The 117,533-nt window shown below is 44.0% G+C and overlaps 3 protein-coding genes and 2 long non-coding RNA genes across 9 annotated transcripts; 2 read left to right on the top strand and 3 right to left on the bottom strand.

Annotated features, from left to right (window-relative positions):
* Window positions 1-11,019: 11,019 nt before the first annotated feature.
* nod2 (nucleotide-binding oligomerization domain containing 2) lies at window positions 11,020-15,480 on the top strand. Its single transcript, XM_084681918.1, has 10 exons — window positions 11,020-11,505; window positions 11,582-11,708; window positions 11,870-13,643; window positions 13,787-13,870; window positions 13,972-14,055; window positions 14,156-14,239; window positions 14,365-14,448; window positions 14,622-14,705; window positions 14,906-14,989; window positions 15,160-15,480. The coding sequence occupies exons 1-10, from the start codon at window positions 11,020-11,022 to the stop codon at window positions 15,230-15,232; spliced, it is 2,964 nt and encodes a 987-aa protein (XP_084538044.1). The 3' UTR covers window positions 15,233-15,480.
* A 321-nt stretch (window positions 15,481-15,801) lies between these two features.
* On the top strand, window positions 15,802-29,419 carry cyld (cylindromatosis (turban tumor syndrome)). Of its 5 annotated transcripts, XM_084682136.1 has the most exons (17): window positions 15,802-16,231; window positions 17,386-18,060; window positions 18,730-19,032; window positions 19,902-20,007; window positions 20,750-20,851; window positions 21,336-21,452; window positions 22,662-23,044; window positions 23,227-23,392; window positions 23,502-23,643; window positions 23,822-23,944; window positions 24,085-24,176; window positions 24,262-24,328; window positions 24,452-24,584; window positions 24,790-24,898; window positions 24,985-25,103; window positions 25,537-25,753; window positions 27,587-27,900. In XM_084682136.1, the coding sequence occupies exons 2-17, from the start codon at window positions 17,569-17,571 to the stop codon at window positions 27,769-27,771; spliced, it is 2,856 nt and encodes a 951-aa protein (XP_084538262.1). In that variant the 5' UTR covers window positions 15,802-16,231; window positions 17,386-17,568; the 3' UTR covers window positions 27,772-27,900. The 5 variants fall into 5 exon arrangements, with proteins under 5 accessions (XP_084538262.1, XP_084538263.1, XP_084538264.1 ...); XM_084682137.1 differs by lacking the exon at window positions 20,750-20,851 and having other exon boundaries at window positions 25,537-25,697; window positions 27,587-29,419; XM_084682138.1 differs by lacking the exon at window positions 21,336-21,452 and having other exon boundaries at window positions 25,537-25,697; window positions 27,587-29,419.
* Window positions 29,420-40,096: 10,677 nt separating this feature from the next.
* Window positions 40,097-88,969, bottom strand: LOC146246729 (uncharacterized). The gene is made up of 4 exons (XR_014732291.1): window positions 88,604-88,969; window positions 85,962-86,132; window positions 85,559-85,683; window positions 40,097-40,179 (listed from the first exon to the last, which is right to left on the bottom strand). It is a non-coding gene; the product is annotated as an uncharacterized LOC146246729 (long non-coding RNA).
* Window positions 88,970-89,137: 168 nt separating this feature from the next.
* sall1a (spalt-like transcription factor 1a) lies at window positions 89,138-102,093 on the bottom strand. Its single transcript, XM_084682795.1, has 3 exons — window positions 101,262-102,093; window positions 91,942-95,375; window positions 89,138-90,824 (listed from the first exon to the last, which is right to left on the bottom strand). Exons 1-3 carry the CDS (start codon window positions 101,332-101,334, stop codon window positions 90,384-90,386), a joined length of 3,948 nt encoding a protein of 1,315 aa, XP_084538921.1. The 5' UTR covers window positions 101,335-102,093; the 3' UTR covers window positions 89,138-90,383.
* A 4,195-nt stretch (window positions 102,094-106,288) lies between these two features.
* Window positions 106,289-108,049, bottom strand: LOC146246727 (uncharacterized). Its single transcript, XR_014732285.1, has 3 exons — window positions 107,961-108,049; window positions 107,237-107,299; window positions 106,289-106,367 (listed from the first exon to the last, which is right to left on the bottom strand). It is a non-coding gene; the product is annotated as an uncharacterized LOC146246727 (long non-coding RNA).
* Window positions 108,050-117,533: the final 9,484 nt, after the last annotated feature.

Raw genomic sequence — 117,533 nt, 5'->3', positions numbered from 1 at the left:
ACCCTGTCCCCACTGAAGACCACTTGAAGAGCACTTGTCGTGCGGTAGTATTTGAGACACTTTGGGCTGTCAGGAGACAGGCATTGGATAGGAAAACGAAGACCCTGACAAACATGCAATACAGGAGACGGCCGACAAAATGAAAAGGAAATGTCTAATTCAGAATAGAAGACGCTAAGCAGCTCCTACCTCTAGTATTATAACTGTCTGTATTATGATCATTGTTATTATTCAGATGCTATGTTAATTTACCTTTTTCAAAACATGCCACAATCTGCAGACATATAGTGCATTTATTACTTACATATTGTATGTACATGTTTAGCACTACAGGTATACTGTTTTTATCGTCATTATAAGCTTTATTGATAATGTGATATGTTTGTATCGGCAGTTGGAAAAATCTGTCATTTTTCACTTTGAACCCGATCAGTTTGGTTTTGGCCACCACTTTGTCTTGATGTTCTCTGGAGCTTCACCTCTGTGACACTCATGGAGCCCCGGGCTGTCCTTGGCACATTCACACACACATGCTATGACCTCCATAGGACCTGAACCCAAAACCTCAACGTGTCAAAAGCATGAGGTAGAAACCGCCCCTTGCTCTTACGAAGAATCACACAGTCCCGAAAGTAGATTTGGAGTAGATTTGGAGTAGTCTGTTGCCGTCTCCTGGTCCTTGGGGTCCAGCTGGAGGCACATGGCCGGCCCCTCAGTCCTAGTGACATCCCCAGTCTCATTGTCCCCTCACTCCCCCCAGTGTCCCCAGCTGTCAGCAGCTCCTTCAGCGGGGGTCCATGTGTCCCCAGCGCTCAGCCAACAAGGCTCTGTTTATGAGGCGCAGCGGTCGAAGGCTCTCAGCTGTCTCATTCCTCTGGTGCTACATGACACAGGGCCCGGCCCGCAGGCTCCACTCCACCCATAGCTCACCCGCTCAGACCTGCTGTCACGGACAGCCACCTCCCACCCTGTAGTCGGGCTGCTCTCTCACCCCCAGGCTCCATGCCTCGATTGGGGGGGGGGGGGGTCTGGAGGAGCAGTGTCCTCATCTGGTGGAGGTTATGTTAGCCAGTCGGGGTTGAGGACACTTAAAGCTCCTGAGTGTGTTTTATGAGCAGGTGTGAAGGGTGTAAAACCCAGATGTATAGCAACTCTCCGGAGGCGTGTTAAACTTTACACCAGGTATGCAAACAAACATCCAATGTCTTCGGATTGGCTTTGGATGCATTTGTTCGTGTGTGTGTGCTTTGAGGAAAATAGGAATCCTGTGCATTCCTGGCCTGCCCCCAGGCCAGCAGTGCTGTCCATTAGCACAGGCACCATAGAGATGGCCCTCCCATGGGACCCTCCTCCCACACACACACACACACACACACACACACACACACACACACGCTCTCAAGGGAGATCACAGCTGCACCCCCACACCCCATCAGGACGTTTTTGCTGGCGTCCCATGGACCCGCGCATACACATAGCCCATTGTCAACATTTTCACCCTCCCCCACAACCCTTGAGAGAGTGATGATGCCACCACCTGCCCCCCGCCCATAGTCTTCCAGAACGCGAAAATCAACGCTTGTTGAGGCCCAGACAGCGTCCGCGTCTTCCTGGGTGGTCTCATTAGGCATGGTGTGTGTGTGTTCTGCCCTGTGTATCATTCAGATGGGGGCGCTGGGCCGGGGGTGCGGCGGCGCGGCCTCCGGCAGTGACGTGTGGACAGCTGAGTGATCCACGGCTCCTTTCAGACACCATGGCTAACTCGGTATCTGCCAGGGCGCTCATCCTTCCTAATGCCCCTCTGTCTTCCCCATCCACACCTTCAGATGAATGGGGCCATGTGCCTCCATGGGAACATTAGTGGCTCTTCTCATAAGACGCTTTAAAATGACTCGCCAAACAAATCTTTCTCAGATTTACAACCGTAGAGTTCCCAGCCAGAACACCATTCCCTCATGTAGCCCACCACTAAGTTATATTTTGTAAGAATCATTTATCTTTGTTTTTAACTAATGTAAATAGGATGCAGACTGCAGAAAGGTTATACCAGTATTGTGTAGAAGAAAAATAAGCTTATTTATAATATTTGAACGATTGAGCGAATAAACGTCTGCCAAGTTGTCTTACTTGCCTACTCTGTCACTTCTCTGCAGTATCCGCTGTGCCAATCAGAGCTAGCAGGGAAGGGTAGTACTTTTGGACGTAAGTTGATAAAAAAATTCTAGCACTCGCTGTTTCTCAATAGCAGATTCACTTCTGCGTTCCTCCCACCTGTTTTTCATGACTTTGTTTAGTTTCTATAGATGGTTTTGATTAATTGCTTTATTTATTTGAAAGCAGGACTGTGCCAAGGGAAATATGCCCTTTCATTAAAGTATGAAACTGTTCCCTATGAGTTGTCTACTGGTGTCAGTTCCTCTGAATGGGCTGTGTGTGTGAGTGTGAAGGGGTGTGTATGTCTGTGCGATGGATGTAAACTGGATGCCTGAGTGTGGACCATCAGGAGGGAACACTGTTTGGATGTGTTTGTATTTCTCTAACTGGAATGGCTTCATATGCATACATTACCTCATTTTGGTGATGGCTTAGTTGCTTTTATGTTTGTCAGCTTTATCTGTGTGTGTGTGTGTGTGTGTAAAGGAGAAAGTGTTTGATGTGCCTGTGTGTTTTTGTTTGATGTGGGTATACGTAGGATCATGTGGGTTTTGGGGGGAGAAAGATCCCTTCCACCCTGCCCCATGGTGCTTCAGAGGGCTCCCAAATCTGGCGGTCCACAGCTGCCCGGCACGCCACACTCCCTACATGCACACGCTTTGATATGCAGCTTAGGCGCTTATCTCTGGTTCGGGACGACCGCAGAGTGTTCGCCTCTCAGGCAACATGACCTGCCTCTCCCAAATCGAGCTGTGTCTGTGGATACACAGGACTCAGACTGGTGATGAACTCAGCATACTGGTGAATCTCACAGTTTCCAGACTTTTCTTCATTTCAACTGTCACCACATCAGCCCCACGCCAGACTACTCTACTGCTAGAATCTTCATGTGTACTAACTAACAACAACTTATCTGGTAAGGAAAAGAAGAGACCACAGCAACAACGCCTCCATCCCCTTCACTGACACATCCACGGACCACTCTGTCACCAGCAAGTCTTTTTGAACATGCAGACATACACTTCACAGAAACGAAAACTTACACAGACAGAATCTTAGTGCTGGTTGATTCCGCCTCATATTCACTCCCAAGAATCAGAGCCTGTTTACTACCTGCTATTCCTATTTAAACCTGATGCTGAGTGTGTGTGTGCAGTCTGCGGTTTGTTGTGCTGGATGGGAGCGGGTGGGTGGGTTTGGATGATGAGCACCATGGAGACATAACCACAGGGATAATTAGGCTGACCCCAGATCAATATCTCCACTGTGCTGCATAGGTGCTTTGGTACTTTGTGTGTGTGTGTGTGTGTGTGTGTGTGTGTGTGTTTAGGCCTTTGTATGTGTGTGTGTATAAAAAAGAGAGCAAAGGCTGTGTGGAGGTCAAGAGGCTACCATGTGGAAGGCTTTTGAGTTAGCCAAAAAGGCATGATCATTTATGGATGAGCCCTAACCCACTGTAGTACAGCAATTACAGGCAGCAATTACTCTGTGACGGCCCCTGAGAGAGATGAGAGCACACTCATGGAGAGAGCTGCTCTCACATCACAGAGCGGGTATTAAACATCGCCCGCAAACATCAATCACTCTCTCACCCTGGTGGACTCTTGCACATATCGTACAGGAAATACGAAATGTATTTGATTCATTTGTGCAGTGATTCTTTCCTATTAGTGATTCATTCATGACTTTGTCTCCAGCCGGTGGTGCCTGAGAAGGAGGGGCGGGAGTGGGCGTGATGCAGCTCAATGGGTCAGGGGGCTAATTAGGATCAACCTGAGAATGGAACGGGGCATCTGCCATCTTCACTCAGTTTTCATGCTTGTGTAAGAATATTCTTTGGTTTTCTTGGGGATTGTTACACTGCCAGGTATGATTTTCATAAACAGTCCCTACTTGCTCCAGTGCCATGTTACATTTGTGTTGTTGAAGGATGGGGTTTTGGGGAGGGGGAGGGGGGGGGGGCTGATGTAGGAGAGTATGTAGGTTGAGCAACAGATGAACCCGATATTCTTGTTGTCAAAAGCAGAGAAGCAATTATATTGATTCAAATGTGGGAAAATGAGAGGCTGCCATATGTGTTATCTGTGCTTTGTCTCCAGTAGATAGGCAGAGAGCTTTGAAGTGCGGATTGGCACAGTAGGGTGCTAGCTTCTGTAGTGGCAAGATGCTAAACGCTAAGAACGAGAAGGACATGAGGTAGTCTATTACCAATACAGGAGCAAAGAGAAAAAAGGCAAATCCAATGATAATGTACATCTGTTCCAGAATATTTAAGTTTTTTTTTTCATGCAGGATAAGTGGGCCCTTCTTCTTACAGTATCTGAGAACTTCAAAGCAGATTTGCAGGATAATGCAAATGATTGGAATATGCCGGGTTCCGCAGACTCAACAGCATGAAAAGAAAAAGGGAAAAAAGAGAATTAAAGCTAATTGGTGTGGCAGCCTTTTATGTGTACAGAGAAGGGTAAAAATAAAGCACTTCAATAATTTTCAAGTTCATTGAATTAAGCAATGCGCTGACAAAGTGTTGAAATTCAACACGCCTACACCAGTAGTCACTGACAGTGAGTATCACTTCTCATTGTTGACACTTGTGCTGGGCTCCCGTGTTAAAAATGAGATTGACTGGATTAGAGAGCCATCCCCATAATCACTCTGTGGGCTTTTGGGGAGGGGCTTGTGGGGAGGGGCTTCATGGGGAGGGGCTTGTGGCTCGTCTCCTCTCTGATCCAGTGTCTGCTGATGATCATTGGTCATTGGTGTCACCCGTACTTCCACTGTGTCTCTGACTCCCCAGCCATCCACAGGCTCCTGCTTAGAATACCTGTCAATCCTTGAGACACCAACATAATGTCTTAAATATGTATGAGCCAAAGGTCTGTGTCCTAGACTCATCATTTTGTTAAATTTTCCATTGTGAACCGTTTCTTCAAAGCCAGGCCTGGTGTATTAGTGGATTAACAAATTGAAGAGTCAGCAGTTGTTGATTTTCACTGGGCCTGCCATGGAACTAAATGGCTCAGGTATTTTCCTGCTGGCCAAATCCTACCCAGGGATGTGAGCTTTCAACAGGTTTGTTTGCTGAGGGATTTGCTGAGGACATGAAGATGTTTGTAATGGGGGAAATCAGTTTGCTTAATTATTCAGTGTTTGGAAGAAGAAGACCAGTGCTGGAGGGTTTATGTCCAACAGACTATAATTGAGTCTTTTACACTGGAAATGACTTTTAGTTTGAAAAAAATATATTCAACAAGTCTCAGCACACACATCAAAGTGAAAAATGGATGTAGCTGCACTTATTGGGTGTTGAGGCTGAATTGGTTGGGTGGGTTTGTGGGAAGGAGGAGTGGGTGAGGGGTAGGGGGAGGTGAACAAGGTCCAGCGTGGTCCCTACCTGCCTCACCCATGTTTCCAGCCTACCTCCGTCATGTTCTCCATGAGGTACACCAGCACCAGCCTGTAAACAGACCCGTTTTGGCTGTCTTTAGATTAGGGACAGCAATAGCAACAAAGGACCATTCTCATCAACCAGAGACTATTTATTTACAGAATGCCTAGATCCTCCTTTTATATCTGTCTGATTTAAAGGTCCCTCTTAAAAGAAAAAGAGGAAAAGAAAAACATTTGTCGTCTGCACAATCTTAAGATGCTTTGAAAAAAAATCTGCAAATTACTGCAGCTTTGGATGAAAGGGAAAAACAACTGGTTTACATTGATCCCAGATGGATACATGCTGTGCGTGTGTGTGTGTGAGAGAGAGAGAGAGAGAGAGAGAGAGAGAGAGAGAGAGAGAGAGAGAGAGAGAGAGAGAGAGAGAGAGAGAGAGAGAGAGATCACACAATACAAAGTTTTGAATGTCATCAACTGTGGTACGAGTGAGGGCATGTCCAAAGTGAAAATGTAACCTGTCAACCCATTATGGTCTGGAAAGGATGAAGAGTTACAAAGACAAACAGACATGTGTCACCAGGGGTCCGGGTAAGTCAACTCAGCTGACACACAATGTTGCTACAACGCTGCCAATCATATCAGGAGTTAACTTACCCGGGTATGTCGCATAACCAGCTTTCTGGAATACCCCCCTGTTCTGAACTTTAACACTAACCCTAACACATGGCATGTAAGTTTGGCTCGCTTTGGGGATAAAAAAGAGGAACGTTTTCGTCATGGTCCCAATTAAAAGTCCGGACTTTCGGGGACAGAAGAACAGAGGTTCTTCAGAAGCAGGAGAAACCTTCTCAAAGAAAGTGGGCTTGAAGATGAATAAGAGGGAGCTCCAAAAAGTTGCATTGGTTTTAGTGGATCATTGGGCCTCTTTCTTTTTGCAACATCAAAGGCAGCCGTGCCGCTTTGATGTGGCAGCATGCTGTTTAAGGTACAGCATGAATGGAGAGATGTCAAGCTGCAAGGTGCCTCTGTAGTTTACGTTGAGTGCTGCGGAGTGCTGCAGATGAAAGGAGCAAACAGAGTTTGATAATGAATGTCCAACAAGTAGGACCCATCTCAGACAGCACGCGCCCAGCAGGGGCCCTGCGCTAACCTTGAGCGAGGCACCCCAAAACCCCAGGCAGGCGCTGGAGACTGGGCTTCTTCGACTTTGCTACCCCCCCCCCCTCCCCCCTCGGAAAAAAAGATGACTCTCAGATGTAAGCTTTAATCTTTCTGTCAATTAAATCCTGATTGACACACACACCCACGCACATGCACACTCCCACACACAGTTACCTTTGAAAGGGTTCTTTCCGGTTCCTCTTTTAAGTGCCTCATCCCCCGCTAGCCTCGGAAAGACCTCTCTAATTGGTCAATCTTATCAACATGTATCAATAAAAGACTGCAAACCACTTTACACATTTTTTTTGCATATCTTACATTACCAAGTTCTGATTCCAAGGATCTCCCCTCATTTTATACAGGGATGATACACCTGGTAGGTTTTAGACTACATTCTTGTGGATGACCTATGGGTGCGCTATTTGACCGAGACTAACATTACGATAAGGCATTATTTGGAAAAGCAGCAACTTTAGGCTGGTCCCTGGATTAGAAGTGTGTGGTCTGTAACTTTGTGACTGTAAGTGACTGCTTTGAAACAAGTAGAATGCACGGTAATGGACCAGACAGAGATAAATCAATGTTTTTATCTATCCTACTTTGTCTGGGTCAGTAATTCCCTTTCCTCATTTCAACAGCTGAATCTCTTCAAGTCAACTCAAGTCAAACATGAATGTGTGCATAGATAGGTTTGTTATTGTCCCAGCGTAATCTGGATGAGGTGTCTTGTCTGTGTTGAGCTCACCACACGTGAACACACAGAGCACTTGGCTCGTTGTTGAGCTCACCACATGTGGTTTTGATATCTTTGATAGTAAGAATTTGCGATGATGAAATGGCTGTGTTGAGCCAGGTTATTCATTGCTGTCAGCCAGGAGGACCTGTACTGATCAACGTTATTCATTCCCATCAGGTTGAGGTGGCTGCGTGGAGCAAATATATTTACTGCTCTCCAGCAGCTTTAGTACAGCGCAAGGGATCTGAATCGAGTCCATATGGAGTAAGACTTAAATGTTCAAGAAACCCCATGTTGATTAACATTTCCGCCATGTTGAGATTTGGCCCTGGGTATTGTGAAAAAATGAACATTATCTCTGTCTGACATCCTATCCTATATGGGTCTCCCTCCTATTTCTCAGGGTGATTTGAAGGACTGTAGTATCTTAGAGATCTTTTTCATTCCAGTTACAACATTGTGGACCAGATTCAATAATTTTTTATTGGAGTAGGATATATCCATTTAGCAGACACTCTTATCCAGAGAGCCAGAAGTACAGGGACATTCCCCCAGTGGCAAGTAGGGTGAAGTGCCTTGCCCAAGGACACAACGTCATTTTTGGCATGGCCAGGAATCAAACCGGCAACCTTCAGAGTAATAGCCTATTCCCTAACCGCTCAGCCATCTGACATCAGCGGTGGATAGATGCTCCATCACCTAGCTGGTGATGGAGGAGTCAGATTTACACTGTTCAAAAGGTGTATAATGAAACCCATGCCCCTGCAGTGTTCTCGTTGGTTAAAGAGAATATGTGACAAATATATGTGACACTGAATTAGTACTCCCTGTGGTAGGTCTGCCTGCATGGCAGATTTGGAAGTAAACCAAATTTAGAAAAGTTGTTCTCCAGTCCGCCTTTTATTAGGCTACTCCTTCCTTGAAGATTTCCTCCCACAGACTATAATAAAAAAAAAACACAATGTAGCAATCATGGCACACAGGAGGAAACGATAATGTAATAATAATAAAACAACAGACAGTCCAAAAATCTGTTTCTTATTTATTTATTAGTTATATTTTATTTGTCAGATCAAAGTTAGTATGAAGGGTGGATGAAAATCACAATACGCTGTATTTTCCAGTGTTTTTATGAGCTCCTTCAAGATTACATCAGAAACGCAGCATGGTGGCTACGCACTCTCAAGAGCTATAAACTATTATTTTGTCCTGTTTCTCACACCTCAGCCGCATACTGTTTGTAGAAATAAGATTTTCACCATGAACATCCTACACTGTTTATTTTGAGCAAATTAATTCAAACACATTAGCTACGAGACTGAACGGCTTGCATTGGAATCGTGTTCAGACATCAAAGACGTCCCAATTAGTCCACTGACAATTAACTGTCTAAATGTCTTGGAAAGTGATCACGGAGAACCCTGTGGAGATGATACCTGGAGGAATAAACATCATCCCCATAATTTCTGAAAGGATTGCTTTAGTGCTTGAGTTCTGTAAAACGTTTGAAGCGTATAGTTAATGGCAAGTGACTGATAAGGAAGATATTCTGTCAGGGGAATCTTCACGGAGTATTAGACAGGTCCATCGCTTATCACCAGTCAACTTGTTTTACACCATGGTTCCCTCAAGTGGCTGCATTATGCTACTGCAACCATACTAAACCATAGTAAGAACATGCATCCTCAAACAAAATATTTGATGTTACTTTACCAAGCAGTCTAATCTAATCTTCATATAACAAAATATGATTTAGGCTACATAAACTGACCTGTATAGGCTTGTTCTTGTCTGTTGGTTTCGTAAGTCTATGGATAACAATGTTCACTAACGGATGCTTTCACAGCAATGTAATTAAAGTGAAATATTAATCTACAGATTAATTAAACAGTAGCGATTTTACCATGCAATTATTGGGAAGGCAGTCGACTCACTGACTGATTTTTATTGTAAGATTCGCCATGGGTAGGCTAAATACGGAATGATATACAAATATATGAATATACGTGTAATATTCATCCCGCCCCATCATGTAATCGTCCAAGAAATGAAACCGTGTCATAATATAGGCCCCGAGGTGAAGTAAGTTTCATTTTCGACATTCTACATTCGTCTCACATTCGGAAGACGGTCCTTTGCAGCGTCGCGTTAGGGACCGGGAGAAAACGAATTGTACAATTTAGAAAATGCATGCGTTTCATAATATCTCTATGGATATAAAACCTCAAACTTTCACCAGCGTATTCCAACAATGTCTGGTCTACTTCCACACCCTTTACCTTTTCAATAACCTTTTTAACCAAATGCCAATACATGCTAATCTATGAAAATAGCATGAAATCCACGCAAATGTTAAAACCCTTTTCAGAATTGTGATTAAAATTTTTCAAATTGACACCAGATTATTCTAACAATGTCTGGACTACATCCACACCCTTTACTTTTTCAATCAAACTTTAATGAAAATACTAGAAAATCGCTCATCTTTCACAATAACATGAAATCCACGCTAATCTTAATTACCTTTTTCGAAATTGTGATAACAAATCTCAAATTAACACCAGATTATTCTAATAATGTCTGGTCTCGAAGATTTCATGATATTTTCAGAGATAAGCAATTTTCTAGCATTGTTATGAAAACATAATTGAACAAGTAAGGGGTGTGGAAGTAGACCAGACATTATTAGAATAATCTGGTGTCAATTTGAGATTTGTTATCAAAATTTTGAAAATCCCTGTTGTTTCAAACTATGTGGGCAAATATTAATTACAAATTTAAAAACATGAAGCTTGTTCTGTTATATCAGAGTTTAGGCCTATCATTCATGCATTACTTGAAAGGAGCACAAGGTATGAAAATCCAAACAGAAAGTCCTTTACAATTACTTGAATTCTTCAGGTAGAGAAGTAAACCCTATGACGTAAGACTTCACAAGAATGAGGAAGTCTACAACAAGTAAAACAGTGATGCTCACGCTGTGTACGTTTGACAACGTTTCTGTATGAAGTTATAAGGAAGAGTTCAAAAGAGCACCATTGGAGAAATCGACTCATGTAAGTAGTCTTATTCAAAGCCTCAGTATGATAATCAGTTAAATGTAGGGTCAATTTAAATTTGGCAGGATTTAAAGTGGCAGATTGCATGTGGACCCGATGGTCATATTGTATAGGTAAACAGTAGGCTATATAGACAGTGGCATTGCTATACCTTGATAAGTATTAGATAGCCTACACAGTCTGGACTTGGCAAGAGTGGTGTTTGTCAGTTTGGTGTTATCTTTTCTTATGTTATCTACGATCTGGTTAGGCTGGTTCATGTGGTCATGTTTCCTGTTACTTGTTTTCCGGTTCCTTTTTTTTGTATGTGTACAGTCACAGACAATTGATGATATGTATGAATAGATGATCTGTTTTATATTCACAAAATTTGAATAAATCAAGTTTCTTGACACGTTCTGACAGATGATGTAAGAATTAACTTTGTGACGGTGGCAGCTGTTACATGAAGCCTCGAGTTCAGAAATGAGACTATGCACATTGTGTAAAGCTTTGTCCTGATCAGGAACATGAGGAGATATGAGTGCCCAGCAGTTGGTGCTGAGACAGCGAGCAGAGCTGATACAGACCCTGTGCAGTAGTGGATCTTCTGAGAGCCTGGAGAGTGTGCTGGACCTGCTCTTGGCTACCGGTGTGCTGGTTTGGGAGGACTACCAGACTGTCCGGGTACCTTGCAGAACCCTGTGCTCCAACGTCAGAGAACTACTGGACCTGGTCTACACGAAAGGAGAGGAAGCTTGTGCTCTCCTGTTGGCTTCCATCAGACAGGTCCTTCCTGAGGTTCAGAGAGCTGGGTTGTGCTTTGGACACTGTGATTCGGATCTAGAACAGTCTAGGAAGAAACTTGACTCTGCAGCCCAGATCCTCCTGTCAGAGAGGCCGGGTCTTGTAAAGAGACTAAGGGACTGCATCGACGGAGCTCTCCGTATCCTGCTTGAAGTGGGAAGCTTTACGGTGTGTGATTGTGATGAAGTGCAGCTGCGTGTTCACACCCCATCTCAACAAGTAAGTAGACAGGATGGAGGTGGGGTAAGTCTTTGAAGCCACGCATTATTGGTTATAAATGTGTTTTATCTCTTAGGCAAGGCGGTTGCTTGACCTGGTCAGTTCAAAGGGGGAACCTGCAGCTCAGGTCCTCCTTCAATACATTCAAAGAGAAGAGAAGCCTCACTCACTAACTAACCAAGAGGAGTGGAAACCTCCCACAGGTAAATTACTGCACTCCCCTGAAACGTTCAGTATCAGTGTGTGTTGACCTGTGCTGGTCACAACCAATCTAAAATACACTACTGTATCCTAAAACGAATCCCAGTTTGTGGTATTGTGTGCATGCTTCCTTACAAACTCTCTGATTTCTTTGTTCTTGTAGTGTGCTTGCAGTACCAGAAAAAGCTACGTAGCTCTGTGTCAGCGCAGTCTCATATTCTCAGCACATATGATGGCACCTGTAGTCTATCCCTGGATGACATTTACACAGAAGGTGATGTGGAGCTGGCTCATGGATGCACTGAGGCCCAGAGGGTGTTGGGCCTCGAGGACATTGTCGGAATGGTGGGAACCTTGAACGAGCATGCAGATACAGTGATGGTGTCTGGGGAGGCAGGCAGTGGGAAGAGCACACTTCTTCAGAGAATCCATCTGCAGTGGGCAAAGGGAGTTGCTCTACAGGGCTTCCAACTGCTCTTTCCATTCAGCTGTCGCAGACTTAACTCTGAACAAAGGGAACTGTCACTGAAGGAGCTGCTCTTCCTGCACTGCTGCTGGCCTGACCAGGACCAGGATCTTCTCTTCCGGTTCATCCTGGACCACCCACACTTGATCCTTTTCACACTGGACGGCCTGGACGAACTCAAACAGAGCTTCTCAGACGAGAGGAGGCATTGCAGCCCAACCCAGTCTGCCCCTGTGCACACCCTTCTTTTCAACCTGCTCCAGGGCACCCTTATGAAGGGGGTACGTAAGGTGGTGACCAGTCGGCCAGAGGCTGTGAGCCCAGCTCTAAAGAGATATCTGAGCAAGGAGGTTCTTCTCAAGGGTTTCTCGCCAGATGGGATTGATGCCTTTGTGAGGAAGCACCATCAAGACCCCACAGTGGCCACCAGGGTCCTTCAGTCGCTAAAAAGCAACTCAACGCTATTGGGTCTCTGCCATAAACCTGTCTTCTGTTGGATTGTCTCCAAGTGCTATAAGGAACTGCTGGGCTGTGGAGGAGGTAGTCCTCAGACCATTACAGATGTTTACCTGATGGTCCTGCAGCACTTTTGCCAGCGCTACCAAACGCAGAACAGATCTTTAGGGGATGCTTGGCTACACAATCACCTGGAGACCATACACCATCTTGGACAGCTAGCCTTAGAGGGTATTGAGACCTCCTGTTATGTCTTCTCGGGAACAGAGCTGGAAAGAGGTGGGGTGACTGAGGAAGACATATCTATGGGCTTCCTAATCCACAGCAAGGACCTCTCCTCTATGAGTTGCAAACACTACGAGTTCATTCATGTCACCATGCAGTGTTTCTTTGCAGCAATCTACATTGTTGTCAACAATAATAATGCCTTTACCATCTCAAAGCTCTTTCAGCTCCAGGAAAGACAGCAGCCAGATCTTACTACGGCATGTCTGCGCCCCTGCTGGGCCTCCACAGGCCAACAAGAGGGAATTTCCGAGGCTACTGTCAAAGCAGACATACCCAACCTTCAGATAACCGCCACCTTCGTGTCAGGGCTTCTTTCTCAACGCCACAGTGGCCTCATGCTGCAATGCTGCCCGTCACCATCTTTGGACAGGAAGTATAAGCAGGTGTTCAAGTGCCTGTCCAGAAGCATGCACAAGCACTTCAAGTCTATCCCCCGTCCAGTGGATGGGGAAAAAAAGAGCATGCACGCCATGCCAAGCTTTGTCTGGCTCATCAAATGCATCTACGAGATGCAGGAAAGAAAGATTGCCAGAGAAACAATGGCGAAACTGGAGGTGGAGCATCTGAAGCTGACCTACTGTAACATTGGTCCTGTGGAGTGCACTGCCCTGGCCTATGTGCTCCAGAACCTGAAGAGCCCTGTGGGGCTTCAGTTGGACTATAACTCTGTGGGTGATGTCGGTGTGGAGCAGCTACTTCCTTGCCTGCATGTGTGTGGCTCTCTGTAGTAAGTGACTTACAAAGAAATAGGAAAGCTGTGGTGTGGTATTTCTACATATATTTTATGTAAATGTGTTAAATGGATCACCAAACAAAATCAAAAAACAAGAGTTGCCAACATGCTTCTTGTCTTTCATTTTACACCATTAGCCTCAGAAACAACAACATATCAGATGAAGGAATCAGAAAACTTATTGAGAAGGGTATTCAGTGTGAAAGCTTCCAAAAGATTGCGTAAGTAATCTAAATTATCAATATAATTTACAGATCTTTTATTTAAAATATCCAATTATCAATTGGTTCATAGTGGGATAACATCTTGCATCTCTCAAAAGCCTCTTCAACAACAAGCTTACAGACGCCTGCACAAAGCACTTTGCTCAACTCCTTAAGACCAAACAGAATTTCCTCTCCCTCAGGTCAGCACATTGTTTAACACACAGTTATATTGAAAATGGTGATTAAAACACATCAACCTCTTACTGTCGATCTGACTGTATCTCTGAATCCTTGTTAAAGACTGGGAAATAATAACATCACAGAAGAAGGGGCAAAGCAACTAGCCGAAGGACTGAAGTTCAATCGGTCACTGCAGTTTTTAGGGTAAGATTACTTTTGATCTTTCTCACCATTTAGAGAATAATTGAATAACGACTGATGATTTCAAAGACTGATTATGTTGTGCCGTTTACAATTGTTTCTCCATTCCATTATGTATATGTTCTCAGGCTTTGGGGGAATAAGATTGGGGATGTAGGAGCAGATGCCATTGCCAAAGCCCTAGAGAACAGCAAGACCCTGGTGTGGCTTAGGTAACAACACACTCATTGACACTCAAGTCATGTCCCAGAACTCTGTAAGGACAAGTTAATCAGGACCAGTGTATCGTGTGTCATTTTACATACACTGTAGTCCTCAAAGTACCTAAAAGTAGGCAGGTTAAGGTTGCAGTGATACATTCATAAACTGTTGTCCCCCCTGGCAGCTTGGTAGAGAATGGCATTGGTAGTGCAGGAGCTTGTGCTCTGGCCCAAGTCATAAAGAAAAGTAACACATTAAAGGAGATGTGGTGAGTATAGAAAAGAGATTCATATGTATTCAAAACATTGTTCAATTGATGGTGTAGATAGGCTCCCTACAATATCCTTGTCAGACTCTGTCTTGAGACACTAAAACAAGACGTTTGATTATTACATATCTTTGCATTTTGTTATTTTCCTCTCACTATGTCAAATCCATTCTCTGTCTTTACTCTTTTTTCCTCTGTAGGTTAACAAAGAACTGCATCACCAAAACAGGGATAGAATACCTGATTCAAGCTCTTAAAAGCAACAGTAGTGTGGAGGCAGTGTGGTATGTAAATAACAGTGATGATCAAATAATTAATATCTGTATATTTTTGAGTGAACAGATTATTATGGTTTTGTTAAATACATGTGTACATGTAATCCCTGTGAGAATAAGGCATCATTAAACCAGTGAGTAAACTGTGTGTGAATTCAACTGATTGTTTCCTCTGTCAGGTTGAAAGGTAACGAGCTGAGTCCAAAGGAGGTTGAGGAGCTGACTCTCAGAGAATCCCGACTAACGTTCTGAGTAGTTACATTAAATCCAGTATATTAAGTGGTCCGGAGAACAGTGTTTAAAACAATTATTGGTGCCTGCTATTTATTAAACTTTTTGTAACATAAGAATATTTCAAAAAGTTTATTGGCTTTTCAAAAATGTGTATGTGTTTTATGTGTGTAAAAAGTTACTCAGATTTAGTGTTTGGAAGTTGGCCTAAACTATATACAAAGTTTAGAGTAGCCTCCATCCTGTGTTGGTTTATTGTTACAATGAAGAATGCAAAAGTGTAATAAAATCTATAAATATGCTATTCTGCTCTACACCTGTGCCTAATGTATACTGCAACACCACACTAAACCTATAAAAGCTTTCATGATAGGTTTACCAAGGGGACATTTTATTAAAAAAAAATTGTAGGCCTACATAATTTGCAATTTGCATCATGCTTTTGCTCAAATGCCAAATCGCAGTTGCGGCTACGTCTCAATCTAACTCTTGGGAAAACCCCAGGGGGTGGGACTTACCCAGTGACAAGAGGCGTAACCTATTACCTCCCGAAATAACAATTATTGACCAATGAGTCACGATTGAGGAAACGTAAACGAACAGAGTAAAGTTTGGTTGGGCCAGTGGTCCTGTAAATAATTTCGGTTCCTTTTTATCTATATCATGGTTTGTATTTTTTTTTATATGTCACCTAAATTGGTTGATATATAAGTACGTATTGCTGTAATGTATTCACAGTTAGAACGGTTAAACTAGCTAGGTGGTTGGCTACATTTAATGCCGTAGAGCTTTCTAGTGCTGTCTTGCTAGCTAGCTAACGCGGCGTTAGCTTTTTTCGAGCTTGACAGTTCTGGCTTTGACAGCTAGCGAGCTAGCATCTTTCCTAGCTAACCTAGTTAAATATCGTTGTCCACGGCTAGCCACGCTAGCGAGCTTTCAGCACATTGGTTGATACTCAGTTGAAATGAACACGTGAAAATTATAAATCCTTGGACTGAAATAACAAATTATCGATATAAGGTAAGGAAATATAGCTTAACACTAAACATTTTCGATTGCGTGTTTTTCCTCCTGGTGGTAGTAAGACATGGTCTTAAGCATTGCTCCAAGCCTAAGTGATGCTATCGAGTAAGCAACTAGCTAATTTTTACTAAAAAGCTAATATTGGTCAATGGAAGGGCGTTACGGTTGCTAGCTAATATAGTCATACTGTTTATGATTATACACTCAGCATTTATATTTTCATAAATAATGTTATGTGCTAAGAAGTGACACATTCAACCTAAATTCCTAGAATCAAGAATCACTGCCAGCTGACTGCCTGGTTTGTGTAATGATGTCACTGATGGGTATTGCAACGTCTGCTGAACATAGCTAGGACATCCCTTGTCTTTCGTACAAAACCATAGCTGTCGTCATAGCTAGCTAAATCTTTACTCGTACACAGTGCTTTAAGATCTGAAGTGGATGTACAGTAGCTTGGGAAATGTATTTCAGCTGTCTACCTAGAAAACAGTTTCATTTTCAGTCTCACTGTTTTTCAGTGTTGTCTAATTATAGAATATGTCCTGTGTGTTCCTGTTGTAATACCACAGGCAGTGCTTAGGGCATGAATGAGTCTCTAGCTAGTATTAGCCTAGCCTACTGTTTACACAAAACGAACAATGTCAATCTTGTGGCTAGATGAGGAGTCGGAAATACGTAGCTCCTTCATATTTAGTTGACCCTGTTCCTGTCTAATACCAGGAAGGAATTGCGTATTTTGAATTCCCCACATAGCTCTCTTCTTCTTCAGACTATTTATCTATCCATCACCAATGTTTAAAATCAAATGTGAGTCATGTCTGTCCAGTGTGTTTGAATATTTGCTTGCTCTGAATATTCAGAGGATCATCTATTTGTCCTCAAATTGGTTTGCGATATTGGCGTGGCTCATTCTTGTATTTTAATGTTTCCCCCTGAGGTGGTGCATTGTGTGCAATATCTCAGTGTCATTTTCTCACCATACAAGGGCTACTTTCAAATCAGTGGAAGTCCGATCAGTGAATTTGATTACAATCTTGACTTGTGGTGTTTTGTCTCTAAATATTACATCAAACCACATTTTTTTGTCTTCTGAGGAAACAGCTTGGAGGTCTGTATTGAAAAATCTAATTGACTGAATTTTATTTCAGATACGCAGACACACAGGTACAGCTTGGGTTTATGTGGGAGTGGTGTGGAACATGCAAGCAGCCAGTTGAGAGATCATGAGGGAACTCCAGGCCAGGATCCCGTGAGCGTACCCCTCAACTTGCTCTGCGTGACCTGCCTTCCCCACTGGAGTTACTCAGCCTTGCTATGCCCCATCCCCAGCCATGAGCTCTGCCCTGTGGAGCCAGGAGAAACCCAGCGGGGGCTTCAGGGAGGACTGGCGCTTCTACATGGTAGTGAAGGAATGCACAGTGGAGAAACCGGCCCAGAAGACCCTGAGGATCCCCCGTGGCAGCCTGGGCCAGGCCTGCCAGGAGCGCAACAGCCTGGGCCGCACACTGCCCCCCAGCAAGGGCAAGAGGAGTCTGCGAATCCTGGACCAGACCAATGTGGTGCTGAGCCTAGACGAGAGGGACTTGCTGGAGCTGGATGAGAAACTAGCCGAGCTGCTATTCCCCATCACTAACTGTGAGGAGCGCTACGCTCTGCTCTGCAACAAGTCCCGCCTGGAGCGCGCCCGTGACATCGACTGTGGGTCCAAGGTGCGTGTGCAGCTCCGCTCGGGGGATGAGTCTCTGCCAGGGGTGGTCCGCTTCAAGGGCTCGCTCCTGCCCGACCGGGCGCTCTCTGGAATCTGGTTCGGCGTGGAACTGTTGGTGAGAACTCGCCAGTCATCTTTACTGCCGTAACTTTGTGTTTTGTTTTCCATTACCATGCCCATGTGTTGTGTTAACAGCGTCGGCTAGACAGTTCTTTGCGATGGTGTTTATCGTTGGAAAACTTGTGAATTTAGTATCTCTTGCAAGACATTGTGCAGTGAAGTAGAGAGCTACAAAGGGCTGTTGAGGAGAGCACAATGTTGTACTTATTCCTTGGAGTCCAGTTGTAGGCTGTAGGAGTGGGTGAAGGACAAGCAGCCTGACCCCTGTGCAGTGGAAAGTGTCTCGCGCATTCATGTGCTTCAGATCAACACCCCGATTAAACCAAATGCCTCTTATCAAATTCAGATTACTCAATACACCTTAATATCCTCTGGCTGTTCTCCATCTTATGTTTCTCTGTGTTCACATAGTTTGTCATATGCAAAGTGCCGGAGGTTTTGGCATGATTGCAATCGTTATTTAGAGTTACGTAGAAACACTCTGCCATGAAACATTTGGAGCAAGCTCTTTGTGCCCTCCGCAGTAATCGATCACCACCCCTCTCCCCCAGCTGCGTGATGTTGACTTCCCTCTCCTGTAGAGTGCTGAGCTGGCAGGTTGAGCTCAGCTGTAGCGTCCTCTCCCTCTGTTATGACAATCTACCTCTCCCTTCCCATCTGCTAGGAGGAGGGCCGGGGCCAGGGCTTCACAGAGGGCTCCTACCAGGGGCGGCAGCTGTTCCGCTGCGAGGACGAGTGTGGCGTGTTTGTGGCCCTGGACAAGCTGGAGCTGTGGGAGGACGAGGAGGAAGGCGAGCTGGAGGTGGACCACGTGACGTTAGTAGAAGAGGAGCAGGACTTCCCCCCTCTAGAGATTAACTCCAGGGTTCTGGTGCAGACCAGGGAGGGGCCCGAGAGGGGAACCATCATCTTCTGTGACCTGCTGCCTGGCAATGAGAGCCTGGGATACTACGTTGGAGTTGATATGGTAAGACAATGCCAACCCCCCCCCCCCCCCCCGTACACACACACACATTCTCTTCAGTCTGTTGCTTGAGCTAGTTGGAGTAAAAAATCTGTGATGACATGATACCTTAGTTACGATAATACATGTAATGTTTGCCATATGCAATGATAACGGAAAAGGAATGATAGAAGACATTAAATAAATTCTGCTATGCCTTTATTTTAAGTTAAATTATAGTTTAAACAGGGTTAGTAATAGTTTGTATAAGTAAGTGCATGTACAAGACAGCTGGGTTACGATGAATGATGTGTTTACTCAGTGTCAGGTGTTTATATCCTTGTTTACTGTTGCTATTGGAATCAGATGGCAGTTGGACAAAGATATTTAAACTTCGGAGCGAGGCATTTGACTAGCCAGCAGCCCACTTATTTAGTCCAGACCACTTGCACAAAGGCCAGTAGTCAGTCACGCGGAGGAGTGAGGTAGATACCCAGCCTTGCTGTATGACCAACAGCATGGCACGGGGCCAGCAGGCAGCTGAGGAGAGCCCACTGGTCAGATCACCTCCTCTCTACAACCAGCCAACCAGCCAGCCTTCCAGCCCCCACCCCCGAGCACAGAGCATCAACAACACTGTTCGTCCATCCTGCTGAGATTAGCCTGGTGTAGTGGGGACTTTGACCCGTGGGGAAATAAGCCACTTTGGAGTGTTTTCGAACTACGGTAGGGGAGGGGAGAGAGGGTGCTGCTGGGGAGTGCGAAGGCAGGCCCATCATCAGGGTGGAGATGAGCTGTGGTATAATAACTGTGCTGGGACCATAAGTACCAGTTTGGGGAGATGAGGAACGCCCGCGGGGGTAATAAGGTGCCGCTCTCTTCCGCTCTTCCAGGACAATCCTATCGGGGACTGGGATGGTGTTTTCGATGGGAAGCTCCTGTGTAATTTCGCTAGCTTGGAGCACACTCGCCTCGTACCCATCTGTGACGTAATGCCAGGTGAGTCCGGCCGTATTTCTGAACCGTTTACATTTTTTTAGGGGGGGAAATTCCTAGAATCAAATACTGATATGCGGTATTGAGTTGTTCTGTTTTTCGAGCCATATTCAGGGAGTCTAGCCGTATGAGCAGTGGGTGTTAGGCTGGGGCTCTCTGTGTGTCCTCTGTTTGTGGTCCACTGCTAGGACTCACAGAGGCTCTTTTGTGTAATGGCCTGCCTTGTGTTTGAAAGTCAAGTGAGATGCTCAGCCTCTTTGTTCTCGCCATTGGCTTATTGATTTGTTTATGTGTGCTGCCCGCTTGCTTGTCCTCCCCACCAACGTTTCTCTAGATGCTTCTGCTTGGATGCACTTAAAATGTATGGGGGGGTCGCTAATGCATTCTCTTCTTTCATAGCCTCTTTGGTCTTTCAAACCTGAGAACTTACGTTTATTCTGTGTTCTTTTAGTTACTGGTAAGGTATTGCGTCTGTTGACAGTTTACAGTGTATTGTGTGACCAGAGTGTTTTCACTTGGTTCCAACAGTAGCACATTTAGAAAGTTCTACAGTGCCTGCCCTCACACACGAGTAATTCATATTGATTCAATCCCCTCCGAAAAGTTTCCAGATTTAGCTTTCATTCCATACCCTGAATTGATACAGCAACGGCGTCTCTTAATGTGGATGCTAACAGTAGCTAACAATGTGTCCTGGTGGGGATTGTTATGCCTCTAATTGTGAGTGTATCTCTGGGCTGTGCAGAATACGCCATGCAGGACCAAAGGCTGCAAAAGCACAGTTTTGCCCCCAGAGGCAGCGGCAGTGACAAGTCTTCCTCTGGCCAAAGCAAACCAAAGAGCAAAGGTACTGCTGTGCTGCCTGCTGTCACCCAATCAGCCTAACCCTAACAGTGATAACTGCAGTTGATGTGAATTACTAGCCATAGCTGCTGCTGGACAAAAGATGGGACCAATACAGAGGGGTTGTCATGTTAACTGTGTATTGGAAATGCTAAAAAAAAAGATGGCGATAGAAACGACAGTGATTGGGGGAAAAAAGGTGACGGTGTTGTGTGGAGAGGCAAATATTGATTTGAGCTTCTTGCATGGTTCAGTAAGTGGGCCTCGTCCATTCTCTCTCTCATCTGCACTGCTTTGACAGAGGAAAACATCCACGCACACACAGAGCTCTCACTCTGTCCTCCCTCTCACACACAGAGAGCTGTGTCTGCTCTCTCTCTCTCTCTCTCTCTCTCTCTCTCCTCCCTCTCTCTCTCTCTCTCTCTCTCTCACACACACACACACCTGCTTATTTCCTTCTTTCTCCATCTGACTTGTGTTATTTACAGGCCTAGGTCATCAGTGTGGGAGTAGAAGCAAGTCTGAGTTTTATTATACTTTAAATGGCAGCTCTGTTGATCCCCCAGCGCAGTCCAAATCCAAAAGCACATGGTACATTGATGAAGGTAAAAGACAAACAGGAAGCAATCACCACAGTCTTACCAGCAAGGTCCTGTCTCTGTCCTGTTTCGCTGTTCTCCAGCCCTTGCTTCGGGAGACTTATGATGTTTGCAGTTTCTTGTTGAAGACTAGTACCAGCACTGATTCAACAATCAGTAATCAGAGCGCGTTCAGTTAAACAAGTGGGAGTCTACTATTAATAACTAAAGCCATGACAATCCTAGAGCTAGGTTTTAACTAAGTTTTAAAGGATGAAAAGTTAACTTTAATAATGAGCAGGACCTTGCTACCGAGACCCTCCATTCAGTCCTGTTTCATTCCCATTCAACGTGCAAGTCCTCCTGCATGGCATCATAGTGTTGTGATACGGTCTTCACAGAAACACTAAAGGCTTTTAATGATACTTTAAAACAAGTGTCCCATACCTCCCAGAATACATTTATTCGGGGTCAGAGAGGAAGCAATGCATTACAAGGTATAACTCGTATGCATATATACAGTCCTATGAGCTTATTAAAAGCCTTTAGCTCTGAGGTGTTAGGGAGGAGGTGTCTTCATTGTCCTGGGTGATATGTAGATGGGACAGGTATGTAGATGAGGGGTAGATTTTCGGTTCTCTCTATCTATGATCGTCATCACAACCACCAACATGAATCAGTCACATTGAATGTGGTCAATACCAAGGGTTTTATCATATCAATGTAGTTGAATCATCATATCATTAGAAATATTTATTAAAAAAATGTTCTCTTCTTTTTCATAGATTGAGCCTTATCTCGGGTTAGGTTTAGACTAGTTCTGGAGATGATCTTGGAAGGCGATCCTGTCAAGGTGTTGTCCTGGTGTTCACCACTCTTGTCTCAGAACTCCCCCCCCCATCCCCTTTCACTGTGCTCCACTTCCTGCCACCCTGCCTACCTTGTTCACGTACTGTTTCTTCTTCTATATTGGTGTCTGAACACCCCATCTTGGTTACAGCCTCCAACATGCCTGCACAGTATGTATGAATGTGGAGTTATGTTTTAGGCTATTTATTTTCCTCCAAAAAAACACCACAAAACCTAATGGTTTAAGGGGATATTCTCTTTTTGGGATGTACATTTCAATGCAAATATTAACAGGTTCTAAACATGTCATAGCTCCACATACATGCTCTCTGTGAGTATAACATCTGAGGAAGTGAGAGATGATTTTGGGTCTGTTTTCTCCTTCAGTCGGGGAGGACCCTGCCAAGTCTCTCACGGACACGCCCCCTGACTTTAACCAAGCCTCGCCCCCCCGGGCCCCGCCCTCCACCTCCTTGTCCAATGACAACAAGTTCCACTCACTGCCCTTCAGCCTGAGCCGCAAGACGGGGCCCAATGGTAGCATGAGTCACGGGCCGCTCTCCCTCTCCGTCCAATCGGTGATGGGAGAGCAGCCAGAGCCCTCTCCTCCTCCCCCTTCGTCCCCGCGGCCTCCCAGCCCCCCACGTGGGGTGCCAGGGCTGGAGGTGGGCTCCCTGGTGGAGGTGAAGGAGAACCCTCCCCTGTGTGGGGTCATCCGCTGGGTGGGCCTGCCCCCGGGTCTGCTGGAGCCTCTGGCTGGCCTGGAGCTGGTGAGTCTTCTCTGGAACTGATCTGGAGGGATCAACTCTGGTTCATCTGCCACCAGGCACACACTGTTTAATTGTTGCCTTGTCGGAAGCACAAACAGAATTGAGTTCCTGGTTTGTTGCACTGTTGGGGTAGCAGGTGACTACAGTGTTGATCACAACGGCCACAACTTGTGTTCTTCCAGGAGGAAGAGTGTGTAGGCTGTACGGATGGAACCTTCAAGGGAACACGCTACTTCAGCTGCCCTCCCAAGAAGGCCCTGTTTGTGAAGCTCAAGTGCTGCCGGCCCGACTCCCGCTTTCCCTCCCTGCCCCATTCCTCCAACCCCATAGAACGCTGCAACTCCATAGGTCAGTTCCTGGCGTCAGTAAGCTCAGTGATCAATAAGAGTTTTTGGGAGTATGAAATACTTCAGCGCTCAACTGGAATTGTGTGTATCTTTTGTTTGTGTGTGTGTAGCGTTTGGCGGCTACCTGAGTGAAGTGGTGCATGAGAACACGCCTCCGCGCACTGAGAATGATGGTCTGGACGTCATGGTGGGCAAGAAGAAAGGAATCCAAGGCCACTACAACTCCTGCTACCTGGACTCAACCCTCTTCTGGTGAGAACACGCCAGAGTACAGATCACTTATTTCGTTTTTTTAACAGTTCATGTTCTATCAGAATGTCTCAAGTAGTCCAGGTATGAAGCAATGAGAGTGACTTTGTTAGTTGTCATTGCTCGTTGGTGACTGCCTGTGTTTCTGTCTCCCTTCTCTGTCTCTCACCGCACCCTTCAGTCTGTTCTCCTTCAGCTCGGTCCTCGACACAGTCCTCCTGAGGCCCAAGTCCAAGACCGATGTGGAGTACTACAGAGAGACCCAGGAGCTACTACGCACAGAAATAGTCAACCCCCTTCGCATGTACGTGTGTGGAAATGTGAATGTGTGTGTGTGTGTGTGTGGGGGGGGGGGGGTGGTGTTGAGACGATACTCTACTGTAGCCACACCCATCCTTTTGCTCTGCATGAATAGCATTCTCTCTCCCCCCCCCTGCCTTTCAGACACGGGTATGTGTGTGCTACTAAAGTGATGAAACTGAGGCGGATCCTGGAGAAGGTGGAGGCTGCTTCAGGCTTCACCTCGGAGGAAAAAGGTACGTGGGCCTGCTTCTGACAGAGGGAGGACTTGATACATGCTGTAAATACCTCGCTGACTAACATACGGTGCTATGGTTGCAGACCCAGAGGAGTTTCTAAACATCCTTTTCCACCACATACTGAGGGTGGACCCCTTACTCAAGCTGAGGTCAGTCCCACACTCTCATCATCATCAGTCTGCTCTGCTGCTCTGCTGTCTGGGCTGTATTTGTGCTATCACACACGTCTCCACCAAGCCTGCCGTGACGAGTGCTGTCTCTGGTGTTGGCAGGTCGGCAGGGCAGAAGGTCCAAGACTGCTACTTCTACCAGATCTTCATGGATAAAAAGGACAAAGTGGGCGTTCCCACCAGCCAGCAGCTCATAGAGTGGTCTTTCATCAACAGTGACCTCAAGTTTGCTGAGGTAACCTGACCTGTCTGTCATATATACACATAGACACATACACATTTTTTGTTTACTGTTTCCACACAAAAACGACACACTCGTTGGACCGTGGTGTCTCAAGATAGTGCCTTTACATCTCTTTTGGTCATTAGTCTGCGAAATGATGTATGTACAAGTATATGAGAGCGTGTGTGCGCTTGTTCTGCCTGTGTGCGTCTCCCAGGCGCCCTCCTGCCTCATCATCCAGATGCCTCGCTTCGGCAAGGACTTCAAGATGTTCAACAAGATCTTCCCCTCTCTCGAGCTTGACATCACAGACCTGTTGGAAGACAGTGAGTAATATGAGACATGGTCATCCAGGTTCTGCCTCAGAGTACAGGGGGAGTCCCGGACCCTGAGCCCTGTGTGTTGTGTCCAGCTCCCAGGGAGTGTCGGATCTGCGGGGGCCTGGCGCTGTACGAGTGCAGGGAGTGCTACGAGGACGGAGACATCACGGCGGGGAAGATCAAACAGTTCTGTGAAAAGTGCAATACTCAAGTAAGATTGAAATGGAAACATTGTATTCAGGAGCGGCTTGCAATGTCGTAGTCCAAGCATAAACAAATGTGACAGACATTTCATCCAAACTGGCTTTGAATTCAACCATGGCTCGCAGTTTCAAAGCAGTACCAGTATGTACCGCTTGGTGGCGACAACTCCTAAGAAATAACACATTTTCTTCAAGTTTGTGGAAGTTTTGCTAAAGCACTTGGGGAAATGTGTATACATTTACAGCAGCGCTTGAGAGATATTTTCAATTTCATGTTTAAGTGATTGAAACATTTTGTTTGACTACCTGTCGTACACAACACATACATAACAGTTTAATTGAGCAATACAACAGAAGTCCAAAACAACCATCCTGCTTGTGCACACGCATGTGTACGTGGCTCTCACACCGTGTGTGTGTGTGTGTGTGTGTCGATCTCAGGTCCACCTCCACCCCAGAAGGAAGGCCCACCGGCACGGCAAGCTGTCCGTGCCCAAGGAGCTGCAGGAGTGCGTGTGGCGCCAGGGCAGCTTCCCCCGTCAGAGGATGGAGCTCTTCGCCGTGCTCTGCATCGAGACCAGCCATTACGTGGCCTTCGTCAAGTACGGCGCCTCCGACTCCTCCTGGCTCTTCTTTGACAGCATGGCCGACCGTGACGGTATGTCAACACACGCTCGTTTCTACAGGGCAATGGTTTTCCATTAAGGTTACATGAACTACCATGCAATGACACAGCAGTGGATATTAACATTGATCTTGTTTTGATGACACAACCTTCCGATGGCATTTGAAAACATCCACTCACATCCCTCCTCCATACTGTGCCTTCTTACAATTCTGTTATGCCTTCCACTAATAATTGCATAGCAAATCCTATCTACAGCGTTTGACTATAGGTATTGCTATGCAATCACAAGTTTATGTAACCTTAGCGCAAAGTTTTTGATTTGTTTGCTTTGTTAAAGGATTGGTTGTGTGTGTACAGGCAGACGTGCTCAAATGTGTTGGTACCCCTCAAAATAAAAAATGAAAATGTCCTCTGAAATAACTTACAACTGACTAAAGTAATTGGAATTCACCGTTGTTTATTCTTTATGTATTAGAAATCAGACTTTGATTTTGTTTTCCAACAAAATATTATAAATAATAAAACAAATGAAAATTACATGGACAGAAATGATGGGACCCTCAAACAAATATTTAGTTGCACAACCTTTAGAGGCAATCACTGCAATCAAATGTTTTGTGTAGCTCTCACTGAGACCTGTGCTCCAGCTGGCTCAGGCCTGCTGGGTGTCTTCTCCACACTGGGCAGTTTCACATCTGTCCACAGATGTTCAAAAGGATTCAGATCAGGATGCATACAAGGCCACTTCACATGTCCAATGTTTTGTTCTTATTCATTCTTGGGTACTTTTAGCTGGTGTGTTTTGGGTCATTATCCTGTTGGAGGACCTATGAACTGCAACTGAAACAGCTTTTTTGACACTGGGCAAATTCCAGTCAGTTTTTTTTATGAGTCATCCTGGGTCTTCTTCCATGAAGGCCACTTTCACTCAAAAAGCGACGGATGGTGCGATCAGAAACTGACATCTTCACCTTGGAGTTCAGCTTTTATCTCTTTGGCAATTATCCTACCTAACAAATGTATCCAGGCCATTGTAGAATATCTTTTAGTAGCATGAGCAATATTTCATCTCTTTTTCACAGCTTTTATGTATTCTATGACATACCAAAGGCATGCCAGTATACACAATGCAATCATTTTTTATGTCATCACTTTTCAGGAAGAATGAAACATTATTTCAATGAGCTATTTTATGAAACTATGTGAAGGTGAAGTCCCACATCTCACATGACCACAATGTAACTTTTAAGTTAAAATAAACAATTTAAAATGTGGATTTGAACCCAGGCTGTTGCGGTAATGCCCCAGCATGTCTGAAAGAGCACGCACACTAACCCAGTGAGCTAACAGGGGAGCCGTGCCTTCTTGTGGTTTTATGACACCCCAACCCAAACATGTGGGCTACTGTGTGAGGGGTCTTGTGTTCAAATATGTCTGTAGGATCTTCTTACAGCTCCGTTTTTGCTCTTGGACTTAATTCGAGTTTTCCCCCCTTCATTGGATAAAGTTTTTTTCAGAATTTCTTTGATTTTAATATTTTTTGGGTAATGCATCGAGTAGGTCTTAAATGTCAATGTTTATGGTCTTAAAATGTCTTACATTTGACTTACTGAAACCTGCAGGAACCCTGTGTAAGGGTACCAGCAAATTTGAGCATGTCTGTATGCAGTATTTCCTGACACTTCCTGACTTTCCTGACTGTCTTGAAATAAGACGTGTACTTGTTCTTCAGTCAGTCAGTCAAAGCAGTTATGGATGTTAAATGCAGATAGGGCCAGATTCTGCCTCCCATTTAAGTTTTGTCCCTTTCAGTGAAGCTCATGTTCTTGATGTGTGTGTGTGTGTGTGTGTGTGTTTGTCCAGGAGGGCAAAACGGCTTCAACATCCCCCAGGTGTCTCCGTGTCCCGAAGTGGGGGCCTACCTGAAGATGACTCCAGAGGAGCTCCACGCTCTCGACCCCAAGAGCATCCAGGGTCAGGCCAGACGCCTGCTGTGCGATGCCTACATGTGCATGTACCAGAGCCCCACCATGAGCTTGTACAAGTAGAGCTCTCCCACCTCCCCACCCTCGGCGTGCCTGGGGGCAGGACACAGACGCACACACAACACACTGGCTGGAGAGAAGAGTCCAGTTGCCCCCCCCCCCACCCCCTTTTCCCTCCCAGCCTCTCCTAATGTCTCAGTCTGCACAAAATGAAGAGACTGTGGATAAGACGAGAAGGAGAGAGAAAAAAAGAAGCCTATTTGCACTGTGCATTTGTTGAAGTGTTGTGTGTTTTTTTTTTTTTTCATATTTTCTTGCGTGGGGAACAATAAGACTAAACATTTCTCGCTGTCGTAGCCCTTCCGGTGCCTCATAGTTGAGTGGCGACCGTCGGCAGAGCAACGGAAGGCCTGATGAATATTTACTCCCCGTGGAGAGGGAAGGGGGGGGGGTTGTCTTGGCTGACCAAACATGTGCAGTGAAAACAAGACGTGCTAATAGGAGGACCGAGGCCACCTCGTTTACCTACCTGAGGGGGAGTACTGCTTTTCTTAATCAGTGTAAAAGATGGGAGCTCTCCATAGCCAAACTCAAGTGTGGAAACAGTACCGTGCTCCGAACCTCCACCAACTGTGTACCATTATCCAGGCTCAACTCGGACCTCTATGTACCACGCTCCACTGTATCAGCACCATTAGCAACAACAGTACAGTTAATCCACAGTAAAGTACTTTATGGTCAGTTCGAATACTTTGATCTGTGATCTGGGTTGGGTATGTATACCCTGTCCAGCCTCTTCGGTGTCTGTACAATGTATATTTTACATATGGATATAAAACAGTAGGTTGTTTCAGAGCACTGAATATCTTTGCAAGGATTGAGGGGAGGTACTGTTAAGGCCTGTTACTAAATTAACAGTGTGATGTGAACATTTCAATTGTAAAAGTCTTTGTGGGTAAAAATGAACTAAAACTAAATAATTTTGTACGTTAAACCCTGCCGTCTGCAACTTCCATGCTTTGCAGTTGACAAGAGCTATTGTGACTGCTGAGTGAAACAGTACACGCCCCATTGCCAGTTTCCAAAAACGTTAACTATTATCTCCAACCATGCATCAGCAAATTTCCGATTTGTGACCTGTACTATATTATTTATTATATATTATAATCCATATATTTACAAAATGGATTTACTAAATTATCCATATATTTACAAATATGTATTCCCCTTTCTAAAGAAAAAGAAGGAAAAAAAAAAGTATATATAAGCTTCTGGTACTCGTTATCCTCTCTCACCTTGTATGAGAAGTGAGTTCCTGTGGTACACACTGTCCTATTGATACTACTGAATGTTAATACCAGTGGCAAGCTGGGTGGTGTAGTTTAATCTAACGACATAGGAACAAGAAGGTACAATGCTGGTAACCAGAGGACTACAACCTTCAGCCCCGTCATGATTGTTTTCCCAGGGACCCTTAAAGGGGACATGACTGTGTGTGTGTGTGTGTGTGTGTGATTGTTTCTGCACTACTGCAGTTCAATGCTTTCGTCACTGAAAAGGACATATTCCACAAGGAGAGAACCTGCAAGTCTTTTGAAATGGAGATGGACATCTGAGCATCTGTACAGTTTGAACTATATAACAGATGGAATATTAATGTCAGTGCTGTTCCTGTAAATGTTAACTAAATTAAAACCCATTTTGAAAGGTACTGTATTGTGTGTGTGTGTGTGTGTAATAAGCGCTACACTTTGTATGTGTCACCACTGCAGGAGAGTGTGGTCACACCTGTCACAGAGGTGTGTGGCTCATTAGCATGGTGTGTCGTGGGGGCACGCTAGGTGGTGGTTGATCCGTCAGACACACACAGCAGATGGGACTCACTGTCTGTGTCTTCCCATGGGCAATGGCAGAGCCCTGACAGATGGACTCTGGTCATAGAGCTACAGGTCCAGCTTGGACAAACACGACACATCAGTAACACATACCTACAACTTTCATTTGTATTTATTCTGGGTTCTTCTAGTCTGTAAAACTCGATATCATAAATCTCAAATCAAAGGCTGATAAGTTATGGTAGTGAGAGGATTATCAGATTGTTATGATACCGTAAATTCTAATTGAGGCCTTTCAAATTAAATTTGTCATAACAAAGGGAAAAAAGATGACCAGGTCAAAAAGATCAAAGCTTGTGCCGGATACTCAGCGATTCTTAAGATCATAGTCTGGACCACTTGTGTCATTGTTATTCACCTCTGTGGCCTATTTGTTTTGATTAAGATCCATAGCCTGTGACCTAATTCCCAGAGGCACTCAGCAACAAAGATACCAGGAGAGATACCAGCTGATATTCTTCATTCATGTGCCCCGCAGCATGGTTGTTACACACCTTACCCCCCATTTAGTTTTCTAGTCAAACTTGCAACCAGCTTAGCAAGCTGACTTCAGAAGTGCCAAATAAGTATTTGTCAACACAACAGCTGGCGCACAATGCCCTCTTGTAGCTTTATGCCACAGCATATGCCAGCCGCTCGTAGTGCGCGATAATTTAGCCGGGACTGGTACTACAAGAGCAGATGGGCTAGAGTATTATTATTCTCACTCCAGCTCAGGGCCCCTGGGGGGAATCGCTAAATAAAATCAAAGCAGATGGACCTCTCTGGGCAGGACTGTGTTTATGATAAACAGCCAGTGTCCCTCCAACACCACTGGGGTACCCACACCCCCTCCAACTTCCCCCACCCACACCTCTCCAATGAGCAGAACCAGGAATTACACTATACCACATCCTGCTCAGGGAATACCACTCACCAACTGGCTGAACCAGGAATTACACAGCACCCTAACCTGCTATGGGAATATAATTTGACAATGGGAAAGACCAGAATTAATACAGTACCACATCCTGCTCAGGAAATACCATTTGCCATTACGTCTCCATTTAGAAAGTGAATTATCACACAAGAAGGATGGGACAGTGCAGCTTGCCTTGGATAAGACAGGGCGCTATTTGTAATTTATTGTAAACTACCTTACTTTAGGTACTGTAGAGATTCCACTGCTGGAATGCAGACACTCGGCTCTGAAGCCTGAAGCTGTTTTTCTTCCCATGGGAAAAGACAGCGGTAAAAAAAGAAAACCCATCAGAGAGAGAGAGTCAAGGTAAACGTTTAAGCTCATTCAGACAACAGGAAAACAGTGATTTCCGACACTAAAGATGAAAAGGAGCTGAGAGAGTACAATTTCAAGCCAATCAGTGCTAACCCAATATACCACTTAGGCTGGAGTTTTAACTCCATTGTGATAACGGGCTTTATTTAGTGTCTACAAAGGTCAGATTCTGATGAAGTCAAAGCAGTGCAATCAAACTAATGTTTATAGCTGGACATATTGCCTTTGCAGTTATTCAATCACTGAGCCATCTCCAAATCTAGGTTTGTAATGTGGTTTTCCTTCAGTGTTTTCTTTAATTCCTGGGTTGCTAACTGCTAAATGGAACTAAAGCCAGTCATTTTTACCCTGATTTGACCTGTTATTTGAGGTAAGACTGACAGTGGTCTACTCAATGTTTCCATTTCACAGCCTCATGTTCTCTGAACTAATCATTTAATTTAATAGTGGCGCCATTGTTGTCCATAATTGTATTAACAGCTGAAAGCATTGTTCAGTTGTTTTGAAGGTCAAGTAAAACACTTTCTTCCCCTCAAATGAACAGGTGCAGTCACTTATGTATACCCAGAGCCGTCTGCAATATCTCCTCGTCTGCTCTCACCTGTGTAACACACAACTCCCTTTCACAGATATTCAGTAGGAGGGTATTTGCTAGTCAGAAGGATGAAGAATGAATTATCTCTAAAGCAACTGCTACCAGATGTTGCTCCCACTAAGACCAGGTGTGGGCCAAATTGCATATGCAGAATGTGTGTAAAATATTTAAAGTCGTATCTTTCACTTAAGGTGTGAAGTGTTTTTATTGCCCATCACTACTCTGCAGTACAGCAGAAGGAAAGGCCGGCATGCCCCCTGGGCATCACACACTGAGCCTGGCACCTGTGGTAAGGGTGAGGGTGGGATGTAAGTTGGCACTGGTGTGTGTGTGTGTATGTGTGTGTGTGTGTGTGTGTGTGTGTATGTAAAGGCCTCATACACCTGTTCACTCCCTAATCCCCTCCTGGCTGCTGCCATATTTAACACTGCATTATTTACAGGTGCTTACTGGATGGAGACGCAAGCTGGTTTCTAGATCAAATATGAATGTGTATGTGTGTGTGTGTGTGTGTGGGGGGGGGTGTAAGTGTGTGTGTATGCTTCCTAGCAACCTTTGTCCACAAAAGCCCTCCGAACACAACCGTTACATGTTCCGTGAGGCCCTTGCACCAAAGACATCTGTCTGCTGTGTGGTCAAGATGAGAAAGAGTTAAGATCGCAAACATCTATGAACCAAATACATTGGACAGAGCTTCATGTTAAATTCACTTTCAATCCAAATCACAGTAATGTTGGTCGCAACCATGACTAATCAATGTACTGAAGTTCATGTGATGGTCAATCATTGAGCAGAAAACAATGTTTAAACTGTTTGGAATTCATTCAGAACATTTTTCAAATGTCCTTACAGCATAAATTCAGGCAAATAACATTAGAGCTATGAAACCCATGACTTGAAGTTTCAGAACATACGGCCATGCATCAAAAAGCAGTGCTATTGACAGTCAGACGATCCATGTGAATACCGCGTTCAGTCAAGACCCTGTCAAGACATAAGTAATTGACCTTTGGATCTTCAAAGACAAGATAAGTCCTGTTTGGGAAGTATGATGTCCCTTGAATCCACATGGCTTCTCATGAGGAAATTTGAGGTATATACAGTATGTGCGTGTGCTTTGCTTCTGTTAAGTTCTTATCTACTTTCCAACAAATCTACAGCCTGTATACATCTCAGCCAAGGCCAAGTGAAGGTTTACCAACAACACCCACCTGAAGAACAGGGAAAACTCTTACACAGAGAAGTGAAAGAGCTGTGTCTGTGTGTGTGTGTCACGACAGCCCTTTTCTCTAGGACTGGGACTGGAACGGACTAAGCACACCCACCAATGCACAGATAAACGCATAAACACTGCTTGTACCCAAACAATGGCATCAAGCAGCCATTTCATCAGGCCATTGTGGGATATGGCAGGCCGCTACTGTGAATGTATTTATTAGTTTGCGATACATCCCTTCCCCTCTTGTTCCTTGCCTAGTGGATAATGGCGGTTTTGTTCGTCGCCCAGTGTGTGCGGCGCTTCGTCTGCCAGCTGTCAGAGCTGATACCGTCTCATTTGGAGTCCCAGTCTGACTGCTGAATGGCTAATTAGATTTGCCATTTCCAATCCACTGATTGCTATACATAATAGGACAAAAGGGTCTGACAGCATGTAACATTCAACACTAACTGTAACAATTAATAACAACATTAATTAACATGCATGTTGGGCTCCATTGATTATGACATTACCTGCCTAACGGATGACCTGCCCATGCCATTTCATTAAGGAGCACAGCTATAGATTGTTATTAATAAACTGCTCTCGCCCTGGCTGAGGAGAGGTTATTAATTACACAAATTAGCGTCTGCAAGAGGTAATCAAGTTAAGGCTGTTTCCTTTGCAATAATTGATCTAATTTTTACTGACCAACCCTGGTGGGTCTTGTCTGATGCCCTGGCAGAAGAGAAATCACCTCATTAGCAGAAGTTTAATCCTAATCATAGTTCTGGAATCGCCCGGCTTTAAGGTCATATCTGAATGTCAGAACCGTTCGAAATTGATTGGTGTTAAATTGAATCAATGCCACGTTTAGGAAACACAATAACATCTAATGGATGAGGTGGAGCTGACCCAAAACAAACAGGTTTATTGGGAAGTGTGGGAGGGGATGAGGAGGAGAAGGTGTGTGTGTGGGGGGGGTGGGTGTCAGCTCAGGCACTTTCATAATTCATTATGTCTATAATATGAGAAATGTCAGGATCAGGGCAATTAGCAGTGGCAGAGACCTGTTGGTTCTCAGACCCAGGGGGAAAAGAGCCAGGCCAGGCAAAGCAGAGCAGGGAGGGGAAGCAGACAGGGCTCCAACAGAGCAAGCTTTACACAGGGACTAAACCTGTTGAAAGCCAAATGGTAATATTGAAAATGTTGTAAAAACTTGCAAAAAAAATGCAATTGATTAACTTTGCCACACAAGCCTCGGTCATGTGAAATCAATAGGGAAACTTTGCATTTTAGGTTGATTAATCTTTAAAAGGTAACCCATAAGGAGAGGAATTATTCAAAGAAAATACAACCCTCATATTTTATTTTTGCATTTAAAAAAATCCCCAATGCAAATATTGGATGTAATTGATGATATGACACACATTTACCTTTTTACATGTCACAGTGTGGGAGAAAGATTTACTTAAATTTTGTCAGTGTTGACACTTCAAAACAGGTAGTTGTAATGGCTACATTTGACTTAAGGTGCATGTTAGAGCCCATACTTCTTTACTGTAACTTTAGTGATAAAGTGTAGTCAGCACTTTTACCAGTGTTTTTCAACATGATTATCTTTCTTTTCTAACTTATCTAACTTCTTGTTGACTAAAGGAGGTGTGTACTTTTGCCATTTCTGGCTAGAGCAAAAGTGCTAAATGTGTTTCTGAACCTAAATGTCCCCTTCCCATCAGTTAGACTCTTTGTTTCAGGTGACTGGAAGGTTGCCAGAAGAACCAAATCCCCTTGATCCTTACAAAGCTGTGAAACATGGAGCGAGAGGCCAGTCACACTGGTTAAGATGGCCCACTGTGAGGCTTCCACAATGAGCTGGCATCTACAGACAGTCTTTTTCACTCAGTCTCTCTCTCTCTCTTTCATTCTGTTTACATCGCTCTCCTTCTCTCTTAGACCCAAACAACACCATGCCCTGCTTTTCTCTCTCTCCTACTCTGGGTGTACTTTCTTGCCCGCATCAGATTTCCAGCTCTCCTCCACCTGAAAAAACAGAAGTCATTTTCATCCGGAGCGTGTGAAATTTCACACTCGTTTTTCACAACACATCTTTTAATATGCACCGCACCATTTTTTCTTCTTCTTCCGCCATGTATGAAATCCTTTCATTCCTGGCTCCCAACCTCAAAACACGTTGCCAATCATCCCAAACAGCAGTTACAATTTTCCATGAACAATTTGCTCCCTTAAGAGGAAAATTGCTTTCGATATAGGCTCCCTCTGAAAGACAACAACAATAAAAAAGCTACAACTGTAATACCATTCCTTCAGTCAGCGAACTGCCAGGACGAGCTCAAGCTGGAATACATGGCTGGGGGAGATGGGTGTTCGCGCTTTAACCAAGTCGGCATGTAATATCACAACCTGTGTCAGACGGGCCCAGCAAATAAATCCCACTTTGAGCATAACAGGTTGGCATTGTGTGAAAATGACTGCCATGAGCAGTAGTTGTCAGATATGCTCTTGCCATTGTGATGGTGAATTGTCATTTATTATATGTTGTGCCTGCCTGGCGTCAGGAATTGTTGACTGTGCGTATTGATTTGCAAGAGCGGTGAGGGACAAAGGTCACTTTGATCAACACTCTGTGATGCGCGAGAATTGGGCAGAAGCTGACATTCCATTACCTGAGAAAAAAGAGCCTCAAAATAAAGAGGAATATGTTAAGGGAACAAGACTTCAATACGGCAATATGACTATAATTAACAAAATAAATGGCTGACTGATGTTGAAAGAAGTGGATGCTTTCTGCTCTGGGGGGCTATTGTTCACCGGTGGCAAGTGCCATGTCTTTCTGATATTACATGCTTGACCTCTTTGCTCTCTCCTCTCTCACCACTGCCTCGTCACATTTCCAGTCACTGCTTCAAATAAAACACTGTCTTTTTCTGTGCTTGAAAATCCCCACACACATCTCGACTGGGATTGGATGCGCTATAGGAGGGCAAGTGACACCGTTTTTATTTAGGTAAAAGGCATAGTTCTCTCTGGTGCACCTTGGTCTTAGAGATGCCTTTTAAAGTACATATCTGGGGAGAAGCAGAGCCAGATTTAGGATTGTTTACCAGGCAATAGCCCTGTCATCCTGGAGGAACAACAATGTCAGGAATGACAGTTAAGACAGTTCTTAAAGGTTTGACAATCTAGAGAGAACTTACTTTGCTAAACACTAAGACCCAGTTTCTCAGACATGGATTAAGCCTAGTCCTATACTAAAAACCTTCTTCAATCGAGATCTTCATTCAATTAGTCTCTTACTTTAAGACTAGGCTTAATCCATGTCAGGGAAACTGGCCCTTATATGTTTTATGCAATAGTGATATTTCACACTTCCATATGGTGTCTGAATGAATGTCCCCCATGTAAACACTGGTCTTCTTTAGGAGTATTGTATGTTCTTGTTCATCACATTCACAACAATGAGAGGTCGGTAATGTGACGTGTGATCTGCAGCGGCCTAGGTGTTTGCTGTGAGAGCTCTGTCTGGGGGAGCTGGGCGTCTCCGTCTCCTCTGCGGCCCATGCCGTCCAGAGGGATGTGTTTATTGCGTGGGCCATCCCGCGGCTGTCTGCTGCGCCTGTCAAAGTCATGAGGGGGATCACTTCATCATCGTTTGTCTGGAGGTCGGACACTCCACCGTGGGCGTGGGGGACCTTGGGGAAAATGTGGGCGGCTCTTGTATTTGCTGTGTAGCCCTTTTTATTTGTATTTTGTTGCATTATCAAGCTCCTGGTTCCACTCTGTCAATCGCTGCAAGGGGTGGAATTAGAGTTCTGTTACATGCCTGTCAAACCCCCCCTGCCAGGGCTGATGTGGTATGACAAGGTATGACAGCCTGCCATGTACCAAGGCCTCGCTGACTTGAGGCAGGCTCCGTGGAAACCGTGCCTGAGCGAGTGTGACATCCCAAGGGGACAGATACACACAGACGGACACACGTGGATATAATCCATCTCACTACTTCTAATATATCCTAATGAGCCCGAGGGCAGCCATGCTGATGAGTCATTCAACACGACTCTGTTAAAACTCTCAATACAAACTTGACACAGGATTTCAGCCCCTTGGTTTGCCAATATGATCCCATGTTTGGTGGTAAATTATAGTACGGATAGATTATACTTTAAGGACAGAGTCATATTACACATAGCAGAATCCCACTCAACCAACTTTATTGACTTGCTGAAACTGAACAGTCAAGATTCACTTCAGGGAATCACAGTTTAAGAGTTCTGACTCGGTATTAACAGACCAATGATTGTGTGCGCACACTCACGTTTGAAAACTCAATCAAATTGAAGCTGTCTCAAATGTTCTTACAGTACAAATGACCCAATTGGTGGATATGTAGTCCTATTACTACAAGTTAGGAGTAAGCCATTATCAGTAAGCTCACTGCACTGCCAGTAAACTATTACCCAGACAGCTGGCGTTGTGGATAATTTTTAAGTTAAAATATCTATTAAAGTTCGACAGACCATAAATGCTCTGGAGCATTTCCATTTCCCTTAAAAAGAAGGAGAGCCGTGTAAATTTCAATGTGCTCTCATAGATATCTGAATACACATAGCAGTAGGCTACGTCACATCGGACTTCGTTCAGGGCAGGGCAGGGCAGGGCAGGGCAGGCAAGCCTCACAGACTCTGATGCATGTTTAGGTCACTTTTTGAATTATCTTTCAGAGTTTGAGCAGAGAACTACGCAGACTCATCCCGACAGAGAAACAGTGCCATTATCGCACACTACGCAGAGCTTGAGGGGAAATCGCGACGGAAAATTGATTAATATTTGCTTTCAAAATGACACGGCATGATGCATGGATGCTCTTCAGATGCAAATGAACACTTTAAAAGAGATGAATAGCCTCAACTCAAGATTGTAAAGTTCAAGCAGGAGATTTGCATATTTATATTACAAGTTACTGATAATAAGTGCGGCAGGAATGAGTAAATGCAATCCGTTTGTCAATGTAAGCCTCCTACATTACAAAACTAGACCTTATTAACTCCTGCGAACTGATATGTTCAATTATTCGCACAATAGCAGCGTTGAAGACGTATTGTTGTGCATTTTGACTGTATAACACAATTAAGAAGGAGGCAGCGACATGGTTCAATTGATGATAGCCTATACCCACAATGAGACAGGATTGGTATTATGAGAGAAGATACCTCAGAACAATGTTCAATTATTTCTGCCTGAAGATATTATCATTATAAAACTTCCAAATTGAAAAATAATATAGGTAGGTAAAGAATACATAAAAGATTATCCCCAGACCATTATACTGCAGGCGTTAATCATAAATACTGTTCAATGCAATATATTATTGAATCTGGATGCAGTATATTATTAATCCTCTTGGTCAACCTTCAGGCAATGTTTGTTTCTACCATCAACTGGAAATTGGTGAACATGCCGCTTCACCAGGTCTACGTCAGTGTAGCGTAATGGTTCATTTCGAAAGAGTAAAAGGTTCCTCTCCGTCTTTCTGATTTGACTAGCTTTTTCTGACCACCTCCCCGCCAATCACAATGGACTTCCCGCTCCTGAAGAGAGCTACAAAGACTGTCCTCTGGTGAGAGGAAACCACAGACATGCTCAGAGAGAGGAGAGCCCGGCACAGGAAAGGGTCGAATAGCCTTCTCAGCAGACATGGCTGTACAGCTGTGGAGGACAGGTTGTTGTCACTTCCCTTCAGTTCAGCTGAACACTGAACCAGAGCCTTAGTGTATTCTTAGGCTCTGCAGCCATCTCTTTCACAGCCACACAATGCAGCACACAGCAGTGAAGGACAACATCTACAAAAGGTCGATTTTTGTTTTTTTTTCCTGGGCAAAGAAGTGTGACTGCTTTCTATCACACTGGCAGACAACTTTTCAGTTCATCCTGTGTCACAGACGTCAGACACTATCATGTCTGGTATCAATATGGGTTCATGTGAGTTCAATAGCATATGTCATATGAGGAATTGGATGGCATATGTTGTCGGTGCTATATGAGAAAGATGATACACACAAATACAATAGCCACAACATATGAGTAATCTGATATGCCATATGTGAAGCATACATATGAGAGATCCTCTCCTCATCGCTAAAGTAAAAAATGAAATCGGGTATCAAAACAAACAAACTGAAAGCCATTACATTAACATGATATAGGCCCGGCTTAACTGCACAGTAATCCTAGCAGGGCCTCATGTGAATGGAACATTTTTGTGTTTGCCCGACACTCAATATTTTGTGGTTTTTTTCTCTTCTCTTTTTTCATCAGGTGAATTAGCCCTATTGAGCCCCGTTTAACAAGCCATTATACTGCAGCGCCAAAGAGCAGCCAGCCAGGACTCCAGGTGTTAAATGCACTTGGCAGGAGGGGACAGAGGACGAGGACCAGGCCAGTACAACCTTCCTGCCCCCGCCCACCCCCCGGCCTCACCTCCTCCCAGCCCTTCCTGGACCGGTCTACGGCTGTAGGTCTGCCCCCCACCTTGAACACTGGCTGCCAGCTCACTCACACAAAGCAGCTTAAAACTTACATCTGCTCCACTGGGATAGTACCCTATGAGGGGGTTAACACAAACCATGTTTCAGAGGTGCTCCAGATTGAATGTGTTACTTTACTATAAACATACAGTATATTGGGACACATGTTGGTCTTATATAAGTGAGCAAACTGTAGCATCTGATAAGAAACTGTTGGACTTCATCTCAAACTGACACACTTTTGTTTCACTTCTTTATTTGCTCTGTAATTCAGTAGTATAAGTAGAAAAGCCGTGTGATTTAATTTGATGTAATTACTACGAATGATACTGAATGAAAAAAGTGTGTGTTTTTTTTGGAAGCTAAAGAAGTAAGGACAAGTGATGTCTGATGCTTTGTGCTCTGCCAGAGTCATAAATCTAGATCAGTTTAACAAGAAGAGACAGGAACCAATTTGTAGGATTTATGTTTTCCTCACTCAAATATGAATGAAGAACCGACATATCTGTGCAGCAGTGATGATAACGCTAAATCTAATCAGTAACTAGAAAATGGATTTTAAAAGGCTTGTCGTCACAATTTAAATCTTAGGGAGCTATTCCAACTGCCATGTTAATTCAATTCTCTATAGAGATGATCTTGGGAAAAGGCAGAAACTTCACTTTCGAAACATAAAGACAGCCTTTTAAGACTGGCCTGGCATTTTAACCTCCCATGTTTGACAAGGAGAGTTATGTGCAGCGAGAGTAATAAACAATGCCCAAATTGCATTATGGTTATCCAGAATAATTGAATTATAGGGGAGGGGGGGAGAACGCAAGCTACATAATAATAACACATAAAGAAATGGATTGAGAGGCGTATGTTGGTCATTGAGTGTGGACAGGAAAGGTCTGTTGAGGAGAGCTCTGGCTCTGAGGCTGTGCCACAGTGACTTCCTTCTTCACAATAGAGGTCTCATGCTAAAGAAAACACACATACACATATACACACACACACATCAGTTCACTTCAGTACATCAATTCAGTAAGTAACAGAAGCCAAGATGTACTCATAGTACTAGTTCTAAATGCAGTACACAAACTTAAGTTATCTTCATCATAAAACATATTAAAGTTTAGGCTTCAAAAATAATTCTTACAAGCATAATACAGTTTACTTCTCGGATATTCTTGTCCTTTGACAGAAAACATAGAACATTGTTTCACAGAGGTGAGCCTCAAAACTCTGTATGTTGTACTGAAGACCAAGAAAAAGGACAACAAAGAGCTCCAGAGAAATGCAAAACAGCCAGCATGAAAATCAATATGAAAGCATTGAGTTGGCACTAAATATGAATTGCTCAATCAAATCATTACACCCCATGACTTACACAAATGTCAGGGAAACAAATCAATGGGACGGAAAAGGGGATGGAGATTTCAACAGAACTTATTAGATTACTTAGCTGGATGTTAAGTCAAGGCAATGTCAGCTGCCAATACATTTTTACACCTCCTGAACAGCGGGTGATATAGATTGCTTCTGATAACTTGAATTTTCACCCACATTCAAGACACAGCAGCCCTTCCAAAGCCCTCTGTGAGCCCAGAAGGTGAAAACTCAGATGTGTGACGACACAGGGGGTGAGCTAATGAGGCGGTGGAGAAAATTTACTAGTTATCTACATGTTAGTTCTCTGGACGAGAGCTGTGGTTGGAGGTTCTTGGTCCTGTTAATTCAGAGGCCCAAAGCTAAAAAGATAGGTCGGTTGTGCCGTTGACACACAAACACACAGACACACATACACACACACTCACTCCTATATCTCTTCCCACTAGGGAAGAATAAGAAAAGGCCTCAGACAGCCAGGGTGAAAAGCTCTGCATAGCCAGCACAGGCTACCTTGTCGTGCATGGCGTAATCTGATAATATCAATCATAATTGTGTTAGATGTAATCCATCTGTCTTTCAGTGTTCTGGGGTCAGGGAAGGAAGCAAGGCCCCACTTGCCATCAATTATCAGACATAAGAGAGTGGTGGATGGAGCTCTGCCCCTCTATAAATAATACCGCCGAGGCCCCAGCTCAGGCGATCGATGCTGTACAGTTCCACTGTCATGGCTTTAATGGCAGCTGGCTTTCTTGGCGGGGCGGATCAATAGTGCGTCTCCTCAGGGCTCAGTCTGGCCCCCCGGTCGCACCCCGTGACGGGGGCGTAAATGACACCTCTGTTGTGATTGGGAAATCGCAGGCCTTCTGGGTTATTTACTCAGACTCCCACCCCTGGGCGCTGGCTGGGAAGCTCAGAGAGCTATGGGAATACCTGTTTGGTGTGTGTGTGTGTGTGTGAGGGGGGGGTGATATAAACTGCTCCTGTTTGGCAGGTTTACATACGCTTCTCCAAACCTCCTCTGGCATCTTTCCCCCCTCTACAACCACAACCCCCCCCCCCTCCCCTCCTCCCACCCCTCACACCAGGGAGGCAAAAAGTCAACTACACAGCACTGTATCAGCCAACTGGGTAAAACTGGAGGAGTGGCTAACAGACACTAGTGTCTGATGCAGTAGAATACATATACAGTACCACATATTTTGTACTAAATCATTTCAAGATACATTTTATCTTCACTCTTAGAATTTGTCTTGTGTGACACCACTTTCACATGAGAACAGAGGCTTTAGGTTTATACAAACATTGCAATCCTGCCCTTTCATTTTCAGACAGGCGCCGGCAAAGGGACGTCTAATTGAAAAACATGAGGAGCCACGGCGGGCCCCGTCAGAATGTCAATGCAGTCAGGTCTGACAGACAGCTCAGCAGGGGCCCCAGCCTCACACAGCCAGACAGACAGGCCGACACACACAGACACTGAGTACACATGTATACACAGAGAGACGGATCAACAGACAGGCAGGAAGGAAGATAAACTATCAGACCTAGACGAAACACGGGAAACATGTAGATCATAAGTAAAAACAGACATCGTTCCTTGTTTTGAAAAGTTACAAAAGAAATTAAAATGTGAGGAACTAAAACCATTTGGGGGGAAGAAATACTTGCAAGCAATGAAACCGAAAAAAATAACATTTAACAGGTCATTGCAGTTTGAGTTGTCACTGTGTTCAACTCAGGCCTGTGATCTAGTTTCCCTCTGAACATAATGCCCCCCACTCCTAGCAGGCAAGACCATACATCTGACATAAATCTCGACCCATTTGAAGAGTTTTTGCAGAGGAAGCAGACTTGCCGTAGGGATTGGGGGGGGCGTGCGAAAGATAAACCACGTATGTAATTAATAGAGATATGGGTCACTGAACAACAAAGGCCAAGTCTGAAAAGTGATTAGCTTTTGTTGTTCCTCCTCTTTTCTGTTATTCAAGAAGGACAGAAGCCCGGAAGAGAGGTACCCCCTTGACCAAATACGGAACAGACTGCTTTCTTATTTTGGCTGGCTGTTTAACTATAAAGCAATACCCTGTGTGAATTAATCAACCACTGGCGTAGCATTTAGGGAGGAGCATTGCTGAAGACGGCTTTGATGTGAGCATATGTTCTCCCCTTCTGGAACTTTCCACGGGACAATCAAAACACTAATGGCAAGTTATTTCAAATTAGACAGTTATGTTGCTACATCAAGTCCCTCTAAATTCCTTATTTTTTAGAGAATGTTTTGCTATTGTAGGTTTTGTAAAATTCGTCAGAAATGTCATTGTGAATTAACAACAAGACTGCGTGTTTAAATGTTACCATCAGAAGATTTGGCCAACCAGCATTTATACAGGTCTGTTCTTCTCTGACTGTATTTCACAGAGGAAAGTCATTGAATACAGCTGGATTGTTAAATGTCCTCATTCAGTTCTTTGTTTGGCTTGGATAAACATGGGACAAATGAGGAAACCTTGGGTAAAATAATTAATTGAAGATTATTTTTCAGGGCAATGCCCTCAGGTAATTGGCCACAATGTAAAGATCATAAAACAGAGCTGCAGACTTGTTATTCTCCTTTATGAGCTGAGTCAGGTAAGTCAGAGGGCTTTGTTCATTGTCCTGAGACCTCTGAGCTCTGAGGTTCTAACTGGAGTTGAATCTCACGGCTAGGGTGAGAGAGTGTGTGTGTGTTAAAGAGAGACAGAGAGGTACAGTGCGTCTAGGGTTTTTTCTACTGGGCTGAGGGCTATGGGCCACACAAGGCCTTCCCCTGGAACTAATGGAGCTTCCTCCGGCTCACTTTTCCCCTCACATGGGCACAGCTGGTGCAGATCCGCCACCCAGAGCTGTTGAGGTCCCACCTCCTCCTCTCTGGCTCCCAGTCCACCTCCACACCAGAGGGACCAAGCTATGGGCTGGGCTGGCTCAGCCGTGTCAACCCCCCACCCTCCGACCTCCCTCACCCACTCTTCTAACACCCCTGTCCAGGGGGAGAGGGCTGCCCCCAGCTTTCTACAGAAGAGAGCGGACCACCGCAGGGACTATGGTTGGTTTCGTATCTGTCCCTCTAAAGACTTGAGAGGGGCAGTGGGGGTGCATGGAGAGTGTGGGGGTGGGCTCCTTCTAGACTGTTTATGTAGAGCAGGTTCCCCATAGAGGCTGAGAGACAGGCAGGTCTACATAACTGGGCTGTCTAACGAGGGCCCATGAACCAGGGGCTGTGTTTGCTGGACCAGGGGGTGGTCGGCCCTTTGATATGTGGAACTGCAGCCCCTGTGGGCTCCAGCCAGCCGTCCACCGCCCTGACGTTTTACATGGCCTGGGAGACAGGGCAGGGGGGAGAGACCTGCGTTGTGTCATAAAAACACCATAAAGGTGCTGTTAAAAAGGCACACAGGAGTGTTTGAAGTTAGCTCCCCACATTCTTCCAACAACCGAAAGAAGATGTTCTCTCCAGCCAGTGCTGGACGATACTGTACTCTGGTGTGTTTACTTGAATGTCTGAATATCTCATTCCTCTTTACCAGACCACACTTAATCACTGCAGTCAAACACAGTGACCGGGGGAAATACAATACCGTGCCAAAATCATAAGGTCTTAGTCAAGATACCAATATTTTGTTTTTTATACAGTGAGTGCATTAAAACACTATACCCTGGAAACTTGTTTTACACAAGTCTCTTTTCTCTAGCACCAATATAGAATTTCCAGCGCTTGTGCATTCTCCGCATCAGAAGCACTTTCACTAACAATTCCGTGCGGCGTTGGGGTGGAGGGGGGGTCCCCTTCCCGCCTGGGCAAGTGTGTGTGACGGATGGTGCGTGTGTGTGAGCAGGATATAAAAAAGTGTACTTCCACACTGTGGAACTTGTAAAACATAGCGAGGGCTACACCCTCTGCAGCCACACAGCAGGTTCCAATTAGGACTCTTATCTACTAATTATGTTCCCTACACATCTGCATTCCAGAATAAAAAAAAATCGAGGCTGTCCTCTCCTCCTCCGTAACCAGCTCCTCGAATTAATGAGATTGCTCTGTAATTGAACCTCTTCATGGGTCCCTTGGCAGGGAAAATACGCTAAGCTAGATTTGTATTAACAGAGCATCAATCATAGCTGATCAAACGATAAACAGTGTCGGTGGCATCGGGGCCCAAGCGTTTGCACCTTTATGTAAATGAAATGTTCACCGTCGGGATCTCTGGGCAGGCAGGCGCGCAAGCGAAAGTGTAGTGCGGGGTGCTAAGGTGACAGAGTGGGGCTTCTGGTTCCATACATGACCACTGTGGGGCGCTGTGCTCCAGATCACAGCCTGAAACAGTATCCCTGTACTGTGCATGTGTCTACCGCCACACGTACAGGCTTAACCACTGGCCTGCGTGTGATATCACATATACTTACACAGGAACACGTATTCTCTTTCGCACAGACATTGATAAACATACATCTCAAGTATTACAGTCGCAAGTTGGCCTATTTGAGGGAGAAGAATAGGCGAACTGACCAAGCAGGGCTTTACAGTCTGACAAAGAGTAACGCAATTTCATTGAAAGCTGTACAGGTAGAACCTGATTTTGAATGTTCCTTAATCAAATATCCAGAGCAACAAAGTTTAACACTAACCCTCTAACCCTATCCGACTAAGACCACTAACCAAATAAAAAAAAATAATAATAAAAATAAACTTTAATAAATCACAATTATGAAATCATTTTACAAGATACAACTGTTGAAAAAAAAAAAATCTGAATTCTGAAATTACCTAATTAATTAGCCAAATTGTTAAAAATGATTTACATACATAGAAAATTTCTCTTTTGTATTTCAGCTCACATAAAATAGGAGCTGATGACGTTTTATTTTAACATGCCTTTTCCATCTCCTCAGTGACATGTAGGCTATTTCCTAAAAGTCATGCACTAGTTTTGTAGTTTACAGCAAAGGAGAACAGGGGGGTATTCCAGAAAGCAGGTTATGCAACATAACCGGTTAAGTTAACCCACCAGCTGATTCACAATGTTGCAGCAACCTACTGGTTGCTACAGTGCGGGGGCATCAGATGGGGAGTTAACTCACCTGGGTATGTCACATAACTTGCTTTCTGGAATACCTCTCAGGTGCTTGAGCTTCAAGAGAAGGGGACATGCATTAGCAGTAGGTTCAGTCAGGTATAAGGGCACTTTGTCTACACAATGACAAGGCAAAAGAAAAGCACACAATATACTATATGCTTCAGACTGCATTACCAAGCTCCACCTATTTTACAGGTAAATGCTGAATAACTGTTCCTCTGTATAACATATTTTCAAAAAAATCAGAATTTATAATTATATTAAGTTAAAACTTGATAGAATTAAAAGATACGATGAAGCTGTAGTTTTCATTAAGGGAATATTTTATATTTTCAGATTTGGTACTGTTGTCCATCAACGTACTTCAGAAGAACAAACTCAGACAACATTCATTAAAGCACAAATCCAGTCTCTACCCACATTAATGAGTAGTACTCTAAACATGTGGAACAAGTGAATTTACATCTAGAGTAACACCCTCTGAGTGTGTTAATTGCAGGTGTTTGCTGTGTTGAAAGGGCTTGGCAACAGTTAATAGGTATGATAATTGACCCGGGCCCAGCAGTAATGAGAGCTAGCCATGGCTTGCATTTGAGACAGTGGGCTACGGAGAAATCTAGAGGTGAATGCAAGGAGTAGAGGCATTCTTGTGAGTCTGATCTCACTTTATTAGCATTGATTCTCTTTTTATGTATTTTGTCACAGCTAAGCTAATGCTATCGATTTGAACTGCCGTATATCGTGGCCCCTTTAAAAGTTTAACGTATTATTTCTTGTTTTTTCAAGCACTCGTTTTAGTTTCAAAAGTGTTTGATGCCTTGGCTTTTAAAAGCATCACAAAGTCAAAGTCATTACACTGTTTTCAAATTCATTTTATAAACGTTTGTCTCAATCTGGTTTCTATGTTCTTTATGTGGAGTACAAGACATTGAGGTATGGTACAGTTAGGTGATTTATAACAAAAACTGTTTAAGTATCGCCATTCAAAGGCCTATTCAACATTAACAATGCCCTTGTGAGGTCAAACACAAAGCAGACAAAACACAATGTTCTTCTTTACAACAACTCCATTCCTATTCTATTCCATAGCCGATAGATAGGGTCTGGCCAGGGGTCTGCCCTTATCACCAGCCCGCTCAGAGGAGGCCGAACACGCAAGCCAACAAACGGAGCAGCAGAGATAATGAAGTGGGTCGGAGATGCAGGTTTAAGGATTCCCAGCAGACGTCGGCCCCCCGTGTCAGTCTCCCCCCACCCCACGAGTGGCCCCGCACTGTGACAGGCCGGCCAGGAACAGCGTGTCTGCTCTGATAGGGATCGAGCGGAGCCCGCGGGTCCCCCTCCATCTCAAACAGCCTCCCCACAGAGCTGGAGCATACCAATTAGCATGCTAAAGGTAGCGCTAATGCGAGACCATCTTTGAAGCCACCCCCCTCCTTACCCCTTAGAACCGATCTGGCCATTACCGAGCCTTGCCTTTTGGGAGGAGAAGCCATGGGGAGATTAGAGCCGGCATGTTTGCAGTGTCAACTGGGTTTGTAGGGTCAGTTAGAGAGAGAGAGAGGGAGAGAGACACAGACCGAGAGACTATTTCAGGGTCTGTTTTTTTTCGGTTATGTTGGGAAAAACACAATAAAAAAATCGCTGATGATTTAAGAAAGAAATGACGAGTAGTTGTACATGACAAGAAAAATGCCAACACATTTGTCAACACAAATCAGCGTGCCTGTAGCTGAGGGTACTATATTTTTTCTTCAACTTGCTGCACTATGAGCTCCTCACCCCGCTCAGCCTATCAGATCAGCTCAGCACGAGAGTACCGAGACGAGCCGTGATGTCCCTTATTCTCATATGGTAATGCTGTGAACAGTGTGTCTGCTGCCATACAGGGTGCAGCTGACAGTCTGTGACAAGGCCCGCCCGTCACCTGACACCTGCCAATAGCCGGAGGAGGGGAGGGGTGGAGGGACACACACACATATATATCTACGCACACAAACACACACACCTGATAATCATCGAATTATACACAGAGTGCCTCTTTCAGTAACCTCTCCTCATCTCCCGGGACCCAGCTGTTCATGAAACACCTCCCAGTAAGAAAGAGAGGGGGATGAAGGGATGGAGAGGACAGGAGGAGGGGTAGAGGAGGTGGAGAATTAGAGGGGGTGTGGGGTGTGGAGGGGGGGGGGGGGCAGAGAAGAAGAAATGTCACGCCTCACCGACTCCCAATACCACGCACATTTTTTAAAGAGCCAAAGTGAAAAGATACAATTTCACCCAATGAGGCTGGATGCACAGCCGGGGACAAAAGAGACAGCACGGTGCAATCTAGAGGTCAGTGACACTGTCTGTGCTTTAATTACTACACTTCCTATCATACTCCTCCAAGGGAGCTACATTCCCTCCCCCTTCTCTCAACTTACATCTATGTATTAGTAGGAACAAGTGCTCCTTGCCATGGCTGTATTGTAAGAGTCGGAGCCTGAGTCCAATCTGGGAGAGATCAGGGTTTTAATGTGGCTTTGCGGTGACTGGGTGACACTGGATAGATTGGTGACCTTCAGTCCTTTACCGAATCCTGTTGAGAACTTATTCCATCTGTGTCTCTTCCCACACCAGTGATTGTTGTTGAGTGAAGGTGGATGCAAGTCTCTCCACTGCACTGGTGGAACTTTAGGGCAGATGATGTGGAAGTTGCCTTGAGGTGTAGGCTGCAACACAGCTGACCGAGGCCATGGGGAGCGAACCGTGGGGTTGTCAGTGAAGATGACAATATATAAGAATTGTATCACATATGACATATAAGATGAATGTTTTCAGGAGCAAAAAGTGGAATAAGTGGAACAAGGTTAAGGTGCAATTTAAAAAGAGTGAAATGTTCCAAAGAGATCTTAAAAGTATGCCTCCCTCTTTGTACTTGGCCGTCTATATCACCATTTTTCAAATCAAAGCTCAGAGCTTCAGAGAGATGTGGAGGTCAGAAGCTCTCAGTATTCGTCTTGGGGGGAAAGTTTTGATGTGTTGTTTTGTGTTGTTTTAAAGGATTGCTCTTTGGGTACGAAAAAGGGCTGCAGTCGACAACAAAAAAAGGCATTATATATACTACACCCGGCCAACCACTTAAGATATCTTTGAAGATGAATCAATCACTATATTTTAGAGAGAGAAAGAGAGAGAGAGGAGGGGGGAGGGAGGGAGAGATAGAGAGAGAGATAGAGAGAAAGGGCCCACAAGGTGCCTGTCTCATGATCGAACACTGTGCCTGCACTTCATAGCGGTCTGCACGGCATTGATGCTCTGATTGATCGCTGAATGGAAGTGACTGGAAAGAAGAAAAGGATTACGCTTGTCAAACACAGTCAATAGAGTGGGCTGGTTGGTCAAATGTTTGCAGTAAATCTCGAATAATGTCTGCAAAGCTAAAAAGGCCACAAAAACCTCCAGTGTTTGGCAGCATAGAAGGCCCATCTTGTGGTATTTCCATGCCTAAACAGATCTCAAAATACTGTGGGCGACTTGCTATCTAAACAGATATAATAGCAGAAAAGATTACTATATTATGTCACATACAGTACATTTTCTCAGGAAATGTGCATAGTTCATTTGCACTATGTTCTCAAGCACAGTCTATGACCCTCAGTTCAGTGTAAGTCTCCTGATAGAGACAGTTTTAAAATCCGCTTAACAAGGACTAACAATAATCACAGAGTCAGGACTTCAGATCATGCCTGTAGCACTGTGCTGGTCCGGGACTATTGGAAAACAGGCAACAGTAGTATCATCAGATCATCCCTAGCTCAGCACAGACTTCGGCAGGGCTTTGTGCGTGCAGAGCAGCCAGCCAATATCCCAACGTTATTTACAGCAGGCTTTTCTTTTATGGAAAAATCAAGAGGTGATTGATTCAGGTTAATGTGACGGTGAGGTTCCACCAAGCTGCATTTGAGTGCTCAGGTTAACAGAAAACACTAACTTCCATAAAGCTGCTATGGAGATAAATCACTGTTATTCTGGCGGCTCTGACAGCGGTTTAAGCAGCAGCAATCATGGAAAGCACCCTGGGAGCCCCTACGCTGCGCTCTGCAAAATGTCAAGGGGGGGAGCTGGGGTGGGGAGGGGGTTGGGAGTGGGTGTTGCTGAGAGGGAGGGGTGGGGAGGGGGTTGGGAGTGGGTGTTGCTGAGAGGGAGGGGTGGGGAGAGACAGGGGGGTGTAGGGGGACACTGGAGGGAGATGGTCATATCAACGAGCCATCAGTGGGCAGGTGTTTTACATAAAGATCCCAGAGCAGTAAGCCAATTCTGTTGACGAAAAAACGCAATAAAACAAAAGAGAGAGCGTTGGAGGAGCGACTGGTCCCTGGTGCACCCCCCGTCCCCTCACCCCCCTCTCACACCACGAGCTCACTCACTCACTCCGGGACATTGGCGGCGTGAGATTATGGTGTTTGCTTTTATCTGTCTGGGATCAATATTTCAAACGTCCGATAAAAGAGGAAATTGAACTGGGAATAGACTGGAGTGCCGTAAAAAAGTACAAAGCACAATTATCAAAAAGCACTTAAAGAGCTTAATAGGATACACATATTAAAAATGCCCAAATGGAGGTCTTGGGCCTGTAATGAGAGCTGCTCCCTTCCTCGCCTAGACCCACGCCACTTTTACCTTTTGATCACAGCGACATACTCCTCCTGCTGGAGTGCATTCTGGGTAGTATATGAACCCCATGAGGCAGCACTCTGCATTTTAACACAACACCATTAGGTGTGATTGGGCACTTTCTGTGTTTATGGGAAATGCATTATTTGTGTAAACTTCGCGTCCAAACCTGAACCGAAGTCGGCGTGCAAGGACGTCCGAGCGGGACTGTGAAAATGGAGGGAGAAAGAGGAGAAGTCCATAACCTTATTTTGTTAGAGGAGCTTTAGCCAGTTTACTTCCTGTAATGGCCTCTCAAGAAGGCCTTTCTTTCAGCCAAGAAGTACACTTTGCCCAAGCTCTCTCCCTCCGCACAGCAAGAAGCAGGAAGGAATCCACTGGGAACCCTACTTGGATGACTGTCAAATCACAACTTTGTTACAACAACGTCAGTGGATCCTGGTATGTCCAGTGGGACTGTTGTCATCCAGAAGTTAGTCATGCTGTTAGTTAGTGAGAGCCCTCTGAACACACTGACACTATGTCCATCACTCTGTCTCACATGCACACACACAGACACTCGCTACTGTAATGCAGTAGAGCTGCCCATCCACTCTGGGTTCAGTCAGAGTGTTCAAACCACAATGGATCTTTTCACCTCCATCTCTCTCAATCCAATTTGTTCATACAAGTAAGATATTACCCACAACCTACTAATGTTGAATTAGTAAAGAAAAGTTTAAAAAGTAATTTTAAGAATAATGAGTTCCAACAAAGAAAGATTATCTATGCATTACTGGAATTACTACACCATCTTTATTAACCTTCTTTATATTTTGCAAGGTGAATGTAAACAGAACTGTGGCAGATGATAATGAAACTGAGAAGCTGCTCCTCGTTCTGAGGACAGAGCAGGCTACCTTTTACTGGTATCCAGGAATCAGCAGATAAAGACATCCTATTACTCAACATCATATGCTAGGCCTGTCCATTCTTCTCAGCCGTATCTAAATGATCCTTCATTACGAGGCTGATCAATACGCTTTCTTGATTAAGTGGGATGAGGGACACTCATTTCATTTTCAAGCATTTTTACAAATCGATGACAAGATTATCTTGCAAATGACAAGGATGCAAGCGAGGGTTTCTGAACTGGGGCCATCATCTCTTTTTTTTTGCCTATCTATTCCTGTCTCCTGCTGAAACACGCAAGCACAGACATCCACACACACAGCCCCACACACACACACATCCACACGCACATCCCCACACACACACACTGCAAAGTAAATCATGGAACTCCGTAATCACTGGCCCCAATATAATTGCAGACAGGGCTTTTAATCGGCAACGGTAAAACATTAACTAAATTAGTTTTTAAAGATTTAAGATGCTTAAAGATTTCATTTGCAGATACCTCTGATTCTGATGTGGTTGGGGAATCACAGCTGATTGAACCTGATGGATGTAACTGTGTAAATGCATCTTTAAAGCACTAAGTCCATTTCTACATTGCAAAATCAGGCTTTCTCATGGAAGAAAGCTGCTTGGATTTTCCACAGGCTAGCACGCCAGCAGGCTGATTGAGGCATGTGTCACACTTTTGTGTCATCCAAAACCTCCCCTCCAGAACATTTTCCGGAAGTTTCCTCTAACTCTAAAAACACAACCGAATGTCACTCAAGGACATGAGTCACACACACTTACTTTTTCATGTCACCGTTCAGAAATCCAACATTTATGGGTCACCCTGTTAAAGAGAGGCCGCTGAACACACTCGTGGGACTTCAATTAACCTTGGGGGCAGTTGGTCTGCCGTTTCTGGACTGTGGACACACTCTCTAAGGGGCCCTGCACCACTGTGCAGCAGGTCGAGAGTGAGCTAAAGAGACTTAATCGATGCCTGTAAAAGAAGCAAGCGGGAGGCGATGAGCCACACATCACTCCTCCTTGTAATGTCCTTCAGGGATAATTTTTAGAGAGATTCAAATCACATTTTTGATATTTGCTTTATATGATAGAAATTGGAAAGGCAGACCCCGGAGGGAAGCGTCCGGTGCTTGGCTCTCCCCTTGAGGGTGTTCTTCAGAAGTTCAGCCTCATTTGGAAAAACGGAAAGGTCTTGCTGTGTTACCGTAGTTTTGTGCTGGTGCATTTTACGCAGGCTGGCCTCGGAAGTTTGAGTGAAATGACGCCAGTGATGGGCAGGGGCCTCCTCTCTCAGTCAGGTCTAGGATTGTAGTGAAACCTTGGGTCCAAATGCAGCTACTGAGCCTGAAGCAACTCAAGTGCCACACCTGAATTGACCAAATGTATTGTTACCTATTTCTTGTAGTGTTAAGAGTCACATATTCTATATTTAATAGAAGAAAAAAAAAACTGATGATGGTCATAAATTGAAGGTTCAAACCAAGGGTGAGAAAACGCTCTCTCCAGTTCAATAAATTCACAGGGCCTCATGTTATGAGTCGTGGGATAGTGCTGCCTGCACACATTTAGGCCCCTGTGAAGATAATTCATTAACTTCTCTAATCCTCTCATGTTGAGCTGCTACGGAGAAAGATGAAAAGCACTCATTCTGAATATCAAAAACACCACTTCTGAGCTTATAGGTGTTGCCAAGCCAGGCTCTCTCTCAAAGTATCTCTGAAAAGGACATTGTATGTTCCAGGCGTGCCCATCTCCTGTTAATGAGCTCCAAAATACATTTTGAACGCAGCTTATGGCTGCCTCGCTCTGCAGTGGGATGAGAACAGCTCAATAAAATATACACAGGAGGTCGAAACAGGAGGGAAATAAAAAACCTTTTTGACAATGTTAAGCCTTGCAGCTGCTTTGAGGCAACTGAAGGGTTTTTATCAGCTCTTCAGATGTTGGATCACGGGGTGCAGAAAGCTTTCCAAGGGTAAGCAAAGTCAGAGAAGCCTGTACTGTACCAGTAACGCCTATTCCACCCACGTTATAATCAAACATGCTAGTAAGGCATCTTCTCAACAGACTACTGTTGTCTGGTAGTGGGCTGGACAGGAAAGTAAAATATATTCTGTCTGCCCTGTGGCTAACATCAAAGACTGATCACCTCAACGGTACAGAACAGCATGTGTGGCCTGGGTTGAGAAATTGTATCATACAGATTTTCTATCTAAGATGTGAACATTTTTGGGAATAACTCATCCGTCTCAAACTTTCAGACCATCTTCATATGAGGGACCAGCCACACGTCAAGAGTGATGGAACTCAAGAGAAGGGTTACAGTTGAAACTACATTCCTTGACCCATGCAGCAGGCGCCCAGGGCTGGAGGAAATGAGTTTATTGATGCGTGCCTGTGTCTGTGTAGATAGTATAATAAAGGAGAGGTCAAGTAACAAAAGCTGCTCTCACTCAATGTGGACGCTCCTGCACGCTGTAATGACCCTGCTCCCACACCCCGGCTGAGGTTAATGATTCTACACCTGGCCTCGGCTCCCACCAATGATTTTTCCAAGGAGGGCGTGTGATGTATGAAGCGGTGCTTGTTTTGGGGGGTGTATAAATTAAAAGAACGGCTTGCCACGACACCTCAGATGATGAAATAAGAGGCACTTTAGGTAATTCCTCCGATGGAGCAGGCCCGGCCCTACGACAGAGAGCGAATGATGGAATCAAAAGCACTTGTGCGGGTGGCTGTCAAGATCATCTGTCTAGCCAGTCCATTAGGAGGCAGAAGACCCCTCCTTAGACCCCATGCAGGAGAGACCCAGAGAGACCCAGAGAGACCCATAGAGAGAGAGAGAGAGAGAGAGACTGCAGCTCAGGTCTAGTTGGAAAAGTCTCCCTGATACCGGACTGGACCTGGAGGTATAGGATGGCAGAGGCATCCACTGGAGGAAGAGGCACAAGACAGGCCTCATCTCACCTGTGGAACTCACAAAAGCCCTGAGGCTGTCAAAGGATGCACAAAACAGAACGAGAAAAATCAAGTCAAGCGAATGACAGTGTCTTCACCGTTCTTTCTTTCCGCTTTGCAGCAAGATTACTTTTTCCGCCCATCACTAAGGTAGACTCATGACCTTATAGATATTCCAACGTTGTAGTTAGAAGAAGACCGGGGCTACTGCAGAGTCAAGGTCTGGCTACATCTCCACTTTCCTTCCTCCATGCCCCCTTGTTACCCAATAAGATTTACTCCCCATTTGGCAGCTATGTTTCATTTTTTTAACGCCCTAAGGCCCACTTCTTGTACTGCAGATGAGTAGCACGAGTCAATGTGTATATCCGGCGAGGTGGGGGGTATTTAACATTAAAATGATGATATTGCATTGGGGTGATAAATAAAGGAGTAAATATGTGTACGGAAACAGGATGACAAATGCAGGCACTTGGAGCCAGACCATTAGTTGTTGACAGCTTCTGCAAGGGAAGCATGGCCGGATTCTGGGGCCTGTAATTCTGTCTCATTACCGCACCAGTCCGCACTTCCTCCCCCGGCTCCTTAATTCATCTCTTATAGTTTGCCCTGTCGCCGGCCCTTGTTTTATTGCTAACGAACTTGCACGTTATGCTCTTGATTTATGGCGGGAATTGAGCACACTGCAAATCATGGAATATTTTCATTGATTACTACAAATTGTCTAATCTGCTGTATGTTCTTACGTCTTGATTGGGCAGTACTTACCGATTGCCTGGCCACCCCCCACCCCATGCCCCCACTCCTCCACTCTCCCCCTCCTCCATAACTTAAAAATCAATCTGGAGACACAGGCAGAGTGGGTGGATGAATCTGGTCCAAGACTTCCACTCAATCAAATTTGTGGCATATTTAAATCTCTGAGCCTTCAAATGAATGCTAATTTTTGACCCCAACTAAGCTACCCCCCATTATCACTGAGTACAGATTTACTGCTGGTGTATTATGTCTTCATTTTTAACTTAATTTGCACTGAGCGTAAATATCCTCATGGTCTAGGTTTTTTGAGCTGTGAATCGATTGTTTGCTTATTGCATGCCATTTTAACACACAACATAATAATCTACCCGTAGCTGTCCTGAATGTTTAGTGCTTTAGTGATTGCTGACTGTACATGTTTTCAGCTCAGAAAGCCAGAGATTTGCCTGTCATGCAAGGGCTACTGTAAATGTTCTGTCAAAAGTCTCACTTCACTTAGTAGTTGTCAAACCAGAGCTACCAGGACGTGAATCTCTACTACACCTCTATGAGTGCTTGGTTCTATTACATCTTCCATTCATTTTTCTGACAGTGACCCTGGTGTCACCTGCACTTTTGACACATCCTGACTCGGTGACACGAGGTGGCGGGGATAATTATAGCGCGTGTCTGTGATGCCAGAGGTGAGCTGTGGCTCAGGCTAAATGAAATGCAGTCACATCTGTTTAACCTCAGTAGACAGGGGAAAAGAGGAAAGGTCTACTGGGGACAAACAAACCGGACAGGGGGAGAGAGAGAGGAGAGAGGAACGGCGGAGGGCTGGACAGGTTCTGGAAGCATTCTGGCCTGTGGCATCTCAGATGGTACACAACAAACAAACAGAAAAACCTGGACGCCTGTTTGTTTGTGTGTGCGTGCGTAGTGGTGGGGGAGAAGGAGGAGGAGAGGGGTAAGTGTGTGTGTGATATGAGGCTATGATGACAAGTGCTGACTTTTATTAAGGTGGACATGGACACAAGGCACCCGAGGGCGAGCACACCTATTCACACATTATCATCACTGTCAGATGACGAGAGAGAGGAGAGGGATACGGGGATAGAGAAGGAGGAAGAGAGGGAAAAGGCCTAGAGAGAGAGAGAACAAGAGATGGATCTATCTTTTTTCAGATCCAGGTGTCAGACCTCGTCAGCACCTGGAGACTCGATTCGTTTTTTTTAAATGTAAGCAGGAAGTTTCTCAGGTTTTTTGGTTGAGAACATGTATTTTGTATTTTCCAAAGAATGAGGGAGAGAGAGATAAAGACAGAGAGGGAAATGGAAGGAGAGAGAGAAGGATAGAGAGAAAGAGACAAAGACAGACAGAAGGGAATGAAAGGTTGAATGGGTGAGCCTAATTACCATTCAGCAATTTCATCCGCTGACATACAGATTGTGGGATCATTTTAAACTGCAGGTCTGAGATGGAATTTTTTTTACTTCGCCATTAAAAAGTAAGAATTCGTATAACTTTCTCCATTGAGTTTTTTTTATAGATTCCACGTTACAAATGACCTTGAAAAGGGGGAAAACCTAGACAAAGAGCCTAATGAAAAAGTGCTTGACAGGGATATAGAATTACAGAGGAGGTTAAAATGGTTTAAAATGACTGATATGAAGAAGAAGTGGAGAGCTGGTCTCACTACATCAGCGGCTTCAATGGAGCCGCAATCTACAGTTTCTCTTGGACGCACAAATTGGAGGCGGTAAAAAAAAACTAAACAATTTAGAGAACCAACAAAGAAAGGATTTGAACACTGCAGATCTACTTGGTCGATTCTCTTTCACTCGTGCTCGGTATGTTAAAACTAGGATCTGAGGAATCTCAAATCTAGTTTAAATTTGTTCAACAGATAAACTGATAATGGTAGAGTCTTTGATGTACAATACACATGTTGTATGGAGCCGCCTTTGAGAATAACAGCTGGTGTAGTTTCCCACAAGCACAAAGATGTTATGAACAAAAACACCTCTGTTCCAATCAGTCCCTGACGAGCCCACCATCTTTCACTGATTAAAAACTACTGCAGCATATATTTATGATGGACTTCCTGTTTTGTCTGTCTCACATCCTTTCTCGGTTATACGGCCCTGCATACAGAGTGTTTTTGAGTTTGCTACGTTAAAGCATGCACAAATATTTACCAAGCTCCTTTAATAACTGCATTTCCGTCGCACAAGTTTTCTTGTTGTCTTTTTCTATTCATAACCAACTCTGCAAAAACAGCAGCTTGATTTTGTTAGATGACAGATTGTGCTGATTGGGATATGTAAACATCCGGCAGGTTCATCCTAAACCTACATATGAAATGTGTTTTGAATGTTTCACATTCTTTTTGATAATTAGGCCAGAGAAGTGGAGTCTCATGACTTGGGCCTGACCGTGCACACTGTGATGAGTCAAGGCAGAGAGCAGTGTCTGGAGTCACTGCACAAAGGCATCTCAAAGTGGTCGGATGGCACACAGCAGGGACACGAGAACACCAAACTACAGAGATAAGCACTCCTTTCCCAAGGAGTGCTGTGCTCCAGCAAGTGAAGTGAGGCGAGAACAGACTCATAGACCGCCACAGTCCTGGATGAGTGGGTCTTGTTCATCCCTCCCTCCCTCCCTCCCTCCCTCCCTCCCTCCCTCCCTCCCTCCCTCCCTCCCTCCCTCCCTCCCTCCCTCCCTCCCTCCCTCCCTCCCTCCCTCCCTCCCTCCCTCCCTCCCTCCCTCCCTCCCTCCCTCCCTCCCTCCCTCCCTCCCTCCCTCCCTCCCTCCCTCCCTCCCTCCCTCCCTCCCTCCCTCCCTCCCTCCACCCCATCCCTCTCTTCTCTTCTCCACCCTTGCTCTCCTACTGCGCCCCCCCTCCCCCCAAGCCTCAGCCGTCCAAACCGTCAATAAATCCATCCAGGGGGGATCGATGCCCCAGCGAATCACTAAATGTTATCAGCTGAAGCCCCTCTGCCGAATCTGCAAACACAATCACTATGTAAATCCATCTTCAGTTCTCCTACCACAAAGACAGCTTCTGCTGTAAGGGAGCAGAGAGGAGGAGTTAGCGGGGAGGGAGTAAGGAGCAGGCAGTGCTCTTTCTGCAGAAGGAGCCCTACACAGAAATGTACTATATTGTCAACCCAGGCTGGATCTTGGACCACAACATCAAAGTAAATGGAACAGAAGCTAGTTCTCCACTGCAGTGCTAATTTTATGGGCAAACATTTCTTCTCACATTATAAATATGCTGTCAGCAGAATGACAAACCTATTCCAACTCCAACACTACGAATAATTGTACCTGTCTATAAGTAGTGTGGGTATAGACCGCCTCTCCTATTAACAGCTTATTCACTGTTTATTATTGCCTGTCAACAGATTGCTTTGTTGTTGTTGTTATGTCTCAGTATTATTTTCTATTTACCCAGTAAATACCCAGTTGGCTGGTCATTTCTATGCCAAGATGGAGCTCTCACGGTGACATCTGTGCTTCTGTCACTCACAGTGTCTCTCCTGTCCCCCTGCCCCCTCCCTCCAGTTCGCCCTGGGCAACCCCCCCAAACCATTAGTCTCCAACAGTATCGTCATCAAGCCTGCATGGTCAATGAAAGCGAGAGAGAGAGAGAGACAGAGAGAAAGAAGGAAATAAAGGGACTGAGAGACAGACAGAAAGAGACAGACAGAGAAGGAGAGAGAGGGAGAGGAGACAGACAGAGAGGGAGGGAGAGAAAGAGAAAGAGAAAGAGAGAGAGATAGGGAGAGGGAGAGAGTGAGAGGGAGAGAGAGAGAGAGAGAGAGAGAGAGAGAGGGGGGGGGGGGGGGGCTTCAGTGTGATGAAATAGAGGCCGGCAGTTGTTCCTCCGGCCCCTGGCTCATTATTTAAAAAGTGACAGGGACTCCAGTGAGTGAACGTGAGAGAGGTGAAGAAGGAGAGAGAGGAGGATGTGGAGGAGGAGGGGGGCTGGATAGAGAGAGTAAGAGAGAGTGGAGGGGGCTCTTTTGCGCAGGTGCATTGTCCAGTGGAGGGAGAGGGTGCTGGGAGACAAATGAATCCAGCAGGCATTTGGTACACACCGGAGATTGCTTATCGATCCAGATTGCAGTATTCAGGCTGGCCCAGGAGAGGCCTGAGAATTTTCTGAGGGAGTTAATAACTTGGCAGCTCAGCTGTCTTGTCCAATTCACCAAAGGCAGAGGCCTAATCAGGACTGGATTCCTTTTTCCTGTCTGAGGAGGGGTCTCTCTCTCCTTCTCTCTTTTTCTTTCTCTTTCTCTTTCGCTCTCTCCCTCTCGCACTCTCTTACTCTCGCCCTCCTCCACCTCCCCTTTCAGTCTTTCTTCTCTGTCTCCATCTCTCTCTCTCCCTCTCGTCCCTTCATCCCTCCCCCGGCTGCCCCTCGCTTCCACTCCGTCAGAGCTCTGAGAGTGATTGAAATGACAGCCTATAGAAAGAGGCTAATCAAATTGTTTATTATCAGTCTCAATCAATATGTATGGATTGTTAAAACATCAAAGTCAGCCCCTGAAAAAAGTAATAGTTGGAGGCTTTCTGCAGCTGGTCTGCCCATCGCCCGGCCCCACCGAGCTTCTCTCCATTTAAAGTGACTTTCACTCTTACTTAAGTCCTGCTGACCCGTTAGGGTCATGCGGGCTGTAGCAGGGGAAGAAGGGGGGATGACTCGAGGGGGGACTGGACAAGACCCTCTAACTCCTAACTCCTGCCCTCCAGCCACTTGAACACAGACGCATGATAAACAACCTATCAAGTGAATACATGAGACACTATGGTATTGCCATAAAGCCTATCCCTCGCCCCACTGGGCTCTCAGCCATGCTGGTTAGAGGTACATTCTGAGTACATCATCACTTCTCGGCTCAAATTCAATGTTTTGCATGCATAAACTGAGTTCCCCAACCATTCTCCTGTTCAGGGATGAGGCCATGCTGAAAACGAGGTCAGCTCTGATGAATGAGACGACCGAGGGGGATCAAATTGCTTGGAGATGGACATTGTAGTTGGTCTTTCGGCTCTGAGACAAGCTGGCATGGAAGATTGATGGATGGCCATTGTCCATTCATTGGCGCAGCCAGTGTGACACCTGATGTAGGGTCCGGGGGAAAGTGCGTGTGGGACACCCCGTGAATACAGGCCCGGGGTGTCAGGGTCTGATAAAGCCATAGGACCCTAAAGGATATAATCTACTCTGACCCTCCATCTTGGCCAATTTTGTTGTCAGACAACACTGAGACACATCTCCCCCATCTCTTAAGCCATTGCATCAAACTGACCACACATTTGATTGGGTAATACTGCAAAAATAAAGGGTTTCAAATCCCCATCAGGATTTTCTGTCAATCATTTCAGTGGAGCTAGATTAGGAGTTGAAACCTGCTGGGTCTTCACTTCAAAACAGTCAGTAATCCATATCCTAATTGGAAGTCCACTCAACTCCTTATCATAAACCCAATACATAAGCAACATAAAAGCAACCATCATTCATCATCCTGCAAATTTGCTCTGTCATTTCTCTTTAGGAAGGAAGATAAAGGCCTGAGGTGCCGTATTGATTTTATAAAAAACACGAAGCTCAAACTCCAGAAGAGGAATGTTCGTCTGTTATCAATAATTGGTGTAATAACCATGACAAGAGGCGGGGATTTTTTTTTTCTTTACCTGAAATAATAGGCCCAGTGTCAAATGCATGTCACGTGCTGCTAAGGCTTGTACCGTCCCAGCCACTGATATACCACAGAAAAAATGGTCAGATGTCCAAGTAACTGAAGGGTCACAAACATGTCACTTTAACACAGGAAAAGTTCCAAGCGGTATATCGCTGTGACTTTGAATCCCTTCAAAAGCAATCGTAAACGTTACTAACATAAGACGAGCCTGTCTGTCCGTCTCTGAATCTCTCAAGAACAGACGATTGGACGTGGCTGCCAGGGCTTCAGTGGGGCTCTCGCCAGCAGTGGGCAGATCACTGAGCTCTGAACACCCTGGCTCCTCCTCTTGACATGCAAGGGGTCTCTAATTAAACGCTGCAATGAGACACCCCCGGCCACGGGCCTCCGTATCAGCCCTACACCCACAATTACGGGCTCGGAGGGAGCCAAGGCGCTGCATTATTGATGGAGCAGAACGCTTGATTAGAACTCTCTACACAGCTCCGGAACAGAACAGCCAGTCCATTGTCATTAAACACCACTTAAACCAAGTCAAAACATACCAGCTGGACACACTTCCTAAACATCCGGGTTATGACGAGAGAGAGGGGCGGGGGGGGGGGGGGGATTGAATTTTGATGCCGTGTGCAGAAGCTCCTGCTAACGTGTGCCGTTTGTGGGGCGGGATGCAGTGAACGGACCTGAAAAAAGGTAAGATAGGTAGAAGCTAGGACAGCAAGATGAAAAAATAGACTGAGTGAGAGAAGAAGAAAGCGAGACAGGAGGATGGACAGAGAGAAAGAGAACGAAAGAGACGGCCGGTGAGAAAAGGAAAAACTGAGATGGATTTTGATCTTCCAGCCACACATGGGAGAAATGCAAACAGCAGTGAACCACAGCTATGACAAAGCTCCATATGATAGGTTCATGAATGGTTGGAATTATATCAGCCCCTAACCAGGAAATATGTCCTTACATCAAAGCCAAACTTCCACTTGAGGGGCTAAAGTGTATTACCGGCCCCGAGTCAATCAACCGTCATCTCCGGTAGCAGATAATGCATTACTTCATATCACAGGCCCCTAATGGAAACAGGCTGACATGTGTAACACCCATGTTTATAGTATAAAGACCCATGCAAGCATTGAGTGGCAAATGTGTGTCTGTGTGCACATGTATCTGTCTTTGTGAGCGAATCTATTGGAGAATTCTTGCCTATGTCTGCATGTGTGCACCTGTGAGAGGGTGTTTACAATCAAGAAGAAGGAATACGCTCCAAATTACACCCACCGCCTGGGCAATAGCCTTAATTAATACATACTCAACGGTTAATAACATTGTGGCTGGGAGTGGATCTCCTTAAGAGATAGTTAATCCAGCTAAAGATCTCCTGGCGCTCCCTCTTCCCGGGCATCACAATCAAAGGTATTGGCCTGGTCTCTTGTGGACTCATTAGTGCGCTGAGGGTCTCTGTGCAGGCCGACCCCACCTCCTCTCATCGCCCTGTCCACCCCCTCACCGCAACGCACCCCTCCTCCCCTTCCCCCCAGATGACCTCGGTGGTCGAGGGAAGATCCTATTATTATGATGTTCATTAGGCTCCCTCTGATGGACACCTAGCTACCAGACTCTCATCTGCTGTGCGATAAATCACAGGCCAGTTATCAGACGCCTGCTAACCTCCCGCTATCTAGCGCTCAGTGTGAGTCTCAATGCCTGTGTGTGTGTGTGGAAGAGTGGTTGAGGTATCCTGTTTAGCCTCAAGGGTCATAAATGAGGTTGAGAGGTGGTACTCGCTCCTTATCTCAACGCCACTGTTGTGGTGATAGAACGTGTGCTTGTGTATGGTGCAGCGTTTTAAACCATTGAACGGACTCCTTCAGATAATTCAGAGAACTGTAAAATATTGCTGGCAATAGGTAATAAAAGTAAATTACACAAAGTTATGCCAAAACAATCTTTCTTATTTTGCTACACAGATAGCAACGTCCACTAAATAACTCCAACCAATTTAGAATGTGATTAGTTGATGAATACAGTTTTTATAAATTTCAGACTGTAAAACGAGGATCAACCTGGCACTTTAATAACAAAAGCTTAGAAGGCATCATATTGCAAAGTGGTCCGGCTAGCCCAACTGGGATGGGAGGTTCAGAGCGCTGAACCGTGTTCAAACCACAGAGGAAACCACATCATGTCTGTGCATTAATACAGGCCCGCCATGTTACCATTACGAGCACCTTCCGTGCCTGGTCTCGGTTTGGCGGGCCGCTCTAATGGCTAACTGGTCAAGGGTGATTTATCTGAACCCTGGCTTAGCGTTCTGCAGGCCCTGAGAGATGGTGTGGGTTTAGCCTGCTCTTCTGTAATGCACTTTATAAATACAAAAACAAATGGCTGCCTGGGGAGGGGAGAAGGAGGGAGGGTAGCGTGTTTATGTGTGTGTATGCGTCCATGAAGGGGGGAAGGGGGGGGGGGGGGGGGGCTTGTTTCCTTTTACGCCTGTGGGAAAGGGGGGGGGGGTGTTGGGGGGGGGCTGGGGCTTTAGTTATAACTCTTCCATCACCTGCCTCCCATGCATTACCGGGGATGTACAGCAAATTACACCCTGGCTCCATTAGTTCTTTTCAGGGTTAATATTGATGCAGATATCATTTCTATCCGCCGTGTCATTTATTTGAAATACTATGTGTGGGGAGTAGCTGCAGCAGTGAATCAAATCAATTGATAGAGCAGTTAGCCTCTCCGCCCGGGCCTGCCCAGAGAGCCGCTGAGCGAGCATGAAATATTATGGAGATTGTTCTTTAAAGTGATCTCTTTATCATCATTTGTCTGCGGCGCCGGCGATCCTATCCTGCCCGCTGCGTTCCTCTTGGGCACCAGCTGTCATAACTCAATCAGCCGGATAATACGGACGCGTGCTGCACTGCCACTGAGAACCCCCCCCCCCTACCCTGACACACACCCCCCCCCCTGTGCTTGCCGTCGCTGGCACCGCGTGTCAAGGAGCATCCGGAAAACAGCTCATCATAGGAGCTGAAGGCCCTTCCTCTCTGGGGCCTGCTTATGGGTGTCACTTCCTATGTGCTGGCCCCGCTAGTTCTTGTCATCCTCTACAGTAGGAGAGGGAAGGCTGGGGCGTGGATTCATGTACGGCTGCCAGTGAGGAGAGGAGAGGCGTGAAGAGGTAGGGAAGGAGAGAGAGAGAGAGAGAGAGAGAGAGAGAGAGAGAGAGAGAGGACTGAGCCCCCCACCCCAAGCTCCCTCCTCCATCCTTCAAGTGTATGACAGCTACTTTGCCCCGCTCAGCTGCGCTGCGCTGTGCCCGAACATGACGGGCCCTTTTTTTTTTACGGCGCTCTCCACAGTCTGTTACTGTGATGCTGGATGACTGTTTTTACTGCCCATAAATGGATCCGTGTGCATATTTTCTGTGTCATTAGGAAGATTGTTAGGAGACACACTCGGAGGGAGTCACGCACTACTTAGACTCAACCGCTGGCTGTCATAAAAAGGCCCCAGCCTCATTGTCTGGAGGTCTCAAAACAGGCCGTATAATATAGACAGTCACAGTGCTGTCTTAGTATATACAGTGCCGCCTCCAGTCTTGGTGGCCCTGTTACTCAACGAGTTGAGAGGGCATCTTCAGTGACAGGGCACGCAAAGTACAGACCTCTCAGCCAATCAGCTGCATTATTCAGAAGTAGGACACTAGAATCGGCCAATGCGGTACCATGCAGATGTGGCTCTCATACTTACTGGCATTACATCACTCAGTGTGTCTTGTGGAAACAATGGTAGAAAACATACTCTGATACTCTACACATTAGAAGTATTTCTTCCATATAGCAACAAAAATGTTTTATCTTTGACTGGTTCAGCGCAGGAGTGATATTATGGACAATGCCTATCATGACCAAACTACCAGCAAACACAAAACAACACGAAACACAGATATTACACAGAGCAAATTGAAGCACATTATACACGTATGCATATAATAAGTAATGACTCAACATTTGTAGTGTTTAAGGCAATGATATCACTTAGTAGCTCGACACATTTCAATTGATGAGCAATGGACTGTGAGCAGCTAGGCTAAGACAGTGACATCTACACGAGAGCCGGGAGAGAGAACAATGTGCTCTCTTACTGGGGAGATAATGGTCATCTGTCACTGTACGCTGATAATATTCATACAGGGCCATTGTATGCTTCTGAAAATGGCCATCCAACCCATTCATCAAAGACAGATGGGGGTGAGAGGGGGGGCCGGAGCTTGCTCCGGGAGACACTGGGGTTAGAAAGGCCAATGTTTGTGTATGTGTGTGTGGTCCTCTCCCAGGGAGTGGTGGTGACAACGACGACTCGCTTACCATAATCAGAGATCTGAAAAGCTGAAGTCTAACAGACGCGCCACATACACACACACACACACACACACAAATCTTTTTTTCGGAAAACTCTTTTTCAATACCTTACATTGGAACACTATCAGTTGGTGGTGGGTGAATTCAGTGAACCACTGAACTATACTTATTGAAAACTGTGCGAACAGAGTAGAGTTCATATCTTCACCTTGTGTGTGCGAGTGCGTGTCTGCTTGTTTGTTTTTGTGTGGACGCAGATGAGCAGATCCTCCAGTTGGTTGCAGCAGATTGCGCCGTGTGACTCATGTTCCCTCAGGACCAGCTGGTTACCATTCTCCACTCAGCCTCGTTGCTCTGATTGGGCAGGTAGACGCTAAGGCGTGTTGCTCCTCTCCGCAATTTTCCACAGATTCAGCAGAAAATGTTTTATGGTGCAATTTTTTTTGCCTCACCAATCCAAACAATGTACGTGGCTGCATGCACATGGCGCAGTTTGGCTCAGTGACACAGCTTCTCTCAGTCCCTCCGTGTCTCTGGAATTTAATCACACAGATATTGTTCTGGCTTAGAAAGGGAAAGAACTGCTAGATAGTTTGAGAGGGTTTACCTAAAGTCAAACTCTGAAGTTTCATTTTAGTGTTTAACTTTAATACTCCCCTTGCTTGGGCCAATTGGTGCTCTGTTTTCTGTCTACTATTCGTGAGAGTTGCTCTGCTTGGGCTCTGGTGGCAGGCACTGTGTGTGTGTGTGTGTGTGTGTGTGTGTGTGTGTGTGTGACAGCCACTCTGCTCCCTGCATGGGGGGATGATCTACACACGTTACAAATTACACAGTGGGTTACTGCACAGCGAAAAGCAATGTAAACAACATTGCTGTTTGCCCCTTTTCATTCTGAACCAAAGCAAACTAACATGACCCCCTGAATCAGATGTCCACACCCAAACCAAGCCTGCATCCCTCCTTTTTTCTCCTTCCCTCCTTTCCTCTACCCACACATGGTCCTGCCTCCAACTCCTCCTCCTTTGCCTTTACGCTCTCTCTCTCTCAGCTTTTTCATTCATGAAAACTCCTCCCAGCACAGCCCCCTTTCTCTCTCCCCCTTTTTATTGTTAGCTGTGTGTCACAGGGTGCAGCTGCTTTGTTTTAAGGGACAAGTAGGACTCCAGAGGTTGCTAGCTTGCAGCCGCTAGACTGCATGCAGAGCCAAGCAGAACCACAACCCATACTTGTCCAGAGTGCTCTCACAAAGTTAAACATAGAGCCACTTGGTTGTTGTAACAGATTTAATAAATTCCTCATCCAAAGTTTGCATAATGTTCTCCCGGTTTAAAAGACCAAAGTCCCTTGCCTGTTATTTCCCAGGCCTATTTGTTGATCCCTTGCTGCTGAAATATAAAATTTCAGTAATGGTCTACAGCATGCCAGCTCATGTGTGTAATAAACTTTACTGGCTTTCTGTACTGGGAACCACCTCCCACTTTGCCTTGGGACAGACAGGAATTCAGAGTAGCACAAGGACGATTGTCTAATATCACTGTCACAACATCATTCCAACTACTGAATCAACAGGTGACTCAATAGGAAAAACAGCTTGACTATTCCGTCATCTTCAGAGCACTGAAGAAATGTCCACTTAGGATATTACACAAAGTGGACTAAAATGTCTAGCTATAGTAGTCTGAGGTTTTTCCTCAAAGCTTACTCATACTTAAGAGAGGGGAAAACAGCATACTGGACACACTGAACAATCGTATCAGCATGTCCAGGAAGACTGGCAGAGCCCCGCGCCAATATGTGCCCCAGCTGTGGGCGCACATACACACAGCTTTGGGCAAACTTAAATAACCTCCATACACTCGCACACAGAGGTGCTCTGGATGCCTTCACACAGAGTGGGCTCTGTAGAGCAGCTTGTGTGTTAGGCCTTCAGAATGTGGGCCTGAAGGGAGGGGTTCCTGTGAGCAGACGCTCCAGCCCTGCACTATCGGCCCGGGACGATAGCAGCGTGGAAAAACTGAGGCCGACAGGAAGGACCTCTGTGAATCCAGCTCTGCCTCTGTTCTGTTCAGATGGGATCTGAGAGAGCTGCCATGGAAGAGCCGTGTGGGGGAAAACACCTCTATCTCACAGGATTCTGTTTGTGCCTAGTGTGTATGATGCCACTCCGTACAAACACACAAAGCTGCAAATGTTGTCCTTCCATGTGAGAGGAGTTCTGATTAATAACCCCCTCCCCTTTCCACAAATCATGAACACATTAACCTAGAGGATGAGAACAAAGAACATCCCTTCAACGCATGCACGGACGCGTGCACACACACACAGACACACCCACACCCTGGTGAGGAAGGGTGCAGATGTGAGGAGGGTCAAATAAATAGCCATGATTCAGCTGCAATCCCACTCTGACATCCACTTAGCCCCAGGTTTCTTCTGCCAACAGCCACCTGTTGCTCTTCTGTAACGCTGGCTGGCTGGTGGAGAGGAAGTCCTCTCATGTGGAACCGAGCACCCCTTCCCTCCTGCCTGCTCCATTCCCCTCCTCCGCCTCTCCTCCTCCATCCTCCCCCCTCCTCCACTGCTTTCTCTGTAGAACTGTAATCACCTAAATAAAAGCCCCTGCTCCTCTCCAGAATCGCGCAGGGAGAGAGACAGGGGAGGGGGGAAGGGAGGGAGAGAAAGGAGAGAAAAAGTGAGGAGGGGGAGAGAAAGAGACACGAGGACTAAAAGATGGAATTGGAGAGAGAATGATAGAAAGACAGAGCAATAGAGAGAGAGAGCAAGAGAGAGAGAGAGAGAGAGAGAGAGAGAGAGAAGGAAAGAGAGCGAGAGCACTCCATGTAAGTGTCCAGATGCTAAGGCCATCAGGTTTACAGCGAGTAGGGGGAGAGAGAGCAAGCAGTGACTCATAACACAGCTCGACCTTTCAGTTGCCGTGTGACAATCAATCTATTATTCACTCACTAGTGGAAATGTGGCTTCTGCAATTTATTTATATTAAAGAATCTGCACAAGTAAAAACCATTCTCATGACATGAAAACAATTTCACTATAATTAAGGTTTAACTTCTGACATTAGGCAATTCCAGCTCAAACCTTCCAATTACCTAAAATGCCTTTTTGATTAAATTTAATTAAAGGCCTAGCAATTACCAAGGTAAAATTAGCAGCATTTAAATGCATCCATTTACTTGATTAAAGTTACATGATGAGTGTGAGGTAAGCTAAGACCAATACTTGATGCAGATGAAAGCAATAGGTCCAGATATTGGGTGTCGGGTAAAGCACACACAGCATAGAAGGGCCATTACTAAAAGCCACAGGTAAATAAATGACGAGCGCAGGCCGTGTCACATCCTCCCGGTCGAGCTCGGCTGGTTATCGTGTAAGGCTCAGCGCTGCCCTCAGTGTCATAAGCTCCCTTGGCAAGGCCCGCATAGGCACAGATACGCCAGCTTCCAGTTACCACGCTGGAGAAATCCAGCCCGCTCAGACCCGGCTCCATTTCGGATGCTGGAACAAAGATTTAGGGGCGAATGCTGGCTGTAAATTTAGTCCCATCTAGATTTACGGAAATGCTAATTGTTCAAGCATAGCTGGCCTTAGTGTGTATGGTGAAGGGACCTACATCACACTTGAGACCCACATTAGCAGTGCTGGTGTTGTTTTATCTGCATGAACCTGTTGCACCTACAGGTGGAGGATTCTCTCTTTTGCCGTCTCCTCTCCTGACCCTCTCTTTCTCTGTCTCCTTTCTTTTCTTCTTTCCCTCTCTCTCCTTCTTTTCCTCTCTCGCTCTCTCCCTCTCTCCATGTCTGCATGGTAACCAGTAGTGAGACCACAGGCAGCCTGGTTTATACCCAGCCCTATGAGGAAGTGGGGAGCTTGGAGACAGGCCTATTGTGTTACCCTGCCTGGCTGGGATGGCTCTGCCTCTGGGTGTATGTGTGGGCTACCTCTGCTGCCTGCCTCTGCTACTGCTGGCTGCTGATCAGACATCTGCCAGCCCTCTCTGGCTCTGGATGAGGGGATAAAAAGCAGTCCCAAGCTGGCCAGATCCCTCACCGCCTTTTTCTCAGCAGATGTCATAAAATCCCGGGACACTCCACCAATCTGAAACATTAAGCAGAGCCACCCCTTCTAACAAATAATTAGCTCCAATTGACTTCCCTGCTTCCTTGCTCCCTCCATCTCCTTCTGTGCCTTTTCAGCCCATGATATGAATAATGAGGCAGGGGGGTTAACGGCAGGTCAGAGACAGCTCCCTATCTGGGCCCCTTATTTATTCAGTGGAATGAGAAATTGATCACATTATTGCGTTAAGAGGGGCCTGATTCGTTATAATCAGCCTGGTATTGGCAGCTCTGGCCCTCGGGCCTGGACATTGCATTACGTATGCTCAGGCAGCCATAGGTCAGCACCGCTCGGGCCATTTTACAACTTCACGTCACCTCCCTGACCTTTTGATGGCCACTTTACAAAATGGAGGAGTGGACATAGACAAAGGAAGAGCAATAAAGAATGCAATTCTAGTTGCATGGCGAAAACCAGGAGTCTTCTGGCTACTGATTGATGAATCATATCTATTAGCTTTGGTACATTTGATCTGCAAGACAGTGTTAAAAAATGCAAATGCAGCACAAACTAGTTAAGTCATGTGGGACATCTGTTGGCAGCTGGCATTGTCCAAAAGAAATTGTCATTAATTAACATTTATTGATAAGTGGATGATCAAATTATCTCTGACCTGAACTCTGTATTGATCATATGGAATTATATTTCAGTAAAGAATAAAACAAATACTATCCCAACTGTGCGCTCAAAGAAGCCATCTACAAATGCTAACAGTTTGTATATGTAATTATAGAATAACTCAAACAAAGCATGTTCTTGTGAACACAAACCTTTACCATTTCCCCCCAAAATGTCACAAATGGTTGAGAAAACTACTTCCACTATCCTCTCTCTTCCCCTGAGAGGGTGCGGCATCACAGCTCATTAGTCAAATGCAGTGTTTGCGCAGGGGCGACCAGGTATTTGTTTTTGCTTGTTGATCTAACCATAATGTCCGGACCCACAGAAAAGCCACATTTTAAATTCATATTGAATATAGGTAGTATTTTTTGGGTCAAATAATCAGTAGCCTTCTGCTACCATGGTAAGTGTCAACCTGCACCATGTGTTTGGTATGGCACCAAGCGGGGCTGAAAAACACCCCTCTTCCTGTCACCCTCTCTCTTCCCCAGATCCACCACGGCTGTTTACAGTGAAAAACATCTGCATTTCAATTATTCCACTTCCCGGGGCTTGAATAAAATCAGTCTACCCAGAACAACAACAGGAAGAGAGCCATTTTTTCAATAGCTGTACTTAAATATGTGCAAGAATTCAGTGACGCCTGTACACCAATAGACTGTGAACGTACTCCAGCATCGCTACAAAACAACACTCTATTTACACGTTTGAAGATGCCAGCCGAGAAATATTCAACTTTCAAGCATGTGTCAAAAACGTCAGTTCTTTCTTTGTATTAATTAATTCAATTTTACTGTTGGATAAACTACTGTAAACAAGCAGCTGCACACTTTCTCTGTTACAAATTTTAAACACAAACATCAATAAGAAATAAAAATAATCATAATGCAATCTCACAGTATATAGCACACAGTGGAACTACAAGGTTATGCCATAAAATGATCAAATAAATCATATCTTATACTTATTTGTTATACTTGAAAACTACTTAGAAAAGCGCTATACAAATCTAATGTAGTCTACATTAGGTTCTATTCTAAATTTATATAAATGAAATTATACATTATAAGGATAAGTAAGAAATATAATTATTACACTTATATGATACTATGTTAACCATAATAAATAATAATGATAGTCAACTTAAACATAAGTATTATGTTAGTAGTAACTATCATTTTTCTCAATGATAGACCCTCTCAGGCAGAGAGCCTATATCCCTGCAGGAAGACTGGAAGGGGAGCACTAACTGGTCAATCATTAGCCAATAGCTGCCACTGTCCAGACCTGGGATCTTAAACATACTTTTATTCACTAGGTCACTAAGATTTGCTTAATGTAATGCACCTGGGAAAAAACAAATACACAAAACACTTTGAATCCAATTTATTTTGGTCCAGTGATATTTTGGTGAAACTGAAAGTACTGAAGTGAGTATTTTACAGTATAGACTGAACTGAAAAACGACTCAAATAAACCTTGTAAAATGTTATCATGCTACATTACGTCAATTAACAGTACAGGAAATAATAAAAATAGTCCAACGTCAATTTCTATTGATTAAAATGTTGTGTGTAAAAAGTGTTTTCAATCTCCAGAATCTTGCCACTGTTGTTGCTACTGGAGTTCTCCATCTTAATATAACTCTATTTTGAACCCGATTCTATTCAGGTCTCTGGGCCTCCGATGTGGCGACGGAGCAGCTCCTGGTGTAAACAAGCCCACTCGGCTCTTCATACTGCTCCAAACTTGTTTAAAAATGTCTTGGCGTCACACTGAAACGTTTACACAGGCCAAACACACGCAGTATTAATCTTACGGGGCTTACAATTAAGACAATGAGGAATTTCCCCTCAACATGATGTGATGCAGCGACCTTGTGATCTGACTGACGGTAGCCTGGAGAGTGTGTGTGTATACAAACCTCCAGTGGTTACTCACATGCTGTAAACTGTATAACTAAAGCTTAGGCCTCATTCATAAGCTGTTTACCTTGTCAATAAATCATTGAGTCTCCACTGGGACAGTAGTGACAGGCAGCTAAAGGGTGGGATTGTCTGAGGCAGGAGCGAGACGAGAAAAATGAGTCCAATGCGCACATAACATAATTTTATGTCCAACAAAAATACAGAGCCATTGCTAAGGATGAGCTATTATAAACTTACAAACACTCATTTTGCTTATATACTGTGTATTTGGTGAAATAAACTACGTAAAAAATATAAACTATGCTACATTGTGTATATTTCTTCTCTACAATTTTGGTTCAGTCACTGAAATGTTCAGTCAGTGTCAAACAAGACCAAAGCGACAAAAAAAAAAGATGAAAAACATTTAATTTAGCGTAGTCCTCTATGAATCAATAAAGTACATTAAAACCAGTGCTTCCTTCCATTTTCCAAAAACAACTTTTCCAGTCTACCATGTCCTCAGCCTGTGAGGCTTCCCTTCCACTCTCCTTCACCCAGGCCCCAGCCCGTGTGTGCAGTGCCGTACCTGTCCATGGAGCACCAGGGCTGCCAGACAGACAGCCGTCTGCTTTTTACAGCCCCGTTAAAGGGTCGGGCTGAGACAGGGCTGCCTGCTGTGGACGGGGGAGAGAACATATGACTGTGGGACATTCCTCGAGACCCTGCCGTCTGCTGGACACCCTGGTGCCACATTCCCCAGAGTTACAAATGAGTGCTCCCAGACGCCCAACCCCTCAACGGAGCAGCATCATGGGCCTGTGGCACGCGTCACCCCTCCTGGATGATGGATGCATTTGGATGCCATGTACACGTGTAGGGATGAGCTACAGGCCTGCTATATGCGACAGAGCTGAATGGACCCCCGCGTCTTAATCTGCTTCATTTGTTGTGGTTGTTTAGGTTTCGTAAGCTTCTCTGATAGGCATGTAGGCTAAGTGTTTTGAGGAGTGTCATCCAGTGTTCCCCAAAAGTGTTAGAAACTAGGTATCTTAAATACGGGGAGAACAAATCTGATTTAGATTATTGCCACAAAACACAACAGTACCATGTCTCTCCCTGCATGTGTCCCTCATGGCACTCACACTCTGACACCGACTGAGACAGAAGCTAGTGAGGTCTAAGAGGGTCACGGCTCGGCATCTCTCTGCTCCGAGGGGTGCTGCGGGTCAATTTGTTTCTCTAAGGCTTCTCTACATCACCTTCCCCAACCCTCTCCGGATCAATTCTGTTTGACCCAAGTCCTGACCCACTCAGTCAAGTGTGCAGTATGGATAACACCCATTTTAGGAACTGAGAATGCAATACTCCGTACAACGTGGACTGGTGTACAGATTCAGACTCCAATCATGCCTTTTGTCTTTTATGTGTTTTACACGTTATTAAATGGGTTTTCACCTGGTAAGGTCACTCTTACAAACAGCAGCCCTAGGCTACAGCTTAGTAACAAGATACCCGTCCCCCTTTACGACTGGACAGCCCAGTAAAGCTGGAGTCAGTCTGCATGTGAACAGCGGAGGATAGGACTTCTCAGCTTTAGGAGTCCAGGCATTACAGACCTGAGGAACAGGGATGTCACTGTCGTAACCTCTAATCACCAAGCAACTAAAGCCTGCTTCATCTGTGGTGAACCTCACTCTTTCCTTTTAAGACAATAATAAAATGTTTCCACCGCTACAGAGCCGGGTGGAATGCAACAACAATATGAAAACTTGCTTTCCTCAGACAGGTACTGTATGTAATTCATGGCACTTGACCAAAGATTCCGGTTAAAAGAGATTAAAGGATCAAGATTCGCTGAATGGTGGTACCAAATATCTGTCTCTCAAAAGACAAAACATCTCTCACCTTTCATTTTAAGACTTACTTAACAAAATAGCTGTAGTGAATCATGTCCTCAAACATTAGAACACTTACTAAGTATGAAATGTGTGTACAACACATTGGTCACGCACTTCTATTGGCAGCACAAGGCCTTTTGTCAGCGTGGGATTATCATCTGCAAGCTCTCACAAAAGGGAATGCTGTGGCGCTACAGTAACAGCCAGCCATGTGGTGATTAGAGTGACACATTTGTTTGCATGAAATGAAAATAACCCATTGATGGCACTTTGAGCCATAGGCCTGCCCCCCCCCCCCCCACACACACACCCGCATCCTGTCTCTTTATCCTATATAGAAGTGTCAGACAGATAGCTCAGGGTGTATGACAGAGGGGAAACCATAGCTACAGAGCCAGGGGGTGAGACCGAGGGAGAGGGGCTGGGGGGGGGGAGTGCTATCTGTCACGTAGCATTCAATGCTTGAGTGTATGACAGTCTTGTCTCTCCTGGGCACTTACATACAGTACGGTGCATAATATTTGTGATGCATATATTTGTGTGCTGGTGTCTGTGTGTGTGATTCAGTAGATGTCCCTGACAGAGAAAATGATAGCATGAAGAGTTATGGTAATTAGACCTTTCTATGACGTTAGTTATAAATAAAATAATCTAATGAACATCAAGAACAAAGGTTTTCTTTAGCCCTTCTGTGGTCTCTGTCATTCATGGCATATCAATGTTGTCCTCTTAAGATAGGACAGAGGACCACACCACAGCCGAGCAGGGTTGATAAAGACCAGAGGCTCCCAGCCTTGTGGTGAACACATCCCAACTGAGGTTGTTTGATCCTGGGCTTGCAGCAGTGACTCACTCCCCTGCCCGGTCCGTGTGTTCGAACCACCGGGCACCGAGGAACCCACACACGCACACACATGCAATCTGTGAGAACTCAGTTACAGGAAACCTGGCTTTAATGTCCAAAGGGCAATCTGATGACTTCAGGCATGCTATATCCGTCCGAGACAGACATCTACACAGGAACAGACACACACACACACACACAAACACTCACACACCATCTTTCCCTAAAGCCCTGGGATCAACCCAGACAAACTCCTGGCACACACTGGATATGCGGCTGTGCTTAAGAGAGCTCACACTGCACCAGGCTTTTTTTGGCGGTTTGCACGCAGCTGTTCAGGCGGGCTCATCCAACGTCTCAGAGAACTTTACAGAAACTAAAGGGTCCCGCTCCTGGAGGTCCCACCTCTGATCTCCTGTACTCCTCATTGATATTTGGGTCGCAGAATTAAGTGTTGCGGGTCCGCCCTTTTCCACACGATTCTCTTTCTTGAACATGCCCCTGCGGCCCCCTGACTCTGGTGTGACAGTAATTTTACACAGCCGAGGCCCCTGGTCCCAGAGGTGGGCCATTAGGGTTCAGGTGAGGTTAATTACAGGGAATTGTTAAGCTTGCCGCTGTGTGGCTGGGCTGGCCGGGTGGGAGGGAGGGAGGGAAGGAGGGAAGGAGGGAGGGAAGGAGGGAGGGAATGAGGGATTTGATGCCTCCAGTGCTGATTTGTGTGTGACACGACTCCGTAGACTCGGCAGGTGTTCACAAGCAGATTTACACACAGCCCCTACAACCAACAATCACTCAGAGGATCAGGCTAGCATTAACCCCCCACCCCCCACCACCATCACAGGAAAATGCAGGGGACAACTCATTATCTCAAGCTTTAATATTTCAGTTTGTAACATGCATTTCTCAAAGTGTAAAACACTGACTGGATTTTTATTTTTAAATACATAAATTACGGGATATTTTTCAAAATCACTCAGGTACAATTTAGTAAATTCTAAAAAATTGACCAAAATGCAAAAGGACTGAAGTGACTGAAAGAGGCATAATGCTGTGTTTGGCTAAGGATGAGATTATATTGGATTAAGAGGACTTTTGCAATGCAAATGAATGCAGCAAAAATCAATAAACTCTGTTCAACTCAATATACAAACTAATTAAGAGGTAATACAATCAAACTAGAATAAAATAGATTGTGCAGCTTCCTCAGAAAGAAATCCAATCAAACCTTTTTATGTGAAAGATAAAATCTTAAGTGATCTTTCTTTGTATGCATAACGAACTAGGCTTTGTGTCCATTTAATAAAGAGAACTTGTCTTAAGAGGTTACATTCAATGTGCATATTCTAATCAATATGAATTACATAGGGTTTTATCTATGTTATCTGCACTCGACTGCTAAACTAATTAATGTTTTATTGAGTGTTTTAACTCAATTATTTTCCAAAGTCACAGAAAGGTACAATGCAATGTTCTATGAGTAGACTCAAGCAGGGGGCTAGTCTAAATACAATCCAAGGAGATTTTAGTTACTATACTTCTAAGCTTTTTGAAGGAACAAATAAGGCTTTGGACAATAGATATATAATAGAATTCCTACAAAATAAAATGTCTATTCATACTTTTTAATTAAATTAAATTACAAACATGACTAAGGTACCAAAAAAAACGAACACTTAAACTAGTAAATGGATTAAAATGTGTAAAAAAAACATGCACACACACACAAACACTGGGTGCGCATTGGTACATATACATGTATACAGCTTGTGTCTCATCTGGTATGATGTTTGTGTGTGTGTCTGTGTGTGTCTGTGTGTGTGTGTGTCAGTCCTGTATCATTGCTATCAAGTTGGAATGGCTTTCCCCCCCCTATTCTAGTTCAGTTCATTCCAGCTGATTGCTCATTTTCTAATGCTAATGGCTACGAGGCAGGGTTAGGGTTTCTCCCCTGTCAGCTGGCCACTGGTGCTGTGGGACGGACCTAATGGGCTCTGACAGGAGGGAACTGATCTCATTCAAAGGGGATTTGATATGTGGCATGAATGTGGTGGCCCTCAATAGACATATTAATGACCGTTATCATTCACAGACTTTCTGCCATTCATAAAGCCTATTCTGTTGGAGCACACTGGAGCTGCATAAAAGACATGACTTATGGATGAGCTGGCCATATATTGTTTTCACTGCCTTTTAGATAACGCGTCAAAGTGGCTTAGGCACTGTTGCTGTGACTGGGGGGTTGGTGGTGGTGGGGGGCGCTTGCTCTGTTGCTTTTGTGCACATAGTGCAGTAAATAATAATATGGTGGCTGTTGTTTACAGTTCAATTACAACCACACACTGGCAGAGCAAAAACCAACTGTCTGTCACCGGAAACCAATGGGGAGACGCACTGTCAATATTCGGTACCAAGTTGCTGCATTTTATGATCGAGGTACTTTTCCCCCTGCTCTTATCTCTCTTTGTGAAGAGGTTTGTTGGGGACATTTGTCAGATAAATTCATTTTTATTTCATATTAATTATTTCAAGAAATGTACCCATTTATGAGAAACAAACATACTCCAGAACATTATTCAAACTGTACATTTATCATTAACGCATATAAAAATTGTATATTCATATATTAGTGTCATACTATTGAATACCACATTTAAATAATTACAGTTTGAATAACTTGAGAGGAAAAAACAGAATTTTCTAGAATTTCCGATCAATAAAGAGTTGCAAGAACTAGATCCAACTACTGTAAAGGTACATTTTCTATCTAAATCATAATAAATTAAATACAAAAATTGGAAAAAGGGCTGTACAATTAAATATGTGGACGCCCTCCAGTAAACATGGTTTTAAAAAGAGAGCACAGTGTGCACAAAATGGAACAGCCACAATGAAAAGACTGGCCCAGGAAGTTCATCAGTGTGTGGTTTACGAAAAAATCCCAAACAAATCTAAACCGACTGCAAACGAGAGGAACACGCAGAGAGAGTTTCAGTCATATCTGGTCCTCAGTTGTTTCAGTACAGTGCAGAGACCAGACTGCAGTTCATAAAGTGTCTGTTACTAATACACATGGCTAGGTTCCTGCAACTTGAGCATGCCAGACAAGTACCTGGGTAAGATATCTGTCAAAAGGCCTACAATCTCCTTTAAAAGAAAAACACACACACAGTACCACCTTCAAACAAATCTTATTGGTGAATTAGTTTGCAAAAAGCTTTCCAAAACATTCTCAAATTGTTGTTTTTACATGAATTACCGTATTTTTCTTGGACGTCAATAAAATAAATATGAAATTACAATCTACTACTCTAGATACTGTATATCTCCATTCTTTACGACCAAGTAATTTTCCATTACTGCAACCTCATAGACAAAAAATTTATTACCAGCTACTATCAAGAAACTATCAAGCAGATTCCAATGCAGGAAAGCCACCTATATATTCAGGCAGCTTTATTAGCAGAGCACAGAGGTGCTGATGACGAGGGCATAGCAGCTAAGGCTTCTGGGGGGTGTTGTTTGGCAGCTGCACAGGAAGTGCATCTCTCCACACGTGGAGGTGTCAGCAATAGCACTTGTACATTTCCAATTTTGATGTCAGATTCCCTGCATGTGTCGATAATAAAAATTAGATCGGTTTCCAGCTGCCTGCCTTACTCCTCACTCTCATACCCAATCTGTTCAGTATCTGGGCTTCCTCATTAAAACCTGTACTTGTTTATGCCACCGAGGCCAGGAAAAGATTTCATGTAATTATTCATGCCAAGTGTCGCCTACTGACTATGAGGTGTTTTGGTAATAGTTTCAAACATTTAAATCAAGTTGTGCTTTGAAAAAAACAGTAAGGTTGAAAGACTTTTCACGATATTAGCAAACATTAGCTATAACTATGAAACTGAGTAAAAGTATAAAAAGGATAATTCACCCAACAACAATACTATAGTCCTACATAGTCTATGCTGATGGAATGTCAGAGGTGTATATCATTCTATTTTTTATTTATTTTTTAAACAATAACATACATTTTGGTTCATCCTTTGCAGGCGTGGCAGTTGGAAGTCCCCTCACAGCTTCCTCCAAAAGGCAGCGAGGCCTCAAAAAACCTCCCCACACAACTCTCGTTGGAAGCTTTCACAGTCCAGAGATCAAAAAAGTTGCCATGTTTCCAGGAGAACAAATGTCTTAGCAGCTGGGTTGGTGTGAACACAGACATAATGCTGACAGGAAGCCGAGCCAGTCAGTTCTAGGGCCAATTATGGCCAGAGCCACGGGGGCAGGTTTACAAACACCGCTTTTTTTGTGTTGCGCCAGTCTGGGATGTATGATTTGCTTCCATACCAGAGGTCCCCAAGCCGAAAGTCTTCCCTCTCTGTAGGTGGCAGTAAGGCTTAGGTGGTGGTGGTGAGAAGTGGTATTGCCCAAATACACAGGAAAAGTAGACACAACAAGAAGCAGACAGCCAGCCAAAAGACCTCATGTTGTTGTTCCCTGAACCAACCGTATTACTACATTCTTTGGCTTTTAACTGTCCTTCTTTTGGACATGTTTTCACATTCGGTTAAGTTTTACGGTGTTCGTATCACTGGGAGAATTCAGGTTATGGGTCTTTTAGCTGATGCCACGGAGGCAGGCCATTCACCAGTATAAGTTAGGAGGAATTCGAGTTGACCCATCCCCAAAAAAATACTTCAGCTTTCGGGGAACTAATTACAGGCCTTTCCCATCTGAATAGAGGTTGAAGGAGCAAGTTAATTAACCGGTCGAGGGAGGAAAAAACGCTTGCATCGTCTGCTGGATTTTCCACACAAAATCATTTTGGAGTAATGGATAACAAGACTTGTTCTGACCATTTATCTATGGGGGTAAAAAAAACTGTGGTGGCTTGAGAAAAGCAATTCCCTGGTGTTCAATCTTGTGCGGTATCAAAATAAGGAGTGTCCACATTGAGCGAGTACTCTTAGGGTGTATTGTCCCTGTGGTAGAGAGGGGTTAACAGAGAACAACAGTCCTTTAACTACCCCATGGCTACCAGCCCTCCTTCACTGCAGTATTTAAAAAGTTTCCTTTCACTACATCTGCCCTCTTTGTCCCGCCTTTTCTTCACCTGACTTGCTCAAGAGATTCGCTTTATCTTAAAGGTCATTTCATTCAACCGGGCACCAAACAGAAGTGAATATAACTGTCCCCATCGTTCCCTTGCAGAATTCATGCTTGAGTTCCCTCAAATAAAACCCTATACATGCCCAGCTAGCAGTAGAGAGGGAAAGTAGACCCAGGGCAGTTCTATAGAAAATCCCCCATGTATCATACAGTTCCACTTACAACTGAACATTTCCATTTAATGACACCAAACATATTAACCCTGGTCAGCACCCAATTACTCTGAATAAGTGAATTATCTGCTCCGGCATGCAATTTGAAAATGTTGTCATGCAACGCCAAGCGGAGGGAAGGGAGGTGGGGTGAGGGTGGGGGTGGCTAGAGCATTTTTCCTTAATCCAGCCCTCATTAAAGTCCCGGCCTGTGGGTTATTTCGAATCCATTAAGTCTGAATACAGGTGATTCCCGTTCACATTCACACAGGACCACCGAGATTCCCTGTCAGGAGCTGTTGTAAGGGTGTAGAATGACATGAACAAAACTGATTTGATGAGCTTTCCTCCCAGGCCGGCACTCAACCAAACAAACTGGCCGGGCAACCGACAGCGCTCCCATTCATATTTAATTACAGCCTTCCAACATCTCCCTCAGATAGCATTACATCTACTGGTTCAGTACGAGCCATGTCCCTATGAAATACACGGTGAAATGCTTTCCTAAGTCTAAACAGCTAAGAAAACAAAGTCATTACTCTTCATTAAGACACAAAGATGTCTTCCCATGGGATATTTCAATCCACCTGACACTAGAGTACTCACTAAGTTACTCGCAGAGAACGGTTTTCAGTTCATGCAGTCCATCTCACGTTTAATGGCATGTAAATAACACCAGGTGGTAAATATTAAGTATCTAACATCTGTGTCACATGACCCGCCTCTCTGCGGGTGTAAAGTCACCGCTGGCCTCCCAGGTGATGATAGGCAAGCGAACGGAGGTCTAAAAGGGGGGGGGGGGGGAGGACGTGAGGTGTGCCAGGCCATTTCAGGTAACTGAGCTCAACCTGCTCCTCCTGCTCTGAGTCATCTTAGAGATAATAGACTCTCATATCAGCTAGATGCTGTCGGACGACTAGAGTATCAGTAGGATGCGGAGAAGACACCCCATGCACTATTAATGAATGACTTAATATAGCTTACAGTACCATCATGGCCATGATTGCATACACCCCGCCCCTCACACACACACACACACACGCCGCCTCCTCCCCTCCCCCACACACACACACACTCTTACCCCACACGTTTCCCAGGCAACTGTTTTGCATATGCCATCCTCACCAAAACTAGCTATCCCATGACCAATGCGTCACTGAAGCACAAACACACACATTGTATTGGTGTCTGATGGCGCACAGACCCGGGCTGGCGCCTGTCACTCAGCAGGACCCAGGGAACATGCGCCGGGGCCATCGACGGGCGTCGGCATCGATGCCTGACAAACCTCACGGCACCCGGCTGTAATTGGAACGGCGGGCCTAATCCTCAGATCAAGACAGACTCATTGACAACCTAAGCGAGTGGCAGTCCCACCGGTGCCTTATTAGTAGAGGTAGTGCATCTCTGTGCAGTGCACGGTGATGTCATCACTCCAGGACAAACATCCACAGTCTCAAATAAGGCAGTCCACCTTTGCCACAGTAAAGATTTGCTATAGAGTACCTGTTTGACTAAAGCGTGGAATACAGTACAGTTGAGGGCACAGGAGCAGCGTCGGTGTGATTCTCACAAGTTGGTGATTCATTTCCTCTTTAGGTCATCTGTCTCACGTCTGATCTGAGTGGTGCCATGTCAGACCTCCTGCACTGGCAGAGAGAAGTGAAATATCAGCCACATGAACCGAACCTACCAGGGCAGGTGTACACTACACACAAACACACACACACACACACAGAGTTGACCATCTAAAGAATCAGTCAGGACTAACACACACAGGATCACTCTGTGAAGACAGCTAGAAGATAGCCTCTAAACCCTTCAGGTTCAATAGAAATAGCCACTGTGCTCTCTTGAAATTGCCCCATGTCCCTTCCCCTCTCCTCCCAGATGGGTAATCTGGTCTGTGGTGGACGAGAGCGTGTAGCTGAGGCCTATTCTGACACCTTCTTGGCAGACCCTCAGAGCTTGGCTCTGAATCCCATTTTAGTGAGCCAGAGCACCAAAAAAAACACACAGTGTGTTCATTTGTTGCCCCTTGGAGAGGCTGGGATCTACTGTCACCTAGCATATCTGCAGGCGCTACATGAAGTAAGAAACACACATTTACCTACACTCCAATAAATCTACGTTAGGCAATGTTATGGGCTGACACCTGTGGTAAAAAGTTTATTAAAAAAAAAGGAAAAGTTGCTATACGGGCACACAGTATTGAGACTTGAGAGAAATCTTCTTCCTGCAGTGCTTGCCTAAATGGGTCTAGATCCTGGGATATTGTAAAGCAGTAGGAAGCAGTCCTGTCCAGCAAGCCATGCCTGTGCAGTGTTACCAGACTGATTGGCTGACTTCAGGCTGTGTGGCCTCTTTACTGGAGGATGAAGGAGTTTTTTCATTTACAGAGAAACAGGAGGTATCGCCTTCCCCCTAGCAGCACGGTTCATTCAGCTCGACTCACAATGTGTTATTATTGGTTTTGAATTGAAATGTTAATTTTGGGAACTGGGCAACTGTGGCTCGAGAGTTCCACGCTCACTTCTCATTTTTCTGTGTGAGGAGAGAGTCTGGCTGTCTTGGATGGTAACAGTTAACCCTCAACAGTCCCAAAGAACTTCACCATTTGGACTTAGTTTAGGATTAATGTTCAACACTAAGGTACAAGGCAAGAGACAACTCTCTGAACCTGAGCTTAACACTCTGAAATCAAGTGCTGTCCTGTGTCTCTGTGTTTTTTTTTTTTTGAATGCATGGTGCCGTAACAAAACATTCTCAGTGGTAATTCTAAAAAATAAATGTCTTACTGACAACACGTTTTTTTCACATTTTCAACTTCTGTGTGTCTAAATCCCCCGGCTGGAAGGTTAATAACAGGCTCCTGGGTCCTGAGTAGTTCCGGTGGAGGTAGAGAATATTCCAGCCCTGCTTAATGTGCAGTCAGCAGGTCGGCCCTGTGCTGCAGAGAGCCTGGGCCAAACGGGAGCATCAGCAGACAAGAGGATGGTGGTGGTGGTGGTTGCGGGGGATCTATATGACGGGAATTAAACAGCATAATCAAATTGTTTGCACAACCATTTAGCATCTCATTCTCTTGGTTGCCCGGGGGCCAGACTGACCACTGGAGACAAGCTATCCGCAGTTGTAACAAAATACAGCAATAACTAACAGCGATTAAAGGAATATTGATGGCCTGTGACACACGGCATTCTGAAAAAATGCTATTTGGTCAAGTAGCTGCAATGATTAAGTATATGAGGTTCAGTCAATTTAATCTGCTGTTTTCATATGGATCGATTATTAAGTAAATAGGCCAGGGTCTCAAGGAGTGCTTCTACGGATTGTCTGATCATTCAGTACTGCATGTAGTTTAGTCACGTCATTGACTGTAGCATGACTGAACGTGAATACATTTAAACATGTATAAAAATCTCTCTTTGTAAGAAAGGAGGTATGTCATTTTAACACAAAACGATACTACAGTATAGGTCACATTCTCAAAGCAATTGGCTCATTAGCAGAGGGGAAAGTAATGAGTTTTAAGCCTGTTAAAATCCACTGCCTCTAATTTGACGCAGTGGTAAAATGAACTGGGTCATTTAGAAGCTTGTCTCTAGGTTGATTAATCAATCATTAACCTGCAGGATCTGGGATATTTCCCATTCATCACAGGTGTACCAAACTAACCACGGGGTAGGTGCTATGTGCACATCCCAACTGTAAAGCACAAGCACACGGGTATGCAGCTCCCCACACACACAGGGATTACTAAATCCCACCCGAAAAAAACAAGTGCCGTGTTCAGAAAGACTTGACATTATGTGTTATCATTTTCCGAGTGTTTTTTCATACAAATTTTCTAAAGGGAACTACACCATTTTACTCACTACTTAGCCAACAAGGAACCAAGCCCAGCCAGGACACCGACCACACAGCTACTGGTGTGCCAGAGATACTGGCATGGTTCCAGAATCCAACCCCAGGTCCACTAGATTCCCAGTGCATGAGACCAAAACCTAGAACACAGAAACCACTGTAGAAAAGATCAGGGCTTTTATCAAAACCCTAAACATTTTCCCACAATCAGTCTCCTAGGCAGAACAAGCCATTACACAGTCATAACATGGCAATGAATATTCATGATCCCGTTCATTAACTTCATCCTAAAGCTAAGGGTTGACTGAGCCTCTGTTCCTGTGAGTTAATACTAAAACTACTACTTCCCCTTTCCTCTGCTAGTCAAACTATGGTCTCAGAGGCCATTCAATCAGACGACCAGGGGAGGTCTTTATGACAGACACAGAGTAAATCTCCTTTCAGCTGTTCCCCCAATGCATTAAGTACATACAGGAGGAGGGCTAAAACAAGCAAGGTTTGTTTTCACCCAACTTTAACAGCTCCTGGGGCGGACAGGCGCATCAACTGTCACTGTGTGATGTGGCCAGTGGGGTGAGGGGGGGCTTCACCACAGCACAGGTGCCCTTTTCACTCCCAGGCCAAAAATGACAAATTCAATAAACTCAAAGCAAGCTGGAGCGCCTATGGAATCAAACACACCTGACAAAGAGGTCGGAGTCTTCTCAGACAGTCAGACTCCAAAGCCAAGTTGACATTCATTCACACTCCATGGAGGATCACATGCTGTCGATATATTTTATTGTAACGTTGATACTGCGCTGTACACATGTAGCATTAGGCCTATAGTTTCCCTGCTAGCCATGCTTCGACAGTGTGAGAAAGAAGAAATGTGTGTCAAGGGTTGTGAGGACTTAAGGTTAGATTGGGATGAGGAAATTGAACCTGGGAGATGACATTAACAGAGAGTGTCCTCGAGACTGTGTGTGTCTAAGCCCTCTAGCAGACAGTGCTGGCTTGGGTTACCAACCGTAATTCGGATGGTGAAAGGAACACAATCAGCTACTTAATCTCAAAGTTGGTCTCTTAAAAGAGAGAAAGATGATCCACCTCCATTGGACTGTATAAAACATAGGCAGTCAGTGCATGTGATTCATTTTAGAAATGAAACGCGCATCATCTAAACACACACACACACTAAAAACAACACCACAGGAACTGTTCAACAAAGATCACTTCTCCTCCACAATGACAAAATAGTAGGCAGTTTTCTTTTAAAAGACCAGTCTCATACCTGGTTTGAAAGAATACACCCCAGACACTAACTTTTAAATAATTTGCATCACAATGACAAGTAAATGTCCCACTTGCAATAAAGGCCCAGCCTAAACGGCCTCGCAATTTCAGCAGCGATGATAAACTGAGGAACACACAGACAGCAGAGGCACTGTGAGTAAGACAAGCCCTTACTGTACGTTCATTAGCATCCCTGAAGGATGGGGGGAACCAGAGCATTGTGGTGCTCCTGCAAGCATGAGTGCCTTATTAAAGAATAGCCAAAGTGCCCCCAGGCTGGCTGGTCGTCCCGGCGAAGCACACACATTAGGGCTCCCACCTGTTAGTCTGCGGAGTCCTTTGGCACAATGGGTCATGAAATGTAATACGGGACTTTGCCTCTCTTTCTCACCACACAAAAGGCAAGGAGCGGATGAACTGCAAGATAAACGACCTCCACTTTTGGATAGTCTCCAGATCACTGTGCCATAAAACAAACCATGCAAATACTATCTTGGAGCCTCCATAAGACCAAAGGGAAAAGTGAAATGGAGAACAGACATGAGGGGAGTAGAAAGTGCTAGGTTGGGTGGATGGATATTTCCTTGAAGGCTTTGATTGGTGTTCTTCGATAACTGTAAGAACGTGGAGGCAGAGAAACCCTGCTCAGTGTTTGTACTCACAATCTGGGCCGCTTGTCTCCCATCCAGCTGTGTACACGCTGTAGACTGTCTCTTCATTTTCCACAGGAAACCAAGCCATGAGAACCGCAGGAAGAGAAGGGTAGGGATGGCAGAAACTGTGTGTACTGGGGGGGGGGGGGGGGGGGGGGCGTAAGAGAGAGAGAGATTGAGTGAAAGAGAGAAGCTTAAACAAAGAAGCACTATATGTAGCTGACATGAAAAACATGAAACGGGCCGATATCACACCACGGTCAACGCCCCTGAGGTGACACCAGGCGACCCTTCAATGGCCCTTAGAATGGCCCTCCATACGGTAGCCCTGTTACCTGGGAGTGATTGACATGTGCTATGTTGTGGTGCAGGTGTTGCCATGTATGTCCCAGGACAGTGGAGCATGGCTCACCATTGTTCTCAGCAGGGCTTTGATCTCCCACCAGCAGGCCGGACTCTCAGTAGGGAGTCCAGGCCCCAGGCGAGGGTTTGTATCGACTCAGGAGAACTGACAGACCAGCAATGGACTCAGAAAGGGAGGTCTGTAGAGCCTCATCCAAACATCACTGGGAACCTAGAGACTCTACATAGAGAAGATAAAAATAAAAATTAAAAATTTAAAAAAAGGCCATGAAAGATTTTGATGCTTCAGATACCTGCAGTTTGTATATTGAGAAAAAATGATAAGGTACAATCAATGATGCACATGATATATAGGCATGTCTAACATTAAAGTCAAAATCCTTAGCTGAGAACTACCATCCTCACTACAGTGTCTTACACCATTAAACCATTTAGGCCCATCAAACATGAGCACTAAAACATTGTGGAAATGCAGTCAAACTGAAATCAATACTATGGTGGGACATGTAAATCTACATCTACATCACTCTCAGAATGAATAAGGACTAATAACAAAATAATCACAAGTAAACATGAATAAGTAATGGTTTGTATTTGTGTGTGTGAGTACATGCATGTGTGTGTAATAGAAAGAGAAAGAGGGGGGGGGGGGGTGTATTTATATTTGAACTGCAAGACAGGTAAAATTTAAAACAAAATATTTAGTTTTATCTGGTGAACTATTGTTTGAGAAAACAACCACAACGCTTACTCAACAGATGCACAAACAGTGCTTTGTGACGTATGATGTTTGAAGCACAGTAGATCAACTACAGCTACAGTGCTCTAAGATGTTATGCCAATGCACCTTGTTTGTGTGTTAGGATCGTCACAAACCATAGCTCACCCCATAAAACCATTTTTCTTTTAATTCAAAAATTGTCCTTGGTAGGTTTGTTCTGAATCTAGTATCCAGCATGTGATTGGTTGTGATACAGCATAAATGTTAGCAAAATACAATTTCATGGGATTTTGAATGGACATGCAGACCAAACAATAACTATAATAACCATAGTTATATAACCATGACGTGTCCATAATGGATGGATAAAATCACACTCTGAGACATGAAGCATGACAGCAAGCTGGGCAGATGGGGGCATCTCCTCTCAGAATGGAACGATTGTGTTTCACTCTTCTGTTCCTGTGGTGCACAGTGTTGGGGAGCCAAGCTACACTACTGGGAGGCACACTGGAAGAGATCAATTCTACACATTCCTGCCACCTGAGATTCAAGTGTTTCTGTGATACTGCACAGCTCAATCAATACCTAGCCAAAATGTGGGCTGCCCGGGGAGGTGGGGGAGACCCTTACACATCATTGGGATCACTCTTTGAGGGTTTGTTACACAACGAAAAGCATGTGTTCCTTAGTGATGTCTTATTGTACCGTCTCGCTCTCTCTCTCCCCCCTATGTTTTATTACATAAGAGGAGCTGCTCCACATCCTTGTCTTTTTATGGTTTTCCATATACTCCACCAGTCAGCAATGGAGTCCATGTTTGTTAAATGTATACCATTTTGTCATTTTTAACAATCAGAAGGTGCCAAGTATAAAAGAAAATATGTTTATATTGTATGGGTTTCTGCCATTGAATTTAGAGATTGCAGAAGTTTTTTCTACTTTTAGAACAGGTTTTAGAGGTAAACCAAAAAATTTAAAATTATAAATGTAATTGGTAATAGGCTATAGGCTAAAGTCTGGTGAGTGTTTCTTAAAATGAATTGACCAGTTGGCTTGGGCTATCGCCTATCGTCATACAAAAAATAACTGAGCGCGTTATGATTTTTCATTGCAGCTATTGACACTTGAATACTGTGACAAGATGTGCGTGCATGGAGTGGACAACCGCAATATTATTTAAAATGTCAAAATAAAACATACAAAGCACGACGAAGTAGACCTAAGACAAATTGATAATTAAATCACGTTGTTATAAGATCAGAGCATTTTTGTCTTTCTTTAAGTCAATAAACAGTGGATGGAGTCAGGTATTCAACTCTGTAATAAAAGAATCCGGAAGCTGATGCGCTGTGCAAACAAAGCTCGAGGGGCCAGATGTGACAGTCAAAGGAAAAACCGGCACTGGGCGGGGTTGTCTTCATGTTGGTCCCAAAGCCCTTTGCAAGGATCATTTAGTATCGAGATCTTGTAAATATTGTGGAATTTAGCCAGCTATAAAATACAAGGAGGAGGGGAAGAGAGCGAGCGTGGAAAAGGATGCGGGGCTCAAATGAACAGATCCTGTATTGCAGGATGTGCAATGGTGTGGTAAATTAAATGCAGCTGTTGAAATAAAAAGGGAAAATATAACTGAATTTAATGAAACAAAATTCCTCTAAATCGATCAACCATTTTTTCAGCTGTCTTCACACTGGTTGGTTGTCTCACAGTTTTTGCTATTGTTTTGTGTGGCAGTTAGAAAAGGCTGAGACCTATTTTGTATGATATTTTGTGTGATATTTTACCAAATTGATTTACTAAACATTAGTAGGCTATGCGTTTACGTGCATGAGTTCATAGGCTTAATTTTAAAATGTGTTTTCAATTAAATTAATAATATAGCCTACTAGCCTGGAACCACACTGCAAACCGTAGGCCTATGCTAGATTCATGTTGGCCAGCGTAAAAGAGAAGCCTAATTTTCTTACCATTCGTTTACTTGTAGTTTGGTGACACATGGATTAAAATTTACAATGAATGACAGGGTGAGTAACCCAGATTGACGAGTCTTCTAAATCCTTCCCATCAACCTCCCGGAAGACAGAGGACTTCTGGCCGGTCGATTGTTAATTAACGATTCAGAAGACTGACAACAGCAGGAATGATGAACTTAGAAAATGCGTATTCTGCTATGCTATTTTTCATGGACGATCAACACAAGTCAGAAGTTGTCAATTTACTTCCGGTTGATTCCGCTAAATAATTAGCCTACATAAAATATAGGCTAGTGTCAGTTGTGAGCTGTCAGGCTATTTAATATGGCCACAAGCCTTTCCTCAATCAGCAAACATAATTTTAACAAAACCATAGTTTAACCACTTTTCATGTTTAAAGCGACACATGAATAAAATAATAAAATAAGTCATTTGGGCTAATCCATCATTGAATTTGAAAATAAATTGCCTAGGCCTACACACAAATGAGAAAAAAGAGAGAATAAATACACAAAAACACACACAATGTTTCTTTTGGAAAACTGATGTATTTGATTATTAGAGTAAAGAATTACAGTATCTTAGTTGTTAGTAAGTATTAAAGTGTAGAGAAACTGGACCCATAAAGATCTTCCAACTTTCCAAGAAAGTGCATGTAACAGTCCGAAGGTTTGTCAAACCCATATATATATATTTATAAAAACACTATCCTTTGTCCCCTGGCCAAGATGGACTTTGTCTTGTGAGCTATATGTACATTTTTGTTGTGATGGAATTTGTAGTTCCCCATCTGACATTATTTACAGACGCTTCAACACATATTTGCACTTGATGTCAACGAGGATGCTAGAACATAGCAGCAATGTGGAAATCCAGCGGAGGAATTAGCCTACAGGAGAATCACACCCATTCGATTAGCTTTCTCAGTTCAAACCAGGATGTGGGCTTCTCAGAATGACGATCCTCCCCTAACAACTGTCTGTTGTAGACTTTATACCAAAAGAAAAAAAAGAAAAACGAAACGAGAAAGATGAAGGAAAAAGGAACTATGAAAGTCAAAGAAAAGTAAAAGGAAGCCTACACTACATTGAACAACAGAAACAAAACAGATTAACTCTTAGAAGTAACACTTGAAATGCAGCAGTTGTATGTTTTTTTTCCTTAAATAAAGTTAAATTGGGGTTGATAAAAGAGGGGCTTTTATATTTTCATATTGTAGTCCCTTGCCTGAAAATTCTTTTTTTCTTTTTTTTTTTTTCTCGGGGAACATTAATACACAGCTGTTAGACCATCTATTATAGATCAGTGTACACTATTTACAGCCATTCTGTTTTGTTTATTACAGATCTAATGCATCACATGAACATCAACAGTTTTGTTATACCTATACACAGAAAATAACTTAATGCCAAGGTAAAGTTATCTACCCAGATATGCTAAATTTAAAAGCACATTTTAAGCACTCATACATACTCATTCTGGCTGAAGAACAGAAAATGAAACTAACTGTTAATGCTTCCACTTGGTTCCGAGCAAGGTTATAATCACTAATAAATAAGCTCCTTAAAACTATAACAGGTTGTACATTGTACAAAAAAGCAAGTTGTCTTCACACTTGTGTCCGTAAAGTTTCAATGGCAAGCCAAAGCAGTACAGTCTTTGTCTTTGTCTTGTTCTCTTCCCTGTGTGTGTGTGTGTGTGTGTCTAAATATGTATGCATGTACAATATGTGTGTATGTGAGATGGTCTGTCTGTCTGATTAAGGAGAAACATTCTAGTTGGTAGCAATCTCTTTGTTGTCCTCCATAAAACGTGTGAATCGGAAGTGGGTCCCATTCTCTGTGTTGGCCATTTTCTCCAGGCCAGCCAGAGCGGCATTGGGTTCTGTACTGTGCATCCTGTCCAGGCTGCCTGTGAGGCCTCCCACAGGCGAGCTGCCGCCGTTCCCCAGACTGCCAGACAGGGAAGGGAGGCCTCCATTCTGTATGACAGAGATCTCATTGGTCTTCATTGCCAGGCCGTTGGAGAAGGCTGCTGCGTACTGGTTCCAGAAACTGGATGGGTCTCCGTTTCCTGCCCTCGACGCCATGTCCTTCTGGAAGATTTCAGGGAATTTGATGGGATTGGTGCCCAGGAAGGCCATGGGGCCGTCGACAGAGAGCCTGCGGCCACGTCTGGCAGGGGCGCTGTTCCACATGTGTGTGCCCATGTGAACCTGAACACAAACACAAGAGGAAGAAAAAGAGCCGAAAATTAGCAATGTTTACAAACTTGGCCTCAACGGCATCACATAAGAGATGATGCAATGGAAAAAAGGAAAATAATAAAATAGTTTTGCACCCTGGGAGTTGTAGTAAAGGTGCTTGTGTTGTGAGAGCTAAAGGCATGGTGCAAGCATCTAATTTTGGCAGGAATGATATATACATGTCACCAGAGAACCCCTGTGCCTTGGCTCAAATTGCTCTGTCCACTTTCATTTACCTGGCCTGTATTACACCTGACATTCACCTCTGCTTTGCCCTTTGCTAGAATGTTAGTTTTCCACAATAGCCTGTAAAAGATCTTCACAATTTTATCGAATTATTTAAACCAATGGAAGGATATAGAAATAGTCTGAGCTACATTTGAAGTAAACTAATTCAGGCTAGAGAAATAGGAATGTATTTTCTGCATTATGGTAAGTTTTGTTAGTAGAAAGACAACACATTATATACATATTGCATATTTGTATGTGGACAATAAAATACTGTAAAACCAGCTTATTCCCACAAACCAAAATAAATTGTACAGATCACACTATAAAGTACACTTTTAACTAAAAGTGCTGATTTGTTATACTATTGTTAAATATTTGGTTCACAGGCCTTCCGAAATATAACATGTTGTATTTGCATCTCAGACAAGTGGTGTGATTCCATTTGTCCACATAAAGCCCTCCAGTTCCTGTTTATCTCTGAGCAGGGCCTTTTTCCTAATGATCAAAGGCAACAGTACGTTTTTCACAGGATAACGTCTGGAAAACTACAGACTCTGCTGCAGCTGAGGATGGTTGCCTCTGGTAACTGTAGTTAATGCTGTTAACTGAACCATTCCCAGCTGTGCTCTGCTGATCACATTCTCAGGTTTCTACCCAATAATCATATTAATGGGGTGATTCAACCTTTCCGCCAAGGTACCCTTTTCTCAGTAAACTGTTTCTTTCATCAAAATTACCAACTCTTAGTGTCACTGACACAAATTTGCAGCTCAAAATTGAAGACTAACTTTACAATGGTTTTGAGGCTTTCTCTTTGTTCACACGCATACACGCAGTGCAAACAATTTATAAGTACCTTGAGATTTCCTTTGGTGGTGAAAGCTCGGCCACAGATGGTACAAGCAAAAGGCTTCTCTCCAGTGTGGGTCCTCTCATGGATCTGCAATGCACTGGAGGAGGAGAACGTCTTCCCACAGGTGTTGCAGTAGTGCTGCTTGGGTGTCCTACGAGGTGGGGCAGCTGAGAGCACAGGAGATGTAGAGGCCGAAGATGTGACCAAGCCAGGAGGCATGCTGTCCTTGCAATCTTGGTGGAGGCCATGGAGAAAGCCGTTGACCTCTGACTTTATCATGGAGGATAAGGAGCCCATGGAGAGCAGGGAGGGGGTGGGGCTGGAGGACAGGCTGGTGTTTGAAGGCTCAAAGAGCTGGGAGGGTAGGTCTCTCATCTGGTGGGTGAGCATGTGTTGCTTGAGGTTTCCCTTGGTGGAGAAGCCCCGGTTACAGGCTGTGCAAATGAACGGTCTCTCTTTGGTATGGCTTCTGTAGTGAATGTCCAAGGCACTCTGACAAGCAAACGTCTTCCCACAGATGTCACAGGCTGTGTTCTTGAAGGTGCTGCGCTCACGGAAGGGGAACAGCATGCCCAGGGGATCCTTAGAAGGGTTGACCGATGTAAGATCCAACGCTCCGATGCTGGAGGGGTGCGAGTGCATGAGGTTCGCACTGATCTGCTCCAGGGACATGGCCCTATGGTTTCTCTCATCTAAGCTGGGGGATTTTCGTTGATGTGGCTGCCCGCTGGTGGGAGATGGTGCCTGCATGGAAGAGGTAGATTCAGAAACAGCTGGACTTCCAACACTTTGGCTCTCGTTGTCCCCCCCCATGGAAGAGTCATCGTTGGTGAAGCAATCCCCTTCCATCAAGCCATTCCCCATGGCCTTCATTCTACTGGCATGGAGCTCCTCCATCAGCCGTTGATGGGCATTCATTTGGGAGTTTTGTTGGGTGTTGTTCTCCTGTCCATCCTGGCCATATGTGTCATGTGGTGTGGGAGAGTTACCGAGACTGTCCTGATGGGCGTCAGCCGATCTGGGGGTGTCTGGAACGCTGCTATCTGGGCCGTCCTCCAACCCCTCCATCCCTTCCATGTCGTCGTCATCAGAAAAATTGTCCAGGTCATCAAAGTTTCTCTCATCGAATGACCCTGTGTCAGAGCCCATGGACTCAGGGTAGCTGTCCGGCAGTGGGGTGTTGGGGATCTGTCCACCCATGTGCATTCGGATGTGTTGCTGAAGAACCACCGCATTGGTGAACTTTTTCTGGCAGATGGGACAAGAGTGCTGGACCCTTAGTGGCGGCATGGCCCGGTGGACGCTGTAGTGAGTCTTGAGGTTTCCCTTCGTGGTGAAAGCTCGACCACACACTTTGCATTTGAAAGGCCTCTCTCCAGTGTGAGTGCGGTAATGCATTTTCAGAGCGCTCTGGCAGCTGAGTATTCGGTGACAGATGACACATTCGTTAGGGTCTGTCACTTTCCTGTCAATGTTTTCCACGAGCTGCTGCAGCTTGGAGGTCTCTGAGCCCTGGAGGGGATCTAGGAGGCCCCCAAAGGGGAACTTAGCCCTAAACTGCTCGGACATGAGGGGCATGAGAGGGTTGGTCATCATGGGAGGGCTGTTAGATGTTGTATACTCAGCATTGCTGTCAGAGGCAGAGCTCACATGTTTCAAAAAGCTCGAGGAGAGGCTGCCCTCTTCAGTTTTCCCGTTTGAGGTAGGCAGGGTTGCTCCTTCACCTTCTTCAGACACGCCATCGTTGATTTTCATTGACAGCTCGGCGGTACCTGAGTCACTCTTAGCTGAGCTTGGGGGGCTGGTTACAGCTACAGAATGATCCTCTTTTTTGATGAAAGACGGCAGGTTGGGCATGGTGGGTGGGAGGAGCATGCCTACTGACGACGGCAGAGTGGACAGTACCGGTTTGCTGTCTAGCCAGCTGGTAACAGGTTTCTCAGGTGGCATTGACATGCCATATGGAATGCCAGTGCTGGTCGGAATATTATCTAAATGCTCTGGAACAGGGTATGGGTTCATTTGAATGTGTGGATACTTCTCTTTATGACGTTGGAAATGGACCTTTAGGTTGCCACGGGTGGAGAAGCGGTTCCCACAGATGTTACACTTATACGGCCTCTCACCAGTGTGAGAACGCAGGTGGATCTGCAAGGCACTGTCACTCCCAAACACCTTGGCACAAAACCTGCACTTATGCTTGAAGAAAGCCTCCTCTGAGTTGCTCTTGGTTTCAAATGAAGTGACATTTGGGGGCTTGCCTTTCCTCTGGGCGAGGGCAGCTAGAGAGTTAAGGTCCTCCACTGTGGTACCAACACTGGGCAGAGAGTTGGAGAATGGTGGGTTGCCAGTTGGGGGCTGAGGTAGAAGTGGATTTGTTGCAGAGTTCAACAGGCTACCTATCCCAAAGGCTGGTGTGGATGACTTAGCTAGTGAAGAGTTGGTGAATTGAGAGTGGAGGCTGCCCGTGTGGCCTGGCCTCTTGTCAGATGACTGGGCATTGACTGCTGACGGTCCCAGTGTGCTAATGCTATGAGATGATTCACTGCTGCTGGGGTTGGGCTGAGGTAGCTGCGCCGCTGCAGCCAGCTGCTTCAGGCTGCTGATGCTGGCTGACTGACTAGCAAGGCTCTGTGCTAGGCCTGCGGCTGCAGCCAGCTGCTGGGAGAGATGGGAGCTTAGTGTGGTCAGTGGACTGGCAGAGGGTCCCAACTTGCCTGGAGTAGAGCTGGGGGGCACCTGCATTTCTGGGGACTGAGAAGCCAGGAGCAATATCTGGTGGCGGATCTGTTCAATGAGCTGCAGTTGGTGGATCTGTTGTTGTTGGAGGGCCAGTAGCTGCTCCATCAGGGCTGGCACAGCCACCCTCGGTCCTGCTGGTCCAGATGGGCGCGTCTCCTGGGAAAACTGAGCCACAGCCACTTTGGTGCTCTGCAAGTTTTCAATGATGACGTTGCTGTTGATCATGGAGAAGTTTCCCAGTTCAGTTAGGTTTCCAAGCTGAGGTAGAGGGGCAGAGATGGCAGAAGTGCCCATTGTGGGTCCAGAGCTTCCACTGCCTGTGTTTATAGGACTGCCACCCTCCACATGACTGTTTCCATCTTCTTGACCATTGGTGATCCCAGATACGTCCACGTCCATAGATTCTTCTTTGTCGAGAGTGTTTTGCTCCAAAAGGTCGCTGCACTCAGCTTGATCAGTGTTATTAATCGTATCATTCATCTGCTCATCAGGATTATTGGGAGGGGAGCCAGGCGAGAAGGTTCCGGAGGGAGAGGCGGGATTTTCATTCACTATCAGAACTAATTGATTCTTAGTGCAATTCTTCTGGTGTTGTTCAAGATCTGATAGTTCAAAGAACTCAGCGCAACATCTGCTACAGACGTGGGCATCTGACTCCTTACAGGGGGGGTCTTCTGAGCACGGCTCTGTGTCCCCTGAAAAACAAGGTGGGGGAGGAGGGGGGGAGTGACAGAGGATTAGTGATTAGAAATGTTTTGCAGCCGAAGAAGCAGCTTTATCTATTCAAATGCCTTTGTTGTTAATCTCAAATTAATCAGTTTTACACTTATCCCCTTGATGTGTTCACAAATACAACCATCAGAAAGTAACAATAAACCTACAAAACGAGAAAAAGACCCCTTTAGAGTGGCAGCATTAGAGACAGGATGAGGCAAGAAACTAAATCAATAGTACTGCTCAAATATTGCTTAAAAGTGATCTTTGAAGGTGCACATCTGGGTTTCATCAATCCAACAAGAGGTAATCATTGTTATCAGATAATCCATCAAAATATAGAATACCCTGGACTGAGGACATTGGAGCTTAATGAAATTTCATAGAGAAGCATTGATTTCCAATATTTCATACTCCTGAATGTCTACTTGTCCACTAAGCGCAAATCAACCATTTGAAGGTCTTATTAGACTTTCAATTTACTGTCAACTTAGCTCATTTTCAACCAACTACAGCCATCTTGGACAGGTTATCCCTGTCACTAAACTAATTTGTATCCAGTCAGGCTGCTATCAGGGTCTTACGTGACCACAGCCTTTGGCATCCACATTGTTCTCCACATTCGGACACAACACAGGGACAACCAAGACATGCTAAAATTATTTGTATTTTCTTTATAGCTTCATGACAAACACAAGGTATATAAAACAAATTAAGATTGAACTAAAGATTGTATTAATTTAAATATGACTACTGATTTCATTTACTCTTGATCTATAGTGTCCCTACCAAAACTACAGAAGGATAATATTTATACAATGTATATGTGTATGAGTTAACACTACAAAATACATGTTTAAATGTTCAATCGTTATTTGTCAGTAAATGTTTTCTACTTAAAATGTTAATATTTTATATAATCCAGAAAGTATTTTGAATAGGAACTATGAAAAGTTTCAACAACAATACAACATCAAGCAACAAGCCACACAAAAAAAAGCCACACAAAAAACAAAACACAAGCCCAGAAAACAAGTTTCCCACCAAAATTAGAATTAGAAAGCAGAATACATTTAATCTCATCTTTAAAATGTGCATAGAAACTGGTTTTGGTTTTTAATTTTAATAAAAACAGGAACAGTGAAAAGCAAAAGGCGAGGCTACACCCCTGCCCTCTTCGGCCACTGCTGTGCTCCAGACTTTTCTCATTCTCTTTCCCTTTGTCACACCAAATTCTTGCTGTTTAACATACAAGTTGATTTACAAATTGCAATTCTCTATGAATCCCTTTCATTGTGGCACTGGCCCTCTACATTTTCATCAGGGCCAAGGATTCATTTGCAAATGAAACCCAGAGGAGTGCAACTCTGCCCCACAGAGCGACAGGATGGCTTCCCATTGTTCACGCAGCATGGGAGCAGTGGGATCGTCGGCACAGCCTGGCCTGCTCATCTTGGCCTACTCAAAGCAGATCCTGTTTAATTCAGGGATTATCTCCCTCAATGTTTCTGTGCTCTTGGACATCAGATAACGCAAAGTTGCCATGACAGTAAACCCTAGCCTCACACCGCCAAAACCATGCAAACGCGAAGACTTAACTTTAATGATAACTTTTTATATTAACCGGACCCCCAGTAAAGCGTTGGTAATGAGAAATGTGTTTGATTTACATTGTGAGAAATGTTTAGGTTAAATGAACACTGTCTTGCTCTGTCTCGAATGATCGTGTAGACAAACTAGAGTGTATTTTGAGGGAGGTAATACATCACAACACAATGCCCCGCATGCATTGCTGAAGTAATCAAATACTAAAGTGACCAAAGATGAGCGTAAAGTCAACTGTATTTCAAACTCAAAATAAAGTGTTTTACTCTCAAACATAAGGGAGAATAATAACAAACTTTAAGACATGATGTTGCAATATTAAAGTTACTAATATTAGCTACTAAAACAATGTGTACCCTTTGACTTAAACTGCCATACATATTGCCCTGAATAAGTCAAAATAAAAATAAACAAATATTTTATAAATCAGTTCAAATAGTAAAAAGAAATACTAGCACTGGTCAAACACTTTCCTCCCTCAATGTCTTAAATGCTTTCCTAAATTATATAGAGTGTCTGCCTGAACTGTTTGATGCTTTTAGATTAAACCACATATCAGTTATAATTACAGACTGTCAGAGGAATAACGTGGCTATTTAAATATGAAAAGTGTTACTTATCCCCCATGACATTTGATAAAATTTTATGTGATGTATTTCACACCATTCCTTCTTTACCACTTCATTATGATATAACAAATTTTGGAAAAGTCAAGTCACCCATAAAGCTTATTATTTTTTCTAACCTGTACACCCTACAACACACAACTCTATCACATGTGCTCCTCACATTATTTTCTACATTGGATTTGTACTTTAAAATGAAATAGCACGGATATATCTTCATGACTTGAAAAATAAATGAAATGTCTAATGATTTAATCACACAGAGGAGGCAGATGCTAACTAATGATCTCAAAACGACAAATGCTGAACTTGGAAAAAAAACACAAAAAAAAACAAACATTGAAATATTAATTCTGGGTGAGAGTAGTGCCTCAGCAAACTTTTTGCTAGGTAGAAACACATCGAAGGCCCATAAAATAGACAAACACACCTTATTACAGAGCCAGAAAAAAAGATAGAAAGCAGTGTGAGTATGCAAGACAGAAGCAAAGATTAGCAGAAAAGTTTACAGAGAGCTTGGAGTTCCTACGTTGCTTTGCAGGACCGCTCGGAACCTCTTGACACTTGTGACTTCAGGAGGGTCTCTGTGTGAGTTCACCTCCTCTCCAGTCCTCAAAAGCAGGACTCTGAGGAAACATCCCACTGAACACTAGATGGGGTTCCACTAAAGCTGCCGTTTCCAGAACAAGACTGGAGACTTAGCGTCTCTGCCCTGGTGACATGTATAAGCTTAAGGGGAGGGAGTGAAAAAGCAAGCAAGTCCTTCAGGCAACATCTAGACCTCCACTATATAAACATTGGCAAAATGACAAGTAACTGAATCTCTCTTGTTTGCTGGGTACAACAGTGCAAAGGGGGCCGCCCTGCCAATCTCCCTCTAGGGGGGCCACACTAGAGGGTTGAAAGGGGATGGCGGCCACATTGATAAACCCCCCCACACACACTCAAATAAAGTGCAGGGTCCCTGCTAGGCCGCCTGTGGCTCTGATCACCGGGGTCAATGACGAGGTACAGGAGAACACACTGTGCCCTGAACTCTCATCACCCTTGCACAGAGGGACGCTGGCAAAGGTTAAAACAGCTCAACGTACCACCTTGCACTCACCACCAGGAGAGACAAAGCCTGGGCACTGACAGTCTCACTACCCAGCACCAACTGCCATACACAGCCCTCAAACACTGCAAATGCCTCTCTATTTTTATTTCAATATGTTCCAAAAATAAACCTCCTGAGGACTATCCACACAGGACCTCTCTTATGAGTACACATCGAAGACTGATCAACCAATTACATAGGCTAGAGACATACAACTATTACGTCTCTGACCTACAGTATAATTAAATGTATTGCAGTTTAAGCTCTGCAACAGGAGAAGCGTTCTGGTGCAAGTCAATAGGTAGCAGTCCGCTGACATGGAGTGACACAAGTTACTATTCACCACTTTTTTCAATTTGAGGGGGAAATGCAGTGAAGCGAAGCGAGTTGTAACTTGGTGTTGACGAACTTTTGGATTGATCCAATATTGTTTCAATAAAATCACGCAAATTTACCAACTGCATGTTTCCTATGAACGTTTTTTCGGAGTGCACAGGCCTTCTCAAACCGGCAGAATGTGTTTTAGGAGGACCAGAGTATTCAGCATGTTGAAAACATCAACTTCCTAGATGTGCAGTGAACAATTTTAAACCAAATCAGGCACGGTCAATATTTTACATGAACATGGGTCAAATATATTTTAGGACTTAATGTGTAAAACAATAGAAAACAAAATGTTGACATTAATTAAATAATCTGTCGGGTATAAACATGGTACTTTCTCCTCTCACTCATACACAAATTGTTTTAATAAAACTTACGGGGCCTTTATCACAATAAAAAGTGGAGAAACCTAATGCAAAATGCCACACATAGGCCCACATGTAGGATCGTTTTCACTCACTTGTTTGATCATTTGAATTACCCGTTTGCTTCGTTAGGCAATGGACAAGCGCGTTTTTACGTTTTGAATATAGGAATATAGCAAAAATCTAATCGCTCATTTTAAGAAAACGGGATGCGTGAAAGAGCTCTGCGAGTAGGCCTATAGACCACTTTTGAATCCAATTTACAATGAAACGCCGAGGACAGACATTGAGGATTTTAATATGTTACATGGCTTTAAAGCTGAAGGCTATATGATGGTGGTTTGTTGAAAATGTCGCTAAACGTCAAAAGTTTATTCAAATGATCAGGAAACGTAGGCCTAATGTCTGGTCCACAAACAGACATAAATATTCCTTTCACTGTTAAGACGACCATCTCCAAACGATGACAAAAGACCGAAACTGGTTTCCATTAAGTACATTTCCGAAAATGCTTGTCATATTATAATCATTTATTCAAAGCACAAGTAAATGGTGTGTTCTGTCTCAACAGGGTAAGGGGTTAGTTCAATAATTAATTGGCCAATATTCAAATACATTATAGTGAAATAACTTTATTTTCTTGGAAACAAACCAATCTGCTCTGCAGTGTGTGTGTGTGAGTGTGTGTGTGTGCGCACGCGCACGCGCGCCTGTTTGTGTGTGTGACTGTGTGTATCGGGAGAAGGGGGTAAAGCTCGAGTGCGTGCACGCGCGCATGCAAGAAACAATTAGACAGTTTCGGAAAGGTTTTAGTTTCAGCCAATGACATATCTGGGTTTAAGACCAAATAAATAGCCTATATTAAATTATTAAGCTTCTATCAGTTAAGCACACTCTGAACGATGTCAGTAAGTAACATTATGTGCTGACTTTTTTGGTTAGTTTTTGTTCACTATTGGGCTATTACAGTTTGAGCATTTTGACAAATTTATAGTTCAAAATCCGGTTCGTTGCCAAGTAAGTTTTCACATAAGAAGAATTTGCTTTGTTTCAACGTTAAATACGTCGACGCAAATATCTACAAAACAATTATACTGTATAGGCGATGAAAGATCATAACTCAGAAAAAGAAACTTTAGAACTAGCACTTTTAAAACCTGAGAAAGGGTATTACAAAAGGTTTGACGCCATAGGCATCTTGTAGAAACGGTGGAGTGGATTGATAAGAAAAGCAATTGAGAAAACTTGGGTAGTTGTTGTAAGAAACTTGCCAGCCAGAGCGTTTCGGGAATGCGTCGAAGCGTTCAAATAACGATTATAATAACATTCTCCAACTTTCTAGCCTACCACATTAGACGTTTTCAACAGTGATTACGAAAATATATAGTCACTAGACTACTATATCAGCCTATTGACAATATAGGCTATTGTGGAACTTAAACCTAAATCGTAGCCTTTCCCTTTTTAGTGGTAGAAATGATGGCAAATGTTTCTTATGTCATCGTAGTAGCCTGGTCTGACTATAAACAATCAGGACAAAAAGTTTGACCATAGTCATTGCCTAATATAGCCAAACCACAAGAGAGTGTATATTGCAAATTGATATAGATCTGTAAGTCACATTTCACAACTAAATCACAAATAGAACAGTTTTTCATACGCATCTTACGTAGAAAAGTAAGTTATAGTAGGTTAATATAAGTTGCCTTTAAAGGAGATAACGCTCCTCTTCTTTGAAAAGCATGGTTGATAAAGAGAGGACGGTCATATTCGCTCGAGGCTCGGACTTACCATTGTGTTCGGATAAGGCCAGATGAGGGTCCGATTGGAAATGTTGCGGCTTCGCTTGTTTCCTCCGCGACATGCTGGCTCACACATCAGCCAGGAAAGAATAAAAAAATACTAAAAAATCAGCTCAAAATTACGGAAATCGAGCCCATCCACCGCGCATGTGCCCTGTTATGATTATCAATAATGCTATGCGATTAATCATACGGTGGTTCTTTGAAAGGCGATTGGCACCTCGCCAGCCCCCTATTCAAATGAAGTCTCTTTAATCAATTAGCTCCTGATTTGCTGGGGACTCTTGTCTCTCTCTCAGCTCCCACCCAATGAGTTGATCCGTGTGGAAGAAAGGCTGGGTTTCCAAACTCCCTTTAGATACAATTTAACCCTTCTTAGCAACCAGCTGGTAGCCACCTAAAGCTTATCTCGGCTACTACTGGAATGTCAGTCTTGAGTCCATGCATAGAACCGTATCTTTCCTATTGATCAAGTAGCAATCAAGCCGATCAGTTTAATATAAAGTCAAACTGAAGAGGCTTTCACGGTGGAGTCGAACTATTTACACAAGTAGACTATCTTTCCACAACTCGGGTCGCTGTTGCTCTGCATAGCCTCCTTTTAGATTTGCATGAGGATCGTTGAAATTCACATCTTGTATGTTGAACACCGATACTCGTTAAAGCTTCAAGCAAGCCAGCAGCGCAAAAAAATCGGTGTTCGAGAAAAGGAGCTTCGTGCGTAATGGCACTGTCAGAGTTTCGGAAGTCCACAATATGTATTAAATATCCAGATCAGATTAATTTGATTATTACCGAACAAGGTTACTGACACGTTTTCATCACACACTGCATTCCGCGAACAAACAAACTTTAAGGGCCCATGTAGGACTGTGAGAAATTTTGAGCCCTGCCCATCTATGATGTGATTGGTCACTGGGCTATTCTATCATAGGCGTTTGGAGGTGTAATCTCTCTCTCTCTCCTTGCCTCTCTCTCTCTCTCTCACTCTCTCTCTCTCTCTCTCTCTCTCTCTCTCTCTCTCTCTCTCTCTATATCTCTCTCTCTCTCTCTCTTTCTCTCTCTCTCTCTCTCACACACACACAGACGCACACACACTCTCTCTCACACACACACACGTACACACACAAACACACACAGAGGCGGCGCGCGAGGCTGAGCGCCAGAGTGTGAGCAAACGGACGGTAAAGTAAAGTGCGTATAGTTCTGTTCTGAATGTCTCGTAGTTAGCCGGTGAACAACTGACTTTAACGTACTCTACATAAATAGGTATTTTAATCTGCTTAAAGAACGTGTTCTTATGGTAGAGACAATTAACACAGTAAGTTGTTTTCATACGATGCTTATCAGAAATACTCGTTTTCATAAAAACTTTTTCCGCGAAAAAATATGTTCTCTTACAGATAGGCACCGAAACTCGTTAATGTCACTAAGTATTGTTGAAAGGCACATACGAAACAATTATTGTTATTCATTCTGGTCATTTATGGCGCATTTTGTTAACAAAATAATCTAATTCGGTTGTCTGCAGACACGGCAAGAGAGTGTCTCATAAGAATAGGCTACTAAGAATAAGAATAATATGAAAACGTTCCCATCATAAATGAAAAATAGCCTAAAAATAAAAAAAAAATCACAATTTGGGATCTTATATATCTATGGATAATAAGTCTTTAGAGGATGAAAGAGTGGATCTTCATCCTTGGGAATGTTTCAAGGAGCAAGATATCCCATAGGAGCTTCAGCTGTGCGCTGCGTCTAGTAGATTTATTACGTGGAAAAGATAAACGAAGCTATCAGTCGGGGTGATTTTGAGAAATGAAGATAATAATGTTACTATAGGTGATGTCTAGGATGCCATTATTTTTCACTGAATATTTAAAGAGCAGCTGCAGGCTAGATGGATCTAGCCCTTTCTAGTGTCAGCTATCTTTTAGGACGACTAGTATTTACTTATTAATGACCAAATATATATATATATATATATATATATATATATATATATATATATATATATATATATATATATATATATATATATATTTATTTATTTCTGACAGGACAAATACATGAAATACTTCATTTGGGGTGAAACTGATGTATCAATGCAGAGCATCAATAATGCAAACTCTTATTTAAATACCAATTGAAGTATTATGCTTTTCTAATAATTGTGTAAAATAATGATTTGGCAGTGTCATTTGAGGCAACATTCTGTAACTGTACCACAAACTGTACAGTTTTCAATTAAACACAAATGGGGACAAAAAGTCACAACAGCAGTTAAAGACGTATGTGTCTTCCTGCAATATGGGGTCATTAGCTGGAAATGGTTGAAAATCATATCCGTGATGAATCTAAAAGGACGAGCGAAAAGGTCTGCAATATTGTAATGTCCCGGGCGGGAAAATCAATGGTCAGTTAATTGATGTGAGTGTTGGTGTGAGATTGTAAACAGGGTGATTTGCAGCCCAGCCCAGCGAGAGACATTTTAAATGAGATTCACTCCAGACGGTCAGACAGTCATGGGTAGAACGAACTGTCCACGTTTTAATGGATACAAATATTATATCTAACACAAGACAGTGGTGTAAGTAACTGAAAGTTGTGAAATACAAATATCCTCCAATGTGAGATTAAGTTTAATGAGGGCACACATTTTCAGATCTTTATTGTCAAATTGGAGCAACAATTTAAAGGAATTTGGGGTGAATAATGAAATATTTGAATAATTAGAACTAAAAACCTAAGCAAACGTAATCGTAATTGTAAACAGATGGTAGTATCTGTTTCTCTGTGTGTTTAGTTATTTTGATAGATAAGATTCTTGCTGTGAGGAAAGTGACAGAAGCTGCATCTTGCGCACGCTCACAAGCTCGCGCATAATCAATACGGAGCACATAAGCGAGGGAGCTGCGTGGGGTCATCAGTCACTATTATCACTGACGTCCGATCATTGATCATTGCTCAGAAACACAGAACGTTTGACCGCATAATTGAATAGCATAAACATTATGGGCAACTGCGAGACCTGAGTTAGATCACCTTTGTGAGTATATCCATGCCCCATACAGTATAGAGAGGTATTTTGTATAACATCCATTCAACATGTAGCCAATGCTTCCAACGTTTCTAAAGACAATTCCAAAAGAATTGCAGCTAGTTCATTTGCACTATCGGGAGAACGGGACTTGAAATATGGATCTTGAAATATGAATGAGGACATTTTGAGTTAATTAATGTCATAAAAATAGAAACATGTGTGAGTTATATGAGACAAGGATGTTCCTCCGAATACACACACATTAACCTACCCTGCATTGTAGTCACTAATCTTTTTATCGCCATGATTTACATGATAGCAGTTTGTGGGTAGGCGACTATCTAGGCGACTATTTTTAAATCCAGATTAATTTAATCTAGATTAATTTGTGTAATACACGAATCACAGCGATGTCAAATTAACATCTAAAGAAATCATTTTCCTTTTGAAAAAAAGGTTACATTTCGTGAAGAAGATATGGCGAACTTTTACAAAATAAATCAAAGACCTAGATTGAATTAAAGTAGGCTATATTGTTTGATCATGATAAAATCAATGGCTCGGTATAGACTGCTTATGTTAAGCCATTTCATTGCAATCAGAATCGACATGAATAACAGTGATGTCCTCACTCATGAAGTCTTTGCAGACGTTGTCAGCGGATTAAAAGACTTGATTAAAAGGATTGCACGGTGGCCAGCCTAAGATTTAAAGACACAAACTAATTCATTTTTGTGCATTAAATCAACACATTTAAAAGTAGCCTGCACATGTATCAAGGCCTGGTGTAATTTCAAATGATCAAAAATGATAATTTGACAAAAGGAAGAGTGTTGTTTTTTTTATATTGTTAAAGTGACATACAAGTTTGCTTAGTTTATAGAAAAGTCCCTTCTGCAAAGCATTTAATAATACTCTCAAAAAGTATCATAGGCGCTGGCTGGAACAGCTGTAGAGTATAGTTGAATTTAAAATGACTGGACTTCTAAAACAAAAAGATCCCCCTAAACATCTGCAGTAGCACGATTCTATTTGGCAGGAATCCCTTTGAAAAATCACCAGCATTAAAATTCAGTACCTGCACCAAGCAGAGAATGGTCTCCATTAATTAAGAGATCAGACCTCTTCTATTGTCCTCTAACAGGCCTTCTACACTCGTCCCAGAGAGTGTGTCTCTCTATTGTGCCCCCTGACAACTTCCCCCAGCGTCACTCGATATCAATAGCCTACATTTGTTTTTACATTATCTTAGCTGGAATTACAGCTTCTCCTTTCAACATGCCTTGTTTGAAGGAAAACAACAAAACATTAAAAAGTGCCAAATAGACACAGGAGGTCACTAGTCTCCAACCCCCACAGGTACCTTTGCTCTCTCTGTTTTCTCTCGTTTTTTTGTTTTGAGGTAAGCTGTTATCCAGATACAAGTGCTGAGCTGTGGGCAGATAACTAAGTCGCTGACCAAGACTCTCACAGACACTCACCATGACTGAGGCACAGGATAAAGAACAGAGCCAATAGGATGTCTTACACTGACAACCATGACAACTGTGGCAGAGTAGGCCTGGGGGAGTGAGAGCTTGTGATTTCAAAGTGGTTTTTTATTGTAAACACCTTTTGTTTTATTATTAAAACGAAGGCCAAGTGAGAAGTGATTCATATATAATATTTCAGATATTGAGATAGTATTCAGATATTATGTATAATATCTGAATATCTGTTTATTATGTATAATATCTGGGACAATATATGTTTATTTTTTTTAATACAGTTTGCATTTTGTATCACTGTTTTCATTCATTGTGTTAAAATATGGAACACTGACCCTGATACTGAATGAAAAAAGTATTGTTCAACATTTGCCAAGTAAACACCTAATATTAAATCACTGAAAAATAATTGATATTGTACATATCAATTTAAAATGTAAAAGCCATTTAGAATTATTTTTTTTACGTTTGCAAAGTTATTTTATTGTTCAGAGACTCAATATAAAGTGGACTTTAATATCTGTTTCTCATTGCGTCAAATCAGCCACCATGAGAGAAGGGTTTTCTGCAAATAGAAACACACATGCATAGACATTACCAGAAATGCAATCATCAAATACTCCCATAGTTATGATACAAATTCACTTGATTGTATCTGATTAAACACTCTCGCTTGAGCTGAAATAATGAGAACCACCATGGCACTGAATACCACTAAGGCTTGGTTTTGGGCTCATCATATTCTCCCCAACCAGATACTGCTTTCATATGACTTTGACAAATGATATTTGGAAGAAGAGATGCTGAGATTGTTAGATGTTTCACTGAATGGAGCTGAATTACACAGACACACATCACTAAGACTGGGAGTTAGGGGAAGGACAAACATTGGAGACATCTTGTAGAAATTAAAGGCATCACCAAGAAAGCTCTGTTTATGTATTTTTAAGGACCTGGAAGAAAAACTCAAACTTACACTTCAAATCATCAATCCATTTCCACAGACGCTCATCAACGTTAGACATGCACACATACGATTGCGTCTGATCCAACACAACAGCCAGAATGAGTGATACAACAGCAACACGACAGGACGCGCATGTAGGTAACACAACCAAGCACACTGGGGTTCACATAAGCCATACCTCCTTGCAATAAATAACCCTGCAAAGTTCAAACATATCAAGTGGTTTATTTGTAGCGATCCTGGACACAAGATGTTTATCAGCCTGCGCCAGACAGCCGTGCTGGTTGGCCAGCGCTTTAACTCTGTCTCAGACAGCCCCTTATTGCTATTGATAGTTAGCATCAGTGTCCCGGCTGAGAAATGGAGCTGCTGTGGGCAAACGGAGGCTATTGATCTCCCGCTTGTCCCTGACTTGCCTGGAGCCAGTAGAGAAGGATAGGGGAGGATGGAAGAATGGCTACACATACCCAGTTCCAGGACCCCCGTCTGTCTGGTGGGAGAGACAGGGTTGGCTGGGGGGCTGACTTTACCTGGAATGGATGATATAGCCCTCAGTACTTACAATAAGACATTTTGTGTATTTATAATGTTGTCATCACAGACAGTTTTTTCTGTGACTGTCTGATTCTTCTTATATGCATCATGGAGGTGCTGTTATTTGTTGGCTATTGTGGTAAAGTTTAATTGTGACTTGAGGAGTATTTTTTCATCCCTTTGGCCATAATGATACCAATTAACTGTACTTGGGTGTACACTAGGTGCTCTTAATGATCCTAATAACCAAGCCAAAATTGCATGAGATACATCAAATGACTATTTCAAGATGTTCCCTATCCCATTCATGTTTTCCCTCTTCTCTCATAAAGAAAACAGTGTTAAATACAACGCCTTTCCATACTTAATTGTTCTTTAAAACAAGCACAAACACACATTAGACTGAGCTGAGGTTTCGGCGGTTAGAAGTCGCCACTGTCTGGAAAGAAAAGTGAGGACTTGCAGCATGATGTGAGGTCCTCTCACAAAAGTCTGTCTGTGTTATTTAGTTCACAGGGACCACACTGTAAAACATAAACAACCAGGAAACTTCTGGAGCACAATAACAACTATCTTCCAGATCATCCCATAGAAACAGATCTAGGGAAATATGTTTTCATTAGAATGTAGAATGAAATAGACTATTTTATTACTCACCACGTCTAGCGCCTTATTAGGCTCTGTGAAATTAGAGAGAAAGGGTATTCACCTCACATTGTTTGGCCAGTGGGTGAATGTGTCATGTAGTACTTATTAACCAGACTTGTCGGATGTGGAGTCCTGAGAAAAACACACTTCCCAAGTGACTAGCACCCTACCTTGGGGGTAGAGTTTATTCAAAGGAGGAATGGCGGTGCCCTCTCTCTCTCTCTTTCTCTCTCTTTCTCTCTCGCTCTCTCTCTCTCTCTTTCTTTCTCTCTCTCTTTCTCTCTCGCTCTCTCTCTCTCTCTCTCTCTCTCTCTCGCTCTCGCTCTCTCTCTCTCTCTCTCTCTCTCTCTCTCTCTCTCTCTCTCTCTCTCTCTCTCTCGCTCTCTCAACTCAACTCATTTAGGGAGTGTGTCAGACAGAGCAGCAGTTCGACTCTCTCATCGAACTCCACTGCCCTTTTAGTCTGACTCACCTCCGCGCTCTTGGCTTGGGGGAGCTGCTGCTTTCTATTCCCCTCAGGGTGCCTGGCAAGAGCACAGCATGGCTCCCCTTACTTTTTCATGAGACCAGTGATTCACCCGTCTCTATTTGATGATGTCACTGCCACTTTGTTGCTACTTTATTTTTGTTTCTCTCTATCCCAAAGATGTCAGATAAGCTCAACTGCTTAGGTAGTGTGGCTATTATATCTGTTTTAAAACACTTTCTCAGAATTGCAAAATGTATGCATCTACACACATGCACACATACAGGTCTCTTTTCAAAGAAGTTTGCTTTTTTTTATTACTTCCTCTCCCATTCAGCATCCCCCCCCCCCATTTTTCCAGAATGCCTTGGGTGTGCAGTGAAAGAGCTGGGCCTATTATGCGCTGGAACACTCCAAACTCAGCTTGGTTTTGTCCAGATAGCTCGACTCTCTCGTTAATATTCACTGAAAGAGCCCTGGCTTTCACAAGGATGCTGCCCCCGGCTCCCCACCTCCACCCCCCGGTAACAGCCAAGTGTGGCCCCCATGAGTGTAAACACGCCAGGGGGAGGGACATCTCCTGACAAACATATCCCAGGATGTGCCATCCTGGCCCCCCGTCGGTCACAGCCTGCCACTGGAGCTAAACGGTTAACAAGACTGTGAGAGTGCCCAGGCGGCAGGCACTGCCAGTGGGTACCTAGGGCCCCACTGCCACTCAAGTTTCGGTCTTGCGCTTGCTTTGTGGTGCCGGAAAACAGGCTCAGGCTGATGTAAAATGATATGGAAAAGTCTGAAATATTCCCAATTTAACAACATGAATTGGTTAAATGATTCTTTGATATCTTCAATATAAACAAAATTAGTTATTTTCAGAAATGTCATGAAATAATTTGACAAATATATCTTGATCACAATCAAAACTATAATTCCAGTTAGTATACAAAGAACAAGCTTACATTCACTAGTACAAGCTAGCTACTGTGATTTCTTCCATTCATCCTTTATTCAACCAGGTGGCTTATCGGAGAAGCATTTATCAGTTTCAACAAAGGCTGCCGCTAAAGGCATATAGCCAATTTGCAATAATTAGTTATAACTTGCAGCCTTATTCTATCTTGTCTTCACAGTGGAACGGTAGCAAGCAGCATGTGCTGAGCCGTGGAGCCTATACTTAGTTCTCACTCCAAACATTGATAAGGCAGCATGCTGTGCGGCAGCCAGACCCCTGGTGATGTTCACAGAACACTGCTATTATCGCAGGTGTGATCACTCACAGCCACATTTACATCTTAATGACCTGCCTAATCAATGGGGCTGCACTTTGGCTTCATTTGTGACATTCATGGAACCTCGTTTAAAATGTAAGAATAGCCCCCATAAGTATCAGTGGCAAAAGCAAAGTACCTGTCTTCGACTGGTGTAGACGGCATAACAAAGAAAAGACGACAAACTCCCAAAACCTTTTCGCCATGAAGGCACAGTACTGAACGACCGCCAAAGTGAGAGTCGTGAGATATTTATGTGAATTACAGCCTTATAACCAAAATGACAGAGCAAATTGGTGGGACATGTGCGATATATGACAGAAAGCAGATATCTTGTCATGGTGATCCGGGTGATTTAAATGGCAAGTGATTGAACAACAAACTCGCATTAAGACAGTATTGATCAGTTCAGTGTTTCATTTGTGATCAATAAGACAATAGGTAGAGGATGAACCCAATCCATGCAAGGAAAGAGATTTGGGTATTCTGCAGTGAGAGAGTGCTGTGAGTATATTGACCCCCCTCATGGCCTGGGACTTGCTCTGGGAGTAGGGATAGCATCAGAGTACCTTTACTAGGTAAACATCAGGTAAATCACAATAGAGATAGACCAAATACCTGCAAGATGGAGATTGAACATTACCATAGTCCCTGGTCTAAGGATCAGCCAAACATGGAAACAGGCAGTAATAAAAAACAATGAGAAGAAACAGATCAGATGAGGAAGATGTCTTTCAGCTGGGTCTAGGGAGGCCCCCATCAATCAATTTCTCCGGACATGCTTTCCATTCTAAGTATGGGCTCATCTGGGACTGAGACTGATGTTGACCCAAGTTCTGCAGGCCTACTATGGACGATATGGTCCCAGAGAAACCGAAAAACACACATGCACGCACCAAACTGGGGAACTCTTTAGAGATCATCCGATCAGTGTCATCAGTTTCCCCCTACAGTGTGATTGATGGCAAAGAAAGAACATTTCATCTTCAGGAGAACAGTGAGCCTCGATGCTTCTCTGACAGAGATGAACTACACACTGCATGATGAATGAGCGTGATGCGCTTTATCTTGACAGGCAAATAGGAAAAATACAAATGAACAATTAGCACATTTGAGTTTAATTAGCTGTTTCCAAACAATAGACAAGCTTGTAGAATATACACGAACATGCTTTATATGGTCAAAGGAGTCTAATCTTTCGGTAGTTAAGCACATATTACATTACTAATTAGGGTTACTTGGCAAATTTCCTTTGGTTATTACTGATTATGGATGTTGCACAGCAAAGGACAAGCTATCTTCATTTATCACCAATTACTGTGAAAAGAGACTCTGTGACTAAGAACTCTGTTTCTGAAGACAGTCAGATCAAATAAATCCAACCAGAATTGTGTAAAATTGTACAGGGACATTGACCTGGTCTATCCTCGTACACACAATTTCCATCCTAGTCTTATTGTTGATTGCTCGCCGTAGGGTGTTCGACACCTTCTTTCCCACACAATCTTCTCATGAGGAATAATTTAATTTAGGAGGCAATGCAACACCCTGAGAGACACCTTTCTCAAACCTAGAACACACACACACACGCACCCTCACACACACATCCACACAAATAACACACAGTTAGGATACATCTCATAATTCAATGTGACTAAATTTGGTTACCATAAAGCAAATTCAATTGTCCAAATAATACAAATAAGAGGTTAATTAAGGTAGACACTCTAAAAATACAAAGTGAACGTAAACAAAGCATTTTTTTGTTTAGGACAGTACAAAATGAATGGGGTCAGCAGAATCGAATGAGTTTTTAAATTAAAGGATAATCCTAATCTGCCACGTATTGTAGGTACAGAAATAGTTGCTGGATCTTAGAGAAAATTGTTGATTGGATTAGAAGGAAATGCTTTGTGTGACGGAGGAGGGGGTTTTGACAAAAAACTGAAAACAAATGTGACCTGTCAAACGGCAGATGATCGAATCAACTATTATGCCTGTAACTTCAGTATTGTGTGCGGCTCAAGATATGCCTAGTAAATTAGAATATGGATATTATACAATAAATGAGGTGTGGTTAGGTGTGGAATCACCGGACATTTTTGTTTCTAGGGACTTTGCCTGTGTTGGCATGGTTTTGTCTAAGGCTGCATATTGTATGTACAAAAGTTCTGTCTTTTCCTTCTTGGTAGATGCTTGATTAGTGAAAATGTGTATCCCAAAGACATTAACTTCAGAAGGTATTATCATTGCTCAACTGATAATGCTTCTGAGAAATTGTGCAGACACATTCTCATGTCCTTAATGGATTGAGGTTGACTGAGAGATATACTGAAAATGGGAGGAAAGGGAACAGAGAGAGAGACAGAGAAAGTAAGAAAAATAGATAAAAAGACAGAGCGAAGGACAGTCAATGTGGGCTAATGGAAGGGGTGGGGGTTCGGAGGTTGCAAGCTATTTCTCTTTGTTATCAAGTGGAATTACTGCAAATATGACAATAAATCACAGTGGAAATCAATCTGAGAGGAAGCGACTGCAAGGTACTGATAATGCATCAATCAATATTTAATGTTTAGACTTTAATTAATCCACAGACACCAAGCATTCTTTAAGTGACAAAGGAGGATAGAGAAAAAAACGATCTAAGAATGCTTTAGCATAGAAAGGAATCAGCCAGAGACTTTGAACTAAGACATCTTCTGTCGTTTCCAAAGCTTCCTTGTTTTGGTATATTCCACCACCTGGTATAATTTACATTTTTTTTTTTTATCACATTTTACAATATGTAAAAGTAAATACATTGTTTGCAAATTACTTCTTTTCAATTACTACTCACTATTTTTTAGAAGCATATTTGCAGTAATTGGCTACTTGAAGTTTCTGAAATACTCATTTTATCTGTAAAACAAGCGTGGGGATAAAGTCTCCATCTCTAGGCTGTGAGAAAACAGAGACCTGCCCTGGTGCCAATGAATGCCCTTCTCCTCACCATACCTGAGCACTGCTGATACAAGGCCCGATCACACCGAAACCCCTAGCTTGAGCGTTGCAACAGTAGTTCTGCAATGGAGGGCTGTCTACCCCTGAGCCCCCCCAATCATCAACACGTCCCACAGGTACTAATTACCGCATCCACACCACAGAGCCGTGCCACAAAGAAACAGAATAACACAGGAGGACGCTTGACATTTGGATACCTGCGCTGAGATTTAGGGGGATAATTGGGACACGATCACCCACTGAGAGGGAGGTCTGCACGGTCTGTTCTGGTAAGGAACTGAAGGATACAATGGCCCTAGGGTAAATAAAGTAACTATCCAACGAGGTCAGCTTTCCAGGAGAATAACCTGAAAGGAGGTAGAAAACAGGTCAGCTTGGCAGAAAAACACGGGTACTTCAAGACTCAGTTGAGAAAAGTCGGGGTGCTTCTTGAGACGTGGATAAAGGGATTACCCATAACAGCTTCTGGTATTCTTGACTGCACATATTGATAGCAATAGCTGTCGTTTGATCCATTGTTTCATTGTCCTAAGATTTACAGGTCTTTTATCTTCAAAGAGATACATCTGGAGGAAGGATGAATGCATTCATACTGCAATGTTGTCCATGAAATTGTGTTTCCTGAAAGTTCCCAGTATACTTGCTGGTCTTTTGTGTGCTTGAGTGTGTGTGTGTGTGTGTGTGTGTCTGTCTTTGTCCAGGCCAACAAAGTTCTTAAGTCCAGCACAACCTATATAGCTGTATAGAATTCACCTATCCACTATCCAATCAAAACAACTATATTTCCTCATTGAGGCACCTTCAAAATGTATGTATTTACAAGTACCAGAGCATGGTCCTAGGCTAGGGCCAGGATACATGCATTATTTCTTCCTCATTTCCAAATTGGATTTGCAAAGTGTCAAGTAAAATATGCTACGAAAATGTGTATAGTTCTTATGCCATTTCCTGTCAGTTGGGTTCTGTATGTAATAACCTCCAGATGTGATGTAAAGAGTGACACACAGATACAACCCACTGCAGTGTGACAGTTAGAAAACCACGTGAAACATATTTACAGACTAGTCACCAGCAAACTTAAAATCTTGAGCCACCCATCCCCTCCTTCGGTCTACAGCTAGTTTCATGCACAATGGCTTGCTCTATGAGAGGAGCGTTGCAGTTGCCAATAGCACATATCCAATTGGTCATGCTCATTAAAAAAGGGGGGGACTAAAACAAGCTAGACTGAAAGTGAGTTTCTGGGGAAAATGGGGGTGCAAGGAGCCATTGGGTGATTTATCGGGACATACTACAACGAAACACAGTGAGAAATAAAATAAGCCTAAGTGTGAAGCGTTCAGAGCCGTGGATAGACAGACAGGGGTCGTAAATTCCGGGAGGCCAAATAAGACATCGTCCCCCTACAGCCTTAATGCGTCTTAATTCCCCCAGACATATGTGAACATGTGTAACTATATGATCAAATCCCCCACATGCCACGGGAGCGGACGTGTCTGGTGGCTGACTGTAGCGGATGGGATGAGGTAATAGTAGCCTGCTGTCATCTCCTGTCAGACAGCCAGATGCATATGTGCTAACAGTTGGATGGACAGACAAACGGATGGATGTGGAAATGGAAAACATGCTTCCGGCTGTCAGGAGCAGTTTAAAAAAAGTCAGAAATTTGACAGGGATTTTATTCTGCTTGTTTGAATATATTTGAGATGCATTTTCATATTATACAGTTGTTACGGTTTGTAAGTGTGAAAATCTAGCGGCATTGGGAATCGCACTGCCCCTGCACTGGTGCCCTTGGGAGTTTACTTTGAAAAGTCTTCAGTGTCTCATTCAACTGTCGTCCCTCACTTCCTCCCCATGCACCCGCTCCCTCCTTTCCTTGGGACTAGGCCCCCCCCCCCCCTCCACCAGTGTTTTATACAGGTAACATGTGCCTGCCATCTGGGGTGATGTCTAAGTGGTGGTCAGCTGGACACGGGGCCTGACAGCCAGAGATTTAATGCAGCTCTCATCTCCTCCTGCCCGCTCCTCTCCTGGTGGTCAGCCAAGGAGAGGCTGGGACTGTCAGGGTGACAGTGGGGCCAGAGGAGCACCTGCCACTCTTACCTCATAAAAACAAACAGGAGAGGGACACAAAATAAGTAAATAAATAAATAAAATAACAGCGAGATCCGTCTCCTACCTCCCCAGAGGAATCTTTCCAGCTGGATCGACTCTTGTTCAATGATGTCATAGCCTTTTTTTTTTTTATCATCCTCTTGATTAATCCCTCTGTCAATTTGAAGCCCAAATTTGTTTCAGTGGTTTAAAGAATGCATCCAAGCAATATACAAGCTGATTGCAAATAAAGGCATAGGCTCAAGTCATGGAAATCTTTGAAGGGTGGGGTGGTGGTGTTGGGTATTGGTGTGTGTGGGGAGGTCTCTGGGTCAAGGAACTTTAGGAATGTTGTGCTGTTCTGTCCCTTTGTTTGACCCCGAGTGTGTGCCAAAGTGGGGGCCATCTCTCTAATCCACACTGATTCGGTAAACACACTCGCACTAAGACGCTGGCCAGCGCTTAATTCTGTTGTTTTTTCTGCCCTGAAGAAAATGTGTATTTCTTTTGAGATGTCTTGAAGCAGATGGAAAATGTGTTTTGTGTGTGTGTATGTATGGGGGGTGTGGTGTGGGTAGATTTAATCTGACTAAGACTCATGCTTAGATTGGACATCAGATTAGGATTGCAGCCAAGTATTTTCAATAATTATTCCCAAGTTGAATTAAACATATCCTCTTAACACGAAAACATACGCTTGCCATGCATGTCTGCTTGAACATCTGTAAGGATCATCGCTTTTAATCTGAAAATACTTCAGCGGGACAGAATACACAATGTTCTCATTACGCTGAATTCACTGTATGGAAATTTACTGTAAAAATGGACAATATACTTAATTGCAACATGCTTCAGTCATTCATGAATGCATCTACATGACAATGTAACACATCCAAACAGATCCCAATACAGTTTCATTGACAGAACATGAAGGCCTCTGTCATCCATTCGTCCCCTCCTTATCGTTTATGACACAGGGGACAGCATAATCGTAGAGCAGTATCATTTGAAACGCTTAATTGATTGAATTCTCCAAAAGGCAAACCATCCATTTCTCCCCCTTGACGTCTGAACAATGGTCAGGGGACTTATCTCCCCGCTGGGCTGCTACTCCTATTGTCTCATATCAAATGCATTTTTACCAGCATGGAGACAATCCCACAATTGGTCTTGTTTGCTAATTGATGGCAAAGTGGCCAGGGCATTCATCTGACCATCCCTCTGTTGTGTTGGTAGAGGATCTGTGGTCGGCCCCTTCCTTCCCCCCTCCCCTCGAGGTGAAAGGGACACCACTCCTCAAACCCCTTTTGTTCCTTTTTAATCACTCCACATATTCATAAATCTCAGGTTGTAATCTCTGGGCACCGGCCCTCTCTGCCAGTCTTTAAGACACTGACGTAAAATGGCTACCTGGCCACAACAATGGCCCCTTCGGCTGATCTTATCTAGGGGATGTTGACAATGAGAGCAGCTGTCCTGTTACCTTTGGTTACCTTTAATTTTCTTTGGGTGGTGGAGATGGGGGCTGGGGTGGAGGTGGGGGCTGGTATGGGCGTGTGGGCTGAGGTGGGGGTGTGGGCTGGGCTGAGGGATCAGGAGGTTTGGGGTGGTGGGGTGGTGGGGTTGGGGCTCCCACCACGTCTACTTCCCCAGATCTTATCAGACCAGCGGAGGACCTGCTTCGCTAATCACAGGCCTCTGCCTAAGTGACACTGTGATCCTCCCTTGTGTGTGCCTGTGTGTGTATGTGTACTGGCGTGTCTGTCTGTCCTGTGCGAGTATGGTTTAATAAAGGGAAAAAAGCCCAGAGCTGCGATGATGAGAATTAAAAAGAGAACGATTAAAAAAACATATGTTTTAGAAGTCATTAAGAGGAGCTCAGTAGAGCCTGTAGTGGACATGATTTAAAAGGCCAGTAAGTCACTGGCGGGTGTAAATAATGTATTAATTTTTAAAGAGATGTTTTCCCCTCCGTGCATCAAAGAAAAAAAAGAGATAAAACATCTCCATCTGGTCAAGTGCAAACTGGGACAAGGCTAGATTAGAGAATGTTCTGAGTTATCTTATCTGTGCATGAGCTTAATGTCCACAGAATCAATGCCTTCTCAACAAGTGGTTCATTAAAACAGAATGGCAATGCTTAATTCCTGTGTATTACAAATTTGTGCTGGCACTCATTCCACACCCGCAGTGGTTGAGAGCAATTAAGAATAGGACTGATCTCAAGAAAGAGAGAGAGAGAGAGAGAGAGAGAGAGAGAGAGAGAGAGAGAGAGAGAGAGAGAGAGAGAGAGAGAGAGAGAGAGAGAGAGATGGATTCTCTCAACAGTAAGGACTAAATAACCACAGCTATCAAATTAAATCATATTGTCTTTGTGTAGTGTTTTTACAAGCAATATCACAGAGGGCTTCATGCATACCCATAGAACTGAAGTAAAAACTCCCAGGAAAACTCAAAGACAAAGAAATCAAAGGAACAATTCAGAGATCATATTCAGCACATCATCCTAACTTCTAACTATCTTCTAAATGTGTTCTTTTTAAAAATGTTGTTTGTCAAAGTAGTTTTATTTTTTAAGCAAATAACTCGAATATTGAACTAATACAGGAACATGACAGTGAATATCACATAGTATGATCTTAACCTGAAACATGTTATGCTACACCGACCACATCTCTCCCTCCCAGTCCCTTCTGCTGTTGACTAGCCCACGGGCCACACCTCCCAGCAGCACTTGAGCTCGTTCTGACG

Source organism: Hypomesus nipponensis, chromosome 19 (assembly GCF_054491055.1).
Source record: "Hypomesus nipponensis isolate SF chromosome 19, ASM5449105v1, whole genome shotgun sequence".
Taxonomy (NCBI): domain Eukaryota; kingdom Metazoa; phylum Chordata; class Actinopteri; order Osmeriformes; family Osmeridae; genus Hypomesus; species Hypomesus nipponensis.
The sequence above is the reverse complement of the archived record's forward strand: the minus strand, read 5'-3'. Positions and strand labels throughout refer to the sequence as shown.

Excerpts from the sequence above, each read along its gene's own strand:
- cyld (XM_084682136.1), top strand. The coding sequence starts at position 17,569 with ATGAGCTCTGCCCTGTGGAGCCAGGAGAAACCCAGCGGGGGCTTCAGG. Across the intron at positions 23,045-23,226 it reads CTCTGGCTGGCCTGGAGCTG|GAGGAAGAGTGTGTAGGCTG; the intron begins GTGAGTCTTCTC and ends GTGTTCTTCCAG. Across the intron at positions 23,945-24,084 it reads ATAGTCAACCCCCTTCGCAT|ACACGGGTATGTGTGTGCTA; the intron begins GTACGTGTGTGG and ends CCTGCCTTTCAG.
- sall1a (XM_084682795.1), bottom strand. The coding sequence starts at position 101,334 with ATGTCGCGGAGGAAACAAGCGAAGCCGCAACATTTCCAATCGGACCCT. Across the intron at positions 95,376-101,261 it reads GGCCTTATCCGAACACAATG|GGGACACAGAGCCGTGCTCA; the intron begins GTAAGTCCGAGC and ends CTTGTTTTTCAG. Across the intron at positions 90,825-91,941 it reads CCACCAAAGGAAATCTCAAG|GTTCACATGGGCACACACAT; the intron begins GTACTTATAAAT and ends GTTTGTGTTCAG.
- nod2 (XM_084681918.1), top strand. The coding sequence starts at position 11,020 with ATGAGTGCCCAGCAGTTGGTGCTGAGACAGCGAGCAGAGCTGATACAG. Across the intron at positions 13,644-13,786 it reads CATGTGTGTGGCTCTCTGTA|CCTCAGAAACAACAACATAT; the intron begins GTAAGTGACTTA and ends TTACACCATTAG. Across the intron at positions 14,706-14,905 it reads AACACATTAAAGGAGATGTG|GTTAACAAAGAACTGCATCA; the intron begins GTGAGTATAGAA and ends TTTCCTCTGTAG.